This window comes from Microcaecilia unicolor, chromosome 6 (assembly GCF_901765095.1).
Source record: "Microcaecilia unicolor chromosome 6, aMicUni1.1, whole genome shotgun sequence".
NCBI lineage: Eukaryota > Metazoa > Chordata > Amphibia > Gymnophiona > Siphonopidae > Microcaecilia > Microcaecilia unicolor.
This window is the reverse complement of record NC_044036.1, coordinates 33,017,622-33,138,373: the sequence shown is the minus strand read 5'-3', so window position 1 is coordinate 33,138,373 and position 120,752 is coordinate 33,017,622. Positions and strand designations below refer to the sequence as shown.

The 120,752-nt window shown below is 44.5% G+C and overlaps 1 protein-coding gene across 1 annotated transcript; it reads left to right on the top strand.

The window, feature by feature from the left end:
* The first annotated feature begins 8,150 nt into the window (after window positions 1-8,150).
* On the top strand, window positions 8,151-110,378 carry FYB2 (FYN binding protein 2). Its single transcript, XM_030205638.1, has 24 exons — window positions 8,151-8,234; window positions 14,781-15,525; window positions 22,490-22,663; window positions 25,739-25,781; window positions 39,355-39,443; window positions 44,818-44,849; window positions 51,878-51,912; window positions 53,363-53,449; window positions 54,105-54,109; window positions 56,798-56,829; window positions 59,719-59,753; window positions 63,205-63,315; window positions 63,416-63,476; window positions 64,839-64,998; window positions 68,185-68,311; window positions 70,341-70,381; window positions 76,351-76,420; window positions 78,086-78,175; window positions 84,644-84,672; window positions 88,215-88,257; window positions 93,145-93,231; window positions 96,510-96,591; window positions 99,499-99,661; window positions 109,118-110,378. Exons 1-24 carry the CDS (start codon window positions 8,226-8,228, stop codon window positions 109,159-109,161), a joined length of 2,394 nt encoding a protein of 797 aa, XP_030061498.1. The 5' UTR covers window positions 8,151-8,225; the 3' UTR covers window positions 109,162-110,378.
* The last annotated feature ends 10,374 nt before the right edge of the window (window positions 110,379-120,752 follow it).

Here is a 120,752-nt window from a genome sequence, read left to right as displayed (position 1 = left end):
GTTGCCGAAAAAAGATATGCCTAGGCATATTCTATAAAGTACGCCTAAATTAGGCGTACTTTATAGAATACACCTAAATTTTAGCATACTTTCCAGCTTATTTTCGAAAGAGAAAGACGCCCAAATTTCGAGCCAAATCAGGAGATGGGCGTCTTTCTCCTGTGGGCACCCAAATCAGTATAATTGAAAGCCGATTTTGGGCATCTTCACCTGCACTCCGTCGCGGAAATGGCCAAATTTGATGGGGCGTGTCAGAGGCGGGACTGGGGCGTGGTTATTGACCGAACAGAAATGGGCGGCTTTTGCTGATAATGGAAAAAAATAGCCGTTTTTAGCGAGAATTTAGGGCACTTTTTGACCCTTTTTTTTCACGAACAAGTCCAAAAAAAGTGCCCTAAATGACCAGATGACCACTGGAGGGAATCCGGGATGACCTCCCCTGACTCCCCCAGTGGTCACTAACCCCCTCCCACCAAAAAAAATAACTTTAAAAACTTTTTTTTTCCAGCCTGTATGCCAGCCTCAAATGTCATACCCAGCTCCATCACAGCAGTATGCAGGTCCCTGGAGCAGTTGTTAGTGGGTGCAGTGCACTTCAGGCAGGTGGACCCAGGCCCATCCCCCCCTACCTGTTACACTTGTGGTGCTTAATGCTGAGCCCTCGAAAAAAAAACCCAAAAACCCACTGTACCCACATGTAGTTGCCCCCCTTCACCCCTCAGGGCTATGGTAATGGTGTAGACTTGTGGGCAGTGGCTGTTGGGGGGGGTTTGGGGGGCTCAGCACAGAAGGGAAGGGTGCTATGCACCTGGGAGCTCTTTTAATGTTCTTTTTTAATTTGTAAAAGTGCCCCCTAGGGTGCCCAGTTGGTGTCCTGGCATGTGAGGGGGACCAGTGCACTACGAATCCTGGCCCCTCCCACGACCCAATGCCTTGGATTTGTTCGTTTTTGAGATGGGCGCCTTCAGTTTCCATTATCGCTAAAAACCGATAGTGCCCAGCTCACAAGCGCCCAAATCCTAGGCATTTGCCCCACACAACCCGTATTAGCGAAAAAAAGATGGGCGGCCATCTTTTTCCGAAAATGCAGTTTGTCCCGCCCTTTCGTATGACCACCCACGGAGATGGGCGTTCGCATTCGATTATGCCTCGGTTTGTATGCTGAGCGCCCATCCACGATACTAAATTTAGTCGCATGTAATGCTGAAATTTGTAATCAACTTTGGGTGTGAAGAGTTACACCAACCGAAATCAGGTGTAAATCCTGCAATGCAAGTTGGATGCAGATCCCCTGTATTCTACAACACTGTGTGAATTTTAAGGGAACGCCCCTGGCCCACCCATACTCCTCCCATGCCCACACCCCCTTTGCAGATCCATGCAGAACACTGAAGCCCTATTCCATAAATGGGTTTGCAAATGTGTTTTCATGCAGAACTGCCGTTTCTGCCCCATTTTGGCACTTTGCATCCATTAGAATGCTTTTATTGCACTGAAAATTCAGCACGGAAGCAGGGCCTAACATTTGGCACCATATATGGAATTTACCGAAAGAGGGCAATTCTATAAGTAGTACCTCCATTTAGGTGCCCCAAAGATATGTACCAGCAGCCTATTGTATAACAGCATCTGAGTATCCAGTTTCCATTATAGAACGCTAGCGTAATCTGGTATCGGAGATCCTTAAATCTTCACACCCGCATTTACAGCAGCCACAAACCTGACATAACTGCAGGTGCCGAAATGCAGTCGGGATGAGCATAACTCACAGTATTCAGTAAGTTACGCCCATAAGCTTCCCCCACATGTACAACCTCTCACATTTACATCCTATGCCATTTATGTGTGCCGTTATCAGGGTCGGACTGATAGTGATCTGGGCACCTGTGGAGTAAAAGTCATTGGGCCCCCTCCTGGCCGCCACCCTGGCCACCACCCACCCATCTTTGTTTCCTGCATTCTCCTCCCCCCCCCCCCCAGTACACACATTCCAGCCACCTTTGTTTCCAGCCCCCCCCCCCCCCCCCCACACACACACGAGCATGCACATATGCACACACACCATCCACCTTTGTTTCCAGCACTCCTTCATGCACACAACAGCCGACACCTTTGTTTCCAGTCCCCCTCATAAACACTACAGCCCCCCTGCCCACTACAGCCACAGAGCCTCAATAGGCCCTCCCTGGGCCTACCTTGAAGAGCCCTAGTGGTCTAGTGCCCTCTTCAGGGGCAAGAAAGAACCCCACTCTTCCTTGCTTCCTGATACTGCTCCACAAAGCACCATCGCTTCCTCTTAATGGCTGCCAAGACTTCCTGCAGTAGTCTCGCAGATCTCAGCAATCTCGAAAAAGTGCTGTAGGAAATCTCAGCAGCCATTTTGAAAACATGGCAGAGCAGCGGCAGCAGGCAGGAAAGAGTGGGGTTCTTTCCTGCCCTCGAAGAGGCCACTAGACCACCATGACCCTTCAAGGTAGGCCCGGAGAGGGCCCACTGAGGATCAGGGGGCTGTAGTATGCAGGGGGGGGGAGAGACACATTGGGCCCCCCAGAGCCTTTGGGCCCTTGGGAACTGCCCAGTTGACTGTATGGTCAGTCCACCCCTAGCCATTATAAAACAGTTCCTAGGCACCCTGCTAGCATTTTCATGGGCATGTGTACATTTTATATGTATAAGTGACAGTATTCTATAAATTAACATGTGTAAGGAGCATGTAAATCCAGACACCTCATTATAGAATTATCCTTAACTGCCTTACCCTCTGGTTCTCTACTTGGGAGGCTGTGAGTCCTCTGAGGAGCAGCAACACAAGGTAGCCATTGTTGTCCTGGTGACAGCATTGTAGAATCTGCCTGCTATCTAATGTCTCCTCCCATAGGCGCCCCGTATAAGAGGCTTGGGGAGGCTAAGCCTCCCCAGCCCAATCGTCGACTTCCGCTTGTGGTGCAGCCCACCCTCCCGCCCCGCGCATTTTCATCTTTTATTTCCGTGGCAGCAACGTCAATGAAGAAAAAGACTACAGGCTCACCGCCAGCTTCTCCCTTCTCTCTGCACACAGTGTCCCGCTCTCGCGGAAACAGGAAATGCATCACCGCAGAAGGCGGGACACTGTTCCTGTTCCGGGGCAGAGGGAGCATGGAAACGAACGACGCTGACCGGCGCGCGGCACCCCCCCAGCGGCGTGCACCCGGGGTGGACCGCCCCCACCGCCCCCCCCCCTTGGTACGCCACTGGGTTTGCGTCACAAGACGTATGAGAAAAGACTTGAGGACCTGAACATGTATACCCTGGAGGAAAGGAGATACAGGGGTGATATGATACAGACATTCAAATATTTAGATAAATATATATACGTATATGGATTCAATGAATATGAAAGACACAGTTGAGCACTAGTTATTAAGCACATTTTCTTGGAGTTTGCCCTATGAAAGATAGTTTAAAAAAACACCTGGTTAATGGTTATAATGTTGCAGACTGTGACATGAGTGAGTCACTCATCTGAGTGCTTCTCCATTTTCACATATTAATTACTCAGATCTTACATGCACGGTTATAGAAATGCTCTTTTAGACTGAGAACTTCCTGGGACATGGAAATGCCTACGGTTCCTGAATGTAACTCGCCTTGAGCTACAACAGATAAAGGCATGAACTAAATCTTAATAATGATCAAATCCTTAATAAGATTGATCTACATTTAATGCTTTTTGAGTTTTTAAGCTGAGCTAATTGAACACATACTCCTAATGGTGAATATATTATTGTGTATTGTGTTGACATTGTAATATAGCATACTACGCCATCCTTTGTATTGTTGTTTAAAAATTTTTACTGCCGTAATTGTCTATTGCTTACGTTTGACTTATTCTTGCTGTTCACTGCCTTGAGTGAATTCCTTCAAAAAGGTGGCAAATGAATCATAATAAATAAATAAATAAAATAACTGAAGCACCCCCATCAGCCCTCTAGGTGATTGATCTAGGTAGGAGTGTGTTTTAAGTTACTCTGTTGGCCCCTGAAGCAGGCAGTTGCGTCCGCCAAAACACAGACTTGTGTTGGGTCATTCATCTGGTGCTACTGAATAAAGGATTTTTGCATATCATCTCCTAGGCTTGGAGTCAGTTTGTCACCCTCTGCTCTTGTGTTGACTCCTTTGAAGTTCCCTGGAGGGGTGCTCCTGTTTTCTGTCCTTTGGCACCTTGATGGATCTAATCACCAGATGCAATAAATATTATAACTGTCTTACCAATCCTTTCCTCAACGAACATAAAGATATAGAACAGACTTGTCCAACCTTTTTATATCACGGGCCACATTTTATATGTAACATTTGAAGGGCCAAAACACGCACCATCGTATTGTTGCATGTTTCATCAAATAGTGGCCAAAATACAATGGTGCATTGTCCCCTTCCCAGTCTTCACCCGATCTCTCTCTCTCTCACACACATGTATCCCCTTCTCCTAGTCTTTACCCAGTCTCTTTACCCTCACCTGGCTTCAGCTGCAGAAGAAACAGTGGAATTCCTGCTTTCCCACTGCAACACATGTCCCCGCAAGCTTGGGCCATGTGGTACTGGAAGTTCGGGTTAGTCTTGTGACACTTGAAACCGCAAGACCAACCTGAACTTCCAGCCCCGCATAGCTCAAGCCTACAGAGAGCTGAGTTGCGGCAGGGAAGCAGGAATCCCACTATAAGCATCGCAAGGCTTGCCAAGCTTCCAAGGGCCACATTCTGGCTCGCGGGCCGTAGGTTGGACAAACCTGATGTAGAAGATCATTCAAAAGACAGTAAAGTGGTGGGTTAGCTTAAAAACATGTTTTGTCATACAGCCCTCTCATGAAGTCACTTTACTGGCTCTCTATCCATTTCCGTATACAATTCAAGCTCCTCTTATTGACCTACAAGTGCATTCACTCTGCAGCCCCTCACTACCTCTCCACCCTCATCTCTCCCTACACCCCTTCCCAGGAACTCCGTTCACTAGGTAAATCTCTCCTAATTGCCCCCTTCTCCTCCATCGCTAACTCCAGACTCCGTTCCTTTTACCTTGCCGCACCTTATGCCTGGAATAGACTTACTGAGCCGTTACGTCAAGTTCCATCCCTGGCCGCCTTCAAATCTGGGCTAAAGGCCTACCTGTTTGATGCTGCTTTTGACTTCTAACTTGTCACTTGTTCGTAACCTTTATCTTGTTTTCCGGACGTCAGATTCAGAAACAGATCGAAGGAAGCAGAGGACCTCAGCAGGTAGGCAATGGCGAGGGAGGGTTGGCGGTGGGAGGGGGGTCAAGAGGGCTGTCGGCAGGTGGGGGTCGGCAATGGCGGAGGGGGGTGGTCGGCAACACTGGGGGGGGGGGTCGGCAACGCCGGGGGGGGGGGCTAAAATGTGCCCCCTCACCTCGGGCTCTGGACCCCCCTCCCGCCGAAGTCTGGCTACGACCCTGTTACCGCCACCCACTGAGGTGGCAATAAGGGCTCCAGTGCTAACCCAGTGGTAACTAGGCAGCACGCACCAATGCCCGATTACCACCGGGTTATCGCTTTGCACGCCATTTCCGGGGTTTTTCTTTTTCCCCTGGAAATGGCACAAGCTCGGGGTGGAACTGCCTCCGGCAGCCACGTTAAGCCAGCAGTAGTCCCAGATGATCGAGCGGTAAGCCTGCGTTGGGCTTACCGCCGAAGGGCCCCATAGTAAATAAAATACTAGATGAATATTTAAACCAATTGGGCACCTAGGCTCCACACAATAGATATTTCTCTTTTCAAGTTTTCCTGTATAGTTTGTCATTTCATTTACGTCTTCTAACTAGGCTGGACCAAAGATTTAAATGTTTAGCTGAAAATTCTTCTTAATTTAGGGCCCCTTTTACAAAGCTGTGGTAAAGGTGGCCCTGTGGTAGCATTGGCGGGTGGATTTCCCCTGCACCGATGCCCCGTTTACCACAGCAGATAAAAGTCATTTCCTAGGTGAGCTCTTACCACCCCCTATTTAGGAGGTGGGAAGGACTCCTCCACTAACTCAGTGGTAACTGGGCTATGAACAGCACTGCCCTCATTGCTAAAAATAAAAGTAATTTCCCATCATTCAGTGTAAAAAATGTAACGAAGGATGCTATATTGGAGAAACAGGCCAGATGCTTAAGACAAGATTCAATTTACATAGACATCACATGAACAATGCTGGTGCCAGTAGGGTTCCCACACCTGTTGGTCAACATTTTACAGGACCAGGACACTGTACCAGTGACTTCACAGTGAGAATCCTGAAAGGTAACTTTAAAACCATACAAGAACGTAAGACCTTTGAAGTCAGAATGATTGAATATTTTAACACCCAACAGAAAGGACTTAACAAGGATCTGGGGTTCCTAGCCCATTATAAACCATAAAACTGTATGTCTCTGTTGATCACCCCACCCCTCACCTATCGACGCCCATCCTGTTAGAATATCAATGATATGCTTTGATGTCCCCATGCATACCTCCTACTCACCCCCATCCTCCCACTCTGTCAGACTGTCATAGTAATGCTTGAATGTTTTCACTTATATACACTGTCAGCTAGCACATTTGCTTATTTCCGATCTGACGAAGAAGGGCAACCTTCGAAAGCTAATCAAGAAATGTATTAAGTTATGTCCAATAAAAAAGGTATCATCTTATTTTCTTTTCCATGTTTTATTTTGTTTGATTTCTATTGATAACCTTAAGAGTGGACTAACACGGCTACCACACTCCATCACGCTGGAAATGGCATGCAGTAGGCTGGTGCTAGTGCCCGATCGGCAAATGCCAACAGCACGGTAGCTCTACCATGGCGTTGTAAGTACATAAGTATTGCCATACTGGGAAAGAGCAAAGGTCCATCGAGCCCAGCATCCTGTTTCCAACAGTGGCCAATCCAGGTCACAAATACCTGGCAAGATCCAAAAAAAAATAGTACAAAACATTCTATACTGCTTATCCCAGAAATAGTGGATTTTCCCCAAGTCCATTTAATAACAGTCTATGGACTTTTCCTTTAGGAAGCTAGCCAAACCTTTTTTTAAACTCTGCTAAGCTAATCGCTTTTACCACATTCTCTGGCAACGAATTCCAGAGTTTGATTACACGTTGAGTGAAGAAACATTTGCTCTGATTCGTTTTAAATTTACTACATTGTAGCTTCATCACATGCCCCCTAGTCCTAGTATTTTTGGAAAGCGTAAAGTAAACAGACACTTCACATCTACCCGTTCAACTCCACTCATTATTTTATAGACCTCTATCATATCTCCCCTCAGTCGCCTTTTCTCCAAGCTGAAGAGCCCTAGCCGCTTTAGCCTTTCCTCATAGGGAAGTCGTCCCATCCCCTTTATCATTTCCGTCGACCTTCTCTGCACCTTTTCTAATTCCACTATATCTTTTTTGAGATGCGGCGACCAGAATTGAACACAAGGGCCCCTTTGGTGTTTGCGCATTAAAGGGACAATATTCAGTGCTAGTTAACCAGGCAGGAGAAGCTGCTGAAAATAGTGGTAGTCTGATTCTCAAAGCTTGTTTGCTTGTTAAAATGCATGACCCTCCTCCCCCCCTTGAAATAATTGTCTTGGCAAAATTACTTTGGATATATTTATTGTAAACAGAAGTGAAAGTTAAAGACTAGCCTTAGGAAAATATCAGCAGAAAATAACGTGTTAAGATCTAAGTGTAAGAGAAACCTGCTCCCAGAAAGCAATCAGCTCCTGGCCAGGGTGGCAGACGACAGCCTCAGGGAGGAGTCTTTAGTTAACTCCAGAAGCAAGTGACAGCTGGTGCAAGCTCAGAAGGTGAGTTAAAGATTAAAGGCAGATTTATGCAAAGGATCAGCATAATCGGACTCTCTCTCCTTATCTGAACAGTGTTTGATGACACTTCTTAAGAGGACACAGGCTTCAAGACTTCTTGTGGGAAGATCTTACTTTCCCTTAGATAAAAGTGATATTAAACAAAACATGGTAAAAGATGCATTTGACACAAATTGGCACCATCTGCTCCTCCCTGCCTTACAATTTTACTGTAACCACACGGGGGAGGAAGAAGAGTCTTAGGTGGGGGAAATGCAGCTGTCCCTCCCTTTCCAGGCTTTCTCACACCTGCGGCTCTAGGGTAATTGTTCCGCTTAGGAGGAAGTAAAGCAAAAGCAAAAAAAAAGGTCAGTGTGCATGTGCGGTGTAGCAGGAGAACACGACTAGAAAAAGCTATGGATACGGTAACCAACATTTTTATTTCTAAAGACTACTCTATATTTTCAGTTCTCACTGATTTAGTTTTATTGGGTGCTAATTCTGCTCACAGGTATTCGGGATAGTTTCTTGCAGCAACACAATGAAAAAGAAAATGCGCAGTTTGCAGTTCAAATACGCTGCTTTTTTACGTGCGCGCGTATATTTAAAGATTCTAAATGAATATCCAACCAGGGTGTTTGTTCTCTTCTCCCCTCCTCCCACTTTGCTGTAATGTATCTGATAAATATGCCTATGCAATCGCTGAATATATTCCTGAGCCTGCCTCTAAAGTACAAAAATTAGGATTTGATTAAAAAGTCTATCAATAGAAATCAAACAAAATAAAACATGGAAAAGAAAATAAGATACCTTTTTTATTGGACATAACTTAATACATTTCTTGATTAGCTTTCGAAGGTCTCCCTTCCTCACAGAGGAGACCTTCGAAAGCTAATCAAGAAATGTATTAAGTTATGTCCAATAAAAAAGGTATCATCTTATTTTCTTTTCCATGTTTTATTTTGTTTGATTTCTATTGATAACCTTAAGAGTGGACTAACACGGCTACCACACTCCTAATTAAAAAGTCTAAAAGGGGAAGCTATCTAGCCCTAGTCCTTTCTGAACCTCCTTGAGAAATTTGGAACATTAAAGTGAATGTTCGTGCGATTTTAAGGAGCTGTTTTAAGTTCGGCACAAAACCATGATTAAATCAGCTCAATTCCCCGACTTTGAATTTACATAGCTGGCTTCAATCAATGCTCAGCACAAAATAATACTCCAGAGCCAGCAAAACCCTTTGGCTATTTACTTATGAAGGTGAATACGGAGGGGGGAGACAAGTAAAGTTTTATCTAGATCTAAACAATGTGTCGGTTACTAATTCTTCTTGTTTAAAGACTGAAATCTGTTTTAGTCCCGAAGAAAGTACGGGACTATATATTTCTCATTCTACAGTCAAGGCAAGGGAGTTACTGGGAAAATGTCTATCAAGAAGACTAGAACATTTAGAATAATAGTTATGATTCCCCTTTAGTAGAAGACTCACTTTGTGGGTAGAAATAGCCAGCTCAGCACTCCCAATCCCTAGTCACTGCCCCAGAGATACCAAGTTACCCAGCTCCAGGCTGGAGATTTTGGGACACCCCTGGTTTTCAACTTACATCCCAGAGCAGTGTGGGATTTGTAGCGCTTGATTCTTCTCGTTTAAATTAAGTACTGCAAGTTCCATAATACACCAGAAGTCCAGGACTGTGCCAACATCTCCAGCCTGTAACTGGGTAATTTGGCATCTCTGCTCCCCTTTGGTACATTCTGGGACTAGTCTTCAAGCTAAACTGGCTCACAGCTTGCCTGGGGTTAAGCTTATTATTCAGCAGAGGTGTGTTTCCTAGGGCTAAGCAGACAGGCATGTTTGAATTCTGAGATGATTGGCGGAAATGCCAAGTTACTCCATTCCCATCTAGATTTGTAGTACCTGATTCTAGTCTATCTTTAAGCTGTTTGGCTTATATGTTCAAGGGCTGAATATTGACTTGGCTGGCCAAAAAAAAAAAAAACCTAAACAGATATTCAGTGCCGAAGCCTGGTTATATCCTGAAATAATGCTGGCGGCGGGCTGCAAAATTCTCACTGCCGCCGGCTGAATATCGGGGGAGGGGAAGGGGAGTAGCTCCTCTGTGAAGCACCAGTGCAGAGCAATTTCCATCTCACTACCATCCACTCAGTTAACCAAGAGGATGGTTTTAGTGCCCGTCCATCTATGACTCGCCCTAGGACTTTCTCTTCTCTCCCAGGACAGGATTACTATGGGGCACTGCTGAATCTCTAGTCTTGGAGAAAGTATCCTAGGGATCCTATCAGCAGGGCATCTTGCTAGGGAAGAAAGCAGTGTCTTCTTTTCACTGAGTGAGAATGTTGAAATACCTTGTTACTGCTCTGTGGCCAAAGAGCTGTCACTCGTTCCTCTGACAACTTCAATCTTTAGAAGGAATGGATCTATGGAATCTTAGTGGAGATTGGCGACACCGGTAATTGGAGAATAAAACCAATGCTGGGCGGACTTCTGTGGTCTGCGCCCTGATTGTGACTGAATAGATAGGGATGGGCTTGAGTGTAAATTTTAAGGGGCTTCTACGGTCTGTGCCCTGAAAATGGCAAGGACAAATCCAACTCGGGTATAAAGTATCACATACCATGTTAAATGAGTTTATCTTGTTGGGCAGACTGGATGGACCGTTCAGGTCTTTATCTGCCGTCATTTACTACGTTACTACCCACTGAAATCAGCACTGCTAGTCCTATAATGCATCAAAATGAGATTGCTGGAAATCCAGAGCTCACTTCTGGAATGCGACAACTTGGCATCTTTGAAAATGGTTTTCTTTTGAGATGATTTCCTTCTGGATCAAATCTGTTGTGAGTTTTAAAGTGTGGTATCTTTGTGGATGGTTGTTTGTTAGGTGTCCCCCCACCCCTACTGTGAGACCAACAGTCTTTTTGCTGGTATAGCTTTTTTTTAAACAATGTTTCAAAGATTTCATGTAGTTGGTCCCTTGGTGGACTGGGTGCAGCAGCTTGAAAGATGAACAGACCTCTTTACTTTTTCAGGGGTCTTGAAGGCCTGGGTTGGGGGTAGGAGGAAGTCAGTCTTCAGAACCCTAGTTGGCTGGACATTCACTCACCCCTCCAGTGTTTCTCATCCTTTTGTTCTAGGCTCTCAGTCAATATCAAGAACTTCACTATCCAATCCAGAAAGTATGCTTAAAAATATATATTTCACTGGGTCAATCAAGAAAATGTTACAGTAGCTCTCTTGTTGAGCATCACACAAAAGAAGATTAAATACAGAAAGGCCAATGGTCATTTCTTCACTTGTGTTGCTCCTCCTTTCCTTCAAGTCCTCTTGTAGGCTTTCTCAGCTCTTTCTGAGACATTTGTTCCTCTGTGTCCACTCCCGTTCCTCTATTCACCCTGAGAAATGCTTTTGGTCAGCACTCTCTCCACTGTGAGCTCACTACCATTGTATGTTCACCAGACCCTGGGAGGACTTTGATCTGACAATATCACAAATTGTCTCTTCTCCAAACTGAGGCCCAAACTCCTTTTTGGCAAGTAGCTAAGGAGGTCTTTTACAAAGGCACGATAGCATTTTTAGCATGTGCTAGAGATGCCCATAGGAATATATGGCCATCTCTAGCGTTTAGCACGGGCTTATTTTTAGTGTATGCTAGAAATACCACTAAATCTACACAATCATACCTCCACTACCCAAGCAACAAAGGACTCAAATATAAATCCACCTATGCATCCCGCCTTTTCTACTTAAGTGCACAACTATGGAACGCACTGCCAAAAATAGTAAAAACTATGCCAGACCACCTTAATTTCCGGAAATCACTAAAAACAGTCCTGTTCAAAAGAGCATACCCCACCGACCCAACATAAAAATACATGGACACATGCGACACAATGCAACCAAAGAACGTAAAGGACATTATCTAGCCCTTCTCCCCCCCCCCCCCCCTTTCTAAGCTCTCCCAATCTACACCTACCTTACATGTACCTTATCTATCACAACATCACTTGTATTCATTCGTACCATGTATCTGTTCAGACCGGAATTGGTTAACGCCGTTAACGGCAATATGTAATCCACATTGAGCCTGCAAAAAGGTGGGAAAATGTGGGATACAAATAAATAAATAAAAACGCTAGTGTGCCTTTGTAAAAGGACCCCGATGTGCATTAAGCTTTCCCTATGTTTTGGCCCAATTTTTAAACCTGAAACAACCAAAAAAATTTATTTTGCATTGTAAGATGCACTACTGATTGTCCCTGAAATGAAAAAATTAAAAAAAAACCCAAATTGTAAAACCTGAGCATAATAAAAAAAAAAATCCATTAAACAACATGGAAAATTAGCATATTGCTGGAAGTTTTGTCCCCCAGTATAATTCCTTGTTGGGCTGCAAGTCTTCTCCTCCCACTCCAAATGCATCAAAGGCCTTCAGCATCTCACCATAGGCTATCAGGCCTCTTCCCCCGTGAGGCCTATAACTGTGAAGGGCTACAACAGTAAACCATTCAACTTTTCTTGCAGTTGAAAGGGGAGAAAACTATCCATCTCTTCTCCTACGTCCATGGCCTTTTTCAGTGCACAGGAACCCTAGGCTTCTTGCCAACTTGGTAGAAAGGTGCAAAGACCCTTCAAAAGCTTCTATTTGTAACTTCGGTGACCGCCTCCTCTAGCGATTCCTTGTGGGCAAATCAGCTGTAAAACACTCACTCATATAGGTTATCTCAATAACTAGGCAAAGGCAAATGGTACCCTTGCTGGCCGCTCCTACAGAGTTGAACAATGGGATTATACTGCGGCCCATCCTGTAAATGCTGCAACATGTTATGACATGGGCCACATACCAACTTTTGCCTTTTCTTTAGCTATGCCAAGTGAGCATGGCCAAAATGGTAGTCTTTCACCGTACTTGAGGGTTTTGTGGGGGGTGGGGAGAGAACAGGACCAATGCGGGCATCCTGGGTGAATCCTCAGCTTTATGCCACCTTCAGTTAGATAGAGACACGCACACAAAGATGGTCTCATTACTCCTGATTAAAGGTGGTCTCAATACTCCCAATGGTCAGCATTCTTTTAAAAGTTGACTGTCGCTGACTAGATTAGCACTGGGGGGGTTTTCAGTGCTGAGCCATTGACTATCCTGGAGCTTATGTAGGTCCAGGTCGATATTTAGCTGGGGCCCGCCTAAGAAAGTTATGTGGGTCCCAACTGAATATTGGGCCGGTACCTGCATAACTATTTTTATTTTTTAAAACCCTCCCAATCCCCTCACCTTCCTCCCCCACAGACTGTGATGCTCCAAGTCCCTCCCTTCCCCAAACAATCACCTCCCATGTCTAGGTAGGCCCCTCAGGCCTACCCATCTTCCTGGTGGCTCAGAGAGGGTTTTTTGGGGACAGAGGCACAGCCTCCTTGCTCCTGCCCCTTGCACCTCAGCTTGCGGTACTTTGTTTAGTGCAGTGAGAGGTTGAAGCAATTTTAAAGTGGAGCTACAAGAGGCAGGAGCGAGGGGACTGCACTCCTGCCTCAACAGCCCCCCCCCCCCCACTGGACCACCAGGGAGAAAGGTAGGCCCGTAGGGCTCTACCTAGACATCAGGGGGGTTGGGAGCTTGTTTGGGGGAGGGGAGAGGCTTGGAGCATCACAGCCTGGAGGGAAGGGGTTATAATTGACAGGCCGGGGAAACTGACCTGGAGGGTTTTAAAAACTAAAGATAGCTATGCAGATGCTGGTACCACCCTGGACTTCTCCCCTGACCTGCCCGCTTTTTGGTCAGGTAGTTTGTGGGGATATTCAGCGGCACTCTCCGGTTAAGTGTCATTTGATACCCCCACTAAGGAGGCAGGAAGCAATTTTAAGTGTAAAAATTGCTAGGTAGTAATTCTAAAATGTCAGTAATATCAATATAACTTAAGATAATAAAGAGGCTTATTTTCAAAGCACATAGAGGTTACTATGGTAGCTGTGTAAGTCTATGTGCTTTGAAAATGAGCACCTAAATGTTTTAGTATAAGTAAATAAGTGTGCCAAATTTCTTGTTGAAATTCTAAGTGGTTGCTGAAAGAACTGCATTTATTTATGCCTCGCCCTGTATTATGCATATCTCATAGTAACATAGTAGATGACGGCAGAAAAAGACCTGCACAGTCCATCTAGTCTGCCCAACAAGATAAACTCATATGTGCTAGTTTTTTGTGTATACCTTACCTTGATTTGTACTTGTCTTTTTCAGGGCACAGACCGTATAAGTCCGCCCAGTACTATCCCCGCCTCCCAACCACCAGCCCCGCCTCCCAACCACCAGCCCCGCCTCCCACCACCGGCTCTGGCACAGACCGTATGTCTACCCAGCACTAGCCCCGCCTCCCAACCGTCTCTGCCACCCATTCAAGGCTAAGCTCCTGAGGATCCCTTCCTTCTGAACAGGATTCCTTTCTGTTTATCCCACGCATGTTTGAATTCCGTTACCGTTTTCCTCTCCACCAATTAAATGTAATTTAGTTGGCCATACTTATTTTTTTATTTTTGTTACATTTGTACCCCGTGCTTTCCCACTCATGGCAGGCTCAATGCGGCTTACATGGGGCAACGGAGGGTTAAGTGACTTGCCCAGAGTCACAAGGAGCTGCCTGTGCCTGAAGTGGGAATCGAACTCAGTTCCTTAGTTCCCCAGGACCAAAGTCCACCACCCTAACCACTAGGCCACTCCTCCACTCCTTAAATGGGAGGTTATCTTTTTTTAAAAAAGCAAAATTGCTCTTATAGATTTGTTGGCCATTTTTGGAATTTTTGAGGGGGGAGGGGAAAATGGATCATTGGATTTTGTCTATCTCTGCTAGAAAGTACGGGACTACTTTGGTTTTCTGTGTGTCAGCACTATACAGGCAACACAGTTGTTCCCACTTTCATTTTCCTAGAGGTCTGAAACACTTTTTGTCCTATTGTGTTGTAGGAGGAAATGCTTACAGACTTCAAAACCCTTCGGGCCAGGTTTCAAAATGTATGTCCTGCTTCCAATACTTCAACGAAACCAACCAATAGGCTCCAATGGAACACTTTGCAAGAGCGCATCAACTTCAGGCGTGCAGGATCTGACGCCAACGCCTCCAAGAAAGGGGACTTGTCTATGTCTCCAGAGAGCAACACGGGTCCTTTTCATCCTGGGGATCCAAAACCACCTGAACTTCCAGCATTTTCACAAGTCACATGTAGCACTCTGGATCTGAAACAAAAGAAGAAAAACGCCTTAGAGGCCTCCCCTGCTAGAAACTTTCTTTCAAAGGTTGGCCTCTGTACACAACGAGAAACATCCACCGTGCAGAAGCAGAAAACTGTGGTTAACTCGGCGGATACAGTATCACATAACACCTTCAAGCAAAAGCTACAGATCTGGGAATCGGCGGCGTCTCATGCTGATAAAAAGCAGGAACAGCAGCCGCCAAGGCACACCAGAACCAAGCCTCTGAATTCTGTTCTCTCAGGCCCTACAGACGTTTGCACTCCAGCAGAAAGTAGCCAGAGAACTACCCGTGTCCCAAGAAATGGGAGAATAATAATGACGTCCAACTCAAATGCGGTTCCACACCAAGAACAGCTGGGTTCTGGTTATCCATTTTCAAAAGCTGGGAACTGCGCTACGACAGAGCCTACAACAAATGTTTTGTACATACAGATGCTGAGATCTGAATGTTCTGATGGTAAGCTTTATCTTCGTATATGTCTGCGTACAATCGGTGTTCGATTTAAGTGTCTTGCAACTGTTAGGCACTGGGACAGCTGGCTGCCTCCCTTCAGCTGAGTGGGAAGGAGAAAAGGGGGATGTTCCTCTCAAAAGTTGTATCAACATGGTCTACAGTTAAGACGTAATAACATAGTAGATGACGGCAGAGAAAGACCTGCACGGTCCATCCAGTCTGCCCAACAAGATAAACTCATATGTGCCACTTTTTGTGTATACCTTACCTTGATTTGTATGTGTCCCTTTCAGGGCACAGACCGTATAAGTCTGCCCAGCACTATCCCCGCCCTCCAACCACCAGCCCTGTTATTTTACTGTTAACCCATTATTGTAACTAGGTCTTATTGCACAGAATGGGACCTGTCAGTGGCATACCAAGGGGGGGGCGGTCTGCCCTGGGTGCACGCCGCTGGGGGGGTGCTGCACATCTGTCAGCAATGCTTGTTCCCTGCTCCCTCTGCCCCGGAACGGGTTACTTCCTGTTCCGGGGCAGAGGGAGCAGGGAACGAGTGAAGCCGACAGGCGCGCGGCACCCCCCCCCCCAGCAGGTAAAAATGCACCCGGGGGGGGGGGTCGTTTCACCGGGAGGAGGTGTCCTTTCGCCGGGGGTGGGGGTGTCGTGCTGCACCCGGGTAGGGGGAGCGCATCGGCGATCCGCCTCGGGTGTCAGCCACCCTAGGAACGCCACTGGGACCTGTACTAAAACAGCACAAACTAGTGCTAAAATAATCCATCTTTAACAGTAGCCCACACTGATAACTTCCCGCCCCCCCTTAGTGTGAAGAGTTTCAGTCTCTGTTAACCAGAGGTGATATTGTGATGTCACAGTGCCTCATTCCACCCATGCCTAAGAGCCAACCTCATCAGTGATGTCACAATGGCTTGATTGTCCTATACTTGGCTCACTTTTATTACATATAGCAGTGGTTTTGATTTCCAGAGACATTCTTTTTTTTTCTTTAAGTTGGGGGGGGGGGGGGGGGTTATAATGTGGGCTACCATTAAAACTCGTTGTTTATTGTTAACCCCAGTTGTTAGTAGGTTTCATTGCATAAAACGGGACCTGTGGTAAAATAGCACAAGTTTAGTATTAAAATAACTCATCTCAGTGGTAGCCCATGTTAATGACTTCCATGCTTTTGACACAGATGGACCTCTGGTTGTGGGGCAATTGTCTAGCTCTTCCTACTAGAAAAGTTCTGCTTCATTTACAGTTGGAAAAACAGGATTTACATATGTTCTCTTAGAATTGCTTGGCCATATTATGCACCTGGAATAATCTGATTTTTTTTTTAATTTGGCTCCAATTTTCTCCTTTCCCATCAAACCCAAAGGAAATAAATTATGATAGTGAGACTGACAAGAAATTTTTCCTGTAATATGGCATGGTAGAGGGAAAGCAGAAATTTTGGTTTAATTTGATTCCAAGCTTTATTAGGATTTTTTTAAAAATGAAATTCACTCAAGGCGGTGTACAGCAAGAATGAGTCAAACATAAGCAATAGACAATTACAGCAGTAAAACTTATTCAAATAACAGTACACAGGTAGATATTGAACAGAATAGGTGACAGTATCAATCCTTGTGGTACCCCACAGGTCAGTGCCCATGGTGACAAGCAGTATGGATACCAGGCAAGTACTGTTACATAAGTACATAAGTAATGCCACACTGGGAAAAGACCAAGGGTCCATTGAGCCCAGCATCCTGTCCACAACAGCGGCCAATCCAGGCCAAGGGCACCTGGCAAGCTTCCCAAACGTACAAACATTCTATACGTGTTATTCCTGGAATTGTGGATTTTTCCCAAGTCCATTTAGTAGTGGTTTATGGACTTGTCCTTTAGGAAACCATCTAACCCCTTTTTAAACTCTGCCAAGCTAACCGCCTTCACAACGTTCTCCGGCAACGAATTCCAGAGTTCCACTGATACCTGTCTCTCTGCCAGTTGTGCTAGCTTGATAGTGTGATCCAGTGTCAAAAGCTGCTAAGAAATCTAGCAGTACTAACACAGAGGCAAATCCCCTGTCTGTTTCTGTGATACAAGGACTATTTTTGTTCCATAATCGGGTCTGAATCCAGATTGACATGGATCTAGCCAGTTTCTTTCTTTTAGCCAATCACTGAGTTGATTACAGACTGTTTGTTCAATAAGCTTTCCTAGAAATGGGATGTTGGATACTGGCCAGTAACTTTCAAGTTTGTCCTGGTCAAGGTTGCTCTTATTTAGCAAAGGATACACCACTTCCTTTTTTTAATGCTGTTGGTAGTTGCCCATTAGAAAGAGAGGGGTTCATTTTCCAAAGGGCTTGCCGTTCCACGCACAGGGCCCAAGAGCCAGAGAGCTCCGGAGTCCAAATGTGTGGATGAGATGATGGTGCAGGGAGGAGGGTTTTAGATTTGTAAGGAACTGGGCAACGTTCAGGGGAAGGAGGAGCCTATTCCGGAATGATGGGATCCATCTTAACCAGGGTGGGACCAGGCTGCTGGCACTGGCATTTAAAAAGAAGATAGAGCAGCTTTTAAACTAGAACCTGGGGGAACGCCAACAGTCGTTCAAAAGCACATGGTTCAGAACAAGGTATCTTTAAAAGATTATCACCAAAACAGGGAAGATTGGGTATCCCAATAGCGATGTTTGTTTATTTATTTAGATTTTGCTCACACATTTTCAATAGTAGCTCAAGGTGAGTTACATTCAGGTACACTGGATATTTCTCTGTCCCTGGAGAGCTCACAATCTAATTTTGTACCTGAGGCAATGGAGGGTTAAGTGACTTGTCCAAGGTCACAAAAAGCACCAGTGGGATTTGAACCAGCCACCTCTGGATGTCAAGACTGATGCACTAACCACTAGGCCACTCCTGCTATCATTACCTTTGATTAGGCAGCAATAATAAGAGACTTGAGGTGAAGTGGAGAAATCTCAGAGAACTGGAGAAGTATAGCATTGTTTAGGGAGGCTGAATCAGGGGAGGGAGCCTGCACAGGTTATGTCTTCCTACTCCAGTCCTTAGGGAAGTTTTTGGGTTTTTTTGTTACACTTGTACCCGCGCTTTCCCACTCATGGCAGGCTCAATGCGGCTTACATGGGGCAATGGAGGGTTAAGTGACTTGCCCAGAGTCACAAGGAGCTGCCTGTGCCTGAAGTGGGAATCGAACTCAGTTCCTCAGTTCCCCAGGACCAAAGTCCACCACCCTAACCACTAGGCCACTCCTCCACTGTTGCTACTATTTGAGCTATTCCACTAGCAACATTCCATGTAAAAGTCGGCCCTTGCAGATCACCAATGTGGCCGCGCAGGCTTCTGCTTCTGTGAGTCTGACGTCCTGCACGTACGTGCAGGACGTCAGACTTGCAGAAACAGAAGCCTGCGCAGCCTTCTACATGGAATGTTGCTAGTGGAATAGCAACATTCCATGTAGAATCTCCAAAAGTATCTATTTTATTTTTGTTACATTTGTACCCTGCGCTTTCCCACTCATGGCAGGCTCAATGCGGCTTACATGGGGCAATGGAGGGTTAAGTGACTTGCCCAGAGTCACAAGGAGCTGCCTGTGCCTGAAGTGGGAATCGAACTCAGTTCCTCAGGACCAAAGTCCACCACCCTAACCACTAGGCCACTTCTCCACATAATCCAATCCATATAACACCCCTGCAATCTTTTTTGGTTCTCTACCCCTCCCCCACCCCAATCACTGCAGAAGTGCAGAAAGTATTATTATCCTACCTCTGGGTGTAGATGGCTTGTTTTGTTGGTCAGGAGCAGTTGTAGTGGAGGAATCTAGCATCTGCAGCAAACAGGTTTTTCCGGCTTCCCAGCTCTATCACCATCTTAGAACCTGCCTACTTCTCAGCCTAAACTGTTAATGCCAGGGCCTGCTGATGGGTATCTGAATTCAATGGGGGTATCCTGAAAACCCTGACTGACTGTGTGTGCCTGAGGACTGGGTTGAAAACCTCTGCCTTAGGCAAACTTTCAGCTATGTTCCCACCCCTCCAGGGTGGTTTAAGGCTGTACCCCCCCTCCCCTCCTGTATTCAGCATCTTCCCTTGCCTTGCCTGTCTTCTTCTACTACTACTAATTTCTATAGCGCTACTAGACATACACAGTGCTGTACCCACTATATGCAGGTACTTCCTCGATCCCTAGTGGGCTCACAGTCTAAGTTTTGTACCTGGGTCAATGGAGGGTTAAAGTGACTTGCCTTGAGCTATCTTCTTCTCCTAAAGTATCCAGCATCTCCTCTTCTCTACCCTCCAAGGTGTTTAGCATCCCCTTTTCTCTTCCTTGCTGCTGTCACTACTGCCCTCTCAGTCTGAGCCTCAATAAAATGAAAGTGAGTGAGTCACAGAGCCTATCAGTACAGGATTCTGCTCAAGGCTTGCCACGTCCCACCTCTGTGTCACAAACGTAGTGTTAGGGTGCAAGACGCAACATTGCTTAAATGTGGGCCTCTGCTTATAGGCCCTTCACTGTGCTGACAGCATCTTTCAAAGTGCTTCTCATCTACCATGTTGAGCAACCAAATTCTACTGCTCTAGGTGGGAACCTACAGGGCTGCTGTTAAACATGCTGGGGCCCCAGGAAAAAACTTGGGAGGGGGCCCCAAAACACCCCAGAAGTCTGTTTTTCCTTCTTCTTCAGCTTTAAGCAGCTTAGGGACCCAGAGCAATTGCCATGTAGCATGGTGGCCCAGGGCAGTTGCACTGTCTGCATCCCTTTAATGCTGACCCTGGGCACCTAGTGGCAAGGTCAACCCTGGATAGTGTTGCATGATGCAGGTCAAAGACCTTCTCCTATCTACCAACTGGTTTTTGGGAAGGCTTAGCCTACCCAAGCCTTTAAAATGGGTTGCTATGAGATTTGGAGTGGTGAGGAATATGGGCCAAGAGAAGAGAAATAGAATAGAGGGTAAGCACAGGAATAGCAAGACCAAAGATGGGGAGAAGAGGAAAAGACAGAGAACCAGCTGAAGAAGTTAAGAGAAGCCAGCCAAGAAATAAAGCACAGGTATTGTTTTGGAAAGAAACCCCCACGTAAAAGTGGAAAGCACTGGTATTTTAAAACTTAATTCTTGGACTGTAGGTTTCACCAACTTGTTCATGTGTGATCTATATGTACGTTATGTAATTATACCTGCTAATCAAAACCTGACACCTCCTAAATGGCAAATAACAGGAACAAAAGAGTGCAAAGCAAATTTATAAGTTGGTACCTAGGTTTCGGCACCCGGATACCAAGTGGTAGGTGCCTATTCTTTATGAGAATCTAGGATCCTAGGTTCCATTACTGACTATTAGCATAATCTGGTATCAACACCTTGCTAGTGCTTCTGTGAGTAAATGGACACAGAGGCATGTAATGCACATGTAAATGTGGGTACCTAGGTTATAGGTATATTGTATTTTTGGCACTGTGTGTGGGGTGAGGAGGGGTTAGGGAATGGGTCCCGGAGCACCTTTTTTGCACACACTTTCTTCTGAACTTTTTATCCCAACCATAACTGTAGGGAAACAAAAGCCTTGGTCAGAAGAGAATGCACTTCTAAATTAAGTAAACGAGCAGCACATTCCTTGCTTTTTAAAATATATTTATACTAATTTATTTGATTATTTGACAAGATTATTCTTCTCTGGAAATACAGCCAAGCTAAATACAATCAAATGAAATTCCCATTGGAAGAAAAGAAAAAAAGAAATTAGTAAAATTTAATAAATTTTAGCTAATATAAAGTTTCAAAATAAATTGTTACTCTTTCTCAGACCACTTGATAATGGGGGGATTTTGAATAGAGGAGATTACTTAAACATTAATTTGCAACAAAAGAAATTATGCTGCGTCTACCTCCTCTTTAAATTTAAAGCTGTTATTACAATTGCTTCATATCTAGAAATGATCTTAACTGGTCTGGTGAATAGAAGACGTATTTAGTATTACCTAATTTAACAATGCATTTACAAGGATATGCTAGGAAAAACGTTCCTTCTATTTCGTTTGCTAAAAAAGCTTTTCTTTTCTGTTGTGTTTGTTTTGTGACATCTGGATATATCCACACTTTTTCTCCTCCAAAGAGGGAATTAATATTCTTGAACTACAAAACACTTTCTTTGCTGTATTAAATTAGGCCAGCACTGTGTGCTTTAGGCTACCTTCTCTCTACCTTCTATTTGCAAGGCCAGAGTGAAAAGAGGGACAGTGCAGATGAACCATAGCATTGCCTCTATGCTGGCAACACTGCAACTTCATGATGTGCCCTCTCTGGGGAAAGAGTATCCCAAGGATGGCCAACTACATGGCTGTAAGTAACCAATGAGCTTCAGCCTGGCAGCCCACCATGCTGCTGACACTGAGAGCTGGTGCAAAATCAAAGCAAGATTTTAGTTTTTCATTGCGGGGCCCTTTTACTAAGCTGCGTAGGCACCTACGCGTGCCCAACGTGAATCAATTTGGGATTACTGCCTGGCTACCGCGTGGCCTGGGCGGCAATTTCATTTTTTTATGCGCGTCCACTACGTGCACCAGAAAAAAACTTTTTAATTTCTGGTGCACGGCGCTACCGGGCGGTAAGAGGCATTATACACACACCAGACCATTACCGCCCGGTTAACGTGTGAGACCTTACCACTAAGTCAATGGGTGGCGGTAAGGTCTCAGACCCCAAATGGACATGTGCCAATTTTCATCTTGCCGCATGTCCATTTTCGGTCAAAATTTTTAAGAGAGACATTTTTTACAGATTCGCTGGAAAATTGATCTGCATTCTGCACACATCCAAAACACTAGCGCAGGCCATTTTTCAGTGAACCTTAGTAAAAGGACCCCTGTGATTGGGGGATTTGTATTTAAAGCCAAGATGTTGTGATCTGGGATTTTCTTTTCACCTAATAGGTAAATCCATGTCCATCTCATCTTTTTTAGTGACCAAGAGTGACGGAGAATCTGATGTCAGGAAAGGCCAGTATCCTCAGCTTCGATCTCTTCCATCCATTGAAGTACTTGGTCCTCCTCCAAAGAAACCTGTAAGGCCACCACAGGTGGATCTCGGCCCCTTTCTCCGTATCGCAGCTCAGGGCAGTAGTGAGCAGATACTAGGTAATGGATATTTAGGAGGGTAGCAGCTTCTAAATTTTATGTGTGTATATCTTAAGGCAGGGGCAGTAGCATAGCAAGGGCGGGATGGTGGGGACGGTCCACCCAGGTGCAGGCCGCTGGGGGTGGGGTCTCGGCTCCACTGGTTCCCTGCTTCCTCGGCCCCAGAACAGGTTACTTCCTGTTCCGGGGCAGAGGGAGCAGGGAACCAGCGGAACAGACACCCACCCCCCCCCCCCCCCCGTGGCATGCACACGGCAGGCAAGAATGCACTTGGGGGGGGGCTTGGGTGATGCACCAAGGGAGGGGGTTGATGCTCCAAGGGGTGGGTGTCATGCTGTATCCGGGGGGGGGGGGGTGCGCAGCGATGAACTGCCCCAGGTGGCAGCCGCCTTCGCTACGCCACTGGGCAGGGGTACTCGAACATGTCCTGGGGGGGTCCACAGGCCAGTCAGGTTTTCAGGATATCCCTAAGAAATATGCATTTTATATATAGATAAGTGTATCACAATTCCAATATAGTTATCAACATTCACACAATTACCATCATCAATAACTAAGGCAGTCATTAAACAAGCAATATTCTTTATTACAAAATCATATCATAAAAAAGTTTTATATGTTTATAATGCTGGTGATAATGTAAAGGAAACTTTTTTATAATATACTGTAATAAAGAATAGTGTTTGTTTAAAGTTATTGATGATGATGATAATTAATAAATATGCATGAGAGATTTGCATATAATAGGGGTGACAGGCATGCAGATCTCTTTCATCCATATTTACTGGGGATATCCTGAAAACCCGACTGGCCTGTGGACCCCTTTCTGTACCTCTATCTTAAAGGGCAGGAGCAGAGGCTGCTGTAACAAGCAGCATGCGGAAGAAATTGCGGGGAAAAACTTTATCGCTGCTCAAAAACAAAATAGTTGTAAAAAGTTGAGTTTTCAGTAGTTTACCTTTTCTACATATTGGGGGTAATTTTGTAAAGTAGGTGCTAGCTTTTAGGGCGGTCTTTTGCATAGGGGTGCTGGCGTTTTTAGTGTGTGTTAAAAATAGGTGCGAGCTAAACGTTAAAGATGCCAATGTATAGAAGTGGAGGAGTGGCCTTGAGCTACTACTGAAAAAGATGTGAGCAAAATCTATTTGAGATTCTACATGGAATGTTGCTATCATTAGTTATTCTAGATGGAATGCTGCCGAGTGGAGGAGTGGCCTAGTGGTTAGAGCACCAGTCTTGCAATCCAGAGGTGGCCGGTTCAAATCCCACTGCTGCTCCTTGTGATCTTGAGCAAGTCACTTAACCCTCCATTGCCTCAGGTACAAACTTAGATTGAGAGCCCTCCTGGAACAGAGAAATATCCAGAATACCTAAATGTAGCTCATATTGAGCTACTACTGAAAAAGGTCTAATCTACTAATCATTTCTATAGCACTACTAGACATACACAGCACTGTACACATTATATGCAGGTACTTTCTCTGTCCCTAGAGGGCTTACAATCTAAGTTTTTGTACCTGGGGCAATGGAGGGTTAAGTGACGTCCAATGTCACAAGGAAATGCAGTGGGAATTGAACCCAGGTTGCCAGGATCAAAGCCCCGCTGCACTAACCATTAGGCCACTCCTCCCTGAAAAAGGTGTGAGCAAAATCCAAATTTAAAAAAAAATTCCTATGGACATCTTTAGCGTTTAGCACGCACCTATTTTTAACATGCGCTAAAAACACCAGTGTGCCTGTAAAAGACCCCCTATGTGCGTTATGCAATTAGATGTTTAGAATACTAGCACATACAGCTGTAATTGGACATGTGCATATAAATGCAAAAAATGCACTGAATCGCTATTCTGTAAATATGCATGTTTTACAGGTTGGCAGAGTCAGTGCAGAGAATAATATAAATATATCGACGTGAGCGCTAGCTGGCATCATAGCTGCCGAGAAGGGGGGCAGGGGAGACAAAATTCCCAGGGCCTGGGCCTCCAAGGGGGGCCCGGTGCCGCAGTCCCACCTGCCCTCCGTTGTCGACCGTCTGCCCCCTGCATTAAAATCGCAGTCTCACCTCCGTGAAAGCAGCGCTGCAGGCAGCAGAATGCCTCCCTTCGGCCCTCCTTCCCTCTCTGTGACCCGCCCTCGTCTGACGTAACTTCCGCGAGGGTGGGACACAAGGAGGGAAGAAAGGCCGACGGGAGGTGTTCTGCTGCCTGCAGCGCTGCTTTCACCGAGGTGAGACTGCGATTTCAATGCAGGGGGCCCGGCCCGGTGGCGGACAGAGGGGGGAGCAGCGGCGACCTCGGGGGGGGGGGGGGGAGGTGGAGGGGGGAGAGGTGGCTGCGGCGATCTCAGGGGGGGGAGCATTGGTGAACTCGAGGGGGGAGCGGCGGCAGCGACCTCGGGGCAGCCTTGCCCAGGCCTGGCCCAGTCTCAGCGGTCCTGGCAGGCATAACTGCATTCGCATGTATAAAGCCAGTTACACTAGTGTTCTAGAAAGGCAAGTAGGTAACTACTTTCTTTTACAGAAAACATACCTAAATATAGACACACTGTTACAGAGTTACCCTCATTGTGTATGTGCTTATCCTGCCTCTCAGTCTTTCTTTAAGAATGTCAAATTAATTACTGAACATGGAACTATTTCACTTTGACATCTTCAGTTAATTTCTTCCTTTTCAGGGTTTTGTTTTTTTTAACGAAGGCACGGTAGTGTTTTTAGCACACGCTAAATGCTGGAGATGCCCATAGGAATTCATGGGTGTGTCTAGCGCTTAGTGCGCGATTATTTTTAGCACGCGCTATAATTTGCTATGGAGCCTTTATAAAAGGCCCACTGAGTTGCTAATGCAGAATTGGTGGGGTTGTATTAAAAGAAGCTGCTAAAAAGGGAACTTTGTGGCAGAGTAGATCGCCACAGAATGCATATCCTGGGTAAATTCCGTCTCTAAACAGCATTAATCTGAGAAACTAAAATTATTTTTAAAATCATTTTATACAGGGTGTAGGTGTTCTTGAAAGTGATTGCATGGATCCTGAAAAGTATGTAGAAGCACTAAAATTATTTTTTAATCACTTTTATAGAGGGTGTAGGTGCTCAGGAAAGTGATTACGTGGCTCCTGAAAAGTAAGTAGAAGCTCTGCAATCTTTGGAGGGATCAGAACGAATCTCTTTTAGAAGGACACAGTAGCTTCACGTGGCCAGAAGGCAGTGGATCTGATCAAGCAGAAGTGCCTATCTCCTTCCCCCTCAAGGGTTCATCAGATTTCAACCTATCTAAGCAAGTGGTTTCCAAACCTGGTCCTGGAGGCACCCCAGTCAAGCAGATTTTTCAGGATATCCACAGTGAATATTTGAGAGAGATTTCCATGCACTGGCTCCACCTCATGCAAATCTCTCTCATAAATATTCATTATGGATATCCTGAAAAACCTGCTTGACTGGGGTGTCTCCAGGACCAGGTTTGGGAACCACTGGACTAAGCATTAAGGGGCCCTTTTACTAAGTAGCAGCATTGCGTTTTTAAGGGGGGGGGGACTTGGGGGGGTACTGAGTACCGGCAGCTTTTCCATTGTCTACTAAAATTGACCCATGGTCCTCGTATTTTAATGAAAGAACTCAGGCTCTATCTACAAAGTCTGCCATGTCATAGGTTCTGTGACTGGTTGCAAGGGGCCTGGCTATTGTGGGGTGGGTCCCTCAGTGATCATCTCACCCCTGAAGGGTGGCTTAGCATTTGAGTACCGGCACTTTTTTCGCTAGAAAAAACGCACTGAGTAGCTGTAAGCCCACCACGGGCTTACCGTACGCCAATTTGTAGCTACCGCCGGCCTAACGTGGATGCTGATGGTAGTTTCAGCCCCTGCACTTGGCATTTCTGGTGCTAGCGGGAATGTTTAAAAAATATTTCCGCGGGGGGTTACCTGGTGGTAATTGGGCAGCTGGGCTAGTGTGGGAGTCCTTACCGCCACCTACATGGCCACGTCTTTTTTTTTTTTGGTGTTTTTACCTACTATGGTAAAAAGGGGCCTCAGCGTGCAGCAAAAACAAGCCCCGCCATTAGCATAGGGCTCTTTTTATCACAACTTACTAAAAGAGTCCCTAAGTAATACAGCATAAAGATACTTTAGGTATAGTATACTAAATTTTAGAGGATGGTAAAGTTGCAATAGGATTGAGCATTTGACCAAGATAGGTCACATATTTTCATTGTCTCAGCCATAGCCAATTGTCTTGCTGTCCGATCCGCCTGGACATCACCTTGCTATTTCCCTCGAACCAGGACCCTAAGGCAGTGTTTCCCAAGTCCGGTCCTGGAGTACCCCTTGCCAATCAGGTTCTCAGGATATCCACGGAGAATATTCATGAACTTGATTTGCATATACTGCCTCCATTATATGTAAACCTCTTTCATGAGTATTCATTGTGAATATCCTGAAAACCTGACTGGCAAGGGGTACTCCAAGACCGGACTTGGGGAAACAGTGCCCTAAAGTCCATGTTTACTAAAGGTTAGCACCCATGAACAGACATTGGCGTATGCCAGTATCCATTACCATGCACTAGGCTTTAATAAATACAGCCCTAAGTCCCACAGGGGTCCTTTTACAAAGGTGTGCCAAAATGTGGCCTGCGGTAGTGTTGGGCGCATGTATTGACGTGCGCTGGACCATTTCTCCACCGCTTCTGGAGAAAAAAGGTGGGGGTTTGGGCTTGGAAATGGACGTGTGGCAAAATTAAAACATAGTAACATAGTAAATGGCAGCACATAAAGACCTGTACGGTCCATCCAGTCTGCCCAACAAGACAAACTCATTTTACATGGTATGTGATACTTTATATGTATACCCGAGTTTGATTTGTCCTTGCCTTTCTCAGGGCACAGACCGTAGAAGTCTGCCCAGTACTGTTCTTGTACTAAATTCTGAAGCTAACATCGAAGCCCCTTAAAATTTACACTCCAGCCCATCCCTATCAATTCAGTCACAATCAGGGCGTAGACCGTAGAAGTCTGCCCAGCACTGTTCTTGTACTAAGTTCTGAAGATTCTGGAATCCTAAAGAGTTACAAGATTCCGGAATCCCAATTAGTAGCAACATTCCATGTAGAACCCCAAAGAGTAACAAATAGTAACGTAGTAAATGACGGCAGATAAAGACCTGTAGGGCCATCCAGTCTGGCCAACAAGATAAACTCATTTTACATGGTATGTGATTTGTCCTTGCCTTTCTCGGGTCACAGACTGTAGAAGTCTGCCCTGCACTGTTCTTGTACTAAGTTCTGAAGCTAACATCGAAGCCCCTTAAAATTTACACTCCAGCCCATCCCTATCTATTCAGTCACGATCAGGGCGTAGACCGTAGAAGTCTGCCCAGCTCCCGTTTTGTTTCCAATTACCGGCGCCACCACTCAATCTCCGCTAAGATTCCACGGAACCATTCCTTCTAAACAGGATTCCTTTGTGTTTATCCTACGCATGTTTGAATTCTATTACCGTTTTCATCTCCACCACCTCCTGCGGGAGGGCATTCCACATATCCACCACCTTCTCCGTGAAAAAATACTTCTGACATTAGTCCTGAGTCTGCCCCCCTTCAACCTCAATTCATGTCCTCTAGCATGCATCTATTTATGGCCTGAGCCCTTAATGCCACCCGTTGACTTAGCAGTAAGGGTTTACATGTTACACGTACGGTAACTGTCCAGCGTGCCCCAACTGCCAGGAATGCCCCCATGCTAGAAAATTATTTTCTACTGTGGGTTTTCTGCACGTGCCAAACTCTGAATTACCGCCAGGCATACGTGCTAGCCGGGTGGTAATGCTGATTTGACGCATGAGTGTAGACCCTTACACGCCTTTGTAAAAGGGCCCCATAATGCCATGTAATGGAAGTTATAAAACAAAATCGACCTCCCAGCCAGAAACAGACCATTGTCGTCTTGCACCCATCTTAATTTACACCTCCCAAATTGCAAATGTAAGACCTCCTATGCGTCCAGTTTCTCCTCCTTCGGCAGCCAGCTTTGGAACACTCTGCCAAGATCCATCCGGAAAATCAATGATCATCTATCCTTCAGGAAAATGTTGAAAACCCACCTCTTTAAGAAAGCATACTCAAATGACTGTATTTAAACTTTTAAACCCAGCCACTGTTTCTGATCCTGATGACTGTTATTCCCTTTATCTTTCCTTACCATCCTTCCTACTCCCTACCCCTCCCTATCTTTTTCTTTTGTTATCCCATCTTTGCTTGCATCTTTATTAACTCACATTTTCTCAAACCTCATAACTATTACATTTACTACAATTTGTAATTTCTCCTTTAAACTTTATCAATAGAAATCAAACAAAATAAAACATGGAAAAGAAAATAAGATGATACCTTTTTTATTGGACATAACTTAATACATTTCTTGATTAGCTTTTGAAGGTTGCCCTTCGTCAGATCGGAAATAAGCAAATGTGGTAGCAGATAGTATATATAAGAGAAACATCAAAGCATTACTTTGACTGTCTGACAGAGTGGGAGGGTGGGGGTATGCGTGGGGACATCAAAGCATTTCATTGATATTCTAATAGGATGGGTGTGGGTAGGTGAGAGGAGGGTGATAAACAGAGAAATACAACTTTATGGTTTGTAATGGGCTAGAAAACCCAGATCCTTATTAAGTCCTGTCTGTTGGGTGTCAAAATATTTAATCATTCTGACTTCAAATGTCTTGCGTTCCTGTGTTGTTCTAAAGTTACCTTTCGGGATTCTTACTGTGAAATTACTGGTGCAGTGTTCTGGTCTTGTAAAGTGTTGGCCCACAGGGGTGGGGGCCTAACTGGCACAGGCTATTTTCATGTGATGTCTGTGCAGGTTGAATCTTGTCTTAAGCATCTGGCCTGTTTCTCCAGTATAGCATCCTTCGTTACATTTTTTACACTCCTTTAAACTTTGTAATTGTATTTATTATGTAAGCCGCATTGAACCTGCAATATGTGGGAAAGCGTGGGGTACAAATGTAATAAATAAAATTGGCCACAAAATTCCACAGACGGCCTGAAGTTAATAGTAAATGGGCTTAGAGCGCCCTTACTCAAGCTCTGTCCGTGCCCTAATCCCATTTCTAGTGCAGCCTTCAAAAAGAGAGCTTTTTTTTTATTATTATTTCTTGCATTTGTGGCCATTTTAAAAAATTGATTCCCAAAACAATCTGTGGTAAAAATCTCAAAAATGACTTGCAAGAACCAGAGTATAAGCTAAAGGAGACAAAACGGTGAAAGGATTGACCCAGAAAACCAGTGGAAAAAATATATGAAAAAGTGTTTGAAAATAAAAATTTTTGATAGTGATAGGGAAGTTCTCAGAGTATTAACTCTCCCAAACGAGGCTACACCAAAGTGAATTACGCCTCTAAGGGTGGACAAGTTTCTCGATCATAGAACCTCTCCATACATTTTTTTTAAATTTTATATGAGCAAATACACACCATTGCTCTTTTTTTTGATTTTAAATAATAATAAAACATTTCACCTCCCTCAAAATGTAATTACTAGGTCAATCCTGTCACTCCATAAAACCTCATGCACACAATTTTCAAAAAAGTTGAAAATATACTACTTTCAAACGTTCTTAATCACATTTGTGTGCTATCTCTATATCCAATCAACTTTTCCTTTCACTAATTACAACTATAACCAATAATGATAGTTCTAGGCACTTAACGTAATGTGGTCGGGTGTGTGCATACACCCGAACGATATTCAGTTCGGATTCGCAGCTTTTTGCTTCATCAAGCAGCACTCCAGTGCTTCGTTTCTCACTTTGGAGCGATTCCTGTTGTTTCTATGTCTCAGCGTTCCAACGTTCCTATGCTTTGATATGTTGCCTTCATTAGTAGACAAACAAAAAAAAAAAAGCAACACTGGGCCTTCGAGGCTGAGACATCAGGAGTATTTTATTGACAATTGACTCGACACGGGCCGTGTTTTGGCGTGAAACAACGCCTGCCTCAGGTCAGGGTTGATTTCATAGACTTTCCTTATTTGTCTTCAGCAGTGTGTTTTTCTAGCAAAAAAGGTGCCAGTACTCAAATGCCAGGCCACCCTTCAGGGGTGGGGTGATCACTGAGGGGACCCACCCCACAATAGCCAGGCCCCCTGCAACCAGTCACAGAACCTATGACAAGGCAGAATTGGTGTGTAGAGTCTTAGCTCCTTCATTAAAACTTGGGGTCCATGGGTCAATTTTAGCAGACAATGTAAAGGGTGCCGGTACTCAGTACCCCCTCAAAAAAAGCCCTGGTCTTCAGAGGCATTGGACATACACTTTATCACTAAACCCTGACCCCTGAGGCAGGCGTTGTTTCACGCCGAAACACGGCCCGTATCGGGTCAATTGTCAATAAAAATACTCCTGTTGTCTCAGTCTTGAAGGCCCAGTGTTGCTTTTTTTTGTTTATATACTTTCTATGTATGCTGTATACCCTCTCTGTTTGGCCTTCATTAGTAGAATCATAACGAGTCCAACTCTGCAGCGTTTCATAAAACTTCTTCAGGAACTCAAGATATGATTAATTTTCACTAACGAAAAGTGCCCCTACTCATCAGATTATACGCTGGTTCTTGCAAGTCATTAAAAAAAATTAGCATAGCAGCAATGACCACCTATTTAGGAGGCGATAAGGGTTACCACATTACTATCATGGTAACTGGTTACAGCATCCATAATGTCAGTGTGCTAGCTGATTAGCACATTCATGCCCATTCTCTGCCCCTGACATAGGCCCTCCAAAAATATACAAAAGAAATGAGCTTAGCATGCGCAGATGGCAGAACTGATGTGGAATGTTTTCGTGCATTCTGGGGCCCTTTTACTAAGCTGCGGTAAAAAGTGGCCCACGCTAGTTTGGACGTATGAAATTGGCATGCACTGGGCCATTTTATAGCACTGCTGGGGAAAGGGTTTTTTTTTTTTTTTCAATGGGGCAGTAAATGGCCGTGCGCTAATAGTGTCGATTTGGCGTGTGCCTGCTTAGTAAAAGAGTCCCTGTGTGTTGGACTATTTTTGCTATATTAAAACAAGATACTTTTTCTTTTGCAAAAGAAAAATTAAGGGGTTCTTTTTCTAAAGTGCGCTGAAAAATGGCCTGCGCTAGTGTAGGCGTGGGTTTTGGGCACACGCAGATTCATTAATCAGCGTGCCTGTAAAAAAAAAAATGCCTTTTTTTATTTTTGCCGAAAAATGGATGTGCAGCAAAATCAAAATTGATGTGTGTCCATTTTGGGTCCGAGACCTTACCGCCAGCCATTGACTTAGTGGTAAGGTCTCGCGCGTTAACTGGGCGGTAATGACGTATGCGTGTAGAAAGCCACTTGACGTGCATCTGCTACGCACAGCAGAAAATAAAAAAATAATCTTTTTGGACACACGTAGTGGCCGTGTACCAGAAATGAAATTACCACAAGGGCCACACGGTAGCCAGGCGGTAACTCCATTTTGGCGCGCATTGGGCACATGTAGGCGCCTACGCGACTTAGTAAAAGGGCCCCTAATTTACTCTTGAATTTAAGGTTACCTCAACCTTGGCCTTCACCTCTCTTTTGTATTCCTCTGTTCTGCTGCCACTCCCTCCCCCCCCCCCCCCCAAAAAAAAAAAAAAATCTCAACAAGCCTTTCACCCTTCCTACTTTTTTCTTCTTGAAACATTTGATTGAACAAGAGAGAAGAAAAATGACTTGATAGTCCTGATAGTTACTTTTTTCCTGTCTACAGAGAGCACCCTTCCTGCTTTCTACAACAAATGTAATAAATATGTATTCCTTTGTGTCATGAGGAAAATGTCCCTTCTCCGTTTTCTTTCTAAGGGACCCTTTGACTAAGCCATGTAGGCATGTACGTGTGTCCTATGTGCATCAGTTTTGAGCTACCACCTGGCTACCGCATGGTCCAAGTGGTAATTTCATTTTTTACGCACGTTCACTAAGCGCGCTGGAAAATTTCTGGCATGTGGCACTAACCAGGCGGTAATCGGCATTGTATGCGTGTAGACCATTACCGCCCAGTTAACAAATGAGACCTATAGAGGTCTATAAAATAACGAGTGGAGTTGAACGGGTAGATGTGAAGCATCTGCCCACGCTTTCCAAAAATACTAGGACTAGGGGGCATGCGATGAAGCTACAATGTAGTAAATTTAAAACGAATCAGAGAAAATGTTTCTTCACTCAACGTGTAATTAAACTCTGGAATTCGTTGCCAGAGAATGTGGTAAAGGCGGTTAGCTTAGCAGAGTTTAAAAAAGGTTTGGATGGCTTCCTAAAGGAAAAGTCCATAGACCATTATTAAACGGACTTGGGGAAAATTCACAATTTCTGGGATAAGCAGTATTAAATGTTTTGTACATTTTTGGGATCTTGCCGGGTATTTGTGACCTGGATTGGCCACTGTTGGAAACAGGATGCTGGGCTCGATGGACCTTTGGTCTTTCCCAGTATGGCAATACTTATGTACTTATGTACCGCTAGGTCAGTGGGTGGCGATAAGGTCTCAGGCCCAAAATGGACGCGCGCCAATTTTGATTTTGCTGCACATCCATTTTTGGCCCCCCAAAAAAGGGCTTAAAAAAGGAACTGTGCACACCTTAGTAAATAGACCCCTTAATTTCTTTGCTTCTCCGAGCTTTGTACTGCAACGTGTAGCTTCATGAGAAGTCCATCTTGCACTTACTGGGTCAGGTCTCGCCTCCTGGCCTGGCTTCTCCAGCTGATGTATTTTTTACTCAACTGCTCTCCATTCTAACTCGCTGTTTGGTCACATTTCGATCTTCAGCAGTGTCTGGGGGGGGGGGGGGGGATATAATTTCAAACAGAATTTCTTGGCATGCTGCACGTGATTGGAATATAACTTCACATTTTATTTAGCGTATAAAATTATAAAAGCAACCAGGAAGGAGAAAAACAATATTTCTAGTTGCAAAACACCCTTCAGTGGGTGAACGGTGTTTATAGCACATTGTAAATTTTCTAGAAATGTGTTTATCTTTAGCAGTCCACCAAGCAAGACTTTGAACTTTTCTGAACTCTAACAGTTTTATTAACATTATAAAATTCTATAGTTATAAAGTGTTTACACTGTGGGCTGAATGCTTTATTAAAATTGATTTTTTTTTTCGTTCTATTAGGAATTTTGTTTTCTTCTGCAAATGTTGTTAAGGATATAAAGTTATTCTGAAAGAATTTCTGATTGTTTGTCCCTTTAGTTCTTGAAAAACAAGTTCTCACTAAAACAAATTGTCGTCATAAAGATGAAAATTCCAGTTTATCATATACATAAAGTAATTAGGATTGGGAGTTCGGGGGGGGGGGGGGGGGGGGGAGAGAGTGTTATATGTATCTGTAATTTTAGGTGATGAGTCTAGATGGTTTCCAGGAGGAATGCATTTCAATAGGAAGAGATAAAAAAACAACCTCAACAGCAGAAATTCAACTGTTTACAAGGGGTGTACAGCTTAAAGATTTTGGGCCTTGTTCACTGAGGCGCGTTAGCGTTTTTAATGTTCCTACAATTAGCGTGCGCGCTAACTGCGTAGGTGCCTATAGGGCTATTGTCGGCATGTACATGGTTAACGTGGCTTAGTAAACAGGGCCCTTTGGTTATTTGTGTACATCCTATGGAAGGAAAAGTCATTGACTGCTGGAAAAGTGGCAAACTATAATTTTAAAGAAAAGCCTAAATATTGTGTTTTTGTGGGAAAAAGTATGACAATATTTCATTGTTGCAGTTGAGAAGTGATTGAGTGGTGAAGACATTTCTACTTGAAACGTTTGGGGGAAACTATGTAGGTTAAAGTAAGGATTCAGTGATAGTTAGCTTTTAGATTATTAGACACAGACTTGTTGTTTATAGGAGGTGACCAGTGAATGACGCATATTGTCACACAGGGAGAATACTTTTCCCCCTTTCAATTTATGTTAGTGTAGTAGATATCTAAAGACCTGCAAGCAAAATTCAAATGGCCCCCTCACAAAACCTAAGGTACCCCTTCTTTTTTCTTGTTGAGCCTAATGGGCTCATTTTCGAAAGAGAAGGACGTCCATCTTTCTACATAAAATGGAAGATGGATGTGCTTCTCCCAGAGATGTCCAAATCTGTATAATGGAAACCCGATTTTGGACATCTCCAACTGCAGTGCGTCGCAAGGACGTCCAAAGTTCAAGGGGACGTGTCGGAGGCATAGCGAAGGCGGGACTTGGGGGCATGCCGAACACTTGGACATCTTTGACCAATAATCGAAAAACAACAAGGAAGTCCCTGATGAACATTTGGACGTTTTCAACCGGGCGTGTTTTTTTAAAAACTAATAAGGCACAAAAAGGTGCCAAAAATGACCAGATGACCTCCCGTTACTTCCCCAGTGGTCACTAACCCCCTCCCACCCTCAAAACAAATCTTTTTATTTATTTATTTATTTATTTATTAATTTATTTATTAATATATTTCAACATTTCACTACACACTGTGAATATGCAATCGGCATTACACTTAGGAAATCCATAATAAAATAAAGAAAAAAATCTTTAAGGCCTATTCGTCTACAATTAAAATATGTCGTGCCAGCCTCAGGTGTCATACTCAGGTCCATGACAGCGCATGCAGGTCCCAGGACCAGTTTTAGTGGGTACTGCAGTACACTTCAGACAGACAGACCCAGGCCCATACCCCCCCTACCTGTTACATTTGTGGAGAAAACAACGAGCTCTCCAAAACCCACCACAAACTCACTGTACCCATATATAGGTGCCCCCCTTCATCCGTAAGGGCTATAGTAGTAATGTACAGTTGGGGGTAGTGGGTTTTGGGGGGGCTCAGCACACAAGGTAGAGGGAGCTATGTTCCTGGGAGCATTTTATGAAGTCCACTTCAGTGCCCCCTAGGGTGCCCGGTTGGTGTCCTGGCATGTCAGGGGGACCAGTGCACTACAAATGCTGGCTTCTTCCATATACAAATGGCTTGCATTAGGACGTTTTTGACATGGACGTCTTTGGTTTCGAAAATTGCCGAAAGTCAGAAACGTCCATGTCTAGGTGCGTCCAAATCGAGGGACATCCAAATTTAAGGATTTGGACATTTCCGACGGTATTTTCAAAACGAAAGATGGATGACCATCTTTTTCGAAAATATGGGTTTCCCTGCCCCTGGATTTCACCGTTTTGCAAGGATGTCCAAATCGCAACTTGGATGTTTCATCCTGCAGGGCATCCAAATCACAAGGGGGCATGTCGGGGCATTTCAAAGGCGAGATTAGGGCATGCCTAACACTTGGACACTTTACAGCCATAGTGGAGCAAAACCAAAACGTCTAGGGCAAAAACCTTTGCTTTGGTCTAGACCTGTTTTTCTGACAAGACACAAAAAGGTGCCCTAAATGACCAGATAACCACTGGAGGGATTCAGGGATGACCCCCCTCTCCCCCCCCCCCCCCCCCCCAAATGTGAATAAAAATAGTACTCGCCAACCTCTATGACAGCCTCAGATGTTATAGTCAGGTGTGTGTGTATATATATATATATACATAAGTACATAAGTAATGCCATACTGGGAAAAGACCAAGGGTCCATCGAGCCCAGCATCCTGTCCACGACAGCGGCCAATCCAGGCCAAGGGCACCTGGCAAGCTTCCCAAACGTACAAACATTCTATACATGTTATTCCTGGAATTTTGGATTTTTCCAAGTCCGTTAAGTAGCGGTTTATGGACTTGTCCTTTAGGAATCCGTCCAATCCCTTTTTAAACTCTGCTAAGCTAACCGCCTTCACCACTTTCTCCGGCAACGAATTCCAGAGTTTAATTACACGTTGGGTGAAGAAAACCTTTCTCCGATTTGTTTTAAATTTACTATACTGTAGTTTCATCGCATGCCCCCTAGTCCTAGTATTTTTGGAAAGCGTGAACAGACGCTTCACATCCACCTGTTCCACTCCACTCATTATTTTATATACCTCTATCATGTCTCCCCTCAGCCGTCTCTTCTCCAAGCTGTATAGCCCTAGCCTCCTTAGTCTTTCTTCATAGGGAAGTCGTCCCATCCCTGCTATCATTTTAGTCGCCCTTCGCTGCACCTTTTCCAATTCTACTATATCTTTCTTGAGATGCGGCGACCAGAATTGAACACAATACTCAAGGTGCGGTCGCACCATGGAGCGATACAACGGCATTATAACATCCTCACACCTGTTTTCCATACCTTTCCTAATAATACCCAACATTCTATTCGCTTTCTTAGCCGCAGCAGCACACTGAGCAGAAGGTTTCAGTGTGTTATCGACGACGACACCCAGATCCCTTTCTTGGTCCGTAACTCCTAACGTGGAACCTTGCATGACGTAGCTATAATTCGGGTTCTTTTTTCCCACATGCATCACCTTGCACTTGCTCACATTAAACATCATCTGCCATTTAGCCGCCTAGTCTCCCAGTCTCGTAAGGTCCGCTTGTAATTTTTCACAATCCTGTCGCGATTTAACGACTTTGAATAACTTTGTGTCATCAGCAAATTTAATTACCTCGCTAGTTACTCCCATCTCTAAATCATTTATAAATATATTAAAAAGCAGCGGTCCTAGCACGGACCCCTGAGGAACCCCACTAACTACCCTTCTCCATTGTGAATACTGCCCATTTAACCCCACTCTCTGTTTCCTATCCTTCAACCAGTTTTTAATCCACAATAGGACATTTCCTCCTATCCCATGACCCTCCAATTTCCTCTGTAGCCTTTCATGAGGTACCTTGTCAAACGCCTTTCGAAAATCCAGATACACAATATCAACCGACTCCCCTTTGTCCACATGTTTGTTCACTCCTTCAAAGAATTGAAGTAAATTGGTCAGGCAAGATTTCCCCACACAAAAGCCATGCTGACTTGGTCTCAGTAATCCATGTCCTCGGATGTGCTCTGTAATTTTGTTTTTAATAATAGCCTCTACCATTTTCCCCGGCACCGACGTCAGACTCACCGGTCTATAATTTCCCGGATCTCCCCTGGAGCCTTTTTTAAAAATGGGCGTTACATTGGCCACCTTCCAATCTTCCGGTACCACGCTCGGTTTTAAGGATAAGTTGCATATCACTAGCAGTAGCTCCGCAAGCTCGTTTTCCAGTTCTATCAGTACTCTAGGATGAATACCATCCGGTCCAGGAGATTTGCTACTCTTCAGTTTGCCAAACTGCCCCATTACGTCCTCCAGGTTTACCGTGAAGTCAGTAAGTTTCTCCGACTCGTCCGCTTGAAATACCATTTCCGATACCGGTATCCCACCCAAATCTTCCTCGGTGAAGACCGAAGCAAAGAATTCATTCAGTCTCTCCGCTACGTCTTTGTCTTCCTTGTGATTTTGTTTTGATGCACAATAACAACCCATCTAGAGACATTGCCCTGAAAAGAGAGAGAGGAAAATAGTTGCCAATTGACTTTTTAACAAGCAATTACTGGCACTAATTACATTAAATTGGGACCAATAATGTAAATTTGGCATGGGATCCATGCCTAAAATTTACGCACATTCCATAAAAGGGGGCATGGAAAAGGTGGAGTCACGGGTCTTTCAGAGGGAACGGGGTGTGGCTTTAATTTATATGTATAATTACAGAATAATGGTGCTCCTAAATTGGTGCGAGCGTTTGCACCACATTTTCATTGGTGCAAATGGCATGCCTAAATTTACGTATGACTTTCCGCTTAAGTGTGTGTTCTGTAAACCACATAGAACTTTAGGTACAGCTTGTAGAATACTGTTTGTATGTGTGTGTGTGTTGGGGGGGGGGGGGGGGGGGGTCAGTGTCGATTTTTAAGCACCGCATATAGAATTATAATGTTTAAATAGGTAGGATTTCACACGTTTCCTAAATATTCATTAGCTTTTAAGCTCTCTTAGGCTGCGTGGTAGCTTGTTACACGATTCGGGACCATTTCATACAATAGATCTTTTCCTAGTAGAAGATTTACAGCATAGAGAATTTGCAGGTGTTGTTAGTCTTATCTCTTGTAAAAACAAAACCAAAACCAACGTAATGGTCTAGAAGCAGAATATAAAGATATGGTATCACATAGATAAGCCAGGGCCAGGTCATACAGTATTTTGAAACAAACATCAATCATTTGAAGCATATCCTGGGCCCTTACTGGAAGCCTGTGCAATCTTACCAGAAGCAGAGTGGCAGAATGGGTAGATTTTCCTCCCAATATCAATTTTGTTGCTGCATTCTGAACAATCCGCAGTCTCTGTATCTGTGAATTTGGCAAACCTAGCAGAGTGATGTTGCAGTAATCTAGTTGACTCATAATTGTTGCTAACGATATTAAGCTTTACAAAAGCTTCCTTAACCTTTTCGTTTACGTGGTTATCCATTCTTAAAGATGAATCCAGTGTTACTCCAAGAATTTTAATATGTGACTAGAAGGGAATTTCAGCAGTAGATTGTTTTTTGTTTTTTTTCTCATCAGTGGTACCTCTATTTCTTCACCCTCTACCCACAAAATATTGGGTTTTATCTGGGTTGATGTTCAGGTCATTTAACAACATCCAGTGACAGGTTTTACCCATGACTGACTTTATGTTCTTAATGTAAGATGACTATCTGGGTTTTTAATCTAATTTGGAAAAAGTAAGGCATAAAAGAAATGTACTAATGCTCTCTTCTTTCTTATAGTGATGATCCTGAAATGTATGATGATGAATTAGAATTACAAAAATCCTTAAACTCCATTAAATTGTATCCCGTCCCAAAAGTCAAGACATGTGAGTCCATTCTATTCTTCTGGCTTTGAGACTCTTTGGGGGCAATTTCATAAGTTGTGATGTAGCTTTAGGTGATAAATATGTACATAAATGCCAATGTTAAGTCATATGTGCATATGTGAACACGTGACCAAAAATGACAATCTCTTTACAGGTGGGCATTCACATGGGCAGAGTCTGGGTGGGGTTGTATACTTACACATGTCACTGATAGAATTTTGTTATGCGTATATCTCTCCAATCTATGCATGAGCATTTCCACTTACTGGCATAAGTACCTGCGCCTAAACACATATGCACTTGATTACTTAGGAGCCTGCTTGATAGGCTTTTCCTATTTAGAGCCTATTTTGTGCTCTTAAATGAAAACATAAGAATAGCCATACTGGGTCAGACCAACGGTCCATCTAGCCCAGTATCCTGTTTCCGACAATGGTCTATCCAGGTCACCAGTACCTGGCATAATCCCAAATAGCAGCAACATTCCATGCCATCAATCCCAGGGCAAGTAGTGACTTCCCCACGTCCATCTCAATAACAGACTATTCTGAACATCAAATCCTTATACCAATCCTTTTAAACCAATTTTGGTGACCTCAGCGGTGTTCACTGCCAAAGATGTAACTATGGCAATGTAATTAACACCAACTTCTTCATTGGTACACCCGATTTTTACAATTTTTTTTTTATATTTTTCATATATATATATATATATATATATATATTTATTGTACTTATCTTTTTAATATCAGACCCAGGGACTCTGTTGCCAGACATGCATGCTTCGCTCAAATATGAGCTGTATCAAGGACCTCCCCTTAAGTCTCCCTACTAAGTCTCCTACTACCCCTCTCCTCAAGACCTTTCACTGGCTCCCTATCCGTTTTCGCATCCTGTTCAAACTTCTTCTACTAACCTATAAATGTACTCACTCTGCTGCTCCCCAGTATCTCTCCACACTCGTCCATCCCTACACCCCTTCCCGTGCACTCCGCTCCATAGATAAATCCTTCTTATCTGTTCCCTTCTCCACTACTGCCAACTCCAGACTTCGCGCCTTCTGTCTCGCTGCACCCTACGCCTGGAATAAACTTCCTGAGCCCCTACGTCTTGCCCCATCCTTGGCCACCTTTAAATCTAGACTGAAAGCCCACCTCTTTAACATTGCTTTTGACTCGTAACCACTCGCCTCCACCTACCCTCCTCTCTTCCTTCCCGTTCACATTAATTGATTTGATTTGCCTACTTTATTTATTTTTTGTCTATTAGATTGTAAGCTCTTTGAGCAGGGACTGTCTTTCTTCTATGTTTGTGCAGCGCTGCGTACGCCTTGTAGCGCTATAGAAATGCTAAATAGTAGTAGTAGACTCGTAACCACTTGTAACCACTCGCCTCCACCTACCCTCCTCTCCTCCTTCCTGTACACATTAGTTGATTTGATTTGCTTACTTTATTTTTTGTCTATTAGATTGTAAGCTCTTTGAGCAGGGACTGTCTTTCTTCTATGTTTGTGCAGCGCTGCGTATGCCTTGTAGCGCTATAGAAATGCTAAATAGTACTAGTAGTAGAGGAGTAGCCTATTGGTTAGTGCAGTGCAGCTCCTTGTGACTCTGGGTAAGTCAGTAAACCCTCCATTGCCCCTGGTTCAAAATAATACCTGAATATATGTAAACTGCTTTGAATGTAGTTGCAAAAACCTCAGAAAGGCGGTATATCAAGTCCCATTTCCCTTTCCCCCTTTCCCTTATGACATCACAATATCAGAAGTGAGCCAAGTATCAGGCAATCAAGCCATTGTGACATCACTGATGAGGTTGGCTCTTATTGGTGGACTGAGCCTCCACCTACCCTCCTCTCCTCCTTCCTGTACACATTAATTGATTTGATTTGCTTACTTTATTTATTTTTTGTCTATTAGATTGTAAGCTCTTTGAGCAGGGACTGTCTTTCTTCTATGTTTGTGCAACACTGCGTACGCCTTGTAGTGCTATAGAAATGCTAAATAGTAGTAGTAGTAGTCCCTTAGTGCCAGCTCTGCTATTAGTTATCAGGCTCAAACCCTGGCGCTAAGGGAGGTTTCACTGTATAGTTATCTGGGACTATGACTGGGGTAAAGGTACCTGTCATGTCTTGCTCCAAGCTCCTTTGGTGGTGGTGGGTTAATTTACTCCACTGACTCCTCTACCTCATAGAGGAGCGTGTGTGTGTGTGTGGGGGGGGGGGGGGGTCTTTTTGTTCCCAACTTCTTTGTTTTGCAAATGAGTGAGCAAGAGAGAAGCAGAAAATCCTACTTTTCCAGATCTAGGTTGGGTGTGAGATAGAAAGTTATTGCATTTATGCCAGGGCTCCACTAGAGTCATGGTCCCCAAACTGGGAACTGCTGGATTAGAAAACTACAAAGTATCTCCATACATATGAGTTGGCTTGCACATGGCTGTTGCTATTGTTAAATATGGATTAACACAGAAAGAATGTGATGTACAGTGTTGTGAAATAATCACTAACTAAAAACTCCCAGCATGATTCACAAGTTCCACCTTGAGCTTGTTAGGTCTGCATTTTATACAATATGGTTAGATGAAATATCCATTGTAATCAGAATACCCCTTTCTCCCCTGCACATATCCCGTCTCTCACTCTCAGAAGAGTGCAGACTTTGTATTTCTGATGTGCATAATTCAGCTTTTGGAGAAATACGAGTTGCTGCAATGCATGAAATGTCTTCATGCAGCATTCAGCCTTCTTGACCTGGATTGGCCACTGTCGGTGACAGGATGCTGGGCTAGATGGACCTTTGGTCTTTCCCAGTATGGCACTACTTATGTACTTATGTACTTATCTCTTGAAACATCATGGGCATTAAGGAGATGATGCAGTCTGCAATGTTCTTTTTCAAGTACAGTTCTCAGAGTGGAAGTATGAGTATTTTCTCTTTGAAAACTTGCCATGAGTACGAAGTAGACATAGACCTTTGTACCTGATTTTAGTGTAAATATAATTTTGCTGAAAAGTACACAAGTAAACTTGAAGATGTAATCTGTGCATGCATTTTTTCCTCTCATGGAGAGTAATCAATAGAAATAAAACATGGAAAAGAAAATAAGATAATTACCTTTTTTTTATTGGACATAAATTAATACATTTCTTGATTAGCTTTCGAAGGTTGCCCTTCTTCGTCGGATCAGAAATAAGCAAATGTTTGTAGATGACAGTATATATAAGTGAAACCAGGGCCGTGCCTAGGGTCTCTGGCGCCCCCCTGCAGACTATCAGTTGGCGCCCCCCCCCCCCCCCGTGAAAATGATCATGCTCCCCCCCAGTGAAATTGATCAGGCCCCCCACCCCCCCGGTGAAAATGATCACGCCCCCCCCCCTCCCGGTGAAATGATCGCTCACCACTTGCCACACTGACAGGAATTGTCAGCAATATTCTTAGAAACAAATTGCTATACATTGCAAAATAAGATAGCAGATGTAAATTCTCAAAGTGGACATATTCCAAACGCTAAAATGAATGTAAAATGATTTTTTTCTACCTTTGTTGTCTGGTGACTTTCTTTTTCCGATCACGCTGGCCCAGTATCTGAATCTGCTGCTATCTGTCCTCTTAACTCCATTTCCAGGGCTTCCTTTCCATTTATTTCTTTACTTTCCTCCTTTCTTCTTCATTTCTTGCTCTATATCCATTTCCAGCAATTTTTTCTCTCTCCCTGGGTCCTGCCCTCCCATCCATGTCCATCCTTGTCCCTCTCTGCCCTTCCCTCCTCCATCCATAGCCAGCAATCCTCCTCTCTCCCCTCCCCTCCATTTCCAGCAAATTGTCCTCTCCCTGGGCCCCATGTCCATCCTTGTCCCTCTCTGCCCTTCCCTCCTCCATCCATAGCTAGCAATCCTCCTCTCATCCCTCCCCTTCCAGCAATTTGTCCTCTCCCTGGGCCCTGCTGCTGCCCTCCCATCCATGCCTCTCTGCCCTCCCATCCATGCCTCTCTGCTCTTTCCTCCTCGCCCTGGGGCCTTTAAATCTTTTACTTCCGGTCGCAGCAGCGTCAGTGAAAGCGGAGCGCTGCCGACGTCTCCCTTCCCTTCGCGCTCTTGGTTCCCTCAGTGTCCCGCCTTCTTCTGACGTCAGAAGAAGGTGGGACACTGAGGGAACCAATGAGTGCAAGGGAAGGGAGACGTCGGCAGTGCTTTCACTGACGCTGCTGCGACCAGGTAAAAGATTTAAAGGCCTCGGCAGCGCGGGGCGAGGGTAAGCACCGCAGCGGCACCCTCCAGAGGTGGGCGCCCCCCTACGGCGCTTACCCCGCTTACCGCATCGGCACGACCCTGAGTGAAACATCAAAGCGTTTCAGTGACAGTCTAACAGGATGGGGGTGGATAGGTGAGAGACAGGAAGGGTCGGGTGGGTGAGGGACAGGGAGATATGCATGGAGATAGGGTGACAAAGCAGTACAATTTTATGGTTTTTAATGGGCTAGAAAACCCAGATCTTTGTTAAGCCCTGTCTGGTGGGTGTCAAAATATTTAATCATTCTGACTTTAAAGGTCTTACGTTCCTGTATTGTTTTAAAGTTCCCTTTCAGGATTCTTACCATGAAATCACTGGTACGGTGTTCTGGTTTTGTAAAGTGCTGCCTCTCCTGGAGAAAAAGTCCATAGTCAATAGCAGAAATAGTAACATAGTAGATGACAGCAGAAAAAGACCTGCACGGTCCATCTAGTCTGCCCAAGATAAACTCATATGTGTATACCTTACCTTGATTTGTACCTGTCTTTTCCAGGGCACAAACCGTATAAGTCTGTCCCGCCTCCCATCACCGGCTCTGGCACAGACCCCGTATAAGTCTGCCCTCCCCTATCCTAGCCTCTCAACCACCAACCCCTCTTCCCCCCGCCACCCAATTTCAGCTAAGCTTCTGTGGATCCATAGGGAAAGTCACTGCTGTCACTAGGATTGATGGCATTGGAATATTGCTACTATTTGGGATTCTGCCAAGTACTTGTGACCTAGGTTGGCCACTGGCCTAGAAGACCCATTGGTCTTTCCCAGTATGGCTATTCTTATGTTCACCTAAGCACACCCTCAACAATGCCTTGTCAGAATGCCGCTGGAAGAACATATTAACCTTTAGCCATACTGAGGATGGGTAACTTACATGGCTAAAGAACTTGTTACCAATAGAAACTGCTTTGACAATTGATTTCTGTTGTTTTTATGTGACTATGAAACTGAGAGTGATTTTTTTTATGTTCGTAAGGCTTCTGAAAGACCACTGTCAAAACTGCAATACAAACTCTTCATAAGATAATCTCTTTTTTAAATGAATCTATCTAGTTCTTTACATTTAGTAAGAATTATATTTTTTTTGTCTAGATACGTCTGAAACTGGAATACCTGAGAATAAGGTAACTTAATGCTTATCACGTAACAGCGTCCAGTTGGCAAAAGAGGTTGATGCTTATTAAATGCAACAAATCTTAGACACCCTTCCCATTTCAAATCCATGATCAGAGCCATTAATGTTTCTCTTAAATCTACAAGGAATAATAGAAGCCATATTCGACTCCATTTGAAACAGAATTTCTGCCTTTTCAGAGACAGAATGACCTAATCAACCATTTGTGATTATAAAGACATGACGAGGGCAAACAATTTAGCCATATAGGGTTAAAACATCTGTTCATGGATAATAGCACAGAGAAGATTGAAAAACAGGAAGAGGTGGAGCTTAATTAAGAAAAAGTTTGTTTGGGATAGGATAGCACCACACTGAGGGACATTTTCGGAAAAAAAAACCCATCCAAGTCCGAATTAGGACGTTTAGCTCATGTAGAAAAATGAACAGGTCAATTTGTAAAACAGCTCTTCTGTTTAGGCGTCTTCTATGCAAAAATGTCCATCTTTAAAGCCATTTTCAAACAGGAAAAACATCTGGGTTTCCTTTTAGGAAGTAGCACAAAGATGGACACATTGAACAGAAATAGTCGAACAAGAAGAGCTGTTTTCCAAACTGACACGTCCAACTTATGCCAAAAAAACAGGAACCAAAATGTCTGCCTGGCATCATGTTGAGAGAAATAACCAGACAGATGTCCCCGCAGAGCAGAGGGGCAGCCTAGTGGTCAGTGTGGTGGACTTTAAACGATGGCACCCATGAACAATTCCCACCATAACTCCTTTATTTTGCATTCGTAGCCATCCAGGAACCAGGGACGTAGCCAGACACCCAATTTTGGGTGGGCCTGGGCCCAAGATGGGTGGGCAGAAGAACTGTGCCCTGTCCCACAAGTGATTTGGTCTCTCTCTCGCCTGCATGCCATATAAGTACATAAGTACATAAGTAATGCCATACTTGGAAAAGACCAAGGGTCCATCGAGCCCAGCATCCTGTCCACGACAGCGGCCAATCCAGGCCAAGGGCACCTGGCAAGCTTCCCAAACGTACAAACATTCTATACATGTTATTCCTGGAATTTTGGGTTTTTCCAAGTCCGTTTAGTAGCGGTTTATGGACTTGTCCTTTAGGAAACCGTCCAACCCCTTTTTAAACTCTGCTAAGCTAACCGCCTTCACCACTTTCTCCGGCAACGAATTCCAGAGTTTAATTACACGTTGGGTGAAGAAAACTTTTCTCCGATTTGTTTTAAATTTACTATACTGTAGTTTCATCGCATGCCCCCCTAGTCCTAGTATTTTTGGAAAGCGTGAACAGACGCTTCACATCCACCTGTTCCACTCCACTCATTATTTTATATACCTCTATCATGTCTCCCCTCAGCCGTCTCTTCTCCAAGCTGTATAGCCCTAGCCTCCTTAGTCTTTCTTCATAGGGAAGTCGTCCCATCCCCGCTATCATTTTAGTCGCCCTTCGCTGCAAACATCCCCTCTCCTCCGCATATCTTTTAAATAGAAGATTTTCACTGGTAGCGAGAAACAACTAATACACACTGCTCATGTTGGCCCCCACAGCCTTCCCTGATGCAACTTCCTGTTTCCACATAGGCGGGAATACATAAGTACATAAGTATTGCCATACTGGGAAAGACCAAAAGGTCCATCGAGCCCAGCATCCTGTTTCCAACAGTGGCCAATCCAGATCACAAATAACCTGGCAAGATCCCAAAAAAAGTACAAAACATTTTATACTGCTTATCCCAGAAATAGTGGATTTTCCCCAAGTTCATTTAATAACGGTCTATGGACCGTTATTAAAGAGAGAAGGCTGTGGGGCCGGTGCGAGCAGTATGAATCAGTTGCTGCTCACTGCAGGCAAAGATCTGCTGTTTACAAGGTACGCAGGAGGGACAGCTGTTGGGAGTTTTCAGCTGGTGGGGCTTTGGAATCCCTGCCAGCCATAGGAGCCAACTTTTCAAAATTATTGGGGGTGCTAAGCCCAATGGAAATGACCTCTCCCTGAACACATACAAGGAATTTTCCTCAATATTGGGGGTGCTCAAGCACCCACAGCACCCACAGAGTTGGCTCCAATACTCCCAGCCACATCATAGGTGTGCTGCTACTGGGTGGGCCTGGGCCCACCCAGGCCCACCCTTGGCTACACCACTGCCAGGAACAGAATAAAACCAGCATTACAATCACCTATATTTAGGTACAGCAATTAATTTGTGGTTTTAGAGGGCTCACAATTTCCACCTCTAATGTACTTGCTAGACTGGGATTTTGACCTGGATCCCCTTGTTTTTATTGTCCACTACACTGACCACTAGCCTACTCCTTGCTGCTCTGTTGAGTATGTTTGTAATACCAAATGCTGTCATAGCGTCTGGTATCCCGTTTCAGTTCTTATGGGGGTGGGAGGGGGACGGCATCCATTAGGGGATTAAGGAGGAGTCAATCCTTAATTCCTCCAGTGGTCAGCTGGTCAGTCAGAGCACCTTTCTGTAACTTAGATGTGATTAAAACAGGTCTTGCTAAACACGTGCTACTTTTTTGCCATTATCTCTGAAAGATGTTCTAATTTTGGACCTGCCCAACCCCCCCCCCTCCCCTTACTGTTTGGCCAAATTACAGTGAAACGTGTCCAAATTTTGTATTTTGAAAATCATGATTTCGATATTTTTGGCAGATTTCTTTTTTTTTTTTGCCACATCCATGTGCTTGAAAATGAGCCCCACGAGGCTTATTTTTTTGGTGTATAACGTGCATGTGAACAAAGTATTGTATCTGGTTTGCCGTTGAACTTGAAGCCCTTTTTACTAAAATGCAGAAAAGTTTTGAACTGACTACATGTTGGCTGTACAAATTTAATGCACAGCAAGAGCCAAGCCTCTGCGCTAATTGCTGGGGAAATTTCTAGTGCAAGTGCAACAGGACATCACACCGAGTTCAGTTCTTAAAAGATATGTCTACATTAAGGGGCCCTTTCACTAAGCTGAGTAAGTGTCTACACGTGCCCAACACATGCCAAAATGGAGTTACCGCCAGACTACCATGTGGCTCTTCCGGTAATTTCATTTTTGGCATGCTTCCGATACGCGTGTCTGCAAAATATTTTTTATTTTCGGGCGCGCGTACTGGATGTGCACCAAGTGGCATTTGGCATGCATAGGTCATTACCGTGTGAGTCTTTACCACCAGGTCAATGGCTGGTGGTAAGGTTTCAGACCCAAAATGGACGCGTGGCGATTTTCATTTTGCCGTGTGTCCATTTTCGGCAATAAAGGCCTTTTTTTCCAGGCACACTAAAAAATGGATCGGCGTGTGCCCTAAACCTACACTACTGCAAGCCATTTTTCAGCGCGCCTTAGTAAAAGGACCCCTTAGGGCAGTGGTGTGCTGGTAAAATTTTAACAGGCTCTCTCCCCGGTCCACCTCGGCGCCCCCCCCCCCCATCCACCACTGCGCCCCCCCCCCCCATCCACCTCTGCGCCCCCCCCCTAAAATTGCAGAGCTGGCTATAGCCGGTGGGGGGGGGGGGGGGGGGTGGGCAATGCATTACTCTCTCCAGGAAAAAAAAAATTAAATGATCCCAGGTTCCAATCTAATTCATGTTTAATATGGGATAAAATGCCATAAATAAGTAAATAAATATAAACTTTTAACGTTCAGCACCTGATTCTCAAAGTGGACATATTCCAAACACTATAATAAAAATAAAATTATTTTTTTCTACCTTTGTTGTCTGGTGACTTTGTTTCTCTGATCATGCTGGCCCAGTATCTGATTCTGCTGCTATCTGTCCTCTTAACTCCGTTTCCAGGGCTTCCTTTCCATTTATTTCTTTTCTTTCCTCCTTTCTTCTTCATTTCTGGTCCTCCGCAGACTTGACTGTACAGTGGACCCAGCTTCTGCCTATTTTCTCCATCCATGTGCAGTTTCTCTCCTCACTTCCTTTTCCTTCATCTAATCTCCTTCCTCTATCTTCCCTCCATGTCAGCATTTCTTCTCTCTCCCTTCCCTCCATCCATGTCCAGAATTTCTCTTGCCCTTCCTTCCATCCATGTCCTGAAACTCTCCTCTCTCCCCTGCCCCCCTCTGCCCATCCATGCCCAGCATTTCTCTCCCCTGCCCCCCTCTACTCATCCATGCCCAGCATTTCTCTCCCCTCCCCTGCCCTCCCGCTCCCAAACACGTCCAACAATGTCCTTCGCCCCCACCCTCCCCTCTCGCTCCTATCCGTCAGTTTCTCTTACCGCCCTCAAAGCGCCGCTTATTTAAAGCGCTGCTGCCCGTCTTCAGCCTTCCCTGCTTGTTTCGGATGAGTTCTTCCCTCAGTCCCGCCTTCGCGGAAAAAGGAAATGACGTCAGAATGACATCAGAAGGCGGGACTGAGGGAAGAACTCATCCGAAACAAGCAGGGAAGGCTGAAGACGGGCAGCAGCGCTTTAAATAAGCGGCGCTTTGAGGGCGGTAAGAGAAACTGACGGATAGGAGCAAGAGGGGAGGGTGGGGGCGAAGGACATCGTTGGACGTGTTTGGGAGCGGGAGGGGAGGTAAGCATGGCCTGTGATGGCGCCCTCCTGCCATGCTTACCTCCCCTAATGGAGCCGGCTCGCCCCCAACAACAACCGGCTCGCAAGAGCTGTCAAAATTTAACAAGCGGCTCTTGCGAGCCGGAGCGAGCCGGCTCCAGCACACCACTGCCTTAGGGCCTAAAGGGTGCCTATGTGGAGCCTGCTCAATAAAGGAAACTAATCACCTACTTTCCTCTGTACAACACCGGTGTAACCAGGTTATGACCAATGTTGGGCACAAGCATTTTGCCAGTCGCAGAGCTGGTGTAAATGGATGCACCTAGATTGTTGAAAAATACACTTAAATTTATAGTAATACAGACTCCACCTATGTATATATCAATCTTAAACTGCATGCCATTGCGTTTTAGGCACCAGGGTACAGAATGGTGCAGAGCTGAAATATTGTCATCCACGTACACATGTGCCAGTATTCTGGTCATTTACTACTACTACTACTACTATTTAGCATTTCTATAGCGCTACAAGGCATACGCAGCGCTGCACAAACATAGAAGAAAGACAGTCCCTGCTCAAAGAACTATGTAATAAAAGTGAGCCAAGTATAGGACAATCAAGCCATTGTGACATCACTGATGAGGTTGGCTCTTATTGGTGGCCTGAGGCATTATGACATCACAATATCACCTCTGATTACAAGAGACTACTACTACTACTACTATTTAGCATTTCTATAGCTCTACAAGGCATACGCAGCGCTGCACAAACATAGAAGAAAGACAGTCCCTGCTCAAAGAGCTTACAATCTAATAGACAAAAAATAAAGTAATCAAATCAATTAATGTGAACGGGAAGGAAGAGAGGAGGGTAGGTGGAGGCGAGTGGTAACAAGTGGTTACGAGTCAAAAGCAATGTTAAAGAGGTGGGCTTTCAGTCTAGATTTATAGGTGGCCAAGGATGGGGCAAGACGTAGGGGCTCAGGAAGTTTATTCCAGGCGTAGGGTGCAGCGAGCATGTGTTCTAGTGCCTACATGTCATCTTCTTTACAGAATTCCCTACCTCGCCCCCCCCCCCCCCCCCCCCCAATGTGCTTTCCTATGCAGTAGCAGGAGGAGCATTTTGGGTTCATGCTCCAAAGCGGTGCAATTCAAACTGGTGGGCTACTCTGAGAAAACAGCCCAACGGCAGTAGATCTGTGTTTTTTGGGAAAGGATTTTCAGAAGGTGGTACATTTTTTTTTGTCCCAGACACCAATAAAACTGTTGGGTCCAACATTCAGCCAGCAGCAGTCAGCGATGTTTAAGGTACTGACCTCTGTGGACTGAATTTGACCCAGATATTCAATGCCGGGCACAGCGTGGTCTTATTTGGTCACTGGATGTCATTCAAGTGCCAGCTGATATTCTGTACCAGTATTCAGGCAATATCTGGGCAAGTTAGGACTGCGCTTTATTCTGTGGCCCTACTTGTCCAGATCATTATTAATGGTTAGTGCAGCAACCTTTATATTATTACTAGTAAAAGAGGCCCGTTTCAGAGCAAATGAAACGGGCGCTAGCAAGGTTTTCGTCCCCCAACACCCCCCCCCCTCCCTGGCCAACCCCTTCGTTGTTCTGCCGTTGCTCCGCCCCCAATGTCATGACGTTTGACGCAAGGGCGGGGCCCGGAGCAATGTCCCACCCCCCTCCCTGGCCAACCCCTTCGTTGTTCTGCCGTTGCTCCGCCCCCAATGTCATGACGTTTGATGCAAGGGCGGGGCCCGGAGCAATGTCCCACCACTCCCCTCCCTACCTCCCTCCCTGCCAACCCGTTCGTTGTTCTGCCATTGCTTCGCCCTCGAGGGCGGGGCCCGGAGCGATTTTGGTGGCTTCACCACCCCGAACCTTCGAACCTTTTTGAAGAAAGTCAGGGCTTGGCTTCACCACCCCGAACCTTCGAACCTTTTTGAAGAAAGTCAGGGCTTGGCTTCACTGACGTCAGTGTCCTCAGAACGTTGAGGGTGAGTTTTATTATAGTAGATGACCAATAGTCATCTTTGCTCTCTCAAGAATTGTACTTGAAATATATTGTAAATGTGATAAAGAAAAAGAAAGAAACACCGCATGCAGTAGGAAATTACAAAAGTAATTTGTCCTGGCGCTATGGGTACATGCCAGATCTGAAATTACTGCCAAGGGGTAGGCTAGTCTTGTTTTGGCGCATGCTGCATGCCCATAAACCCTACTGTACCTTTGTAAAAGGGCCCCTTACTGAATCCGACCTAATGTGTGAACTGCAGTGTATAATCCACACCCATTCCCCACCCACAACCTGCCTATTTTCTGCCTCATAACAGGAATTGTGTCATCCAAGCAACGCAATAGTTAACTGTATCCACGTGATAACAGCACAAGCTAGCCGCTTAGCACGCTTTTGCGTAAAAGGGCCTATAATGACCCCCTATGGGACAGTCTCGTTTGTTTAAATGTAATTTGTGTTTCTACTTATTTCTTTTGTAGGTTCTCTGTTCCAGCTTTCTGTTTGGCATGACTAGGTAATGTCTGTTGATGGCGGCAGCTTCTCAAAACCTAAACCTGGACAGTCATTGTTTATAATGCAAACACATCGGGGCACTGGTTTTTTTTGGCATTCTTACACCCTTTATTTATCAAAACATTTTTAGGAATAGGGCACTGAAATATCACTAGCTGCAAATTGTAAATCTTTGTCAGTAATCTGACAAAGTCGCCCACCAAGAGGGAAACACTTCAGTTGTGCGACATTCTCGTTCAGAATGTTAAAAAACATCTGTAAGTTGTACTCATGGCAGTTGGCCATTTTTTTCTTTTAAGTGTGAAATGTTTTGGGTCCCTGATTATAGCAGAGTTGCACATTGCCTCAACCCCGCCCCCCCCCCCCCCAACAAACACATTAATTGCACAAATTCCCATCATAATTATGAAGGGTCTAAGCCAAAAGAGGCTGAGAAGGAAGGCCACAGCGAGTGGCGTATTTATTCATGTGTTGCATACCCCTCCCCCCCATGCTTTAAAATCATCTGTGCTCAAGTTAGGAGCATAGCCAAACATCACGGTGGGAGGGGGCCAGAGCCTGAGGTGGGGGGGGGGCACATTTTGGTTTAGAATTAGAAGACACACTTTTTGAGCACAGTTTTGAGTATGAAAGTTTTAGTTTATATGTATATATACAGTGAAACCTCGGTTTTCGTTGACGTCTGTTTCGGATTTCGTTGATTTTTTTCGACTAGAAATTTGTCTGTTTTCGTCGGTTGCCTCGGATTTCGTCAAAAAAGGACGTCCATCTCCCAATTTGTATTGGAAGATGGACGTCCTCCCGATGTTGGGCGTCCTCGTTAATTGCCTTGGTTTTCGTCGGTTTCGGATTTCACCGATCGTGTTCGGATGGATTATTGACGAAAACTGAGGTTTCACTGTGTATTTTTTTTAGATTTGACCACAGCACCTTGAAAGAGCCACGAGTGAAACTTTGACCACAGTTGGTGGGGTCCACAGCATGGTACATGAAGCACTTTTTTGGAAAAACTAAAGTCATTTATTTTTTAACTTGTCAAAAAGAGAAGGGTTGACCAGCAAACTAACGCAGTAGAATAAAGGTTTAATGATTCAAAGTGAGGCGGTTTTTAATGCCAATGACTTGAACTATCCTGAAAAACCTATCACTATATATACACACAGATTATTAGTGAAGGTTGGGTTCTGAGGCTTTTTAACGCTACATATTATTTCAAAATAATCAAGAGATCTTGTGAGATTGTCAGTTACAAGGAGAGCCTTAGGGAAATTGTTTAGAGAGTCTCTTCTTTCCTCTGTGATAATTTTTGTAGAATATATAACTCAACACAAAATCATCAACTATTGTTTACTGGACTAGAATTTATAGCAAAAATATTCTTTAAGGCTCATCGTTCAAGTTCTTTCTGCAAAGTACATCCTCTTGCTTTATTTTTGTTGTTTTTCCTGTAGTGATGAGCCTGACAGTTATGAAGATCATTTAGAACCACAGAGGTCTTTAGGCTCCGTTCACTTGCGTCCCTTCACAGAAGCATGTGAGTGTTAAACCAGAGAATGTCCGTTAGCATTCATTTTGTTTATGTAAATTTGAAAGTGAAACTTGCTAATTTTTTTTCATTAAAGGTATGCGTTTGGTAGTGCACATTCGCTTGCACTAATGGATACTAGCATGTGCTAAGTGCCGCATGGCCTATAGGCAGCGGCATAGCAAGGGCAGGGTGGTGGGGGTGGTCCGCCCCGGGTGCACGCTGCTGGAGGGTGCAGAGAGCAGCCGTGCGCCTGTCGGCTCCGCTGGTTCCCTGCTCCCTCTGCCCCGGAACAGGTTACTTCCTGTTCCGGGGCAGAGGGAGCAGGGAGCCAGTGGAGCCGACAGGTGCGCGGCTGCTCTCTGCACCCTCCAGCAGCCAAGAATGCACCTGGGTGGGGGGCTGGATGCGCCGGGGAGGGGGGTGTCATTGCGCCGTGGGGGGCGGGGGTGTCGTGCTGCACCCGGGGGGGGGTGCGCAGTGGCGATCCGTCCCGGGTGGCAGCCGACCTAGGCTCGCCACTGCCTATAGGTATAAAATAGGACATGCAGCATTTACCACACACTAATCTCCGTTAGCATGCTCTAAGCTTTAGTAAAAGCACTCCTTAATGTGCTCCAGATTTGATTTAACACTTTGATCCTATGAATTAATGTTAAGTCAATTAGTGCATGTCGGAAGCATCCCAACATGCTTTTAGAATTTTCTATTAGAACAAATGTGTGAAATAAGTACTCTGAAAACTGGGGGAAGGGGAAAGCCTAAACTGAACATTTTTTGCCATGTGCACGCCCTTTTCATTTAGTTTCTCTTTTAACAGAAATGAGAAGCGTTATAAAGCATTTGTGTTTCCAATAAGCATCATCATTTCTACATATGATAGCCCTACAATGACATTAGTGTGGGTTTCTGACACATCTAGTCATAGAAATTACATTCTAATACCAACATGTAACCAATATCTCCCTTTGTCTGAGGAGGATAAAGATCTCAAACTACCAGTTGGAACAAATTGCAGAAATATGGAAATGTGGGAGTCGATATTCAGTGATTTTTTTTTATCTGGCCAGAGGTAGCCACTACGTTTTTGCAGCACGTGACCGGTTAGTGATGAACTGAAAACCGGTTATTCTGGGGAGCAGCACTTGGCTGGTTATCACATTTAACTGCCTATGCATTAGCTAACCCTCTCCAAAAGACATTACATGATGTGATACCCGCAAGCGAGCCTTCTCCGGAGTAGCCCCCACACTCTGGAATGCATTGCCTGAAAGGCTCCGCTTAACACAAGACTATCTCTACTTCAACCAAGCCTATAATGGAAGAAGTAACTAACTTGTTAGCCTCACTCACACACAAGGATTGACTCGGGCTGCACATACTGCAGCGGGACATATTTATCCACTCCTACCCTAGCTGAGATAATATTTAACCATCTCTCTGACCTCACGTGCAACTTTCTTCAAATCTATCACCTTACTTTCTAATTCTTCCTACTCTCTTACTCATCTATATGTTACAACTTTGCCTTACCCTTCTCTACCAATTATAATGTTCTATTACATATTGTGTTGTCATTGCAAGTGGGATATATTTAGGGACATAGGGCTCGTGGGTCAATGGTTTTTCCTCCTAGGTTTTGGGTTTTTTTTACATTGACCAGTGAGCACTTGGTCCTTTTTGAATAAAATGGACCAATGATAAAATTAGCTCCAATAATAGCATTGACGCTCACTTAAATATTGAGCAAAGTGTGATCTCTTGGAGACCAGTCAAGCTTGGAAGCATTGAGATCCAATTGGATTAAACTAGTAATTTAGACATCTGCTGGGAGAGCAATACTCAATTACCAACTGGGAAATAGAATAAGGAATTACTACTACTATTTAGCATTTCTATAGCGCTACAAGGCATACGCAGCGCTGCACAAACATAGAAGGAAGACAGTCCCTGCTCAAAGAGCTTACAATCTAATAGATTTAAACCAGTGGTTCCCGTAATTTAGATTGTGTTAAGTAGTTATACCATGCCATATTTTGTATTGTTGAATATTTTTACTGTTGTAATTGCCTATTGCTCATTTTTGATCTATTCTTACTGTACACCGCTTTGAGTGAATTCCTTCAAAAAGACGGTAAATAAATCCTAATAAATAAAATAGTTGCCCAGATATGGCCTGGCGCTGAATTTCTGTGTTTTGTCGCCAGCGGCAGTCAGGAAAATGCTGATATCCAGTGACTTGAATATCAGACCCGTGGTCCTTACATTCTGACTTACCTGTTCAGTTAGCTTTTTAATTTTTTTTTTTTTTTTTACTAAAAACACTGATTTATTTGAATGCAAAAAATATATTTAGCTTTATTTCTCTCCCTATTGGGGGTATATGATACAGCATTGCTAATTTTATCAATGGACTTCACCACAGTATATGAAGAATGACAGTTACCGGGTTCTAGTTTTGCTTTTGTACAGTAGCACTGCCTGTTGTGTACAATCTTCTTGCATTGCCTCCCTATCCAGACGCGTGTACGTGGGTTCTTTTTTCTTTGACTCACCTTTTACAAATGAGCGAATACCTGTGTTTCTGATACTTTCAGCTGAACGCTGGGAGGTTACACTAATCTAAGGAGCTCATGAAGTACCGTCATGGGTCACCCCTGTTGAAATGCCAGGTTTTCATGTTACGTAGCACTGAACTCGGTCACGGAGACATACCCTACCGACCCCTCCTAAATGCCTGATCTCTGCAACGCAACAAAAGTAAAGTACGTAATGGACATAACACAACTCTTCCACTGACTGTTCCACATAATCACAACATCACTTTGTATTTATTCACACCGGAGTAAGCGAATGCCTCTCCGGTACTATGTGAGCCACATTGAGCCTGTAAATAGGTGGGAAAATGTGGGCTACAAATATAACAAATAACTACAATCAATTTGCACGAGAGATCAATGAACTGCTATTCTGCACTGAACATACATTTGTCAAGTTATACACTTCAACATGTGGTTTGTATAGTAAAATTGTGATTTCAACTGATATCTTTTTTTGTGGCGTTCCTAGGGGGGCTGACAACCGGGGCGGATCGCCGATGCGCCCCGGCCCCCGGGTGCACGCCACTGGGGGGGTGCTACGCGCCGGTCACCGTTCGTTTCCATGCTCCCTCTGCCCCGGAAGTAACCTGTTCCGGGGCAGAGGGAGCATGGAAACGAACGAAGCTGACCGGCGCATGGCACACCCCAGCGGCGTGCATCCGGGGCAGACCGCCCCCACCACCCCCCCCCCCCTTGGTACGCCACTGCACCTATATCAGATGGTGGAAAAGTATCATTTTTTTTTCTCTCTGTTTTTCTAGCTACTTATGAAACTGACATACCAGGCAATGAGGTAATACCTTGCATTTTACATATTAAGAAGTCTAATTTGTGTTTGTTAAATAATACCCATCAAGTATGTATGAGATTCCATCAAGCTTATGTTTTCAGACTGACTGCGCATATCTTGATTTGAACACTGGATGGGAGCTACTGACAGGCAAAGCACAATTATTGTGTGCTGGTGGTATTGTATAAGGGTGAATGAATCTTATGTGCCCCCAGTTTACATCTGTGAATATTTGCTTTTAATTTACTCGGATAATTAGAGTCAACTTCCACTCAATTTGAACCTGCCTGCATCTTCTTAGGTTAAATAAGCCCTATGAACCATTTTATGATTATAAGGATATGACAGCTAGCAAATTGAAAAGCCCACCTGTACTTCGCAGCCAGCTGGTGGTGGCCAAGTTCACTCAGGCTATTTTACCCAGGCAGATTACTTTAAAAATTGCCCTATCAACTCACTAAAGAGCCTGTTTCTCAACTTACAATAACATATGTTGATGTGTATTGTAGTGGAGATTGGAGAAGTAACTTATGGTCAGTGCAACAAATCCGCACAGAAATCATTTTTGCCTAAGCGTATTTCTATAAGATTTAAGCGTTGCTATCCCAGTGCCTAAAACTATGTGCATCCATTTACATCAACGAAAATGTGGTCTAAATCACTGCACATAGGTTTACACAGACTGGGCCATATTCTATAACAACACATGTAAATTTAGGAACTCCCACGAAACGCCATTTCCCCGCCCACAACTAAGCCCCTTTTGAACTGCGTACTTTAGAATGTAGGGGCTCTTCATTATAGCATACAGTTAGCGAGTTATGCATATAATTTCTAATCATTGACAATTAGTGCTCATTATTGCTTAAGTGCTGTTAACAATGCTGATTGGTTCATTAAGCCAATTAAGTTACAAGCATTGTTATGGAATACGCTTAGATTTAGGTGTGGAACACTAGGCGTGATATGTAGAATCCGGCAGCTAATGTGTAAACCACAGAAAGTCGTCATATCAAATTCCATCCCCATTGCCCTTTCCCTATCCTCATTGAGATTAATAACTTACCAGGGCTGGCCCAAGGCAAGATGCCGCCTGAGGCGGAGCTAATATGTTGCCCCCCCAGGTGTTTTACCTTGTCACAGTGACATTCCAATCCCAGCAGCGGCAGCGATCCCATACGCTGGCCTTCTGCCGCGGCACCTGCCTCTTCCCTTTACTGCGGCTGCCTGAGCATCTGACGAAACAGGAAGTTACTTCAGAGAGGCGGCCACAATAAAGGGAAGAGGCGGGTGCCGGCAGTGGTAGGGCAGCGTACGGAAATTACTGCTGGGTTTGGAAAGTCACTGTCACGAGGTAAAATGCTGCGAAGTCATCCCCCACAATGCCGCTCCTGAAGAGTGCCACCTGAGGCCCCCGCCTCAGGTGGCCTAATGGTCAGGCCGCCCTGTAACTTAATCTAATGTGGCGTTACCATATAGTATCATCAACTTGCAATAATACATAAACAGACACTTACTCCCGGAATCTATATAGGTTGCCCAAAGTTGGCCGTGCGAATTTGGACACAGATCCCAGATCCACGCATAAACTAATTTGTTAATGAGCTGTTAATAATTGCTGTTAATTTGCAATCTTTTGGGTTTATGTGCAGATCTGCCCTGCACCCTATTCTATAAAATGTGCGCCTAAATTTTATAGCACACAACTCAAAAGGCGGCATGGCCATGGGAGGGGCATGGGTGGATCAGGGATCGTCCCAGAAATTTGCATGCAGTGGAAGCAGTGCATGAAAATCTCTCTCATGAATATTCATTGTGGATATCCTGAAAACGTGACTGGCTGGGGTGCCTCCAGGACCCAGGTTTGGGAACTAGAATAGCACCCTAGTGCTGGGATCCACGCCCAAAAGGTTTACACCAACTGAAACCTGTTGTAAATCCTCATGTGTTAAGTTAGGCAGGGATCCCCTGAATTCTTTAGTGAACGCCCCTGACCCACCCATGGCCCTCCTATGGCCACACTTCTTTTCAGTTGCATACTAACAAATTTGTATTTGCATCTTTATGTATGATAGCACTTAGCAAGATGCATGTGCAGATCCTAATTGGCGCCAATTAAACTGCTAGTTATTGACTCGTTACTCAATTTAAATTGCATGAGCAAACTGGGTGTATGCCCAGATTTGCATGCACAATTTTAGGTGCCATATATAGAATTGGGGATATATCTCAGAAAGCGTGTAGCTTGCAGGTGGGCAGCGTTTGGGTGGAGTTTCCAGTGAGGTGCAAAGTTAAGGCATCATAACTTATAGAATACTAAAACTTGTGTATCTCTAGGACATGTGTGCATACACGTCAGCTCTTTTGCTGGTGTTACTGCTTGTGCCTAAGTACATATGAGCGTTTATATCCAGGTACCCTAAATATAAATGCACCATTATAGAATTGTCTATCCAGTCTGCCCAACAAGATAAACCTCATTGTATGAGCTACCTTTTATGTATACCTGGCCTTGATTTGTCCTTGCCATTTTCAGGGCATAAACCATAGAAGTCTGCCCAGCACTAGCTATGCTTCCCAATTTCCGGTGTTGCCACCCAATCTCCGCTAAGCTTCTGTGGATCCGTTCCTTCTGAACAGGATTCCTTTGTGTTTATCCCACGCATTTTTGAGTTCCGTTACCGTCTTCATCTCCACCACATCCCGCGACAGGGCATTCCAAGTTTCCACTACCATTGATCCCCATTAAGGATAATTTTATATCAGTCTGCCTAATTTTGTAAAATCTTTTCAATGTGCTGTACTTTATGGTCATTAATTTGTTAAAATCATGTTCTTAATTCTAACTTAAATTCACCTGTAATTTTTTGTTTCTATTTGTTTTTTCTGTAGGGTTCTCAATCAAGTTTTCTTTTTGGTGTGAATAGGTAACTTCTTGTTATGACAGCATTTCAGGTCCTAAACTTGAATGGACAAATGTTCATGATAGAGAGACACAGTATAGCTTAGATGAGTTTGTACTATTTAAACCAAGACCGGCTGATAGTCTGTGAGTTAACCGGCCGGGAATGGCCGCCAACTAGTTAACTCCTCTCGGTGGATAAATGGTCATTTTCAGCAGTATTTAACTGGTTATCACTGCCGAAAATAAAGCCGGTGATGTTGGGGGCTTTCCAGCGGCTTAGCCAGTTAAGTCTCGATATTCAGAAGTTAACCAGCGAGGTTTTGCAGCCAAATAAGGCTACATAAAAAGCAGGCCTATCTTTGCCTGCTAAGCCTTAACTGGTTAAGTCTGAATATCGATTTAACTGGTCACGCCCTAACCAGCACTGAAAAATCAGGTTATTCATTGTCGGTTGCTGTAACGGCCCGGCATTGAACATCCAGGTTGAACACCAGCAGCGGGCAGTGAACGCGCTGCCTGCCACTGGCTGAATATTGGGGTGGAGTTTAGCTGCACTTCACTAACCTGATGGAGAGAGGATAATTCTGAAAAGATACTGTTTTATTGGATTAACTCACCCCCTCACGATCAGAAGCAAATGCCGGCACTAGAGGTTGTTAGCGCTATACTAGCGCCTGCGTTTGCTACCGCCCCATGATCAGAGTCCCCAAGCGCATGAAACAACGTGCTCGTGGGCTCTGAATGGAACTAGCATGCAAATGCATGTAAAACAGGGCTCTTAGTTCAAATAGCATGCAAATGCATGCTAAACCTATTCATCCCCAATGATCAGCGCGCCAAAGATTGGGTCGCTGGCTGCGGCAAACCCTACGCCAGCTCTGAGTTTCTCCCTTATATGGTGTGAAGCCCCGCCAGTGCATCCCATGATACACTGGTCAGGGCTGGGCTCTGCCATTTTGCAGGCGGTGCGTCGAAGGAAGAGGAGAGAAGGCAGGCTACCTCTCTCCTTCAACTCAAGGTGGGGGCATTGACACTGGACCACCAGGGACCCATTGCTAATGCTGGGGGGTTTTGGGGGGGGCTGGAGACCTACTGGATCTCCAGCCCTCCCTGAACTGTGTCGGAGAGTGTTGGGGGGGTCGGGGGGACCGGAGGTCCAGCAGACCTCCAAACTCCCTGTCGTTCCGGGGGGGGGGGGGGGGGGGGGATGTCGGTATCCCACTGGGCCACCAGGGACTTTTTAGAAATGCTGAGGGGAGTTAGGGGAGGCTGGAGACCTGCTGGACCTCTATCCCCCATTTTGTATCACCTGCATCTTGGTTGTTGACATTTTGTGACTCATTTTTGAAAGAAAAAAATGTTTAAAAAGTGGCATAAAGCATCATTTGGATGTTTTGCTTGCCAAGACATTCAAATCACTATTTTTGAAACCTATTTTGCAGACATTTATCTATGCATTTCATCTGCATTTCATAAGGGGACATGCCAGGGATGTGTTGGGCATTCCTAGTACTTAGATATTTTTCTGCCATAATGGAACAGAAAAAAAACGTCCAGGACTAAAGCTAAGATGTTTTGAGCTGGACCTGGTTTAATAACGGCTAAGCCACAAAAAAATGCCCTAAATGACCAGATGACCACTGGAGGAATAAAGAAATTGCCCCCTTACTCCCCCAGATGTCACTGACCCCTTCCCACCCCCCAAAGATGTGAAGTAAACAGTACATACCAGTCTCTGTGTCAGCTTCAGATGTTATGGCCAGTCCTATTACAGCAGCAAGGAGGTCCCTGGAGTAGCTTAGTGGTCGGTGCAGTACACTTTGGAGAAGGAGACCCAGGCCCATAATCCACTCGGCTACACTTGTGGTGGAAAGTGCCAGCCCTCCAAAACCCACCAAAAACCTACTGTACCCATATATAGGTGACAACTGAGACATAAGGGCTATTACAGCGGTATACAGTTGGGTACAGTAGGATTTTGGTAGGTTTTGGAGGGCTCCCCATACAATATAAGGGGGTAACAGGTGTGTACCTGGAAGCTTTTATGTGAAGTCCACTGCAGTGCCCCCTAGGGAGCCCCACTGCTCTGCTGGAATGTCTATATGGCAAGTCTACTAAGAATGCTGGTTCTTCTTACATCCCAGCAGTGACGTAGCCACAGGTGGGCCTGGGTGGGCCAGGGCTCATGCCCACCCAACAGTAGCACACGTTTAGAGGTAGCTGGTGGGGATCCCAAGCTCCGCCAGCTGAAGACATCCCCCTGATAGTAATTAAAACACTGCTCTCCACGATACTGGCACTTGTGCATGCTCAGTTTTCAGCGCATGCCTACTGCAGACTGCTAAGGTCGAAAGAAGCGTTTTCCCGCCAGCTCAGATATTTTTCTGGTGGGGGTTGGGAAGAACACTTGGTGCCCACCCATTTCTTGCCTAGGCCCACCCAAAATCTGTTGTCTGGCTACGCCCCTGCATCCCAGTGGCTTGATTTTGTGCATTTTTCAGTTGGATGGGGTTTTTTTTCTGAAAATGGACCAAAAGGATAAACACACACAGAACAAAAACATATAACAAGTGGCTATTTTTGAAAAAAAAAAAAAAAAGATATTTTGCTTGTTTCAAAAATCGCTGTATTCGCTATTCAGATGCTGGACATTTTGAGCAAAACATCCAAAGTCGGATGTAGACTTTATATTGAAAATGTCCCTCTTTTTCTGCAACTTATGTCCAGTTCTGCTTTGCTGGAGAGAGAAATGGAGAGGAGGGTAGATGTGTGTACGCTGCAGGGGCGTATCTGAACTGCGGCGGTAGGGGGGGCCAGGGCCAGAGTGAGGGGGCACATTATAGCCCCCCCCCCCCCGCCGCCGCCGCCGCTGCCATTGCCGATCCCCCTCCCCCCAGCTGCTACCATTTCCAACCCTCCCCCTCCGTTGCTTGCCTACCTTCGCTGGCGGGGGACCCCAACCCCCGCCAGCCGAGGTCCGCGTCCTCCTGCCGCTGCCTCTGCCGGCTGCCTTTGGTCCTTTCATTTGTCCATTGAAGCTGGCGCCGACGAAAGTTTCTTTTGACTCTGACGTCGCTGCACGTTGTACGTGCAGGACGTCAGACTCAGAAACATTTTCTGAGCCTGACGTCCTGCACGTACAACGTGCAGCGACGTCAGACTCAAAAGAAACTTTCGTCGGCGCCAGCTTCAATGGACAAATGAAAGGACCAAAGGCAGCCGGCAGCGGCAGGAGGACGCGGACCTCGGCTGGCGGGGGTTGGGGTCCCCCGCCAGCGAAGGTAGGCGAGCAACGGAGGGGGAGGGTTGGCAGCGGTAGGGGGGTCCAGGGCGAAATCTGCGGGGGCCCAGGCCCCTGAGGCCCCACGCAGATACGCCCCTGGTACGCTGTATAGTCTACGAAATGTTTTTCAAAAACAAATATTCTCTCTCAGTATTCTGAACCCAGAATTTAAACCTCTTGACGTTTTTAGACCTGAAAAGACCGATACAGGGGTGAGATGGAAAAAACAAAAAATACAGAAAGATGAACATCTTTCAAAGGCAAAAGACAAAAAGGAAAATGAACTAAAGAAAAATTCAAGGTAAAAATATTTTATCATCTGTTTATATATAGTTTGAATTCTAGGGTTTTTTATTCAGTTTATATTCTTGCAGTTGCAAAACATCCTTTTACCTTCATAGTAACTACAATAGAGCTCAGAGTGTATTCTGCATGGTTGGGACCAAGGACAGTCTGGATAATGTAATTTTCTGAATAATGGGAGTTTTCTCGTGTAAAGAATTGTTCAGAATGGGATGTTTTTGTTTTTAGGTATCTTGACAATTTTGAAGAAAGCCAGTTTTCATTGAATTGAGCTTTTCCCAGCTAATGAATTAAGACTGAAGAATGTGATATTTTCTAGATAACTTTCTGGTTAATATTTGCAGTGCGTTATCTGAAGATCTAAGAGTAGTGTATGTTTTAAAGACTATGGGCCCCTTTTACCAAGCTGTGGCAAACGGGGGCTGGTGCTGGCATCGTGTGTAAAACATGCGCCGAGGCCCCCTTTTTCTGCAGCTGGTAAAACGGAAGTCTCACCTTCCCGCAGGAAATGGCTGCGCAGCAAGTAAAGCACTTGCCGTGCGGCCATTTCAGGGGGGACTCCTTACTGCCACCAATTGAGGTGGTGGTGGTAAGGGCTCCTGCATTAATCCAGCAGTAACCATGCAGCCAGCGGCACTGCCCGATTTCTGCCGGGTACACTCCAGCGCTGCAAAAATAAATAAATATTTGTAGTACCGGAAATGATGGCGTACTAGGGGTAGGAAGTACCACCGGCCTCTGTGGTAGCCCAGCGGTACTTCCTGTATAGCACTGGCGTAGCTAGGTGGGGGCCTGGGCCCCCGTAGATTTGGCCCTGGACCCCCCCTGCCAACGACCTTCTCGACCCGCCAACCCGCCGTCGCTGTCGCCTACCTGTCCTGGCAGGGGACCCCAACCCCCGCCAGCCGAGGTCCTCTTCTTCCAGCGCAAGGCTTCGTTCTGTTTCTTTGAGTCTGACGTCAGACTTCAGAGCTGTGAACTGCTTGAGTTTTCAGGATTCCCATAATGAATATAGACGAGATAGATTAGCATACCCACTCCCTTCCTCATATGTAATCTCGTGTGTATTCATTTGGGAAATCACATACATTTGACCGGTTTATAGGCCTCAAGGACTGAACTTGTGCACCTGATGTAGGGTTTGGCAGCTTTTGGTGCCAAAAAATGCAAATCCAAGAGAGTGGTGTTTAGTATGGGAGGTGGTGACTTTTTTTTTGTTTATCAGATGTTGGGAGCCCCAAATCTCAAGGTAACCTGAAAGTATATGCATGAAATAGTTTGCATACGCATTGGCTGAATAGTGTATATAGTATATAAATCTTTTCATGCATATTCATCTAGGTTATACTGAAATTCTGTGGCTTTTTTTTTTTTTTTTTTAGAATTACTTTGATAAATATAAATGAAATTGTTGCCCCCCTGTGTGGTACATCAATGTAGTAGGCCATTTGTATACATGGACAGGCCAAGATCATGCACTGAATTTGATTGTCTTATGTAGTCTTAAGTATCCTTTTATAGATTACAGGATTTGAAAGAATACTATACAAAGCACAAATTAATGAAGATTGCAAAGCAGGAAAGGATATGCTGCCACTGAAGCAAGGTGACACAGTTGACATCATCCAAATTACTAGTTGTCCTAGTGGAAAGTGGCTGGCAAAAGATGAGAACGGAAACGGTGAGTATGGTTTCTTGCATCACGCTTATGAGTTGGAGGGGTGGAATCTGTCCATGGAATTGATATGATGATCCTAAGGACACCTACGTGGCTAATAATTCTGGAACCACAATAAGGTCCACAAAACATGGTACTACAAAGGGAAATGGGACTTGATATACCGCCTTTCTGAGGTTTTTGCAACTACATTCAAAGTGGTTTACAAATGTTCAGGTACTTATTTTGTATCAGGGGCAATGGAGGGTTAAGTGAGTTGCCCAGAGTCAGAAGGAGCTGCAGTGGGAATCGAACTCAGTTCCCCAGGATCAAAGTCCACTGCACTGACCACTAGGCTACTCCTCCACTCCTCCTCCACAGAAAGAAAGAATATTGACAAGGCAAGTTTATTGCTCTTCCCGTTTCATATTAATGTCTTCTATATATTGAATGGGCAGTTTAAAATATGTTTTTCATTCAGCTGATACTTTTCCAACTGCAAGAGGAATGTTCTAGTGTGGATTAGGAATTGGTTATTGGACAGAAAACAGAGGGTAGGGTTAAATGGTCATTTCTCTCAGTGGAGGAAAGTGAACAGTGGAGTGCCGCAGGGATCTGAACTGGGACCGCTGCTATTTAACATATTTATATGTTATGGAAATCAGAACGACGAGCGAGGTGATCAGATTTGCAGATGGTACAAAACACGTGCAGACTATGAAATATTGCAGGAAGACCTTAGGAAATTGGAAGACTGGGCATCCAAACAGCAGATAAAATTTAATGTGGACAAATGCAAGGTAATGCACATTGGAAAGAATAATCCAAATCATAGTTACCTAATGCTAGGGTCCACCTTAGGGATCAGCACCCAATAAAAAGATCTAGGTGGTGGTGTAGATAATACGCTGAAATCTTCTGCTCAAGACAGCGGCCAAAAAAGCAAACAGGATGCTAGGAATTATTAAGTACATAAGTATATATAAGTACATAAGCATCGCCATGCCGGGACAGACCAAGGGTCCATCGAGCCCAGCACCCTATCTCCAACAGTGGCCAAAAGAACAAACAATTTGTCCCACCCATCCCAGAAATAGTGGATTATTCCCACGTCCATTCAACAACATTCTATGGCCTTTTCCTCCAGGAAGCCGTCCAAACCTTTTTTTAAAGTCCGCTAAGTTAACCGCCTTAACCGCTTTTTCCGGCAACGAATTCCAGAGTCTAACTACACGTTGAGTGAAGAAACATTTTCTCTGATTCATTTAAAATTTAATACACTGCAGCTTCATCGCATGCCCCCTTGTCCTAGTATTTTTGGAAAGCGTAAACAGACGCTCCACAGCGACCCATTCTATTCCACTCATTATCTTATAGACCTCTATCATATCTCCCCTCAGCCTCCTTTTCTCCAAGCTGAAGAGCCCCAGCCTATTCAGCCTTTCCTCATAAGGAAGTCGTCCCATCCCCTGTATCATGTTTGTTGCCCTTCTCTGCACCTTTTGCAATTCCAGTATATCTTTTTTGAGGTGCGGCGACCAGAATTGAACACAATATTCAAGGTGCTGTCGCACCATGGAGCAATACAAAGGCATTATAACATCCTCATTTTTGTTTTCCATTCCTTTCCTAATAATACCTAACATTCTATTTGCTTTCTTAGCCGCAGCAGCACACTGAGCAGAAGGTTTCAACGTATCATCAATGACGACACCTAGATCCCTTTCTTGGTCCGTGACTCCTAACGTGGAACCTTGCATGACGTATCAATAATTCGGGTTCCTCTTTCCCACATGCATCACTTTGCACTTGCTCAATTTAGACGCCCAGTCTCGTAAGGTCCACTTGTAATTTTTCACAATCATCCCACGATTTAATGACTTTGAATAACTTTGAGGCATATTTTCAAAGCAGTTGGAACTTTAGAAGGCTAACAGGCTCATTTTCAAAGCACTTAGCCTCCCAAAGTTCCATAGAAACCTATGGAACTTAGCCTCCCAAAGTGCTTTGAAAATATGCCTCTAAGTGTTTGAAAATGAGCCCCTTTGTGTCATCAGCAAATTTAATTACCTCACTAGTTACTCCCATCTCTAGATCATTTATAAATATGTTAAAAAGCAGCGGTCCCAGCACAGAGCCCTTGGGAACCCCACTAACTACCCTTCTCCATTGAGAATACTGACCATTTAACCCTAGTCTCTGTTTTCTATCTTTTAACCAGTTTTTAATCCACAATAGAACACTACCTCCTATCCCATGACTCTCAAATTTCCTCTTTAAAAAAAAGAACTAGCAGAATTATAAAAAGTACAGAAAAGGGTGACCAAAATGATAAAGGGGATGGGACTACTTCCCTATGAGGAAAGGCTCAAGAGGCTAGGGCTCTATAACTTGACAAAGACATGGCTAAGGGAAGAATTGATTGAGGTATATAAAATCTTGAGTGGAGTGGAATAGGTAATTTTGGAAAGAGTTAAGCTTTTCACAAGGACTAGGGGACATGCAATGAAGCTACTAAATAGTACATTTTAAAACAAGTCAGAGAATGTATTTCTTCACTCAAAGTAATTAAGCTCTGGGATTTGTTGCCAGAGAATGTGGTAAAAGTGGTTAGCTTAACAGGGTTTAGGAAAGGTTTGGACAAGTTCCTAAAACAAGTCCAAGCATAAAATCTACTTTGGGATCATGCCAGTACTTTGTCATATGAAATGGCCACTGTTGGAAACAGGATACTAGGCTTAATGGACCGTCTGTCCCTGTATGGTGATACTTAGGTTAAGATGCATTTGATTAGTCATGCATTGCAGCAGGAGGTTTACAGTTTGCAGTGTTTGGGGTTGCCAGGCTTAAGATGTTCAGTCCATTGCCATTTCTGAAATATTCTTGTAGGAGCTTGCTACTGAAAAGTAGAAAACATTTTGTATTTTTCAGTCAACTAGTCAATTATCCTTTGAATAATCTGAGGCAATTAGGTAAAGGTAACTTTGAATCCATTGGTAATGATCTGCTAGCTGTCAAGAAGAGCAATTCCAGGAGTAACGATGATGATAGGTCTATTAGTTTTGCTTCTTGTGCTATGGTACTGCCGCTTAATAATGCGCTTGCTTCCTTCCTCCTCTTGTCCCATACTGCCTAGTGTACTATGTTGATCATCACTACCTCCTCCTGCTCTTTAATTCTGATGCTGCTTCTTAATGTGTTGGGTTTCAGTTGGCTATGTACATGTTAAGGTATTGAAAGTGGATGAAGAAACCATTGCTGCAAGTCAATGGAGCCTGAAACCAAGAGAGATTGTCAATGGAATCTATGATGCTGCAGAGGGCATGGAAAATGAATTGTGAGTATTAACGATATTTAAAGCTGTATTTGACTACTTTCTCAGATCTTTGGAGAGGAATGTTGTTTATTGTTGTATTGCTACATGACATACAGATGAAGAGGCAATTCCTGCTTGACTGAGTTTTCAATCTATTCACGATAAACAGGAGAAATAAGAGTTTTGGAAGTTTCATTTATTATGGGAAATGATTAAAAATAACATGGGAATTAAATAGGAGAATACAGGCTTAAGCTTTATCAGCAGCCTCAAAAGGATGGGGCTGATCTTTGGCCACATGTACTGATATGATCCTACTGCCATCCTCCCTTTTTTAAAGGATTGTATTTTTCCTAGAGTTTCTTTTCTTCCTCTGTCTACGAATCTCTGCCTACCTCGTTTGGAAACCATTGGAAACCACTTTGATGATGTAATGAAAGGTGGTATCAATAATGTTTGAGGGAAGGGATAGTCTTAACAGGGCACCAACAAAAATTATTGTTTTAAAAAGTGTTCATGTTTTATAAAAACAACATAGGTACTTTTCTTTATAAAATAGACTCTTCAAATAATTCCCATTACAACACAAATACCGTTGCACAAATTTACAGTTGCTCTGAAAAAGGTGTACTCTGTTCGTAAATGCATGTTTTATATAACACAATCACAAATTCTGTCCCAAACGAACATATTCCTTATACACTTTTTTTTTTCTGAAAACCTCAGCGGTGTAACTTGACCAGCACCAACTTCAATGCTGCAAGAATTTACAACACCAACCTCCTCCTCGGTTAAGACTTTTTTTTATTTTTATAACCAAATACTTTTTGCATATTATAGAACTCAGATATCAGTTTAATTTCTTCTCTGCTATTCATAATAGTATATAAATATAATCATCTTAAAAACTGTATTTGTATCAGTCAGATGGCGGATCCAATGTCTGACATGTTTATGTTTCAACTACCAAGGCTGTCTCAAGATAGCCTTAAGTGTTCATACTGCATCTGGCAACACAAAGGTCTTTTTGAAGACCAGATGCAACATTCACAAAGGCAGATCTTCATCTCTTGCTGTCTTCAAATCTAGGCTAAAAGCCCACCTTTTTTGAAGCTGCTTTTTAACTCCTTACGCCTATTCACTTGTTGAGTACCCATATCTGTTTTATCATTCCCACTTTAAGTAATTCCCTTATCTCTTATCTGTCCTGTTTGTCTGTCCTGATTAGATTCTAAGCTCTGTCAAGCAGGGACTATCTCTTCGTGTTCACGTGTACAGCATTACATACGTCTAGTAGCGCTATAGAAATGATTAGTAGTAGTAGTTTCTGCATGTAAGTGGAGGAGTGGCCTAGTGGTTAGGGTGGTGGACTTTGGTCCTGAGGAACTGAGTTCGAGTCCCACTTCAGGCACAGGCAGCTCCTTGTGACTCTGGGCAAGTTCACTTAACCCTCCATTGCCCCATGTAAGCCGCATTGAGCCTGCCATAAAGCGCAGGGTACAAATGTAACAAAAATAAAATAGATACTATTGGAGACTGTACATGGAATGTTGCTACTATTGGAGATTCTACATGGAATGTTGCTATTCCACTAGCAACATTCCATGTAGAAGGCTGTGCAGGCTTCTGTTACGTGCAGGACGTCAGACTCGCAGAAGCCTGCGCGGCCACATTGGTGATCTGCAAGGGCCGACTTCTACATGGAATAGCAACATTCCATGTAGAATCTCAAATAGTAGCAACAGTGGAGGAGTGGCCTAGTGGTTAGGGTGGTGGACTTTGGTCCTGGGGAACTGAGGAACTGAGTTCAATTCCGACTTCAGGCACAGGCAGCTCCTTGTGACTCTGGGCAAGTTCACTTAACCCTCCATTGCCCCATGTAAGCTGCATTGAGCCTGCCATGAGTGGGAAAGAGCATGGTACAAATGTAACAAAAAAAAAAAAAAGACACACTTTATATATGGAAACTGCTTTGCAAGATTACCCTCTTAAAAGTCTATAAAACAAGCATATATGCATATAATTTACATTTTAAACTGTTTCCCCACAGATCAACAGTGAGCCTCTCTCCTTCGTTCAGTTCTGATAGCTGTAAGTATGAGGTGTTCTCTGTAATATGGAGCATGTGAACTTGGAAATTATTGATTTCATAGGAAAAATAGAATTGAAAACTGAAGATGTTGGTTACTAGCATATATGAACTCTGGTCTCTATCAAGTTGTCTTATGTGTTTTAATAATCCCCTGCTTGTGGGAGACTGAGTTCACCTTCAGCTCTTCTGTGAACTAAAGTGTGAAAATAATGTGGGCTAGATCAGCTACAGGACTTTTCTCCATTTCTATCTGTGCAATAACTGTTTAGTAAATAGTAAACTCTGCTGCGCGACTCATTTTCCGCCAAAGTCGCTATGCTCACATTAGCCCTCTCCTTAAGTCACTTCACTGGCTCCCTATTCGTTTCCGCATTCAATTCAAGCTTCTCTTATTGACCTATAAGTGCATTCCCTCAGCCACTCCCCAGTACCTCTCCACTCTTGTCTCTCCCTACGTCCCCCCTCGAGCACTCCGTTCTGTAGATAAATCTCTCTTATCCGTCCCCTTCTCCTCTACTGCGAATTCCAGACTCCGTTCCTTTTATCTTGCTGCACCTCACGCCTGGAAGAAACTTCCCGAGCCTGTACGTCTAGCCCCTTCTTTGGCCGTTTTCAAGTCCACTGCTTTTGACTCCTAACCACTGCTCACTTGCCCTGTCCTTTTATCCTCACCTCTTTATTCCCTTACCCTTAATTGTTCTGTCTGCCTGCCTTATCTAGATTGTAAGCAGGGACTGTCTTTTTTGTGTATGGTGTACAGCACTGCGTATGCCTTGTAGCGCTATAGAAGTGATAAGTAGTAGTAGTAAATAGCGCTCTGTCCCATGTTGCCATTGTTGGCGCCACAGAATTGGTTTTAATTAGACTTTACACTCACAAATGTCTAAGTGTATTCTGTAAAGTGAGGAGCATAAATTCTAGACCTTGATTTGAAAAAGAGGCATGGACATGGGTGGGTCATGGGTGTTCCTACAGTTTATGCACGTGATTATAGAATATGCCCATTCCACATGTAATTTAGGTGTCGGCACTTACACCAGGTTTTCATTGGCATAAATGGCCATGACTAAATATAGTCGCAGAAAATGGGAGTTGGGTGTATTCTATAAAGCACGGCTAAATTTATTTATTTATTAGAATTTACCACCTTTTTTGAAATAATTCACTCAAGGCTGTGTACAGTAAGAATAAAGCAAACATGAGCCACAGACAATTACAGCAGTAAAAATATTCAAATAACAATACAAAGTATGTATTTATTTTATTTATTTGTAGCATTTGTATCCCAAATTATCCCACCTATTTGCAGGCTCAATGTGGCTTACATTTTCTGTAATGGTGATCACCAATTCCGGAAGAGAAATACATATTTAAGGTGAAGGAGACAGAGAGGGTTTAGTTATACAGATACAGAAAGTGCATTTTCGGAAATTGTCCACCTCATTGATGCCTGCTTCTCCTCCATAGAACACTGGGCTCAGGTTTTCCGTTTCAAATTAAACAAGGACAAAACCCAGTGTCTTATCCTCTTGTCCACCCACACCCCAGTAAATGACACAGTGCTCCCGGTACTGGGCTCTGCCCTTCCGATTGCCACCAGCCTGCGGCTTTTAGGAGTGCAATTGGACACACACACCTCCAGCTGGACAATCATGTGCACTTGGTCTCCAAAAAAATGTTTCATGCCATGTGGAGGCTTCGGCGTATAAGATACTTCCTTATTAGAGATTTGTTCCGCACACTTGTCCACTGGCTTGTCCTCTCCCACTTGGACTATTGCAGCGGAATTTATGCAGGCTGCCAGGCCTCACTGTTGAAAAAGTTCCAAACAGTTCAGAACACTGCCGCGAGACTCATCCTAAGAGAATGACGCTTTGCACATGCCGAACCCTTGCGTTTCAAATTACACTGGCTGCCTGTACAGGACCGCATTGCCTTTTAAGCTCTGCTCCTTGACCCATAAAATCATCTATGGGCTTGCCCCGGAGTATATGCACCCCTTGATCGACCTCCCGCCCAAGAACGCCAATCCTGCTGCTCGTTCTTACCTTCATCTGCACTTCCCAAACTGTAAGGGTGTTAAGTACAAGAAGATCTTCGCCTCGTCCTTCCGCTACTGGAGCCCTAAGCACTGGAATGCTCTTCCGCAACACCTCAAAACTCAAGCGGACCAAGCCCTCTTTAAGTTGTTGAAGACATACTTCTTTGCCAAGACCTACTCCTCACTTTATACCGCTGACTGATACACCCCTCCTGTCTCTTACCCCACTAGTTCACCCTGTTAGATGCTTTTCCCCCTGCTTACTCCTTGTACACTTTTCTAAGCTTCCTATTTTGTAATTTTATTTCATGTTTTGTAAGCCACATTGTGCCTGCATGAGTGAGAAAATGTGGGATATAAGCGAACAATAAATAAATAGAAGGTCTTGGATTAACTTCAATTGTGATAGATTAACTTGAACAATCAGGAATATTAAACTTCAATCTTATTAGTATAGACAATCGGGAAGTACAGAATTATGTTTAGTGAAGATACGGTGTAAATTTTATTAACTGGTATTTAGGATGGATTATTGTAGTATGCTTTATTGAATAGGTTAGTTTTCAATAATTTACGGAAATTATGGCATAGTATGGAAAGTATGGCATAGTATACTACTTAACAATGTCAACACAATACGTAATAGAACATTTTAATAGACAGAGTATAGAAGCAAAGATGAAATATATAGATAGGTAAGAGGAGTTAGAAAATAAGGTGACTGATTTAAAGAAAGTTGCACGTGAGGTTAGAGAGATGGAGTGTAGGAGTGGATAAACACGTCCTCCTTAGAGTCAAGCTTTCACCTGCTTCCTGAAGTAGAGATAGTCATGTGTTAAGTGGAGCCTTTCAGGGAGTGCATTCCAGAGTGTGGGGGCTACTCTGGAGAAGGTTCACTTTCACGGTATCACATCCCTAACCACACTCTTTTAGAGAGGGTGTGGTTAGGGATACTCCTTGAGAGGACCTTAGTGTCCTTGGAGGTATGTAGAGGGCCATCCTATTCTTCAAGTACTCGGGGCCATTTCCTTTAAGGGCCTTGAAGATCAAACAGTTTTAAATTTAGCCCTGTATTGTACTGGTAGACAACAAAGTTTATTAGGCGCAGTTTATAGAATACACCTAGGCATATTTTTTTTCCTTGCTGATTTTTTTTTTAGGTGTGATATATAGAATCTAGCCCTTTACGGGGATAATCTTTATAAATCATTTTTCACACATATGGAGGGGCATTTTTGATGTGTCTAAATCAGATTTTGGATGTTTTGTGGAAAATGTCCAAAAATCCAGTAGTGAACATGGCCATTTTCAAACCAGAAAAAGTTCAAATTTTTGTTTCAAAAATGGCCGTTTGCTAGATGTGTTTGTGCTCAGTGCGTCTTTTTTTTTTTTTGGACCATTAAAAAAAAATGTCCAAGGGAAAAATGCACAAAAACAAGCCATTGAGATGGGTTTTTTTTTTTTTTTGGGGGGGGGGGGGGGGAGGCATTCTTAGTAGACTGCCCACACAGACATCCCAGCAGAGCAGTGGGGCACCCTAGGGGGCACTGCAATGGACTTCACATAAAAGATCCCAGGTATACATCGCACCATTACCCCATTATATTGTATGGGGAACCCTCTAAAACCCATCAAAAACCTACTGTACCCAACTGTACACTACTACATTATCCCTTATGTCTGCAGGTCTCAGTAGGTTTTTGGGTTTTGGGCAGCTCACACGTTTTACCACTAGTGTACCAGAAGTGTACCAGTTTGAGTAGGATGTGGGCATGAGTCCCCCTCCCTAGAGTGCACATCTTGAAGTTGCCATAGAGGCTGGTATGTACTGTTTCTTTCACATCTTTAGGGGGGTGGGAGGGGGTCAGTGACCACTGAGTGAGTAAGGTGGGGGGGGGGGGGTCATGACTTAATCCCTGCAGTGGTCATCAGGTCATTTAGGGCACATTTTTATGACTTACGCGTGATTGAAACAGGTCTAGACCATTATGGCATTATTGTTCAGTAGCACCTTGTTGCCACCATGACCACTGATCTACGAGGTACCACAATGATTGATACTGTCACCTATTCTGTTCAATATATCTATCTCAAGCCACTAGCTGAGCTGATTTAGTTGATGGACACTCAGTTCTACATCTATGTGGTTGACGTGCAATTACTCATACCCATTGAACTTGACTTACCTACAGCCCTGAATAAACTGACTACTTGTCTAACATCAAATTAAGAATGGGCTAAAAATAGCAAATGCTGCCTGAACTCAAGTAGAACCGAGCTTCTATGTGTCCCTAACACAAATGGGCATATACCTGACATCAAAATCTCATTTGGGAAATACAAATTCCCCCTCAAATCACAAGTTGGGAACCCTGGAATACAGTTAGCTTCAACACTTACTCTGATCCCCCAAATCCAAGCAACCTTCAAGAGCTGCTTCTATCTTTTGTAACAACTACACTGCCTCTCTTGTTACATTGTGAAGGCAAGTCCCGTCTCAGTTGTGTATGCCATAACAGCAAGACTGGATTACTGTAATGCACTCTACACTGGTCTGACTACAAAGGGTCTGCACCAGCTCCAATTGATTCAGACTGCCACAGTAAGTTTGTAAGAGACATGACCACATCACAGCATTTTTGGAAACGCTTCACTGCCTACCTGTACAATACAGGGCTAAATGTAAAACTCTAATCCAGATTCTATATAAGGCGCCTAAAAAAAATGCACACGGTAAACATTTCATCCTAAGAGTATTTGATAAGCGGTGCCTAAGATATATTTGAAGGTTCTGGCATTTTATTAGACAAACATAATCATTGTAACATAGGCAGACTTGGTAGGTCTTTGCTGTCTATGTGCATCCCTCTCTACACTTACTCAACTACAACATAACCTTGTATTTGGTCTCAACCAGACTTGGCGAACGCCTTTACGGTACTGTGTAAGTCACATTGAGCCTGCAAATAGGTGGGAAAATGTGGGGTACAAATGTAACAAATAAAAAATAAACAAATTTGTGTTTTAACCTGTCCCAATTACAGAAATAAAGTAATCATAATAAAAAACAGAAAACTAAAAGAAAGTAAAGCTTTTTCCCAGTCCTAGCCCACAATAAATAACCTGCTTTTAAGGTGGATTTAACTCTGCCTGCCTGCATTTTATCCTTCACTTTTGCTGTGAATTGCCTTAAATTTGTCCCAATGAAGGAGGAAATTTATCAACGAGTTCTATTAGCTCAAGGTCATTAATAACCTTCCCCCTAAATGTTCTGTACAAAAAGCACAATTTAGTTGCAGGGCCACTGGGGGGGGGGGGGGGGGGGGGGCAAAATTCCCCTGGCTTGACCTCCAAGGAGGGCCTGGTGGCAGGCCTTCAGAGGGGCTGTTGCGTCAACAATCACTGCAGATATGGGAACAAAACTTTTTACCACCCTGTGGGAATGGTAAAACGTTTTGTTCCCGCAGTAAAAAAAAATGCTTTCCTCCCTTCCTGTCTTCTTCCTCCCTGTAGGTCTCGCCTACAGGATCCTACAACCAGCAGCGATTCACAGTCGGAGGCCATCTCCTTGGCCTGCCTTCTGCCGTATCCCGCTCTCTCTACTGCAGCTTCCTGTTTAGCTTCAAAACAGGAAGTTGCAGTAGAGAGGGTGGGATGCGGCAGAAAGGAAGGCCAAAGTCGGAGACAGCCTCTGTGAATCGCTGCCGACTGCAGGAACCCGTAGATGAGACCAGCGGAGAGAAGGAAGGGGGGGAAGTGGCAGCAGCGGGGGGCAGATCAGTAGCAGCAGTGGGAGAGGGGGTTGCCCTGAAGATTTTGCCCCGGGCCTAGCTTTGTTTTTTGGCGGCCCTAGTTATGCTGCTTCTTCTGATTTGCTTTTCTGTATAAAAAGCACGGTTTAATTGCACTTTGGTGATCTGCTTTCAGTTTCAGAAGAAAGTATTGAAGAAACATATGATGATGTTCAAGCTGATGACACTTTCACAGTCAAGTCGGTGTGAGTTATTCATTTTCTCCAGATAATGTAGCAGACACAGCTCTCCATGCACGCATCCTGTTTGATAGGGTTACCATATTTTGTCCTCTGAAAAAGAGAGCACATGTCACGCCCCCGCACCACCCACACCACGTCCCTTTCGCATCCTCACCCTGCCCCGGGTCACATATTCCCCTCCCCTGCCCCCCAGTCACCTCCTCTCCCCTTACTTACTATCTACTGCCCTGGTGGTCTAGTGACCTCTTCGGGGCAGGAAAGAGCCCCCTCTTTCCTGTCCGGAGTGCTGCCCTTGCCCTGCATCCTGTTGATGTGTCGGTCTCAGGATTCAAAATGGCCGCCGAGAGTTGAAGTCTCGCGAGGCCACTTCAACTCTCGGCAGCCATTTTGAATCCCGAGACTGTCATACAGCAACAGGATTCAGGGCAAGTTCAGCACTCAGGGCAGGAAAGAGGGGGCTCTTTCCTGTCCTGAAGAGGTCACTAGACCACCAGGGCAGTAGATAGTAAGTAAGGGGAGGCTAGGATAGGTCCGCCGCCCACCCATCCATTTGTCCAGAAATCCGGACAAACGGGTGGGACTCGCAAAACCCGCCTGGATTCCCAGACATGTCCTCAAAAAGAGGACATGTCCGGGTAATTCCGGACGTATGGTAACCCTACTGTTTGATCACTGCATTCCTGCTTCAGGGTTGTGTTTTACTTTGCATTATTTTCTGTTCTTTAAGCAATGCTTGTAAATAAAGCTGTTAATGTTTGTTAAAAATTTGTAATATATATGATTTTTGCATTTTGAAAGGTGTATATATATGGAAGTAGAGATGAGATTTATGTGTTTGATTAATGACATGTGGGCACTTTAACAAATGTAGGGGTCTTTTTACTAAGCAGTGGTACAAAGTGGTCTTAGCATGCCCTTACGTGGGTTTCTCCCATGTGGTTAGGGCATTTTTACTGTAGCCAGCAAATGACTGATGCGCTAATGTTGGGTTAATTTACCACAAGTTGAGTTCTATTAGCACAAGTTCTAATATAACTCCCCCCCCCCCCCCAAATGTGCTATACAAAAAGCACAGTTTAGTTGCCTAGTCCTGGTATTTTGGGCTACCAATGAATGAAGTTTCAGGTCTGGCAACAGGGCTACCGAGAGGGGGGGGGGGGGCAAAATTCCCCGGGCCTCCAAGGGGGGCCTGGTGCCGGGGTCAGGCCGCCGGCGCTGCAGTCCCCAGTCTCACCTGCCTGCCTCCACAGCTCCGGGCCCCCTTCATTCAAAGCGGCAGTTGCAGATCACGTCTCTTCTGGCCTTCCCTCCCTGTGTCCCGCCCTCGCGGAAACCGGAAGTTACATCAGACGAGGGCGGGACACAGGGAGGGAAGGCCAGAAGAGATGCGATCTGCGACTGCTGCTTTGAATGAAGGGGGCCCGGAGCCGTGAAGGCACGCAGGTGAGACCGCAGACTGCAGCGGCAGGGAGAGCGACGGGGGGGACGGCAGCGGCAGGGGGGGGGCGGAGGCGGGGCGGCCTTGCCCCGTGCCCGACCTAGTCTCTCGGTGACCCTGTCTGCAATCCAGGCACTGTCCCTTTATGTTCTAAATACCTGATTTGAAGAATGAATGAACTAAAGAGAAACGAGGAGACGACGTAACATTCTTCTGCTCTGTACCTCCAGGGAGGATGGAAAACCGAAGAGACTGGGGAAGTTTTTCATGAAAGAAAAGTTGTTTAAGCTGAAGAATTACAAACCTAAGGAAAAATTGGAGTAAGGATCATTTTGACATTACTGGTCTTCAGTCTTACACAGTAACCCCCCCCCCCCCCCCCCCAAATTCTATAATATAGTGCTCACATTTTCATGCTAGGTGTGAAATTTACATGTGCAGCTTGTAGAATTGTCACTTAATGTACATAAAGTTGTTTATTTGGATTTGCTCACACCTTTTTTCAATAGTAGCTCAAGGTGAGTTACATTCAGGTACACTGGGTATTTTTGTCCCTGGAGGGTTCACAATCTAAGTTTGTACCTGAGGCAATGGAGGGTTAAGTGACTTGCCCAAGATCTCAAGCAGCAGCAGTGGGATTTGAACCGAGCACCTCTGAATGTCAAGCCTGGTGCTCTAACCACTAGGCTACTCCTTCACTAATAATAACTGATAAATTGGAGTTCATTGGCACTAATTGCAGTAAAGCGCGCAACTGTGCTTGGTGGGGGAGGGAGGATTAATCAAGGTTAGGTAAAAGTTCACCTTTTATCACACCTTGATTTCCTATGGGATTCAGCAATCTGCAGGATCCCAGTACCGCAGGTTTCTGAATCCTACCTTAGAGTAGCTAACTCTCAAGCAGCGTTGTTATAGTGGCCTGGAAGCATCGGGCCACAAAACAAGTCATTTTGAAGGTGGCGCTGGACAGGGCAGGAGTGACTGGACTTTTCTCTTGCCCAAAGAGCCCCATGGACCATGGAAGACCCCCACCCTGGACCACCAAACTTTCAGGAGGGGGATTGGGGGGCTTCAACTCTGGGGGGGGGGGGGGGCACAAGTCTGGAGACGCTCAGCTAGTGGCCCGGGAGCATCGGGCCACTGTTTTTTGGTCCGATGCTCCCAAACTGTATAATAACCCCTGCAAAAAGCGAGGGTTATTTTACCATGGTTTTTGCACCCTAAAGTGACTTGCAGTGTATCACCACAAGTCGTGTTAGGGTATTTTATTATTATTATTATTATTATTAGCATTTGTATAGCGCTACCAGATGCACGCAGCGCTGAACACCTGATACAAAGAGACAGTCCCTGTTCAAAAGAGCTTACAATCTAAATAATACAGACAGACAAGACAGTTATGGGTGAGGGAAGTAATGGGTGAGAAGGAAGGAAGGGACAAGGGGAGGGCAATTGAGTAGTGGCTAGTATTTGCATAGTAATGAGATGCAAAATAGGCAAATGCATGTTTTTGCATCTTGTTACTAACCAACCCATGGCGACTTAAATATCACTATGGTATTTTTTTTAAAAAAGAGGCATTAGGACTGTTTAAATCACATTAAGGACCAATTCATGCAACTTAAAACCCTAATGCTGATTGAATTCCCCCTCCCCACCCCCACCTTTCTTCACAATTCTTGAAACTTAACGTGGAAAATTTATAGCATGTAACTACAAGGGGGCAGGGCTGTGCCCAGCACTTACACGCTAAGGATCTAGAATATTCACAGTTCCGTGTGGAACTGCAACATTGAGTACTGGTCATTTGTGCCAGCCACTGACCTAGCAATAGTGGTGATGCTTCAATGTTGCCATATAGAGCCAGATTATATATACTGCACCTAAAAAATCAGTGTGGTAAATGTTTCTGCCTAAGCGTATTCTATAAGCTGTGCCTAGATTTAAGCACATATAGAATGCGCTTAATTGAGATTCCAGGGCCTAAACCTACGTGGGTCAATCTACACCAGTGAAAATGTGGCATAAATCACTGCACGTAAATTTGCACGCAGGGGGCCATATTCTATAAGTACGTGTGTAAATTTTGGAACGCCCATTTCCCTTGCCATAGACACGCCCCTTTTGAACTGTGCACATTAGAATTTAGGCATTATGTTACAGAATATGCTTAGGGATTTATTCGCGTAAACTCTTATTATAGCTAATTAGTGTTCACTGCTTATTAAGTGCTGTTATCAACGCTGATTAACTTGTTAAGCCAATCAAGTTACATGCCTAGGTATAGAATACACCAAGGGCCCTGTTTTTAATAAGGTGTGCTAGCGTTTTTAGCATGTGCTAAAAATTACCACATGCTAACCATGTAGACACCCATTATGGGCATGTACATGGTTAGCATGCACTAATGCTTAGCATGCACTAAAAATGCTAGCGTGGCTTAGTAAAAACCGGGCCCTAAGTGCATTATATAGAATCTGGTAGATAATGTTAGCATAAATGGGCATTTCTGTAATAGTAATTATTTATTTATTAGGATTTATCTACCGCCTTTTTAAAGGCATCAAGGCGGTGTACAGTAAGAATAGATCAAACATGAGCAGGAGGCAATTAGAGCAGTAAAAATATCCAAGCAATACAAAATATGGCATGGTATACTACTTTTAAAGAAAATTCTATATAATACAGGGAAATTCAAACTTGCTAAATAAATATAAGACTCCTCTAAGAAGTTTGAAAGTACCAAATTCAGTTTGCGGGTGTTTTTGGGAGTATACTTAAAGATTCCAACACGGGAATCAACATAACTAATTTACTCAAATAGGAACCTCAAATCTCCAAATACGTATTAGGAACTCTCCCTATAATATGTGGAGTCCTTTACTATCTTAGGTTCCAGTCAGGAGGAAAAGGGAAAAAAAATATCAACCGTAAAAACTCATCATAGTTGAGAAAACCGGATGACTATGAAAAACCCCTTTCCACCTGATAATCCCCCAATTGCAAACACCACTAACACAAACTAATACCTGGAACTTTGCCACCATCCCCAAATCCACAAATATAGGTCAACCTTAATATATAGCCCCCCCCCCCCCCCCCCCTCAGGATCCCCAACAACAGAAGGAAGTCCACCGGGTACTTAGCTGGAAACTTGAGTCCGTGAAAACTTGAAAATATTCTCAAAAGGTTGTCCCTCTCATACTCATGTATACATGGAATAGGGAACCGCAGTCCTCCTTCGCTCCACTTATTGGCCACAGTTTACAAGATGACGCCTTTTGCCCTTCAACAAGTGCGCCTTGTTTCGCCAGTTCTTTAGCTGCTTCAGGAAGGGCGCTCCTATAACTTCAAATATCAATAAAGAGCATAACCACAGGAACTTAGTCTGAACATAAATCACAAAAAGATGGCGCAGGGGAGTGTACGGTACTTGAGAATTTAAATCACGGGATGACCTGAACAGACCAATCCCAGTGAAAAAGCAGAATGTCCTTACCACCCCTTAAGGTCACGCCTTTAAAGGTGGTCCATGAGAAGTTAGGAATACGCATTCCATTCGATGCTTTTGTTGAGACCTCCCGGTTCCACTGTTGACTCCTGGATCCCTCACATTTTATATGCTGTGCTATGAAGTTTTTAATGTATCGTTATGCACTTTGTGTGTGTGAAATTAATTCTCACATGTTAACTTACAACTTTTAATGCACACAGGGGCTCATTGACTAAGCTGCGTAGGCGCCTACGTGCACCTAATACATGTCAATTTGGAATTACCGCCCAGCTATCACGTGGCCCGGGCAGTAACTTCATTTTTTACGCATGTCCACTATATGCGCTAGAAAATGATTTTTTGTTTTCTGGTGCGTAGCGCTAACCGGACGGTAGAAGGCCATGTAGACCACTACCGCCCGGTTAGCGTGTGAGATCTTACTGCTAAGTCAATGAGTGGCGGTAAGATCTCGGACCCAAAATTGACACACGCCAATTTTCATTTTGCCGAACATCCATTTTTGGCCAAAAGTTTTAAAAAGGCATTTTTTACTACTACTACTATTTAGCATTTCTATAGCGCTACAAGGCATACGCAGCGCTGCACAAACATAGAAGAAAGACAGTCCCTGCTCAAAGAGCTTACAATCTAATAGACAAAAAATAAATAAAGTAAGCAAATCAAATCAATTAATGTGGACGGGAAGGAAGAGAGGAGGGTAGGTGGAGGCGAGTGGTTACGAGTCAAAAGCAATGTTAAAGAGGTGGGCTTTCAGTCTAGATTTAAAGGTGGCCAAGGATGGGGCAAGACGTAGGGGCTCAGGAAGTTTATTCCAGGCGTAGGGTGCAGCGAGACAGAAGGCGTTGAAAAATAGATCTGTGCGTGCTTACACTAGCGCCTGCCATTTTTCAGCGCACCTTAGTAAAAGGACCCAACAAAGTTGATTTGCACATGCATAAAAATATTTTCATAAATGTGAATGTGTGAACTGAATTTTAAAAAGGTTCAAAATGACCCACAGATTTTTGTTTTCACCCTGTATGCATTCCTAACTAGGCACCAGTGCGCCATGTTGCATACCTCAGCCGTTAAAAAGGAGTATTTAAAACAACCCAATCCTGTTAGCGAGGCATATAGTTGTCCCTATCAGAAACCAAAGCACAACGCCACGTACACCAAAGAGAGCCATGTTTATACTGTAGAAACCTAACCACATTTTTGAAAGATTGGAAATCTCAAACAGCTTAACATCTCCTACAGCACCACAGTGTTAAGAAACCTAGGCTTATCCAAGGGTGTTTTATTTAGCAGGTGAATTTGGAGGACTATCTATCCTAGTGCTTGGAGCAACAGGTTGAAAACCAGGGATGCCCAATTTCAATCCCACTGCAGCTTCTTGTGATTTTGGGCAGGTCACTTAACCCTCCATTGGTTCAGGTACAAATTTAGGGGTCCTTTTTTACACAGTTGCATTAGGTTGTAAGGCTAAAGCGTTCTGCCTTAGTTTTGCCATGTGCACATACTAACTGCTGGGCAAAATGGGGGGGGGGGGTTGTATTTTTTGAGGGGGCATGTCGGGGGCAGGGAGTGGGCATTCCTAAGCTAACTAGTTAGTGCGTCTGAATTACTCCTCACTTACTGGCTATCACATGTTTTTTTTTTTTAATGGCTGCATGCTAATGGCTATTAATGGAAAAATAGAAAATCGTGGTTTTTACGGCCACAGTAAAAAATTAACCTCAGCACATGAGAAAGACCTGCATAAGGTTTGTACTAAGGCTAATTTTTACCACAGCTTAGTAAAAGGACCCACATAAGCACAGCCATACTGGGAAAAGACCAAGGGTCCATCAAGCCCAGCATCCTGTCTTTGACAGCGGCCAATCCAGGCTTCAAGAACCCGGCAACCCCACCCCCCCCCCCAAAAAAAAAAAAAAATTTAATAATGTTCAATGGACTTTTCCTTCAGGAATCTGTCCAAACCCCCCTTAAACTCTGTAAGGCCAGCTGCTGTCACTACATTCTCCAGCAAACGAGGCCCTTCCAAAGGGGTCAATAATCAAAGCGATTTAACCAGCCAGAAATGGCTCCTGGTCAGTTAAATCGCATGTTCAAAATTAACCGGTCATTTTCAATGGCATTTATCTGGTTGATGCCTCTGAAGGTGACCAGTTAGTGCCAAAACTGGCTGTTTTGGGGGCATTCTGGTGGTGGGCTTGGCACTTGGGCCAGTTAGGTGCTGATATTCAGCACTCAAACGGCCAAGGTCAACATAGAAGTCAGTCTTATCTTTATGTGGTGCTCCATAGCCAGTTAAGTGCTGATTATCACACTTTAACCGGCTATGGTTCAGCTGGCTCCAGAAACCCGGAAATTCAACGCTGAAGCCCAGACATGGCTCGGCATTGAATTTCTGGGCATAACACCAGCAATAGACAGCAAAAGCTTGAGCGCTGCCATCTGACTTCTTTCTTTTCTTGTAAGCCTCCCCATTCCTGATATTTGATCACGTCTCCTGCAGTGTATGATGGCATTCAGCATTAACCCTAAGATTTGATGGTTGCTCTCCTAGCCCATGAAGTTGCTTTGTTTTACTATGTTGACCGTTGAGATTATCCATCCAGATTAATTTGTTGTTCTTGTAGTTTTCCACAGATAAAGTGAAGCACTTAAGGGTTCAGTTGGAAAAAGAAAGAGGTTGGGGGGGGTCATCCGTGGAGAGCTGAATGGGTTTACCTCTAATGCTCGGAGAAGTTGCAAGCTTTTGCTCTCTTTACAAGCCCTCTGGGGATATGGGGGAAGCCACTGCTTACCCGGGATTTGTAGCATGGGATCTTGCTACTCTGTGGGATTCCGGAATCTTGCTACTAATTGGGTTTCTGCCAGGTACTTGTGACTTGGATTGGCCACCGCTGGAAGCAGGATGCTGGGCTAGTTCGACCATTGGTCTGACCCAGTATGGCTATTCTTACATTGTGAAGCTTATTTAAAAAAAAAAAAAAAAAAAAAAAAAGGGATGAAGAAGTAAACAGAAAGAAACAAAATTCAGTAATGTGTACTCTACCCAATAGCTTGGGTATGTTTCATGTGTAAACTTTAGCACTCAGTTTATACTAAATAAAACAGGACATGTGGACAAAATAAACTGTGAATGGGCCCGGGATGGATGGCCAGATGGATGAATACTCTTCTGTTTAGTTGGCTGGCTCACTATAATATGTTCATATTTAGTTTTGTATTTACATTTTTTTTCTAATGCTTTGTTTTGGGGTTTTTTTTTCTTCCTCTCTGACAGCAATCTTTCAGTTTCAATGCCAAATTTAGGTGAGTGTCCTACCAGGAGGGCTTCTTTTACAAAGCCGCGCTAGTGATTACTGCACAGCAAATGAGAGGAGGCCCAATAATTATTTTGAATGCCAAGATGTTATTGCTTTTCTAAGATTTGTTTGGCTGCTTCTATATTTTAAGACAAAAGTCTCTCTCTCTCAATTACGATTTTTTTTTCTTTGCCTTTTTGTTTATGGGCTTGCTAGTTTACAGAGACTGTGTGGCATTTTAATCTCCATGGGTATAAACTTTATTTACTATACACGTTGAAAAGAAATATAATGCAGGGCATTCAAAATCTGTATGCAGATATATCTCATAGGACTGCTGGAAAACTATTCCTCTATTCAGTCCACAGCAATTAACATTTTCTTAAACCAACCACGCGGCCTAGTGGTTAGGGTGGTGGACTTTGGTCCTGGGGAACTGAGTTCAATTCCCACTTCAGGCACAGGCAGCTCCTTGTGACTCTGGGCAAGTCACTTAACCCTCCATTGCCCCATGTAAGCCGCATTGAGCCTGCCATGAGTGGGAAAGCGCGGGGTACAAATGTAACAAAAATAAAATAGATACTATTGGAGATTCTACATGGAATGTTGCTACTATTGGAGATTCTACATGGAATGTTGCTATTCCACTAGCAACATTCCATGTAGAAGGCTGCGCAGGCTTCTGTTTCTGTGAGTCTGACGTCCTGCACGTACGTGCAGAAGCCTGCACGGCAGAAGCCTGCATGGCCACATTGGTGATCTGCAAGGGCTGACTTCTACATGGAATGTTGCTAGTGGAATAGCAGCAACATTCCATGTAGAATCTCAAATAGTAGCAACAGTGGAGGAGTGGCCTAGTGGTTAGGGTGGTTGACTTTGGTCCTGAGGAACTGAGTTCGATTCCCACTTCAGGCACAGGCAGCTCCTTGTGACTCTGGGCAAGTCACTTAACCCTCCATTGCCCCATGTAAGCCGCATTGAGCATGCCATGAGTGGGAAAGCGCGGGGTATAAATGTAACAACAACAGACTAAATAAATCCAGATATTCAGTAGCAGTGTCCATATAAGGGGAGATTCTATATTCGGTACCTAAAAAGTTGGTGCGGAAATCAACGCCAGCATAGCATGTTCTATAAGCGGCGCCTAGATTTAGGTGCGGTATATAGAATACACTTAGTTGATATCTCAGCGCCTAAAACTACACGCATCCATTTACACCAGCAAAAATGTGGTGTAAATCCCAGCACCTAGATTTAGGCACACTGGACCATATTCTATAACTACACGTGTAAATTTCAGAACACTCTCAAAACGCCCATAACCATGCCCATTTTTGCTTGCACGCATTAGAAGTTAGGCTCGCTGCATTACAGAATGCGCTTAGCGAGTTGTGCATGTGAATTCTAATTATTGCCCATTAGTGCTCATTGCTTAAGAGCTGTTATGTTGATTAGCTTGTTAAGCCAATTAAGTTATGTGCGGCATTGTAGAATACGTTTGGATTTCATCGTGGATCTCTAGGCACACTATATAGAATCCGCAGGCTAGTGGCTGCCGCTGAATAACCAGATATGGTAGTGAGCAGCAATATTCAAAGGTTAAGCAGAGACACTTAAGATAGCTGAGAGCTTTTTATGTTGCGTATCTGGATAGCATCACTGAAAATTGTCACGTTGGTGTCCGCAGACTCTGCCCCTGGGCCATACCAGGAGTGCCATGGCAGTCTGAAAAGATATTCAGCTGTACAGTCAGTGGTGTGTTGGAGCTAGCTCGCACCAGCTCACAAGAGCCGGTTGTTAATTTTTTAAAGAACTTGTGAGCTGGTTGTTCAGCACGGCGAGCCGGCTCCAGTAAATGAGGTAAGCATGACAGGAGGGCACCACAAGCCATGCTTACCCTGTTTACCTCACCTCCCACCACTGCCCTCGTTTGCCTGCGCCACCCTGGGTGGGGTTTAAATCATTTTTATTACCTCCATCAAAGCGGCCACATCATTGAAAGCACTGCCCGTCTCTAGCCTTCCCTTCGTTCCCTCAGAGTCCCGCCTTCTGACATCATTTCCTCTTTCCGCGAGGGTGGGACTCTGAGGGAACGAACTCGAAGGGAAGGCTAGAGACGGGCAGGGCTTTCAATGACATGGCCGCTTCGACGGAGGTAATCGGGAGAGAGGAGAATCGCTGGGTATGAATGGCTGGAGGGGGGGGAAGAGGAGAGAAGAGAATCGCTGGGTACGGATGGCTGGAGGGGGGGCAGGGGAGAGAAGAGAATTGCTGGGTATGGATGGCTGGATGGGGGACAGGGGAGAGGAGAGTTGCTGGACATGGATGGGTGGATGGAGGGGAGGGCAGGGGAGAGGAGGGTTGCTGGACATGGATGGAGGAGAGGGCAGGGGAGAGGAGGGTTGCTGGACATGGATGGAGGGAAGGATGAGAGAAGAAATGTTGGACATGGATGGAGGGAAGAGTGAGGAAGGAGATGAGATGAGGGGAAAAGGAAGAGGAGAAAAACTACACATGGATGAAGAAAATAGGCAGAAGCTGGATCTACTGGACAGTCAAGTCTGCGGAGGACCCAGCTTTTATTTACGGATGTAGGACAAGAAATGAAGAAAAAAGGCGGAAAGTAAAGAAATAAATGGAAAGGAAGCCCTGGAAATGGAGTTAAGAGGACAGATAGCAGCAGAATCGGATACTGGGCCAGCATGATCAGAAAAACATGACCAGAGATTGCATTTTAACAGCGCTGCGTACGTCTAGTAGCGCTATAGAAATGATAAGTAGTAGTAGTAATTTAGGGTTGCTAACTTTTCTAAGTAAAATCAATAAAAATGGTTTCCTGACCCACCTGCTGAGTCCTGCGTACCTGAAGCCACCCTCTTCAACTTCCCCATCCTTCAGGCTCCCCTGAAGTGCAAACCTGTTCAGGTAAATTGGGGGAAGGGGCAGCCTTAGGCCTGATAATAGCAGTAGTACTGGGCAGTAAGGACACACAAGGGTTGTCTACACATGTTCCTTTCCCAGGTCTTTCCTCTTGTACAGACACTAGGAGAAGGAAAAATGCACATATGTCAAGCGTCCTATCCACCTCTTACATCTGATGCTGCAACTGGACCTTAGCCTGATTTGTAGTCTAGTAAGAACAGGTCCAGACATTGGGGGTGGGGGGCAGTAGCTGCTGAGGGTATCGCAAGGGGACATGATTCTTTGCTGGTCTGGAAGCCAGTGATCAGCAGAATATTGATATTTTAGCATTTGTTTGGTTCTGCCTTGAAGACATTGGCTAGTTAGCAGTCATGTTTTGATTATACGACATCTCTAAGTCCCTTCCCCTCTTGATCACAGTCGGTGAAATCATAAATTGACTCATTTTAAGTTACTTATATTGAAATGAATTTTAAGTTTGAATAATACTGTGGCGTGTGTGTATCTACCTATCTATATAGATACACACACACACACACACACTATTTTTACACGAAGTATGTATTAATGACATTATTCCTTTGCTGATTTTTAATATACATATATGTTTGTATCTCCTTTTACTAGAGGATATATATGATGATATTGAACCAAATCCAAAGATTTCCATGTAAGTTTTTATTCTTTAAAAAGACAACTGTTAAGCCTGCCTTAAATGTAAGCCCTATCCTGAACTTTGCATGTAGAATATTAATCTAGAATTAAATTATACCTGTCCCTCATTCAAATTTTAAACAGTCCCATTACATTCAGAGATCAATAACAAAAGGTGAACCCAGACGATCCTAATAGAATAGCATTGGGAGTTTATGGGAGAGTGGGAAATGCTGAGGTCTTTGTGCCAGGGGAGGGGCTTTGAGGGGCACCATGATGGGAGGTTGGGATCAAGGGGGGAATCAGATAAAGCAGCTTGATGCAGGGGAGGGGGGCAACGCTGTTGGAGGTTGGTTGGGTGCACCATCACAGATGTTGGTGGGTCAGGTGATTGTGTCCGATGATCTTAAGGTGGCCAAACGGGTGGAAAAGGTGACTGCCAAAGCCGGAAGAATGCTCAGGTGCATAGGGAGAGGGATGACCAGCAGGAAAAAAGAGGTGATAGTGCCCTTGTATAAGTTTCTGGTGAGGCCCCATTTAGAGCACTATGTGCAATTCTGGAGACCGCACCTACAGAAAGATAAAAACAGGATGGAGTCGGTCCAGAGGGCGGCTACAAAATTGGTTAGCAATCTTGATCATAAAATGTATAGGGACAGGCTTATGAACCTCAACATGGAAGAGAGGCGGGAGAGAGGGGATATGATAGAGATGTTTAAATACCTCAGTGGCATTAATGTACAGGAGGTGAGCCTTTTTCAGATGAAGGAAACCTCTAGAATGAAAGGGCATAGGATGAAGTGAAGTGGAAATAGGCTTAGGTGAAATCTAAGCAAATACTCTTTCACGGAGAAGGGTGGTGGATGCGTGGAATGGCTTCCTGGTGGAGGTCGTGGAGATGAGGACCGTGTCAATTTAAGAAAGTGTGGGTAAAGCATGTGGAATCCCTTAAGAAAAGGAGGAGTTAGTGGTTACTGAGGATGGGCAGATTGGATGGGCCATTCGACCCTTATCTGCCGTCATGTTTCTCTGTTTCTATGTTCATGTCTCTGGCAGTTTACACCAGGACCCATGCTACATGCTTTGGCGAGCAGCATCAATGCACCCATGCTATCTGCTGATGCATATCTCCCGGATTGTGCAAATTTCCACATGCAAAACTGCATGCTATCCTGAGGTGCATACGCAACTAACGAGTCAATTACCACCAAGAATTGGGTGCTACACAATTATTGGCATTAATTGGCAACAATTTGGATTTGCACACGCATCTTGCTAAATGCTATTCTATAAAGATCTGTATGCAAATCTTATATCATGCAACTCAAAAGCTTGTGAGGCCCTGGAAGTGCAATGGGTGGGTCAGGGATATTCACTAATATGCGCTCAGTATTACTGAATACCAGGGATCTGTGCCTAAATTACACACCAGTTGTAGCTGGTATAAATCCTTTCATGCAAAGTTTGGTATAGAAATAGGTTCTAAGCAGTGGGGTAGCTATGTGGGGCCGGGGGGGGGGGGGGGGGGGGGGGGGGTTGGGCCCCCATAGATTTGGCCCTGGACCCCCTGCCAATGACCCGCCCGACCCCCCCCTCCCGCCACCAAGCTGCTGTTGCCTGCCTTTGTTGGCGGGGGACCCCAACCCCCGCCAGCCAAGGTCCTCTTCTTCTCGCAAAAGGCTTCCGTCTGTTTCTGACGTCTTGCACGTACAACGTGCAGCACATCAGAAACAGAAGGAAGCCTTTTGTGAGAAGAAGAGAACCTTGGCTGGCGAGGGTTGGGGTCCCCCGCCAGCCAAGGTAGGCGACGGCGGGTTGGGGTCGAGAGGGTCAGCGGCAGGGAGGGCAAAGTCGGCAATGGCGGGGGCCGGCGGTGCAGGGGGGGCTAAAATGTGCCCCCTCACCTCGGCCTCTGTACCCCGCCGAAGTCTGGCTATGCCCCTCGTTCAAAGTGCTATCTTATAAATGACACCCAACTTGGACTGTCATTTCTAGAATAGCACCCTGCAAGTTTTTTGTTTTCTTGGTGCTGTTTTTTTTTTTTTTTTTTTTTGTGCATCTACCTCATAATTCTATCTATCACGCCTAGTATTCTGCACCAAAATCCAAGCATATTCTATAACAACGTGCGCAACCTAATTGGCTTAACAAGCCAATCAGCGTTTTTAACAGCACTTAAGCAATAATGAGCATTAATAGGCAATTATTAGAATTTACATGCACAACTCGCTAAGCATATTCTGTAATGCAAAGTGCCTACATTTTAATGCGCATGGCCAAAAAGGGGTGTGGTTATGGGTGGGGGAAATGGGCGTTTCATGGTCATTCTAAAATTTACATGCACTGTTATAGAATATGCACCTGTGTGCCCAAAAGCTGTGAAAACAATCTATGACCACCTAAACTTCAGGAAATCACTAAAAACCCACCTCTTCAAAAAGGCCTGTCCCACCGATCCAACATAAATCCCCCACACCCAGCAACACAGCATAACCAATGATTGTACTGGACAATTTACAATCTTCATTCCCTTCGACCCTCATGACGCCTGATTCGCACCTACCTCATTTGACCACAATATAACTTTGTATTTATCAACCGAATTGGAAAACGCCTTTGACGGTACTATGTAAGCCACATTGAGCTTGCAAATACAGTGGGGGAAATAAGTATTTGATCCCTTGCTGATTTTGTAAGTTTGCCCACTGACAAAGACATGAGCAGCCCATAATTGAAGGGTAGGTTATTGGTAACAGTGAGAGATAGCACATCACAAATTAAATCCGGAAAATCACATTGTGGAAAGTATATGAATTTATTTGCATTCTGCAGAGGGAAATAAGTATTTAATCCCTCTGGCAAACAAGACCTAATACTTGGTGGCAAAACCCTTGTTGGCAAGCACAGCGGTCAGACGTCTTCTGTAGTTGATGATGAGGTTTGCACACATGTCAGGAGGAATTTTGGTCCACTCCTCTTTGCAGATCATCTCTAAATCATTAAGAGTTCTGGGCTGTCGCTTGGCAACTCGCAGCTTCAGCTCCCTCCATAAGTTTTCAATGGGATTAAGGTCTGGTGACTGGCTAGGCCACTCCATGACCCTAATGTGCTTCTTCCTGAGCCACTCCTTTGTTGCCTTGGCTGTATGTTTTGGGTCATTGTCGTGCTGGAAGACCCAGCCACGACCCATTTTAAGGCCCTGGCGGAGGGAAGGAGGTTGTCACTCAGAATTGTACGGTACATGGCCCCATCCATTCTCCCATTGATGCGGTGAAGTAGTCCTGTGCCCTTAGCAGAGAAACACCCCCAAAACATAACATTTCCACCTCCATGCTTGACAGTGGGGACGGTGTTCTTTGGGTCATAGGCAGCATTTCTCTTCCTCCAAACACGGCGAGTTGAGTTCATGCCAAAGAGCTCAATTTTTGTCTCATCTGACCACAGCACCTTCTCCCAATCACTCTCGGCATCATCCAGGTGTTCACTGGCAAACTTCAGACGGGCCGTCACATGTGCCTTCCGGAGCAGGGGGACCTTGCGGGCACTGCAGGATTGCAATCCGTTATGTCGTAATGTGTTACCAATGGTTTTCGTGGTGACAGTGCTCCCAGCTGCCTTGAGATCATTGACAAGTTCCCCCCTTGTAGTTGTAGGCTGATTTCTAACCTTCCTCATGATCAAGGATACCCCACGAGGTGAGATTTTGCGTGGAGCCCCAGATCTTTGTCGATTGACAGTCATTTTGTACTTCTTCCATTTTCTTACTATGGCACCAACAGTTGTCTCCTTCTCGCCCAGCGTCTTACTGATGGTTTTGTAGCCCATTCCAGCCTTGTGCAGGTGTATGATCTTGTCCCTGACATCCTTAGACAGCTCCTTGCTCTTGGCCATTTTGTAGAGGTTAGAGTCTGACTGATTCACTGAGTCTGTGGACAGGTGTCTTTCATACAGGTGACCATTGCCGACAGCTGTCTGTCATGCAGGTAACGAGTTGATTTGGAGCATCTACCTGGTCTGTAGGGGCCAGATCTCTTACTGGTTGGTGGGGGATCAAATACTTATTTCCCTCTGCAGAATGCAAATAAATTCATATACTTTCCACAATGTGATTTTCCGGATTTAATTTGTGATGTGCTATCTCTCACTGTTACCAATAACCTACCCTTCAATTATGGGCTGCTCATGTCTTTGTCAGTGGGCAAACTTACAAAATCAGCAAGGGATCAAATACTTATTTCCCCCACTGTAGGTGGGAATATGTGGGGTACAAATGTAATAAATAAATAAATCTATGTGTTGGTATTTACACCACATTTCCTTGATGTAAATGGATGTGCATTGTTCTAGGCGCTGGGATATCAACGTGGCATATTCTATAGACCACCCCTAAATGTACGCACCGTTTATAGAATACGCTTAGGCGGAAATTTGTTCTGTGCAGATTTTTCAGGTACCATATATAAAATCTAACCCCTAGTCCAATCTGCCCTGCTCAGCGTGCAGATGCAGTGTAGATTGTGGGCATGTCCCCTGCACTTACTGCATGGGCTTTCCACGTACCAAACCACAGATTTTTGTGCTTAAAGTGAGAAGTGCAAAAACTTATTCCACTTTAGTTAAATGTGCTGTTTAAAAAAACTGCACACCGGTCCTTGGGCCCTGTTTACTAAAGTATGTTAGTGTTTTTAGCACGCTAACCATGTAGGTGCCTATAGGGATATTGTAGGCATCTATATGGTTAATGCACGTTAAAAATGTTAACGTACCTATAACACTGCTTAGTAGACAGGGCCATTTGACTTGTAGGTTGCTCTTTGAGCAAGTCATTGATTTGTGCATGCTGTGTTGTAAGTGGGTGATATTTATTTCCCAGGCTATGGCTAATGCTCTGCTTCTTCATTAGAGATAAAGACGTATTAAAAAACTGGATGCGAAAATTTCCAATGCCAAAAGAAACGGAAAAGCGAAGAAGCTCAGAAGTGTGTGAAAGGTAAAAAAATAAATATTTGTTCAGTGTGTTTCACCTTTTGAATCCATTTTCTATTTATGTATTAAGAATAGAATAATATTTAGTAGTGGTATTTTTTTTTCTTGCTTCAGAGCTGAATATTTAGGTCGACTCCTTCCATACTGGGAGACGTGATGTACTTTCACTTGAGGGAGTCCAAGAGTAGGGTAGAAAGGCTCTTCCAAAGGATCAAGGGAGACATTAGTTCAAAAAGTTGTTCCAATAAAGATCATCTTTTTGAACTAACGTCTCCCTTGGTCCTTTGGAAGAGCCTTTCTACCCTACTCCTTGGACTCTCTCTTGCGGACTGACGTAGGGACCGAGTGTTCCTGCACTTTGTATGGCTGTACTTTCACTTGATACACCTCATAGTTAATTTATTCAATTACCAATGTACCAGTTAATTCTCATAGATTTTCATCAGAGATGGCTCAAATTAAGACCACCGGTTATCTTTCTCCTAAGCGAACTTTACTTCTAGTTTGGCTGTGTGTCATTGGGTGGGGCTTATTAAATTACCATACAGTTATCAACTGCGGTAACCTAAATCAATGAAATAAGGAATACTCAACAATTCCTTTTGAGTCTGTGGGGAAAGGAAGATCATATTGTCATGAACCTAATCCACTCTAGACAGATGTGCATATTTCCTTATTCTTAGGTCACTGATTGACTCCTAGCTTGTGTTCTACAGATTGATTCGGTAGTGTCCTCTCCTCTTCCTGCTTGCAACTGAGTGAAGAACGTTGTCTAAGTCATTTTTTTTTAATTTTTTTTTTATAAGTTTCCATATACCAACCAAGTAACAATACTCGTACAAAAAACCTGAGCACAAAGAAATGCAAACATTACAAAGAAGTTACAAAATATAAAACAAATTTAAGGGGATCAATATTCAAAGTGTTATGTTTATTTATTTGTATCCTGCGGTATCAACTCAACATACACAATGACAATAAAACATGACAATACAGCCCAAGCATCAATACAATAACAATAATTCAGCATAAATTCAGCAGCAGCAGAACACCCAATGCATCATCAATCAATAAGATGGTCTAGCAAATGACATTTCAATATTTGCTTAAACGATGCAGTGTTCTGTTGAGTTTTCAAAGAAATAGGCAGTTGATTCCATGCTTGTGGAAAATCCACAGAGAGTTCCAAATCTTGTAAATATAGACGTCTTAGATCTAGTACAACAAGCATGGAGGAGTGGCCTAGTGGTTAGGGTGGTGGACTTTGGTCCTGGGGAACTGAGGAACCGAGTTCGATTCCCACTTCAGGCACAGGCAGCTCCTTGTGACTCTGGGCAAGTCACTTAACCCTCCATTGCCCCATGTAAGCCGCATTGAGCCTGCCATGAGTGGGAAAGCGCGGGGTACAAATGTAACAAAAATAAAATAGATACTATTGGAGATTCTACATGGAATGTTGCTACTATTGGAGATTCCACATGGAATGTTGCTACTATTGGAGATTCCACATGGAATGTTGCTACTATTGGAGATTCTACATGCAATGTTGCTATTCCACTAGCAACATTCCATGTAGAAGGCTGCGCAGGCTTCTGTTTCTGTGAGTCTGACGTCCTGCACGTACGTGCAGGACGTCAGACTCACAGAAGCAGAAGCCTGTGTGGCCACATTGGTGATCTGCTTGGGCTGACTTCTACATGGAATGTTGCTAGTGGAATAGCTCAAATAGTAGCAACAGTGGAGGAGTGGCCTAGTGGTTAGGGTGGTGGACTTTGGTCCTGAGGAGCTGAGTTGATTCCCACTTCAGGCACAGGCAGCTCCTTGTGACTCTGGGCAAGTCACTTAACCCTCCATTGCCCCATGTAAGCCGCATTGAGCCTGCCATGAGTGGGAAAGCGCGGGGTACAAATGTAATAAAAATAAAATAAAAAATATCAGTATTTGCTGAGCGCAACACCCTTGATGGTATATAATACTGAAGAGTTGCACGCGGATAGCAGGGAGAATCACGATGTAAACCCCGATGAACCAGCAACAGCAATTTGAACTGAACACGCTGTGCCACAGGCAACCAGCACAGTCGCTGCAATATAGGTGCTATATGATCAAACCGTGTAAGGCCAGTCACCAATCGAGCTGCCAAGTTCTGGACCATCTGCAATGCCTGCAAACAAGACTTTGATAGACCCAAATACACAATGTTGCAGTAGTCGAAAACACTAACGATCATGGCCTGAACCACCTATTGAAAATCAGTCCTAGGTAGTAAAGGCTTAAGCTTACTCAATGGTCGTAATTGATAGCAGGAATTTTCGAACTACTGCTTGGTAATCAACAGAAATAAAATAAAAACAGAGAAAAGAAAATAAGATGATACCTTTTTTATTGGACTAAGTACATTTTTTTGATTAGCTTTCGAAGGTAGCCTAGTTGTGCTCATTTTCTTTGTTTTGCTATTTATGTATATTGTTTCTCCCTGTCTGGTTACTTTGTCAACAATATGGGAAACCATCAGCAAGGTGTCACACGTCATCAAATAAAAACGAGCAGAGAAAAACACAAAAATGAATGTTTTATCATTTGCTACTAACAGTGCGCACTCTTTTGTGAGCGTGCATAATACTTGCAAGGAGGGCACTCATTGTGCGTGCACAAACCACTGCGCATATCTGCATTGTAGGCAGTGGCGTAGCAAGGGGGTTGGGGCGGTCCGCCCCGGGTGCACGCCGCTGGGGGGGGTGCCCGCGCGCCTGTTGGCCGAGTCCGCTCGTTCCCTCCCTGCTGCTCCCTCTGCGCGGAACAAGTTACTTCCTGTTTCGGGGCAGAGGGAGCAGCAGGGAACGAGCGGACTCGGAGCCGACAGGCGCGCGGCACCCCCCCCCCCCCCCCAGCAGGTAAAAGTGCACCCGGGGGGTCACACTGCACCCGGGGGTGGGTGCATCGGCGATCCGCCCCAGGTGTCAGCCAGCCTAGGAACGCCACTGATTGTAGGCACCCTATTCAAAGAGCGTGCATGCAACAACTTTGCTCCCATGACAAACAAAACGGCCAAACAAATAAAGCAAACATTCCCAGAAAAGGTACAGGAAATGATTTGAAATTAAAATTTCCTGGCTGCTCTCTGTAGCCTTTTACCTGTTTATTTTACTTTAAGGCAACTGGGTCAACAGGGCCCACTAAGAACTTTTGGATGCTTTAAAGAGGTTTTCTCCAATCTGTAGACACAAAACGTATATAATCATCAAAAGACCTTCTTATATGTTTGTCTATTTTTCCCCCCAGAAATATCTTCAAAAATATGTTGGAAAAGGAAAAGAACAAAAAAATGACAAAAGAAGAAAAGTTGTTCCGAGAAAAGTTTGAGGTAGTTAACTCTCTCTCTCTCTCTTTCTTTCTCTCTCTCTTTCTTTCTCTCTCTCTCTCTCTCTCTCGTTTACAAACTTGTTATTTAAGCAGTGGCGTAGGAAGGGGGGGGGGCCGGTGGGGCGGTCCACCCCGGGTGCACGCCGCTGGGGGGGATGTCAGCTCCGCTGGTTCCCTGCTCTCTCTGCCCCGGAACAGGTTACTTCCTGTTCCGGGGCAGAGAGAGCAGGGAACCAGCAGAGCCAACGCAGCTCCCAGCGACATGCACTTGGGGCGGTTCGGCCCTCCCGCCCATCCCTCGCTGCTTTCCCTCGCCGCTTCCCTGTAAGTACGCGCTCTGGGGGGGGTGCGCTCCGGAGGAGGGAGGGTGCGCCGTGCTGCATCCGGGGGGGGGGGGGGGGTGCGCAGCGGCGACCTGCCCCGGGTGTCAGCTGCCCTCGCTACGGCACTGTATTTAAGTAAAGGTAGCTGAGAGTTCGAACACACCCAGTCAAGCGAACTGCATCTCTCCTCACGTTGTTCATTTTGGAAAAGCAGCAAATTTTTTTGTGTCTGAAAGTTCCTTCTACGTCCCTCCTTCTGTACGTCCAAACTAGAAATAAGTACCGACGGCTCAGAATTTTAATTTAAGGGAGAGAGAAAGGGGGGGGGGGGGGAAAAACACAAGTCATCGTAGAAAATAGACCCAAGAAGGAAACTGACAAAATGATGAGCAGACTCAGTACAACGGGCAATTTATCTTATCTATATCTGAATGGTGCGGCTGGTAAGAAGAATGCCTTTGGCATCGCTTTCAAATAGACCTTTTGCTTTTTAACCGTTTTGGGCCACAGGCTCTGGATGGTGTGTGGCCACCTTCTGTTGTGCAGGCCTCATTTATATCAGTCAAGGAGCCAGGCTTCAGGGAATGACAGTTGGGTGCTCAGCTCATCAATCACAACAAAATGTTCTTTCTTTGTAGTAACTGCCCCTTTAGCAGCATAGTAAATAACCTGGACACTCTGTCCAAGTAGCAATATTATCCAGAGTCGTAATAAATTTCACTGTATAGGATGTGTGTCCCATTTTTCTTCTGGGCAAATACCTCCCATGGCCGATTTCTGATTTTCTTTTGATTGAAGGCATCATCTTCTCTTTCTGTATGACCATAGTCTGTGAACTGACTCTTTCTCTGATGTCTGTGTGAGCAAAAATACTTTGAAATGAGAGGTGGCGAAAACAAAGAATAGAAAATAATGAGTCAATATTCAGTCAGCAACTGACACTAAGGGGTCCTTTTTACGAACCATCACTAAAAAGTGACCGCTGTTGCTGTCAGCACATGGGTTTCCTGTGCGCTGTGGACACTTTTAGTGCGGCAGTAAAATGGCCACATTCTGGATTTTTTTTTTGTAATGGCCAAGTGCTGATTTCCCCATTAGTGTGTGGCAGGGGCGTAGCCAGAAAACAGATTTTGGGTGGGCCTAGGCAAGAACTGGGTGGGCACCAAGTGTTTTCCCCCAACCCACAACCAAAAAAAACTATCTCAGCTGGCGGGAAAACGCTTCTTTCCACCTTGGCAGTCTGCTGCAGGCATGCGCTGAAAACTGAGAATGTGCCGGTGTCGTGGAGAGTAGCGTTTTCGTTACCATCAGGGGGAAGCCTTCAGCTGGCGGAGCTTGGGATCCCCACCAGCTACCACTAAATGTGTGCTACTGTTGGATGGGCCTGAGCCACTGGTGTGGCTGTTACCGCCAGGAGCCCTTCCTGCCACCTATTTAGGAGGCGGTAAGGGCTCCCACGCTAATCAGGTAGCATATGGTAATATGTCCATTCTATCCAATTCACGCAGGCATGCCTACTCTCCGCCCCCAGACTCGTCTCCAGTGCTGGAATATAAAAAATATTTTCCAGCGCGGGATTAGCGCGCAGTAACCAGAACACTACCATGGGATACCTCAGCGTGTCCCATGGTAGTGCTTTTTTACCATGTGGTAGGCCTACTGAGGCTTTGCAAAAGGGCTCCTACCTAAGACTTGGATATTCAGTGCTAGACCACATGTGGGCATCTGTATTCTATATCCGGCTCAGCACAATATTCAATACCATACCTGCATAGCTAACCAGGCTAAGTTAGGACTGCTATTTAAATGCTTCTGCTTGCCCAATTAGTTACTTGGGTACCGGTACTGTTTACTGCCAGTGCCTTCATAAATTCTGGGACCGACCCAGCTCTGCCCGGATATGGCTGCGGCAGTCAGAGGGGAGTATTCAGCAGCACATATTGTGCTCTGCTGATTTAACCTGGAAGGAGCCTCTCCTGCCTGGTTAAATTCTTTCAGATATCAGGTGCTAAGTCATCGCTTCTCTGTGCTGAGTCGTGATGTCCTGAGAACTCACTTTCCTCATGTTCTGTCGTGCCAGCTCCTGGCCAAAGCTGTTGCAGGTATTTATGGAAGTACCTTTAGAGGAAGACAGAAAATTATTGCTATTTCCTAGGCAGTGGCGTAGGAAGGTGGGTGGGGTGGTCCACGCCGCTGGGGGGTGTCAGCGCCTCGCTGTTTCCTTGCTCTCTCTGCCCCGGAACAGGTTACTTCCTGTTCCGGAGCAGAGAGAGCAAGGAAACAGCGAGGCGCCGACACCCCCCAGTGGCGTGCACTCAGCAGATTGGCTCTCCCGCCCGCCCCTCACCGCCTTCCAGCAGGTATGTTCTATGTTCTCGGGGGGGGGGGGGGGGAGGGGTTGCGCTCCGGATGGGGGAGGGGTGTGTCGCGCTGCACCCGGGGGGGGGGGGGTGCGCAGCGGCGACCCGCCCCGGGTGTCAGCTGCCCTCGCGACGCCACTGTTCCTAGGAATTAGAGAGCTGCTGGACCATAAAGTTGTAGATATGAAATTTAATTTGATGCTGAACTTTTTTTCATCCTTCTAGTACACAAAAGAGATTGTTGTCCTCAATACTGCAACAGTAGACTCTTCTGTAAGTGCCTTGAAGAGAGGGAAACTGGACTTAAGAATTACAGAAGGAGAAACACTGGATGTTATTGACATAGCGGACAACAATCAAATTATTTGTCGAAACTCTGAGGGCAAATGTGAGTAGCAGAAGAAGCCATCAAACATTTTCCTTCAATCTGCATTTCCTTTTGTTTCATCTGCTTTTGGAGCAATTGTTTTTTGTTTGTTTTTTTACTTGTCTTTTGAGGTCAGGCTTCCTTCCATGTCCTCCATGTCTGAGCAGGAAGAGAGTGGGGCCAGTTCTGCCTCCATTCCATCTCCTACTCCCTTATAGTGAGCTCGGGAGCCTTCATACATAACTACCATGAATTGTAAGCTTTTGCCCATGGTAAGGTTCTACCATCCATCCTTCCTCTCTAACCTAGCCTACAATACTTGGGTCCAGAGATAATGTGGAGGAGTGGCCTAGTGGTTAGAGCACCAGTCTTGCAATCCAGAGGTGGCCAGTTCAAATCCCACTGCTGCTCCTTGTGATCTTGGATAAGTCACTTAACCCTCCATTGCCTCAGGTACAAACTTAGATTGTGAGCCCTCCTGGGACAGAGAAATAGCCAGAGTACCTGAATGTAACTCACCTTGAGCTACTACTGAAAAAGGTGTGAGCAAAATCTAAATAAAATAAACGGAATGTTGGAGATTCTAGATGGAATGTTGCTACTATTTGAGATTATACATGGAATGTTAATGTTGCTATTCCACTAGCAACATTCCATGTAGAAGCCTGCCCTTGCAGATCAGCAACACAGCTGCGCAGGCTTCTGTTTCTGTGAGTCTGACGTCCTGCACATAAGTGCAGGACGTCAGACTCACAGAAACAGAAGCCTGCGCGGCAAGGGCAGGCTTCTACATGGAATGTTGCTAGTGGAGGAGTAGCCCAGCCCAGTGGTTAGTGCAGTGCAACATGGAATGTTGCTACTATTGGAGATTCTACATGGAATGTTGCTACTGGAGGAGTGGCCTAGTGGTTAGAGCACCAGTCTTGCAATCCAGAGGTGGCCAGTTCAAATCCCACTGCTGCTCCTTGTGATCTTGGATAAGTCACTTAACCCTCCATTGCCTCAGGTACAAACTTAGATCGTGAGCCCTCCAGGGACAGGGAAATACCCAGTGTACTTCAATGTAACTCACCTTGAGCTACTACTGAAAAAGGTGTAAGCAAAATCTAAATAAATAAATGTTGTATGCTAAACTACATTCTGCATCTACGGCAAAGTCTTCATTGAATAAGGCCCTTCATCTTAATTTAAAACTATTGCTGGACTTTTATGGCAGCTGAAAGCAGGGCTGGGATCTGGTGTCAAGGATATTTTTCTTTTTTTTTTTTTTCTTCTTTTTTTTTTTTATTGTTGTTTCTTCCCGCACAACTTTAGTCCACTCATTGCTGCAACAGTCCAGGTCTGAAAGCCATGAATTGTGGAGTTTTTCTGGAGCCCTGCAATCATAAGCCCTTACTCTAAGAGCTGTGAAGTCTGACTAGCATCTGTAGTCATCCCTGGAAGTGGTAGACTTGAACCGGGAATTGAGCCCAGATCTTCTCCCCATGACAGTACAGAATACAGCCACAGGGCCAGCCCAAAATTAGAAACTTTGGGGCCCTTTTAAAGATGATAAAGTGGAGGAATGGCCTAGTGGTTAGGGTGGTGGACTTTGGTCCTGGGGAACAGAGGAACTGAGTTTGATTCCCACTTCAGGCACAGGCAGCTCCTTGTGACTCTGGGCAAGTCACTTAACCCTCCATTGCCCCATGTAAGCCACATTGAGCCTGCCATGAGTGGGAAAGCGCAGGGTACAAATGTAACAAAAATAAAATAGATAATATTGGAGATTCTACATGGAATGTTTCTACTATTGAAGATTCTACATGGAATGTTGCTGCTATTGGAGATTCTACATGGAATGTTGCTATTCCACTAGCAACATTCCATGTAGAAGGCTGCGCAGGCTTCTGTTTCTGTGAGTCTGACGTCAGACTCACAGAAACAGAAGCCTGCGCGGCCACATTGGTGATCTGCAAGGGCCGACTTCTACATGGAATGTTGCTAGTGGAATTGTAGAATCACAAATAGTAGCAACCGTGGAGGAGTGGCCTAGTGGTTAGGGTGGTGGACTTTGGTCCTGAGGAACTGAGTTCGATTCCCACTTCAGGCACAGGCAGCTCCTTGTGACTCTGGGCAAGTCACTTAACCCTCTATTGCCCCATGTAAGCCGCATTGAGCCTGCCATGAGTGGGAAAGCGCGGGGTACAAATGTAACAACAACAACAAAAAAAAATAAAGACAAGAAGATGATGACTTTTTTTTTAATTGGACTAAAAACAGTTTTTGATTAGCTTTCAAATGGAAAATCATCATCTTCAGATCAGAAATGAGAAAATGATCAAAATATATATGTGAAACATAAAAGCATTCCAATGACAGCCTTATAGGGGAAGGGAGAGAGAAACAGGGCAAGATGGATGGGTGATAAGAGGGTGACAACGCAGTATAATGTTATAGTTTATCTAACAGGAAGGTGACAGATTCCATAGGAGGAACCTGATGGCATCAAAAGCACCACAGAACCATCTGTGTGTAAGAGCTAAATCTAAGATATGGGAAAAAGTCAAACATACATTTTGGATATGCCTTTGTTTTTCTTACCTATCCAATTTTTCTGTTGATTTTTTTCCCTCTTTAGAAATTATAATAAATGAAATCCTTATCCAGACAATGCACCGTTTTCACAGCTGTGCAGACAAGCCAGTTTGCACTTCCTTTTTTCCATTAAAAAAAAAAAAAAAATTGGCCTGCATTGGCCTCATCTTTAATATCAGTCCTGAAGTGCAGAGGACAGCAGGAAAAACATAATGAGCCAGTGGTGTTCCTGGGGCGGAACGCCGCTGCGCACCCCTCCAGGTGCAGCACGACCCCCCTCCCGGGTGTAGCATCATCGTCCCCCCTGCCCCCCCCCCCGGTTCATTCTTACCTGCTGGGGTGCTGGGAGCAGCCGTGCGGCTGTTGGCTTCGACGGTTCCCTGCTCCCTCTGCCCCAGAACAGGAAGTAATAGCAGAGGGAGGAAGGAACCGGTGGAGCCGACAGTCACACGGCTGCTCCCTGCACCCCTTTGCAGCGTGCACCAAGGGCGGACCGACCCCACTGCCCTGCCCTTGGTACACCGCTGAAATGGACGATTGAATCAAACGAGTCTGTTGCATCAAGCAAGTATTTTGAAGCACTTTACACGCGCTGAGGCCTTCTTTTCCAGCTCACTCACATGTGTAGCGTCTCTTAGGCTGCGAATGAATTGTTACTTTCCTTCAGTTAGTTGTATATATTGGATCACATCACTTGACTTAAGTTCAATGATTTCATAGGTGCCACCCATTTATAAAGCTGACCCCTGACACAGCCACATTGCCGAAACACAGCCCGTGTCAGGTCCTCTTAGAAAATTAGTTCCTCCACACCAATTCATTGTACCTTTTTCCCGCTGTGCTCTGTTCACTGTACTTTTGATTCTGTTTCTCCTGCTGCCTAGCTTTCTGCAGAGGGGCATTAAAAAAAAAAAAAAAAAGTCTGACCCACCTCATTTAGGTGGCCAAATTTTGCCTGTCTAAATTTAGATGCCTAAGGTTTCAGCTGGAAGCATTTCCTAATCTAGATGGAAATATTTGGGCCTTGAGATTTATGCCACCTATCATTTTCTACCTAAACTTTTGCTAGTACTGTAAATCAGCATAATCCTGCCTCCCCTTGAACGATCCTTGCAAGGGTCAAAAATTTACATCAGGCGTGGATGTTCAAAAACACCATCCTGGAAGCCCAGGCCAAATATATTCCGCGTATTAAAAAAGGAGGACGGAAGACCAAGCGACAGCTGGCATGGTTAAAAAGTGAGGTGAAGGAAGCTATTAGAGCTAGAAGAAAATCCTTCAGAAAATGAAAGAAGGAACCGACTGAAAATAATAAGAAACAGCATAAGGAACGTCAAGTCAAATGCAAAGCGCTGATAAGGAAGGCTAAGAGGGACTTCGAAAAAAAGATTGAGTTGGAGGCAAAAACACAGTAAAAAATTTTTTTAGGTATATTAAAAGCAGCAAGCCGACAAAAGAATTAGTTGGACCGCTAGATAACCGAGGAGTAAAAGGGGCAATCAGGGAAGACAAAGCCGTAGCGGAGAGATTAAATTAATTCTTTGCTTTGGTCTTCACCGAGGAAGATTTGGGTGGGATACTGGTGCCGGAAATGGTATTCGAAGCTGACGAGTCGGAGAAACTTAATGAATTCTCTGTAAACCTGGAGGATGTAATGGGGCAGCTCTACAAACTGAAGAGTAGCAAATCTCCTGGACCGGAATGGTATTCATCCCAGAGTACTGATAGAATTGAAAAATGAGCTTGTGGAGCTATTGTTAGTAATATATAATTTATCCTTAAGATCGAGTGTGGTACCGGAAGATTGGAGGGTGGCCAATGTAACGCCGATTTTTTTAAAAGGTTCCAGAGGAGATCCAGGAAATTATAGACCGGTGAGTCTGACGTCGGTGTCAGGCAAAATGGTAGAGACTATTATTAAGAACAAAATTACAGAGCATATTATTAAGAACAAAATTACAGAGCATATTCAAAAGCATGGATTAATGAGACAAAGTCAACATGGATTTAGTGAAGGGAAATCTTGCCTCACCAGTCTACTACATTTCTTTGAAGGGGTGAACAAACATGTGGATAAAGGTGAACCGGTTGATATTGTGTATCTGGACTTTCAGAAGGCGTTTGACAAAGTACCTCAAGAAAGACTCCAGAGGAAATTGGAAAGTCATGGGATAGGAGGTAGTGTTCTATTGTGGATTAAAAACTGGTTAAAAGATAGAAAACAGAGAGTAGGGTTAAATGGTCAGTATTCTCAATGGAGAAGGGTAGTTAGTGGGGTTCCCCAGGGGTCTGTGCTGGGACAGCTGCTTTTTTAAACATATTTATAAATGACCTAGAGATGGGAGTAACTAGAGAGGTAATTAAATTTGCTGATGACGCAAAGTTATTCAAAGTCATTAAATCACGGGAGGATTGTGAAAAATTACAAGAGGAATTTACGAGACTGGTTGTCTAAATGGCAGATGACATTTAATGTGAGCAAGTGCAAAGTGATGCATGTGGGAAAGAGGAACCTGAATTATAGCTATGTCATTCAAGGTTCCACATTAGCAGTCACAGACCAAGAAAGGGATCTAGGTGTCGATGTTGATGATACGTTGAAACCTTCTGCTCAGTGTGCTGCTGTGGCTAAGAAAGCAAATAGAATGTTAGGTATTATTAGGAAAGAATGGAAAACAAAATTGAGGATGTTATAATGGCTTTGTATCGCTCCATGGTGCGACTGCACCGCGAATATTGTGTTCAATTCTGGTCGCCGCATCTCAAAAAAGATATAGTAGAATTAGAAAAGGTGCAGAGAAGGACGATGAAAATGATAAAGGGGATGGGATAACTTCCCTATGAGGAAAGGCTAAAGTGGCTAGGGCTCTTCAGCTTGGATAAAAGGCAGCTGAGGGGAGATATGATAGAGGTCTATAAAATAATGAGTGGAGTTGAACGGGTTGATGTGAAGCATCTGTTTACACTTTCCAAAAATACTAGGATTAGGGGGCATGCGATGAAGCTACAATGTAGTAGGATTAGGGGGTATGCGATGAAGCTACAATGTAGTAAATTTAAAACAAATCAGAGAAAATGTTTCTTCACTCAATGTATAATTAAACTCTGGAATTCGTTGCCAGAGAATGTGGTAAAGGCGGTTAGCTTAGCGGAGTTTTTTATAAGTACATAAGTACATAAGTAGTGCCATACTGGGAAAGACCAAAGGTCCATCTAGCCCAGCATCCTGTCACCGACAGTGGCCAATCCAGGTCAAGGGCACCTGGCACGCTCCCCAAACGTAAAAACATTCCAGACAAGTTATACCTAAAAATGCGGAATTTTTCCAAGTCCATTTAATAGGAAAAGTCCGTAGACCATTATTAAATGGACTTGGGGCAAATCCACTATTTCTGGGATAAGTAGTATAAAATGTTTTGTACTTTTGGGGGATCTTGCCAGGTATTTGTGACCTGGATTGGCCACTGTTTGAAACAGGATGCTGGGCTTGATGGACCTTTGGTCTTTCCCAGTATGGCAAGAACCGACCAGCCTCACTGTGAAGTTTCTGTTGGAGCTGGGAGAAAGTCACCATACCATTTCTGTTTAATAGGCATGGGAACCTGGGATACACAACCTTATAAAGTCTTTCCCGGGGGAGAAATAGTGTCTGTTCTAGGTCTCAGGAGCGAGGGGGAGATTGAATTTTAGGGCAACAAGGAAGCCAGTACATACTCCAAATGTTCTCTTATTCAAGACTGGATGGGGGGGGGGGGGGGGGGGGGGGTGATGATGTTAGTTGGGTGTTTGTGGTAGGGGATAGAAGATGGTCTAGGAGCACAGACTAATAGCCTAGATTAAGGACTGTGTGTTGGCTTGTCTAGATTGATGACTGATTTTTATCTTTGCCTTAAGTTCACACAATATCTACCTGCTTTATAGGTTCTTAAATGTAAGTGGCTTCTGAAAACAGGTCCTTAGTCCTAATTTTCAAATGTGCCAGTTTAGGTCTCTCAAAGAGTCTGATCTACATTACTAAAGCTTGTTTTCCATTCAGTAAACTAAGTGCCTGGACCTTTGGAGATACACCACATGGGGATAATTTTATATAACATTTTCTTTGTGTAAAGCAGTGGCTTTTACATCCACAGATTTGGCCACTCACTTTTATAAGTATACATAATAAGATTTCATGTACTTATATGTACACTGCATGGGGACAGAGTTTTGGGCAGAACAAAGGTGGGGTTGTATTGTACATGTGTAAATGTGCTCATGCATAGAAAACACTCACGTAGTTGTATCTTCAGAATAGGTATAAATTTATGCATGATAGATTTTGCACTGTTGGAGATAGCTCTGTGCACCTATTTTATAAGGGCACATAGGCACTTTTGATATATTTTGGGAGATGGGTGCTTTTTATTTCAAACCTTGACATATAGGCATTCCGTTATGAAATTATCCCCATAGTGTGTGCAAAGAACTCTTCCCCCTCCCCCCTCCATTTGCGTAACTGGCTATCTGCCAATATTCAGTGGGTTAACCAGCTATCCCCCACTGAATATCCCTGATTAGTGGCTAGCAGATGGCCAGTTATATTGGCCGATATAATAGGCTCTCCGCTAATTTTTAAATCTGGTTTAGCAGCCATATTTAGCCGTGTGAAAGTGTGGGACATCTTTGGCCGGTTTAAAGATAACTGGTTAAGTCTGAATATCGACTTAGCCGGTTATCTTTAAACCATCCAAAAATAAACCGGATATTCAATGCCGGTCACTGGAAACTGCCTGCCATTGAATATCCGGGTTCAGTGCCGACCGGGGAGAGTTAGCCGGTCTAACTCCCACAGTCTGAATATCGGCCCCTCTGTTTCTAACCACACCCCTTCTATCCTGAGAAACATAGTGAACTCGATTCAGTAAATGGCACCCAAAATTAGGTGCTGTTGAGATTCGTACTTAACACCAATTATATAAAGGTCGCATATCACTAAGCAACTTTTATAGAATGGCGTTTAACGTGGATTTATGCACCCAACTTTGGGAACAAGGCCATACGCCTGCTGAAACCTGGTGTAAATCCTTGTGCCTGACTGGTGGTAGTTGGGCGTTTAATTCCAAGTATTCTATATCATTGTGCGCCTAATTTCTAGGAATGTCCCTCCCGTAGCCACTTCCCCTTTTGAGTTGCACGCTATGAAATTTAGGCACACGTTATAGAATGGGGTATAGGGCAGGTGCAAGCATAAACTCCTAATTATGGCCAATTAAGTGCCAAATAACACCAATTAACATCAGTAATTGGTGGTTAGCACCTAATTGACTAATTAGCTTGCATGTGCTTCTGGGATCTGCTCCCAGTTGACCTATATAGAATCTTGGGGAATGTGTGCAAGAAATAACACCTATGACATGTTCAAAATATGCTCTGAAACCAACGTCTTTTATTTTTCATTCAGGATTACTTTAGATTTTAGCAAAATTATACTCCATGGCTTTTATGTGTTTTGCTTTATTAACTTGTAAATCAGTTTATTAAAATATATTGCATATAGGAAGTCATTTTAGAAGCATCTAGAAATTTAAATAAAGAACCAACAAACAAAAAAGCAGAGAGGGTTAAGAAATTTATTGGAACAATACCCGACGTGGCCACGTTTCACCCTCAGGTGATTTAGGAGGCTGCTGTGTAAGTTTCCATGCTTCCCCAGGAGGCAGAGATTTAAAGAAGGCATGTCCCAAATATAAACATGCACTTCACATTTTACAATGGAAAGACATATTGAGATTTTTTTTTAATCCACATCAGCTTTTTATATGTGCCCCAAGGCGCACAAGTGCCAGCTTTCAGCTAAGATCAGGGGTCTTAAAGGGGCAGGTGCTAAAGTCAACAGCATGTGCCTCTCCCTCCCTCCTTCATTTGGTGCCCAGGTTCAAACTAGCAGTGGCGTACCTAGGTTGGCTGCCACCCAGGGCGGGTTGCTGCTATGTCCCCCCCCCCCCCCCGACATATCATCCACGTCTCCCCCTGAAGCACATCATCCTTACCACCTGGGGGTGCACGGAGCAGTTGCATGGATGCCGGCTCTGCCAGTCGCCTAACCCAGAACAGGAAGTAACGTCGGAGGGGGAAGGGAACAGGCGGAGCCGACAGCAACAGCTGTACGTCTGTTCCATGCGCTCCCTTGCTGCTTGCACTCAGGGTGGACCACCCCCACTGCCCCACCCTTGATACTCGACTGCAAAATAGTACTTCAGATCCCCCCAGTTAGTCATGTGGTGGTATTGCTAGGGGTCAAGCTGTGAAATAAGGGTTTGTCCTGGGTTTTGTTTTGGGTTTTTTTTTTTTTTTTTTTACAGTTGTAGCAGTAGTGCCAGAAGGTTACTGCTAAGTTGCTAAGTGTTTGAGATGCCATTTTGATCCCAGATACTTGTCAGGGCAGGAACAACTGGGGCGTACTCCTCCCCCCCCCCCCCCCCCCCCCCCCCCCCACTAGACTCAAGTGAGAGGGAGATGGGTAAGGTCATGGGGGACTTCATCTCGCCAACAGTATAATATCTGGATTTCTGCAACTACGATCCCCTGATGTTCCTGGTAGCAGCAAACACAAAGGTCTCGAAAGGGGTAGGAGATGATCCCTTTTTCCAGTGTCTCCATTTCTAGAATCACTACTCTTGCAGGACGTACTGGCACATGGATGTGCAGCCCTGCATGTCCTCCTGGATATTTTACAAGAGACTCTGTTTGGCAGAGCCTTTTGTAAAACACAGGGGGAGACCGAGTATGTCCTGACTTGTATGTCTCAGTTCCAATCTCCACTTCCTATGTAAAATGGGTCTTTTATTTGTCTACCATGACCTAAAACTGGGTAATAAAATATCCAATGACAAATTGCATCTCTGTGTATTTCTTTTTCAGATGGGTATGTGTCAGTGGAGCATCTGACCTTCTGGGAAGGTTGAATTCAGAGCTGTGAATTCAAGTTGATCTCCGTCATATACATTTCCAACTGGTGAAAACAACACTGCACTTAAATGTTAATTAAAACTGGATTTGTGACTTGGCTATTTATACCGAGTTTGACTCGGCTTACATTGCAGTTAATATGTTCCTGCAGTGTGTATGGATTTTCTGTCACGTAACTGAAAATTTATAGAGCGTCTGACTATGAAATCCTGATTAGGAAGTTGACATTCTTCTCTTCTGGTACAGGGTACCAGCTTACACCAAATAACCTCTGACATTAATGTATAAATACAGACATAATAAATGAACCAACCGCTTTAACATTACTGTGAACCAAGAGAGGGTCGGAATTCTACAGCAACTCAACACCTGCACAAGAGAGACAATTCTTCCGCTTCTGATTCATAAATGGCCCATAATATCAAGCCAGTAAAACTCAGAATCGGAATAAGTTATTTAAGAGAAACAACTTTAAGCACTGTTTAGAACAGGAAGTGAAAATAAGTCCAGGTAATTTGCATAAAGTTTTGTACATCTGGAATTCTATTGGAGTATTGCATCTTTTAGCGAAAAATATGTATATTCAAATGCTAAGTTTACAGTTCCTAAACTCCTGAACATATATATTTTTCCCTTTCTGCTTCTTCTTTAGAAGCTATTCAATTTAATATTCTTAGATTTCTTAGTAAGTTCAAACATTAAGGTGGTGCAGGCTTGGGCTGTAGATTCATACCCTATATCTCCATTAATAGTCATTGTAACAGGACCATGTGAAGCAGTTGGGGGAAGGAAATACCATGTGATACTTTAGCTGGGTTTTTTTTTTTAAATGCATTATAAAGTGCATCTGGCATTTTTTAAATTAAAAATCCATTCTAGCCAATTGGAACTGAGATGCAGTGACATTTATTGCAAACCACTTAAAATGTACTTTAATGCAAAAAAAAAAAAAAAAAAAGTGAGAAGTTAATTGGTGTGTTATCCTCGTTTTCATATCGCACCAGAGAAGGGGAAGGTTTGTGTGTGTAAAGCATATTTATTTTTATTTTTTTCTCTTGCTCTCTTCAAATAGAATCACTGTCCTGTATCTCTGGAAAAAAAAAATGAAATGCCAAATTATGGTTTAATGTGGATTTCACGAAAGAAGAATATTTAGCAATTTACTTTGTAAAATGCGTTGAAAACCTAAGTTCTTTGTAGGCATTTTGCAAAAGAAAAAAGACAACTGTGATATCAATCCTAGGCCGGGCTAGGCAAACCACAATCCTCAAGGGCTGCAACTGAGTCAGGTTTTCAAGATTTCCTCAATGCGTATGCATGAGAATATCTACAGTAGAAGTACATGTAAATCAATCTCATGCATATTCATCATTAAAAAAATAATTGTACTGCATATAAATGTTTCAATATTGAGAAAAAAGGAAGGTAACATCTTTAACATTTTCTGTATGCTCTTAAAATAATAATAATAATAATAAAGATGTCAAATTTTGTCCACCTATTGTGTAAAAAAGCCTATGAGGGGCACTTTTTTGAGGGGGGGGGAGGGGGATATGACATTTAGGATTGAAATACTTTTTTCTTGACTCAGGGATCCTTTTACTAAGGTGTGCTGAAAAATGGCCTGCGGTAGTGTAGATGCGTGTTTTGGGCATAAGCATAATTATTTTTTAGCGCACCTACAAAAAAATGCCCTTTTTTTTCCGAAAATGGACGTGCGGCAAAATGAAAATTGCCACGCATCCGTTTTGGGTCTGAGTCCTTACCGCAAGCCATTGATGTATCGGTAAGGTCTCACACGGTAACCAGGCGGTAATGGTCTAGGCGTGTCACTTGACGCGCGCCAGAAAATAAATATTTTTCAGACACGCAGAGCGTACGCGTGTCAAAATTGAAATTACCGCAAGGACCACACAGTAACCGGGTGGTAACTCCAATTTGGCGCATGCTGGGTATACGTAGATGCTTGTGTGGCTTAGTAAAACGGCCATCTGAAACTAAGCATGACCAAGACTGAGCTTCTTATCTTTCCCCCTAAACCAACCTCTCCTCCTCCCCCATTCTCTATTTCTGTGGGTAACACTCTCATTTTTCCTGTCTCATAACCTTGGGGTCATATTCGACTCCTCCCTCTCCTTTTCTGCACATATGCAGCAGACTGCTAAAACCTGTCGTTTCTTTCTCTATAATATCACCAAAATTCACCCTTTCCTTTCTGAGCACACTACCAGAACCCTCATCCACACTCTTATCACCTCTCGCTTAGACTATTGCAACTTGCTTCTCACAGGTCTCCCACTTAGCCATCTCTCTCCTCTTCAATCTGTTCAAAATTCTGCTGCACGACTAATATTCCACCAGTGTCGTTATGCTCATATTAGCCCTCTCCTCAAGTCACTTCACTGGCTTCCTATCCGTTTCCGCATACAGTTCAAACTCTCTTATTGACCTGTAAGTGCATTCACTCTGCAGCTCCTCAGTACCTCTCCACTCTCATCTCTCCCTACACTCCTCCCCGGGAACTCCGTTCACTGGGTAAATCTCTCTTATCTGCACCCTTCTCCTCCACTGCTAACTCCAGACTCCATTCCTTTTATCTTGCTGCACCATATGCCTGGAATAGACTTCCTGAGCCGGTATGTCAAGCTCCATCTCTGGCTGTCTTCAAATCTAAGCTAAAAGCCCACCTTTTTGATGCTGCTTTTAACTCCTAACCCTTAGTCACTTGTTCAGAACCCTTATTTCATCATCCTCACTTTAATATTCCCTTATCTCTTGTTTGTCCTGATTAGATTGTAAGGTCTGTCGAGCAGGGACTCTCTCTTCATGTTCAAGTGTATGGCGCTGCGTACATCTAGTAGCACCTTAGAAATAAGTAGCAGTAGCAGCCGCCATATCAGGATTTACACCTGCTCCAAGGGACATCTAAGTTAGAGATAGTTGCTTGTTTTATACAATACTTCACTGAAGGGATGACGGGCATCTCCCCTTTAATCCCCCACTGTTTATTCCCCCCCTCCCCATCCTACCTTGGAAAGTGGTGATCCTGTCGATGTGTTATCCAAGTATAGTTATGAAATGGATGCTCCCGCTGCATGTCATTGGCTCATACGTGTCCATTCCTCTGTGTATTTTTGAACAGGCTCTATGTTAGAAGCCGACCGAGTTTGGCACCAAAACCAACCTGAAATTTGGATTCTAGCTTCAGCCAAAAATGTCAGGGTAGTTTTGGCTGAGACCAAAGCTCTTCCACCCCTTACTGCTGTCACCATTGCACACAGCCTCCCTTCCCCCTCCCCCCCCCCCGCTGCCATATTTGTAACCATACACAACCTACTTTTGTATCTAGTAGATGGACACTCATCATTGGACACGTGCAACTATATAAAATGCTTCCATAGTTCTTAGAACAGAAGTGTAGCAGCATCAACATAGTGGCTCAGACTGAAGGCCCATCAAGCTCAGTATCCTCTAACAGTGGCCAATCCAGGTCACAAAAACCTAGCGAGATTCTAATGGAGTAAAACAGACTTTTTGCTGCTTATCCCAGGAATAAGCTGTGGATTTTCCTAAGTCCATCTTAATAATGGCTTATGGTCTTTTCTTCTAAGACGTTATCCAAACCATTTAAAAATCTTGCTAAGCTAACTGCTTTTACCACAATCTCTGGCAATGAATTTGAGTTTACACATTGAGTGAAGAAATATTTTCTCTGGTTTGTTTTAAATTTACTCTTTAGTAGCTTTATTGTGTGCCCCCTAGTCCTAGTATTTTTGGAAAGAATAAACAAGTGATTCACATTTACCCATTCCACTCCACTCTATTTTATAGACCACTATCATATTTCCACTCAGCTGTCTGTTCTCCAAGTTAAAGAGCCCCTCGCTGCTTTAGCTTTTCCTCAGAGGGAAGTTGACCCATCCCCTTTACGATTCATCGCCCTTCTCGGTACCTTTTCTAATTTCGATATATGTTTGTGCTTAATTAGTTCCTACTAGTAAAAAAGGCCCGTTTCTGTTTTAAAGGAAATGGGCGCTAGCAAGGTTTTCCTGGGAGTGTGTATGTTTGAGTGAGTGTGTGTGAGAGAGAGTGAATGTGTGTGTGTGTGACAGAGAGAGAGAGACTGGGTGTGAGTGTATGTGTAAGAATGAGAGTATGTGCCAGGGTCCACCCTCCCTCCTAGTTCCAGGGTCATCATCCCCCCCCCCCGGTCTGTCTCCCAGTTGCAGGGTCCCCCCCATGCCTCCCAGTTGCAGGGGCTTCCCTTTTTCCCAGTTGCAGGGTCCCCTCCCTCCCTCCCTGTTTCCCTGTTGCAGGTCCTCCCTGTTTCCCCCGCCCATCCCTTCCCCCCCTCCCAGTTGCAGGGTCTGTCGGTCTCCCCCCTCCTTGTGTTCTTGATGTTTTAAGGCACTGTCTATCAACAATTTGAAAACGACAATGTGCAGAAGCAGCTCCTAGGTTTGCTTGTTTTTGAGTGTATGCCAATGAGGGCTGCGTAGGGGACTGGAAACAGAGATTAACTAATGGGCTTCCTTGCGTACCGTAGACTCGCTGTGCTCTCTTCCACTCCTGTCTATTAGACATCGTGAAGCATCTCCTATGTTTGCTTTGTTGTGAGTGAACGGGCGGGCATGACTGATGCGCTGGAGTGGGACCCGCTGCCGTTGGTCTTTCCCTCCCCCCTTCTTCTGAGTGGACTCCGATCGCCGCTGTGATCCCTCGCCCACCTCCTCCACATGGCGTAGCCTCTCGCTGCCCTCCCTCTTCGAGGCGACCAGTGTGAGTTGCTGCCGCTACCCAAGAGCTTAAAGAGGAATTTGCAGGTAGGACGGAGGCGTTGAGAACGTGGGAGATGCTGAACTGCGGGTGGAAGAAGGGGAGAGGAGGGAAAGATGTCAGATCGCAGACAGGAGGAGAGGTAAGGGACCAGGAGAGTGGAATAGAGGGGGTAGATGCCTGGCAGTGTGGGGTTGATTATAAGAATGGTGCTCGGTGTGTGAGGGCAGCCACTGTGTGTGACTTGATAACCTGGAGAGCTTCGGGAGGTTGGCATCCAGTCTGCTGCGATTCCTAGGCAGGGGGAGGAGTAGGGAAACCCGCTCTGCGTGTTTCCCTATTCCTTCCCCTACGTGGGTCGCTGTTTGCTGCTGCCTACTCCTCCCCCTGGCTGTTACTCCTCCCCCTACCTGGGGCGTTGTTTGCTGCTAACGTCACTTTGATCTACTCCATGAAGCAGATCACCTCCAGCGGAAGCCACGGTCCCAGGCAGCCTCAGAACGTTGGAGGTGAGAATTATTATATAGGATGTTTGTGCAAGGCACAGATTAAGGGAATCTGACAGCCCAGATATCACACATAAAGGAAAAGGAGTGGAGCTGGCTGCAGAAAGATGATCTTCTGTCATAGAGGGTAAACTGAATTATAATACAAAGAGGCATATTTTCAAAGCACTTAGCCTTCCAAAGTTCCATAGAAACCTTGCCCCCTCTCATCACCCAGTGTCTCTCACCTTGCCCCTTCCCTCCATCCATTATTTCTTCCTTGCCTCCTCTCTTCCATCCAGCATCTCTCATGCAGCCACTGCTGCTTCTCTCAGCAAGTAGTAGCGGTGGCCAAATGAAGAAGTAAAAGGTGTGGGGCCGCAGTGCTCGATCTTGCACTGTCGCCTCTGCCGATCACCTTCCCCGCTGACGTTAACTTTCTCATTTAGATTGTAAGCTGTTTTGAGCTTCATGTTCAATTGTGAAGCGCTGCGTACAACTGGTAGCGCTATAGAAATGATTTATAGTAGTAGTAGAAGCCTGCCCTTGCAGATCAGCAACACGGCCGCGCAGGCTTCTGTTTCTGTGAGTCTGACATCCTGCACGTACGTGCAGGACGTCAGACTCACAGAAACAGAAGCCTGCGCGGCCGTGTTGCTGATCTGCAAGGGCAGGCTTCTACATGGAATGCTGCTAGCGGAATAGCAACATTAACATTCCATCTAGAATCTCCAATAGTAGCAACATTCCATTTAGAATCATTCCTATGTGTCCTTCTACCCTTATCGGTCCTGTCAATCAGTCCTGATTTAGATTGTAAGCTCTTTTGAGCTTCATGTTCAATTGTGAAGCGCTGCGTACAACTGGTAGCGCTATAGAAATGATTTGTTGTAGTAGTAGTAGTAGTAGTGTTCCAGGCAGAGGAAAGGCAGAGCCGACAGCATATGTCCTAGCCCTGCAGCCCCATGGCTGCTACTCCTTGTTTTGCTCGCTGCTGCTTATTGGGAAAAGCAGCTGTGGCCACGGGAATGAGGGGGAGGATGAGTGGGGAAGGGAATAAAAGGTGCTGCTACCAAAAAAAAATAAAAAAAAAAAGCCCTGCTTACGTGAAGCTTTTAAAGCAAATTACAATAAGTGAACTATAATGAAAATATTAAACACTAATAGGTAATACAAGGCAATGTTCTGTGTTGGATTAGGAACTGGTTAAAGGATAGAAAAGAGATCAAGGTTAAAGGCACATTTTTTCCAAAGGAGGAAAGTGAACCTGCTCGCAAATGATCCAGAAAATGGGAACAATGTGCAGGATGATCAGATTTGCAGATGACACACATTTATTCAAATTTATGAAATCATATGCATACTGTGAGAAACTGTAGGAGGACCTTAAAAGAATGGAAGATGGAGCAGTCTGCAACTAAGAAAATGTGGCCTAGTGGTTAGGGTGGTGGACTTTGGTCCTGGGGAACTGAGGAACTGAGTTCAATTCCCATTTCAGGCACAGGCAGCTCCTTGTGACTCTGGGCGAGTCACTTAACCCTCCATTGCCCCATGTAAGCCGCATTGAGCCTGCCATGAGTGGGAAAGCGCGGGGTACAAATGTAACAAAAAATATATATATTTCCCATTGTTTTAGGTGCCACAGGAGTGGCCTAGTGGGTAGAGCACTGGTCTTGCAATCCAGAGGTGGCCAGTTCAAATCCCTCTGTTGCTCCTTGTGATCTTGGCCAAGTCACTTAAGCCTCCATTGCCTCAGGTACAAAACTTAGATTGTGAGCCCTCCTGGGACAGAGAAATATCCAGTGTACCTGAATGTAACTCACCTTGAGCTACTACTGAAAAAGGTGTGAGCAAAATCTAAATAAATAAACTTCCAAACACATGTGGATAAGCTGTTTATACATCTTATGAACTCCAGACTGAAGCTCTCTTTGGAACAACGCAAGTACAACACCGAGCATTTGCAGTAAATTCGAGACAGATCATGCTCCACATGCCCTGGCTTAGGAGTGAGGTTCATTCATATCGGGGTATGGGCAAAACCATCCCACTTGGAGAAATTGCCCCAGGTATTAAGTGCCAGTTGCCAGTCATGGCCCCCAACATTGAATAGCATCATTTCTGAATAATGGGAGTGCTCCTGGACTGAAAAGTAGGGGAGTGCAGCTGCAAAATGTTCATGTGTATGTAATTTTGTGTCCACAATGTACATTAAAACCTATTTAGTGCATGTTAACTTGATTTCAATGCTCTGTAAATTGTTTCAGTGTGTATTCATTTTTTTACCATGCGCTAAATGAAACAAATGACAGAACATCCCTACTTGAAGGGCACTGCCACTACTAGGTTAAATATTGTTCAGTTTACATTTTTTGTTTTCTAGCGAATAGTGGACAGCTGGAAATCAGCATGCTCAGATGGTTTGGAGCTCTTAAATATGCTTCCAACTAATAGATGCAGAATGGGACAAATGGCTAGGATTACTACTGTGTCACCACTGTTATTTTGTCACCTGATCTATTTTATGCCATGGGATGAAGTTAGTAATAATGGGGAAAATTCTCAAATCATTGCCCAGAGGTAGGCATCAGACTGATGTGCACTAAAGCATGGGTTCTATTATGGGAGTTATGTGTGCAACTGTCATTATAGAATAGTGTATGTTCCTGACCCACATGTGACCTTCCTAGGTTCATGCCCCTCATGATGTTGTGCACCTGATCGGTATTCTGTAGCTGCCAAATATGGCCAATTAGCATCTAATCTATTAAATTACACATGCAACTAACCTTATTCAATAAGCTGCATGCACAAATTTTCATGCTAGTGGAAATTTCAGCATGGAACTTTCTAGACTTACGGGGAAGATGCATTAATGATAGCAGATCAGGGCTGCCATAACCATTGGACCAGGTGTGCTCTGGCCCAGAGTGCTGGCAATTAAGGGCATCAACATACTCAGCTTCTGACATCACCGATTTGCCTGTTAAGCTTTTTCTCTCTCCCCCTCCTCCCCCCTCCCCCAGCTCTGGTCTGGTCTCTCCTCTTCTCTCATCTCCTTAAGGGTTTATGCTGTGGGCCTGCTAGTGCTCCCTTACCTCTCTCACTCACCCAGTCCTGTAAAGTTTACACTGGTCGCCAGTGGCAGCAGCAGCAGCATGATGGGCTGCCTTTGGCTAGACCCCAGGTCTTCCCTCTGCCCTGTCTCCTCTTGTAGAATTATGAGCACAGTCATGCACTATGGAATGGGTTAAAAGGCCAGAGATTGACAAGCCTGCAAGACTCTGGAATTTATGGTCTATGATACCCTTACGGGCAAGGCAGGCCTTGGGAAATAAACTAGAGTAAACAAAAGGTCTACACAGGTTTAGGAAAGCTGATGTTGGGAACCAGATAATACTGTGAGAAACATGATTTGCAGAGAAAAAGCCATGTAAATCATTGTCTGAAACAAACGATAAAAGCAGCAGTTTCAGAACTGTATTTCAAAGATGCAGACGGTGAATATCTCTTTAGGTAACTGTACTGATCTCTCATGAGAAACTATTAATTGTATTTGAACTTGGTAAATAAATAAAACTATACTTTCTCATATGTATGTGGCCTTGGTTTCTTTTATCCTCCCAAATTGTGGATGGCTGGTGAGTACTAATTTGGGGAGGTGGTAAAAAGACTAGTAATTTAAAACACTCTGAAGCAATTTCCTGTTGTCAGCACATAGCAGAGGGAAGATCTAGGGGCAGGGTGGCTGAATTCAGCCTGTCATGCTGCTGCCACCACAGCTGCCTAACAAGCTTGACATGACTGCAGGGGTGTGAGAGTGGTGAGGGAGCAGTGCTGGACCTGTGGGAAGGGGGAAAAGACACTGGATAGGGAGCAGAGATGCCAGATCCAAGGGGGGTGGGGAAGAGATGTGGCACCAGAAGTGATGCGATGGGGCTCCAGTAAAGCAAATTGGCTCAGGGTGCCACTATCCCTTGAGCCAGCCCTGAGCAAACATTAGTCTTTCTAGCTGAAAATGCTTTGTACTGATGCTCCATGATAAACTTGATCCTGTGAAAGTAAGGACTGTACCACAACTTTGTTTTATACAGCTAGCAATGCTCAAGGTGCGCAGATCCCCCATGGTTCAGACCTAGCTGTAGCTTATCTATAAACACAACCAACCTTTTTTGGCTTTGAGTTTATTAAAGTGCAAATGTCACCCATGACAGCTATGATCACACATAAGGTTACACAGAGTGCACTGAAGGTAAAAATGATCCTATGCAAAATTAACAGGTACAGAGACCAGAACAAACTGAGCTTCTGGAAGACAGAAAAAAAAAAGTGTTCACGACATGCAGATTTGAATATATACAATCCCTTCATGCTCAGACAAAACTGAATGCTCATTAAAAGTCAAAACTAGTGTGAAATTGTCATAAACATGTAAACAGTACTTTAACAATGTTCTTTGGGAGTAGGACTATATGTATATTTTAATACTTGTAGGATCAAATTTAAGTATCATTGGAAAAAGAGCTAAAAGGGGGGGGGTGGGGGGGAACACACTTGTAAGTCTGGTGTACACAATTTTGAAATGGTGCAATTTCTGGAAGCAAAATAAAACAGTAGCGGAAAGCTTTGCCCGTTTTCCTTTCTCAAGTGTAGTTGTGAGCTTTTGTCCTCCAGCCGCTGCAGGACCTTAAAAGCTTTCAGTAAGATAATGGACTGTTCTAAACTGTGTACTACAGACCTATTTTCAGGTTTGAGCACTTTATTCATGGTGCAGTCAATGACATTTTACACAGCTGTTACATTGTTCTGCATATTTACATGGAACCTGATACATAAATAATAATAGTCAATGCAACTAAGTGGAGCAGTGGCCAAGTGGTTAGAGCACCAGACTTGTAATCCAGAGGTGGTCAGTTCAAATCCCACTGGTACACATCCTGCAGTTCTAGAGACAGTGAAGTTTTTAATCCTACAGGTGTCCCCCAGGATACTGCTCTTTCCTTCACCTAAATAAGGCCGTAGCATTATAAGCAATGGTGTTCCTGACCCAAAGAACTCATATAACATTTCCTAATGCTACTAACCTACAGAGGTTTCCCTGGCCTTGGTGACCTTCAGTTTGATTTGTTGGTTTTTTTTTTTTTTACCTCTTTCAACAGCTTCAGTTTCCACAATGTACTGCCAAACCTCTTGTGAGAGGTGCTACTTCTCTCTGAGGTCCTTTTACTAAGGTGCGCAGAAAAATGGCCTGCAGTAGTGTAGACGCTTGTTTTGGGTGCGCACAGAATTATTTTTTACCGCACCTACAAAAAAAATGCCTTCCTTTTAAAATTTTTGCCAAAAACAGACGTGCGGCAAAATGAAAATTGCTGCACGTCTATTTTGGGTCTGAGACCTTACCGCAAGCCATTGACCTAGCGGTAAGGTCTCACATGGTAACCGGGTGGTAATGGTCTACATGCATCAAATGCCACTTGACACGTGCAGCTGCCGTGCGCCAGAAAATACAAAATATTTTTCAGACGAGCATAGCGGATGAACACCAAAATTGAAATTACCACAAGGGCTATGCGGTAACCGGGCGGCAACTCCAATTTGGTACACATTGGGCTAGGGGCATAGCTACTATGGGGCTACGGGGGCCTGGACCCCCCTGCCGATGACCCTCTCAACCCTTCCTCTTGCCACCAACCCGCCGTCGCCGTCTGCTACCTTTGCTGGCGGGGGACCCCAAACCCCACCAGCCGAAGTCTTCTTCCTTTATTTGGTGCAGGATGTCAGACTCAGAAACCAAATGAAGAAGACTTCGGCTGGCAGGGGTTGGGGTCCCCCGTCAGCAAAGGACAGCAACGGCGACAGCGGGCGGGCAGGCGGGGGAGGGTCGAGAGGGTTGTCGGCGGGGGAGGGGTCAAAGTTGGTGGTGGTGCTGGCGGTGGTGGGGGGTGTCAGCAATGGCGGCGGGGGGGGGGGGGGGTCGGCAGCACCAGGGGGGGCTAAAATGTGCCCCCTCACCTTGGGTTCTGGACCCCCCCCCCCCCCCCCCCCCGCTGAAGTCTGGCTATGCCCCTGCATTGGGCAAGTGTAGGCACCTATGCAGCTTAGTAAAAGGGCCCCTGTATACCTTTGTGCTCTTGGGATAAAAACACCTATCTGGGGGGTTCACAGTAACGATGGCCTGCCTCTAGAAGACCATAGAATAATGCAGCACTCTGCTGAGGATGTGTAAGCTTGGATATCGACAGTTCAATTTTTCTGCTATTATTTCCATCCACTATATGATGAGCAGATGGAAACTTTTCACTTCCTAAATACTTTTGCTAAACTTC

Excerpts from the sequence above, each read along its gene's own strand:
- FYB2 (XM_030205638.1), top strand. Across the intron at positions 22,664-25,738 it reads CAGTAGTGAGCAGATACTAG|AGGGTGTAGGTGCTCAGGAA; the intron begins GTAATGGATATT and ends TCACTTTTATAG. Across the intron at positions 63,316-63,415 it reads GAACTAAAGAAAAATTCAAG|TAACTACAATAGAGCTCAGA; the intron begins GTAAAAATATTT and ends TTACCTTCATAG.